This window comes from Bos mutus, chromosome 4 (genome assembly GCF_027580195.1).
Source record: "Bos mutus isolate GX-2022 chromosome 4, NWIPB_WYAK_1.1, whole genome shotgun sequence".
Taxonomy (NCBI): Eukaryota; Metazoa; Chordata; class Mammalia; order Artiodactyla; family Bovidae; genus Bos; species Bos mutus.
In genome coordinates, this window is record NC_091620.1 from 42,249,388 (window position 1) to 42,373,476 (window position 124,089).

The following is a 124,089-nucleotide window of genomic DNA, read 5'->3' on the forward strand; positions in this document are numbered from 1 at the left end:
ACTCCCAACCTGCACCTCTTCTCTAGGGTGCCTGGCATCCCTCATCTATGTAGAAATTGCCCCCATCTGCAGACCCCTGGCCCTCTCTCACATTTGCCAAGCAGCCCTTGCCCAGAGAGGACACAGGGATTGGGACTCACCAAGTGCAGGAGCAGGGCCCAGAGCGTCCAGCCCTTCAGGCCAGTCTCCACCATCCTGGCACTGGGCAGGGGTCAGAGGGTAAGTGAGGCCAGGCCTTGGGGACAGCCAAGGGCCGGCTCCTGACAATGCCAGAGCCCACTTCAGCCGTACATATACTGAAACTGGGGACGGACTACAGGGCAGCTTCCCTACCAGGGACAGCATCACCTGACTGGGTTGGGGACCAATGGGGCTGAGCCCTGTGCCTCCCAGGGCTCTTAGCTAGTTAATGATCGATGGATCACTTGTCCCTCCCACCTTTGGTCCCACCCTCTCAGATGAGCCTCTCAGGGTCTCCCCTTTACCCACTTCCCAAAGTGACCAAGGCCGGAGGGCTGGGCCAGCCAGCTACCTGCCGAGAGTTTCCCACACAGCCTCGGCTGCAGGAGCTACCAGGCCCAGGAGAAGAGGGAGACTCAGGTGGGTCTGGACACTGGCCCTCCGAAACTCTACCACCCCTACCCGCCACCCCAGATCCCAAGCCTCAGACCCCTACTCTCCTCAGTGCCCTCTTGGGTCCAGGCCAGCTCTGGCTAGGGCACACCCTTGCACTGTCATCCTTAGCAACTGTTGTTAATTAATATTAACAATCCGATAACAGAGGGGGCAGTGGGGAGTCGAGTGACGCAGGGACAATAGTCTCCTCCTGCGGGTAGAGGGGACGGCCCAGCTCGCTGGCGTCTGACAGCGCACAGAGATCCCAGGGCTGAGAGCCACAGCCTTGCTCTTCAGCCCTGGCCCCCTCCCTTATGTCCCTTGCCTGGGTCTGTCCCCACCCACCGTGGAGGGGGCCGAGTGTTTCTGGGAGACCCAGGCGAGCAGCCCCACCCTCCATGGGCCCAGGTACTCTGCACTCACCCCTGCTCCCTCCAGATAGGCATCTCTGAAGGCTTCCTTGGGCTCACTATCACCAGAATGGGCCAGACCTTGGCCCCCATGCCAAGGCTGAGCTGATAAGGGCAGCCTATGGAGACTAATCTCCCCTGTGGCCACGTGCCAGAGGCAGTAGCAGGAAGGAACCTGCTATCTCCCTGGTCTTGTGTTTGTTTCATGGACGCTGGCCTGACTCAGAGGGAGCTACCCAACACATACGGGGGAAGACAGAAGCCAAGAGGAAGGGAACCAGACGCCAAGGGGGGGATGCGGGGGCAGGAGCAGACAGATCCCTAAACCTGGAATCAGCCACAGTGGAGAGGAGAGTCAATGGCCCAGGGCCTGCCTGTGTGCAGTGACTTCCCTCCGGCATCTTCCTGGCCCTGCCCCCACACACCCTGACCGGCAGATGCTGAGGACTCCAGCCCACAGCTATGGGCTCTGTTCTCTTTCCTAGATGTCTTCCCTGAGAAGGAGATGCTGAGACAGGGATTCCAGTATGAATAGTTGATTTGGAAGGTGATCCCAGAGGGCAGTACCAGATAGCAAGGATGAGCCAGGACATGGAAAGAATTGACCAGGGTGCATTGAAGAGTGGGCTCTTGAGACTTCCCTGGTGGTCCAGTGGTTAAGACTCTGCACGTCCATTGCAGGGGGCATAGGTTCAATCCCTAGTCAGGGAACTAAGATCCCACACGCTATGCTTTACAGTCAAAAAAAAAAAAAAAAAAAAGAGTAGGCTCCCATGTGGGCATCTGTATGCCCACAGAGATCCGCTGGGAAATGGCGGGGAGACTGCCCCAGAGGGTGTGGGCTTGTCCATCATTTTCTTTGGTTGCTGGTTGAGGACACTCCCTGCAGATTCAGTCTCAGGCCCCCCCCCTGCCATGTGTGGAGCCCCCAGGCACACCCCCTCGATCTAGTTCGTTCCCAGGGGGAGGCCCATAGAGACGGAGCCCAGATGTACGGTATCTGCAGTCTTCTCTGAGACACGCACAGGGTGAGAGCAGTACCAGCCAGTTCTGAGTTACAGAGGAAAACGCTCAGCCACAGACGCACCACCAGGCTCCCTGTGCATGTGGGGTCTCTGAGGTCATGCCCTGGGGCACAGACTTCAGTTGTGACCACAGTTCCTGTACACTCCTGTATCCCACTTTATCTCCTGACTTTTAACACAGACTCAACGCTTCCTTTACTCTCTGACTAGCACATGTGTCACTGGGTTGTGTCCCACAGTGATGGATCGTCTGCTTTCCTCGTGCCAAAGGTCAGGCTGCTTCCAATAAACAAGTTTTGGGTGACTATCTTCTTGCCTAACTCTGTTTCCTCTATTTCATGTTTACCTTCCTTAATCCGGGATTCTAGAGATGAGATTGGAGTGTTAAAGAGTACCAAGTTTACAACCCTAAGCACACAGAGTTCACCAGCTTTCTCCTTGGGCTAATCTAATCTAGGATATATTGAGTAATTATCCTGATAATTACTGATCAGTGCTGATTGGTTCTGGTTGGTGTCTGGTGATGGTAGACACCCATGAATTTCCCCAGGTCTGTGATTCTTCTCACTGACACCAGCAAAAATCAAAAATGCCAAATCACTAGCCTCATCGATCTGTTCGATCTGTTATCAAGATTTACACATTTAATAACTGTAGAAAGATGCCTCATTTTCAATTTTCCTTTATTACTAAGGGGATTGAATATGTTTGAGCAGTAGCAGAGAGAGAACTGGAACTGAACACCATCCCTAAGCTCAGGAGGTGGCAAGGACGGCCCTCCTATGGTCAGGGATGCCTGGCTAACTCAGCTCCCCTCACTGACTGGCCGCTGTGCATCCCAGGAGCCTGCAGAGGGTCTACAGTCTGGGCTGAGAGGTCAAGGTATGACTGCAATGCTCTACTGGTCACTGGTCCAGGCCGTGGCACCTGGATAGGTACGTGTGCTATGCTCTGACTAGCAGGGATGTGAACAGCCTTTGGTAATTTCTGGCTCCTGGGGGTAACCAGCCTGCAGGTTAAGATTTCAAGCCTGGTCATCTTGTGGAGCTTTCATCTTTGCCATCAGATCCTGATTCTATTTGGTGAAGGGCTGTGTTTATAGTCCAGGTGAAAGATGCTATTCCCTGCTCTCCCAGCCTCCTTTGCAACCAGCAGTGGTCCCGTGATCCTGTTCTGCCCAATGTGAAGACTTCTTTTAAAAAAAAATTAATTTTTGAGCAGTCTTATGTTTACAGAAAAACCAAGCAAACACAGCTTTATAAATCTTTTAATTAAAAAAAATGTTTTTAACTAAGCAGAAGGTATCAGTTCCCAGATGCCCCTTTATCCCTTCAAAAGTTTCATCTATTATCAACATCCGGCATTAATGTATGGCACATTTGTTGCGATCAATGAGCTAATATTGACATATTATTATTCACTGAAGTCCATAGTTCACCTTCGAGTTCCCTCTTGGTATTGCACATTCTATGGGATTTGACAAATGTATAATGACATGTATCCACCACCATAATATTATACAGAATAGTGTCTTGGCCTAAAAATCCCCTTGGTATGCTCTACCTATTCATCCTTCCCTCTCCCCAAATCCAAACTGCTGAAAACCACAGCTCTTTGTGCTTTTATTTTTCCTACTGAAGTATAGTTGATTTGCAATGTTGTGACAATCTCTGCTGTATAGCAAAGTGACTCAGTTATACACACACACATGCTATGCTAAGTCGCTTCAGTCGTGTCCGACTCTGTGCGACCCCATAGACGGCAGCCCACCAGGCTTCCCCGTCCCTGGGATTCTCCAGGCAAGAACACTGGAATGGGTTGCCATTTCCTTCTCCAATGCATGAAAGCGAAAAGTGAAAGTGAAGTCACTCAGTCGTGTTCAACCCTCAGCGACCCCATGGACTACAGCCTTCCAGGCTCCTCCATCCATGGGATTTTCCAGGCAAGAGTACTGGAGTGGGGTGCCATTGCCTTCTTCGACACACACACACACACACATATATATATATATATTCTCTTCCATTGTGGCTTATCACAGGAGGTTAGATATAGTTTCCTGCGCTATACATTAGAACCTTGTTCATCCATTCTAAATGTCATAGTTTACATCTGCTAACCCCGAACTCCCGGTGCATCCCTCTGCCTCTCCCCTTGGCAACCACAAGTCTATTATCTGTCTGTGAATCTGTTTCTATTTTATACATGGGTTCACGTGTGCCATCATTTTAGATTCCACATTTGAGTGATATCATATGATATTTGTCTTTCTGACTTCACTTAGTATGATCATCTCTAGTTGCATCCATGTTGCTGCAAATGGCATGATTTCCTTCTTTTTCATGGCCGAGTAGTGTGTATACCTTTTTTATGGTCCATGAAATACACATAACAAAATTTACCATCTAACCATTTTTAAGTGTACAGTTCAGAGGTATTAAATACATTAAATATAAATAAGTGCTACCATCAACATCATTTATCCTCTTAACTCATTTCACCCTGTAAAACTGAACTTCGATATCATGAAACATTGGCACCCAATCTTCCCCTCCTCCCAGCCTCTGGCAACCACCATTCTTTCTGCCTTTATAAATCTGACTACTCTAACTACCTTATATGAGTAGAATCATACAGTGTTTGTCTTTTTGTTACTGGTCTATTTTCCTTAACACAATGTCCTCAAGATTCATCTATCTTATAACATATTGCAAAATTTCCTTCTTTATTAAGACTGAATAACAGTCCTTGTGTGTATACACCCATATTTTGCTTACCCATCCGTCAAAGGACACTTGCTTCCACTTTTGGGCTATTATGAATAATGCTACTGTGAACACGGATGTACAACATCTCTTCCAGACTCTGCTTCAGTTCTTTGGAGAATATACCTAGACATGGAATTATGGGACCATATGGCAGTTCTATTTTTTATTTTTTGAGGACCCACCATACCTTTTTCCACAGCAGCTATACCATTTTATGTTACCACCAACAGTGCACAAGTGTTCTAATTTGTCCATTTCTTTGCCAACGCCTGTGATTTTCTGGTTTTTTGATAGTACCCATCCTAAATGGGTGTGAGGTGGTATCCCGTTGTAGTTTTGATTTTCAATTCCTTTATGAGCATCTTTTCATATACTAATTAGTCATTCATATATTTTCTTTGGAGAAACATCTATTCAAGTCCTTCACCAATTTTTTAAATAGGTTGTTTTTTTGTTTTGTTTTTTGATGTTGAGTTTTAAGAGCTCTTTCTATATTCTGCATGTTAATCTTTTGTCAGATATATCATTTGCAAATGTTTTCTCCCATCCTGTGGGTTGTATTTTTACTATGTTGACAGTGACTTTTGATGCAAAAAGTTAGTTTTCATGACGTCAATTTTGTTTACTCTTCCTTTTGCTAAGTGTGCTGCTAGTGTCACACCCAAGGAATCATTGCCAACTCCAGTGTTATAAAAACTTTGTCCTATATTTTATTCTAAGAGTTTTGTAGTTTTTCAGCTCTGAAGTTTAGGTCTTTGGTCTCTTGCGTATATGGTATTAGTGTGGGTCTGACGTCTTTCTTTTGTAAGGGGATATCTAATTTTCCCAGCATGTGTTGAAAAGACTGTCCATTCCCCCGAATGGACAATGGGGGAATGGACAGTTTTTCCATTGAATGGTCTTGGTCTTCTTATCAAAAAATCATTTGACCATACATGCAGGTGTTTATTTCTGAGCTTTCTTTTCTATTCTATTCTATTCTCTGGCTTTATGCCAATACTATGTTGCTTTGCTTACATAGTTTTGTGATAATTCTTTAAATCAGGAAGTGTAAGTGCTCTGTCTCTGTTCTTTGTCAAAATTGTTTTAGCTGTTGAGGTTCCAATATAAATTTTAGGGTGTGTTTTTCTCTTTCTGTGAAAGCTATCATTGGACTTTTGATACAAATTGCACTGGATCCGTACATTGCTCTGGATAGTATCGACACCTTAACAATATTGTCTTCCAACCCATGAACACTGGAAGTTTTTCAATTTATTTACATCATCTTCAATTTCTTTCAGTGATGTTTTGTTGTTTTCGGTGTATGAGTCTTTCACCTCCTTTTTACTAAAGAAGGTAATTCCTTGGTATTGCATTCTTTTTGATGCCATTATAGATGGAATTGTGTGTACAGAATTGTGTCATGTATGGAGATTATGGGTTGACTTTGTATACTGCAACTTTACTGAATTCATTTATTAAGTTCTAACAAGTATTTTTGTGTAATCTTTAGGGTTTTCTACATATAAGATCATATTATCTGCAAACAGTGATCATTTTACTTCTTCCTTTCCAATCTGGATGCCTTTTATTTCTTTTTCTTGCCTAATTACTTTGACTAGAACTGCCAGAACTATGTTGAAAAGAAGTGATTAAAGTGAGTATCCTTGCCATGTTTCTGACCTTAGAGAAAAAGCTTTCAGTCTTTCATCACTGAGTACACTGTTGGCTGTGGGTTTTTCCATATATGACCTTTATTGTGATGAAGTATTCCTTCTAGTCCTCATTTACTGAGTGTTTTCTTTTTAAATCATGAAAACATATTGGATTTTGTGAAATTCTTTCCTGCATCAATTGAGATGATACAGTGGGTTTATTTCCCTTCATTTCGTTGATGTGGCATATTAAATTGATTGATTTTAGTATGTTGAAACATTTTTCCATTTAACAAGTAACTCTCACTTGGTCATGCTGTATAATTTTTTTTAACACGCTGCTGAATTCTGTTTGCTCATATTTTGTTGATGATTTTTGCCTCAGTTTTCATGAGGGATATTGTTCTGTAGTTTTATCTTCTACCTTTGTCTGGCTTTGGTGTCAGGGCAATGCTGTTCTCATAGAATGAATTGGAAAATGTTCCTTCCTCTTTGATTTTTTGGAAGAATTTGAGGAGTATTAGTGTTCATTCTTAAAATGTCTGGTACAATTCACCAGTGAAGCTGTCAGGTCCAGAACTTTTCTTTATTAGGAGATATTTTATTATGCTTCAATCTGCTTACTAGTTTTAGGTCTATTCAGATGATCTGTTTCTTTATAATTTATTCTTGGTAAATTTTGTGTTTCTAGGAATTTGTTCATTTTATATTTCTCTAATTTGTTGGCATGCAATTGTTCACATCATGAGAAACGCTGGGCTGGAGGAAGCACAAGCTGGAATCAAGATTGCCGGGAGAAATATCAATAACCTCAGATATGCAGATGACACCACCCTTATGGCAGAAAGTGAAGAGGAACTCAAAAGCCTCTTGATGAAAGTGAAAGTGGAGAGTGAAAAAGTTGGCTTAAAGCTCAACATTCAGAAAACGAAGATCATGGCATCCGGTCCCATCACTTCATGGGAAATAGATGGGGAAACAGTGGAAACAGTGGCAGACTTTATTTTTCTGGGCTCCAAAATCACTACAGATGGTGACTGCAGCCATGAAATTAAAAGACGCTTACTCCTTGGAAGGAAAGTTATGACCAACCTAGATAGCATGTTCAAAAGCAGAGACATTACCTTGCCAACAAAGGTTCATCTAGTCAAGGCTATGGTTTTTCCTGTGGTCGTGTATGGATGTGAGAGTTGGACTATAAAGAAGACTGAGCGCCGAAGAATTGATGCTTTTGAAGTGTGGTGTTGGAGAAGACTCCTGAGAGTCCCTTGGACTGCAGGGAGATCCAACCAGTCCATTCTGAAGGAGATCAGCCCTGGGATTTCTTTGGAAGGAATGATGCTAAAGCTGAAACTCCAGTACTTTGGCCACCTCATGTGAAGAGTTGACTCATTGGAAAAGACTCTGATGCTAGGGGGGATTGGGGGCAAGAGGAGAAGGGGACAACAGAGGGTGAGATGGCTGGATGGCATCACTGACTCGATGGACGTTGAGTCTCAGTGAACTCCAGGAGTTGGTGATGGACAGGGAGGCCTGGTGTGCTGCGATTCATGGGGTTGCAAAGAGTTGGACACGACTGAGCGACTGATCTGATCTGATCTGAATTGTTCACTGTACTCTCTTATACTTTATTTCTGTAGAATTTGTAGTAATGTCCCCAGTTACATTTTTAAAATTTTATAATTGCAGTCTTCCCTCTTCCTTTTCTTGATTCTAACCAATGTTTGTCAATTTTGTTGATGCTTTTAAAGAACCAATTTCTAATTTCATTAATTTTCTATACAGTTTTTCTATTCTTCATTTCATTTATCTCTGCTCTAATCTTCATTATTTCCTCCCTCCTGCTAGCTTTGGGTTTAGTTTGTTCCTCTTTCTCTAATTCTTTATGTTGTAAAGTTAGACTATCAATTTGCAATCTTTCTTGTTTACAACTATAAATACCTTCTTAACACCACTTTCACTGCATCACATGGGTTTTAGTATATTGTGTTTTCATTTCATTCATCTCTAATTATTTTCTAATTTCTCTTGTGATTTGTTTTTTGAGTGATTGATTGTTTAAGAGTTTAAAAATTAAGTACAGTTTCCACAAGTTTACAAATTTTCCAGTTTTCCTTCTATTATTTATTTCTAAATTCATTCAGTTTTGATCAGAGGATATATATCACATTATATCTATCTTTTCAAATGTTGAGACTTTGTGACCTAATTCCATTGTATTTGAAAAAAACTGTGAATTTTAAAGAGTGTGTATTGTGTTGTTGTTGGGCAGAGTGTGCTGTATTTGCCTGTTAGATCTAGTTGGTTTAACATGTTGTTCAAGTCCTCTATTTCCTTACTATTGAGAGTGAGATATTGAACTCTCCTACTATTATTGTAGAACTTTGTTTCTCACTTTAATTCTGTCAAGTTCTGCTTCATAGATTTTGATGGTCTGCCATCAGGTGCATAAATGTTTATATAAAATTATTTTTCTTATATTGAATCTTTTATTAATATACAAGGTTCTTCTTTGTCTCTTGTAAACTTTTTTATTTAAAGTCTATTTTGGGGAATTCCCTGGTGAACCTGTAGTTAAAACTCTGTGCTCCCAATGCAGAGAGCCTGGGTTCGATCTCTGGTCAAGAAACTAGGTCCCACATATCATAACTAAGAATTCAAATGGTGCAACTAAACATTTTACATGCTTCAACGAAGATCAAAGATACCCATCCTACAACTAAGATCCAGTGCAGCCAAATAATTAAATATTTTTAAACGTTTAGTTTCTTAAAAAATATATTCAAGAAGGCAATGGGGGGGTGCGAGTGAAGGTACAAAGAACTAAAGGAAATTAGGAAAAAATGTATTGACAAAATTATAATATCAACAAAGAGAAAATCTAAAAAGAAACCAAAAGGAAATTCTGAAGCTTGAAGTATAATAACTGAAATGAAAAATCCATTAGAAGGGTTCAACAGCAGATGTAAGTAAGCAGAAGAAATGATCAGTGGACTTGAATACAGAACAGAAATAAAAAAGCTTGAGACAAAACTGACAAGACTATGAGACTTTAGGACACTATCAAGCAAAGCAACATATATATTATGGGAGTCCAAGGAAGAGTAGAGAGAAAAGGGAAGAAAGAGTATTTGAAGAAATAATGGCCAAAAACTTCCCAGATTTTCTCAAAGATATAAATCATTGCTTCAAGTAGAATAAACATAAAGAGATCCATACCAGGGTACACTATATATAATCAACTGTCAAAGGCCAAAGACAAAGAGATAACCTTGAAGGCAGCAAGAGAGAAGTGACGCATCATGTATAAATTTGCTTCAGTAAGATTATAAAGTGATTTCTCATCAGAAACTTTGGAAGCCAGAGGCAGTAGGTATTACTTGTTTAAAGTCCTGAAAGAAAGTAACATCAATAATACTATATATATCATAATTACCCTTCAATAATAAGGAAGAAATTAAGAAACTCCTAAATAAAAGCTGAAAGAGTTCATTACCACTAGATCTGCCCTACATGAAATACTAAAGGGAGTTCTTCAGGTTGAAATGAAAGGACACAGAACTCAAAGATACTTAAAGAAATATAGGTCTCTGGTAAAGTAAATATATGTGCAAATATAGAAGCCAGTATTGTTGCAACTTTGGTTTGTAACTATATTTTTAAATTTGCTACATGATTTAAAAGACAAATTCATGGAAATTATAATTTGATTTGTATTGGTCAAACACTGTAAGAAGATGTTATTTGTGACATCAGTAATATAAAGTGAAGATGAAGTTGTATAGGAATAGAGCTTTGTATTCTTTGACATTGTTATCATCAATTCAGATTAGATAGTTGTATTTTAGGATTTGAGAGCTAACTCATTTGAAAAGCCCCTGATGCTGGGAAAGATTGAGGGCAGGAGGAGAAGGGAACGACAGAGGATGAGATGGTTGGATGGCATCACCAACTCAATGGAAATGGGTTTGGGTGGACTCCAGGAGTTGGTGATGGACAGGGAGGCCTGGCGTGCTGCGATTCATGGGGTCGCAAAGAGTCGGACACGACTGAGTGACTGAACTGACTGACTGATTTTAGGATTTATATGTAATGTCTGTGCTATCTACCAAAAAACGCAGCTATACACTATAAACAAGAGAAAACAAGAACAGAATCAAAATGTGTCATTACAAAGAAATCAACTCGGAAAGAATTGAAAGCAGGAATAGTTGTACACCAATGTTCATTGCTGCACTATTCACAACAGCCCAAAGGTGGAAACAACCCAAGCACCCATCAACAGGTGAATGGATAAAATGTGGCATATACAGGCTTGGAATATTATTCAGCCACAAAAAAGGAATGAAATTCTGATACATGCTACTACATGGATGAAACTCAAAGATATTAAGCTAAATGAAATAAGCCAGACACAAAAGGACAAATACTGTATGATTCCACATATATGAGGACCCTAGAGTGGTCAAACTCCTAGAGACAAAAAAATAGAATGGTGGTTTCCAGGAGCTCCTACAGTGGGTTGGAAGTTATCATTTAATGGGTATAGAGTTTCAGTTTGGGGAGGTGAAAAAGTTTTGGAGGTGGATAGTAGTGAATCCACAACAATGTGAATTTACTTCATATACTTCACCTTTCAGCAATGTAGATCATACACTTAAAATGATTAAGATGATCAAGTTTATGTTATGTATCCTTTACCACAATTACAAAAAAAGAAAGATAGCAGGGCAGGAAGATGGAAGAATCAGGATCCATAATGGTACGGCAGTGATGTTGCTCCAAGTCCACAGTCATCCAGTTATTCTAACCCTTGTTCATTCACATCCTTATCCTGGAGTTTCTCTTACTGCAGCTATATGCACTCCTGAGTAATATGCCTAGAAGCCCCTGCTCTCTCCCACCTGGTTCTCAGCATGCCCTCCCCTATTGTTGCTTGCAGGACTCCATGGACGTTTTGAGCCTGATAACTCTTCAATGCGGGAGCTGCCCTGGGCTCTGTAGGATTTAAGAGCATCCCTAGCTTCAACCCCCTAGATGCCAGGAGCATCCACCACTCCCACATGTGATGATTTAAACTGTCTCCACTCCTTGCCAGAGGCCCCGTTGGGGCAAATCACCCCAGTTGAGAACTACAGCCCTGTGCAGCCTTTGCTAAGCCAGCTAACCTGCTCACTGCTTTGCAAATGTGCTGTGGGTCCCTTTCCCCCAGCTCAGCTGTGATGCCACAAAACCCCCTCCAAGTCCTCCCCAAACCTGCCTGTCCTTCACAGCTTGCATGGAATTCTCCATCGCGGTGGGGACTTTGCCCACAATCCCCGGCCCATGCAGGCTGGCCATATGCTCCCGCCATCACACCACTTGGCTTCTCGGTTGCCTTATGTTTGTGTTTTGCTCTTGGAAGCTGAGTTCCTGGTTCCTGGAAGATATTGAACATATAAGGGTCCAATCTATGTATTTCAGTGAACGTATGAGACAATCTTTCCCTGCAACTCAGTCGCGGTCTGGATGCACTGGTGTGGAAGCCAGAAAGCTCAAGGCTGTCTGGTCCTTTGTCCCCATCCCCTGCAGGGAAGCTATCGGCATCTTGGGAGCCTGTTTCCCCAGCCCACTGCTGAGGCAGGGAAGGCCTGCGGGTTCACACGAAGGATGGCCCAGGCCCACAGCCCAGTCTCCACCTTGAGTCACAGAGGTGACTCGAAGGGAGTGTCCAGCCCTTCGGGTAGGGCAGCAGAGTGCAGCCTGCTTGGCACATCCTTCCTTTCACTTTTAAATGGAAATAGTGCTCAAGAGCCTCAGTTGGAGAGGAGAGAGGGTTATGAAAATGAATGACCCCCAAGGGACCAGGGACACTCTCAGGGGAAAAGCTTTTATCAACACCTGTGAGTCCCAGTTCCTGAGCCCAGGAACCCACTGACAACTCAGCATGGTGCCTGCCTCCAAGAGCTCCCAGGCCAGGGTAGAGACAAGGGGTTAGAGAAAACCCTAATGAGGTCAAGGGCAGTATTAGAGACATACTGAGAAAAAAATGCCCAGCCCAGGCCGGAAGTCAGACAGTCTTCCTGGAGGAGGCCATGTCCAGGCCAGAAAGGTTTCACACTCCAGGGCTGTCAAATTTAGTAAATATGGAGGAAGACACCCAGGGAGATTTTTTTTTTAACTTTGACCAGGCCACACAGCATGTGGGATCTTAGTTCCCCGACCAGGGACAGAACCCAAGCCCCTGCATCCCTGCATTGGAAGCATGGAGTCTTAACAGCTGGACCCCCAAGGAAGTCCTGACCAGTGGGATTTAAATTTCAAAGAAGCAGCTAATAATGTTTTAGTATGTCATAAACATTGCATGGGATATACTTAGGTTAGAAAGTTATAGGCTTCATCACTGCACCTCACAGATCAAGGTCAGACTCAGAGAAGGGACAGGGCAGGGCTGAGCCTTAGGTTCCAAAGTAGAGCCCACTGATCTGAGCACCCTCCCACTCTGCCACTTAACTGGGCAGCCCTAAGCTGCCTACTTATTCTCTCTGAACCTCAGTTTTCCAATCTTTAAAATGGGATGGGTGTGTGGACATTAAAGCTTGCCTCTTAAGGGCTGGTCTGGGATCCCACAGCATCAGGCTCCCTCAGGAGGGAGGTTGTTAGAAATACAGAATCTCTGGCCCTGCCCCAAGCCAGCTGGATGAAACCTGCCTTCCGAGAAGAAGACTCTGTGATCCAGGTGTGCATTTAAGTTTGAGGGTGCTGTGAGCAGAGCCACCCCACGGGACCCAGAGGCCGACACAGAGCCAGGCACAGTGGTGCGGGGAGGGCTCCCAGGCTGCCTGGCCTCCTTGGCACATGTCACACACACAGACACTCAGAGGGGGTACTTTCTACCTGCACTTACAGCTGAGACCCCAGAAGAGGCCAAGAAAGGTGAGATGCCTCCCTGGAGGTCAGGCTGGCCGAGCTCAGGTGCCACAAAGGCAGTTCTTAGGGTTGAAGGCCTTCGACATGCCCACGCTCTCTAGCTCAGCCATGCCATGTTAATCTCGCTGCTTCTCACTGGCCTTGTGAATGGACTCATGGACAGTCACTCAAGCTCTGAAGAGGTTCTGAGGTTCAATGAGGTTGACTCTGCCCAGCGAGGTGCCTGGCACACCATGGGAGGCTGGGCAGAGGCACCTGTTCCTGCCCAGAAGGATCACTTCCTTTTCCACAGAAAAATCACTGTGGCAAACAAACGAGAAGCAGCTCCCAGCCCCACTGGCAGCCAGGACACCCCAAGGCTTTTTTCTGGGGGAAAGAGGCATTTGGCAGGGGCACCTCCTGGCACAAATTCAACTTAATTGGCGTTGCCTCCAGCAGAAACTGCTCCTACAGACCAAAGTCCCGAGACCAACTAATTCCCCAAATGCTGAGTCACTGATCCTCAACAGATGGGGGAGAGAATTAGCTGAAATAGGAAATGCACTTGAATTGGTTTGTGCTCTGGGTCCAGAGGTTTCTAGGGACACTCTGTTGCCCCAGTGTTATCACCATGGCTACTCAGCTATCTGATCAGGGTGTTCCCCTGCTTCAAATCCACCAGCACCTTTTGAATGTTTAATATGTAGCTGTATCGTCCTTTAAAAATAATTCAGGAACTTTCCTAGTGGTCTAGTGGTTAAGACTCCACACTTTCAATGCAAGCGATGTGGGTTTGATTCCTGGCCGGGAAACTAAGATCCCATGTGCTGCGTGGCACAGCCAAAACATAAAAAAAATTTTAAATAAAAGACATCAGTTTAGTTTTTCAGTTTTTCCCTGTTTCAGTGATGATCTCTGGTTTTCTTTTTATCCCCAAACATGCCCAGGCACCCTCCCCCCTGGAGCACTTTCACTGTCCCCAACCCCCCTTCCAGTCTCACCTGACTCCTCTAATAGGGTGAGGCCCCAGGTAACCCTCCTGGCACCTGGGCGTCCCAGAAGGGAGATGATCTAGCCACAAGTGCGCCTGGCCAGAGGGCACTACCCACTCCCTCCTGCCTCCAGCCCAGCGTCTACACCTGGCAGCCCCAAGTGATAGCGGAGCAGACAGATGCTTCGTGGAGTCTGCAGCTTGGGGAAGTTGGGATGCACTGAAAGTTTGGTTTTCAACTCCTCTAAAGCTCCTCGCATGCAGGGACTGGGCTCTGTCCATCTCTCCTAGGTCTGAGCACAGAGCCAGGAACACAATAGCCATTCAAGCCTATGTGTGGGTGGGATTGTGCCAGCCAGAGGTGTGGAACTTCCCTGCATTCTGCTGATCCCTTTGCCATGAGCCCTGTACATCAGCCAGCCTGGAACCTGCTGGAAACCTGCCGAGATTATCTATTGTTCAGTGACCTCTTTCCTTCCAAACTCAGCTCACTTATCACGTGCATGCCCATGTCCCATGGCCTGTTCCATTCTATTTTGGACACACTTATCAAGGGCAGAGGTTTTGGTATCAGATAGACAAGTTCAACCCCTGAGAGCCCGTTTCCCTGTGTGTAAGTGGAGAGCACAGCCTCCTCCCAGGGCTGTGTGATTGTATGAGACGTCTACACACCTTTAATCTGCAGTTCCAGGCCACAGGAACACACCATTCTCTTGACCAGGCCCAATTCAGATTCCACCAAGTGCCAGGGCCTGTTCCAGCCAAGCGTGGGTTATATAAACAGGGTTATGTGAAGTGCCTAGGATGGCACCCACTCCCAAGCTGGTGAGAGCAGGCTACTCCTTCATGGGGGTGGACAGCGGGCCAGCCTGGGACACCAGAGCAGGCCTGTGCTGTCCAAATCCTGTCCTCTTCACCCACCCTGTGACCTGTTGCCAGGTGAGTTCTGAGCCTCAACCGCCCCACCCAGAACTCGGGAGCAGCCCCGATGTTGGTAGAACACTCAGCGCGAGTCTCAGCACACAGCTTGCATCTAGCATGTGGCCAACAGGCCCCAGCTCTGTTCCCAGACAGGAATGCACCCCACCAGCAGAGGCCCCTCTGAAAAGAAACATCACTGGAGAAACCCAAGGCGCCCACTCTCCTGCATCTGCGCAGACTCAACATTAAGTTCATTGGCTGGGACGCCAGGAGGTGGCAGGCTCAGAGGAACAAGGTTGGCACACCATTTGAGCAGACTGCCGCCTCAATGTCCCAGGCTCTTGGGTTCCCAGGGCCATGCCTGCCTCACACAGCAGGTGCGGAGGTCTGCAGCCAGCTGCCAGGCAGGGGTACAGGAAGCTCTCCAAGCTTGGGCCCTTCAACAAGGCAGTGACACTCATGAGGCTCTTGGTGCAGTTGTGGGACCCAACAAATGCTAAGTTGCCATCTTTGTTCAGCTCCATTAGCTCATCTCCTTAAGGTGCCCGAGCCATGGCAGGCTTCAGGAACCCGGTGGCAATGTACTGGCTGCTGTTTCACTCACTGATAATCCCACCTGAGCGGCAATCCCCACCACATGCACCTTGACTCCCTAGAAATTCTCAGGATGGCAGAAACGTGGAGACCCTAAACCTGAGGGCCCACCACCCGCTAACAGCAGCCAAAGACCCAGGCTCCCCTCACTGTGCAGACCAGCTTGTGCTGGTACCACTACCTGGTTCTGTTGGAATGAAATACTCAAGCACTTCCAACTTTCTTCCCAATTCTTTCCTAGCTCCCCTGCCAACCCTGCTGACCCTCTTCCACTAAGTATTCTCGCCAGCTGGGCCTTGTGAGGCCTGGTAAGTGGATGACGGTAACACTGTGATAAGCGGGCACAATAAAGGACACAGTCATCAGCAGCATCCCCCTCCTCCAGACAGCAGCTGGGAGGCCCAGACATGAGCTGGGACCCTCCCGTCAGAACCTTGCAGGTGGGCTGAGAGCAAATGGACAGGGCATGTGCGTGTCACACTGTCACTCATGCACTTAGAACACACCCAGGTGGGACTTTTCTGGTGGTCCAGTGGCTAAGATTCCATGCTCCCAATGCAGGGGGTCCAGGTTTGATGCCTGGTCAGGAAGAACTAGGTCTCACATGCCACAATGAAAAAAGATCACACATGCCGCAACTAAGACTCATTGCTGCCAAATTAATTAATTAATTAAACACACACACACACACAAGTGTGCCAAACAGAGCAGAGCAGTTCAGGAGCAGAGACAGCTGTCCCTGGCTGCCTGAGGGAGTAGAAGGCTGAATTTACAACGTGCCATGGAGAAAGAGGTGTCATCAGGCAGGCCCATCTTTCCAGGAGGCAAAAAGTCGTTCCCAGCTTCAGAGAAGGGAGGCGTCAGCCTGATCCCAGAGAGAAAGCCCACAGGAGCAGCTGGTGGTAAGGCCAGAGAGCCAGATGCCAGCAGGTGTCTCCGGGCCTGAGGGCTCCAGGTTGCAGCGCTGCAAGGCTGACCTCTTCTGGCCAAGGAGACACTGCGCACAGCAGGCAAAGAGCCAGGTGCTGCTTCCTGGAAGTGGTTTCTGATTCCCAATGTTTCGATGGCTCCTTCCTACAGGCAGGAGGCACAAACTAGGGCAGCTAGAATCTTTATTCTGTTGTTATGGGCAAAGCACCAGCCTGGCCATCTGTCTGGAGGGCCACAGTTCCGTCTGCCCCGAATCCAGTCCATCCAGTCTGAGAATTAAGCTTCCTCCAGCAGGGAGGCCTGCTCCACACTCCAGCCTGGGGAGAGCCTGGGAAGGCAGCCAAGGCTGCCTGAACAACCTCAGGAGGGTGCTGCTGTGGGTCTGCATTTCTCTCCTCTGTGCTTGAAGCTTCGCAGTGGGTTCTGTGTCTTTGCCTTCTGTGGGGGCAAAGTTACCAGTTGACTGTGGGGAGCAGACGTCTGTCTGCACATAACGAGACAGACTCGGAGAAGTGGGTGGTACTGCTACTTGGCAGGCCCTGCAGGCCATGAGCCAAGGACAGGTGCTGCTTCCAGCACCGCAGGCGCCCACCTTCCTCCTCCTGCAGCATGGAGGACGAGGAGGGCGGTGGGGCCAGGACAGCAGGTTCTCCCTTGCTCTGGAAGCTGCTCATGATGGCCAAGGGAAAGCCCCGGCTCCCGCAACTCTGGCCAGCAGCCAGGGGTCTGGGGCCGATTCTCCTTCCTCCCCCCTGAGGACAAGGGGCAAGCACACCAAGCACACCCTGGTGACAAGGAAACCAGATTGGGGAGGGGGCCTGCAGCCATCACCAAGGCCCCAGGGGACATACCTTGGTCTTCTTAGAGGCGAGGGGCTTCTTCCGCTTCTTGTGAGGGTGGACGAGGCCGCGCAGAGCAGGAGGAACTGGAAGAGACGGCGGGCTCAGCGGCTGCCCCCGCCGCCCTGTGTGCCTGCTCCCACCCCCTCTCCCGCCGGCTCCACCTCCAGTGGCTCCCAGCGTGCTCTCCCCTCCTGACCCAGGGCCTGGCACTCTGATCCTCACTGCAATCCTAAGAACACACGACTATCTAGGTTCACACCGCTGTCCCCAGGGATGTCCACTAAAACATGTCTCTACAGTATGTGTCACAGTAAGTATGAAACAACAGAAGGAAAATTAAGAAAGAAAATGCTGCTAAAATAGAAAAGCAGCCTTCATATAATTCCTTCCTCCATGGTCCTTCCTCCCATACCCCTCCTCACCTATCAGGTGCCCCCATCACTGCTCGGGACCTGCTACATGACCCCTGGCCTCTGGCCTCTCACCGACCCAGGGCATAGCTCAGGGTCCCCTCCAGCCAGGCCACACAGGTCCTGACAGGCCTCTGAGCACCACACCACCACACCCTCCCACGTCACCCCAACCCCTAAAGGCCAAAGGTTTGGGGCAATGACTGCTTCTGTGTGACAGAGAGGATGGGATTCCCTTCTAAGGCAGGAGACAGATGGGCCCCAGGTTAAACATTTACAACTAGTTTCCTGTTAACACTTTGAAAATAAAAATAACAACAGGAACAGTGTAAGTAGCTGGACTTTGTCTCCTGCGGACACTTCAAGATAATGGGAACAGCAATAACAGAAAGGAGCTAAGCAAGCCCTGCCTAGGTAAGAAATTAAGGAGACCATGTACTCTTCATTCATGGGGTCAAGGAGACCTCCCAGACTATGCCAGCACAAAAAGGTTCCTCAGGGGAGGGGGCACTAGACCATAAGGTCTGCCAGCCTCCGAAAAGCCTGGCACTGGGATTCACCTTGTCTAAAAGACGCGCTTGCACATCCAGGAGGGCCCTGAGTCAGACCTGATATGGACTCGGGGCCACATAATGCAAGGTGACTGGCCAGATGAAAATCTGCCTCCACATAAGTGGTCTAAACCAGCCCGAAAGGGACTTCCCTGGTGGTCCAGTGGTTAAGAGTCCATCTGCCAATACAGGGGACACAGGTTCAATTCCTGGTTCTGAAAGATCCCATGGACCGTGAGGCAACTAAGTCCATGGTGCCCCACAAAAACAGAAGCCGTGGCAACAAGAAGCCCACACACTGAAATGAAGAGTAGCCCGCACTCGCCGCAACTAGAGAAAGCCCAAGAAAACGCAATGAAGACTCAGAGCAACCAAGAATAAATAAATTAAAAAAAAAAAAAAGCTCATGGCTACTTCTCTCGCAGTCCACCCATCCTTTCTCCACATCTCTCTTCTCTCCTAATAAACACTTCACTTGTCTTTTTTGTTGTTGTTTAACTTTTTCCCAAATTCTTTCTTCAAACCAGGCAAGAGCCAGCGCCCTGCTCCCAGCCAGAAGTCTCTGGGTGGTCTAGTATGGTTAGGATACAGCGCCTTCACCGCTGTGGTCTAAGTTCAATTCCCACTCAGGGAACTGGGATCCCACTTCAAGCTGCCACACAGACCACCCAAAAGCCACCCAAGATCACACCCCCTCCTCCCCTCTCCCCCTCCTCAGTCCTCACACCACGACCTTGGTTGGTATCCCTTACAGTTCACTTCCTGGGGAACCTGGCCCCATCTCTCTGGCATTTTCCCATCTCTCCTGGATCTTTCCCATCCACTTGCTTGAGGTTCTCCTTGCCATATCCACCAGCTTACGCTAATCCACAGGGGTACCAGGAAAATGGGCCTGCACTCACCTCTCTGCTTCCTTAATCCACTAAACATCTTCAGCATAAAACCCACACATACCCGTTACCAAAGACACAAGGAGTATCATTACCAGGTGCAAAGGGAGCAAGGCTCCTGAACACATCAGCTGGGTTTTGGCCTCATCTACACCATAGAAACCACTCTTGGGATCCATTCTTTTCTTGGCTGTGCCATGCAGCATGAAGGATGTGGGATCTTAGTTCCCTGGCCAGGGATTAAACATCAAACCCATGTTCCCTGTTCAGAGTCTTAACCACTGAACCACCAGGGAAGTCCCTCTTGGGGTCCATCCTTGACCTCATAACTGTGATCCCAATATCCCTCATCCCCACAAGGCTCAGGCAGGTCTATTCTCTATTTCCCACCCCCGGTGTCCCCGGTCAAACGTTCTGGACTCAGACACCCAAGCCCAGCTTGGCCTGGTCACTAACCCTAAGCCTCCTCCAGCACAAGTAGCACTGTCTCCTACTCGCGACTCCCACACCATACCCAGTCACTCCCTTCTACACACAGGAGGCTGCTTGGCCAGGTACTGGCTCGCTCTTTCACAGGACCAGGTTCTAGGTGTGAGACCCCTGGCCTTGAAGGGGCAGAGTGCTGTCTCCTTGAAGGCAGAGTGCTGGTTTCCTGTCTCCCCCACAGAGAGAGCAACACCTACCCAGGGGGACTGTGCAGAGTTATGTCTGTGTACATGCTCACTGCCCAGATCCCATGGTTGTGTCACCCCAGTGCACAGCAGCCCAGGGATGAATGCGCAGCCCGCCCCCAGCCCTGCTCACCCAGGTAGTCAGGGACGTTGCCCAGGTGAGGCTTTACCACAGCGGGGTGTAAGGGCAGGTCGTGCCGCAGCAACTGGAGGTCCCTGGGATTGTCTTCAAAGTATGTCTGGCAAGGGAGAAAAGCAGGCACTGCATGGTCGGTCCTCCTTTTGTAATTTAATGGGTTTGTTTTTTTTTTTATTACGGGGGAGTTTTTGAACAGGTAGCCTGTGTTCCAATTGTTAAGGCTGAGATTTCCCACTGCCTTGTCACTGGGGCCCCCTCCCAGAGGCAGCTCAGGCATGTGTCCCCGTTCTCACTCCCTATTCGGTGGGGGCAGTTAGGAGCACGCCACCCTCTCCTCACCGGGAATCACTCCATGGCCGTGCACCTTCTAACTGACACATAAACAGCTGCCTCCTCCTTTTCTGTGTAATGCATGCTGCATGAATGCACCTGACTCAGTTTACTGCATCCCCAGGGTGGACTCCCTAGTGTTTCCACCTTGGGAATCATAACGGAACACAGGCACCCATACAGTTGTGACCTTACACAACTCTTACTACTGTGTCAAGAGAATAAACCTCAGAAGTTGTGCTTCTGATGGACACAGCCACTGTCCACCTCAGAAACTCGGCCAATTCACCTCCCAGCAGGACAGCTGGCGTCCTTACTCACTCTTGGCCTGTTTCCTCCCCATGACCTGCTAAAGGCACGGTCTGCTGCCCAACTCACTGCCTCTCACACTCACAGCTTTGCCGCTGGCCTCCAGGATGGGCGATGCCCTGAAGCCTCCTCTTTGCCCACCCACCCCGACCACAGTCCCTTACTTTGAGCTTCTCTGAGTGCAGGAGCTCCTCTTTGATCTCCTTCAGCCTTGCCTCACGGATGGCTTGTTTAGTCACTGAGCGCATGGCATCCTGGGGGCAGACATCAAAGGTCAACATGGCAGGGCTGCCTGAGCCCGCCCTCCTGCCAGGGTGCTGAGCAACAAGGGCCTGACTGTGGGTCCTAGAGGAGCCCCAAGTACCCACATCCCTACAGGGCCCCACTCACCCTGCAGCGGTAGCGGAAGCCCTCGATCTCCTCCATGTGGAACTGGTAAGGGAGCAGGACAGGGGCCCCACTGTCTGCAGAGAAGACTGCAGTGAGGGTCCTGCAGACTGAAGGCTTGGGCAGGGTCTATGCAGGCCTTCTGCTCAGAACCTCCCAGGTCTGCTCCCTGAGGTGAGGCAGCCGGGGATCTAGCCCACTCTTTCCCACAATGCAGACGTGCAGCAAAAAACCCTGGGTCTCATGGACAGTTCACGACAGGGGATCCACCCTGCTGCAGCCAGGGCAGCTTCCTGTTCCCACGTCCCAGGTCCTGTCATATCTCTCAGCCTTAGGACCTGCCCACTCACCTACTCTCCTACTCTGAGGCCACTCTAGCCACAAAGTATATGCAATGACAGCCACAGAGCACTAAGGAGCACCAGACCTTGAAGTTTAAAGTCTCACGACAGAAGCCTGGCCCTCTCTCAGGTCAGTGAGGGCGGGGCTCTTACCTCCACTGAGAAGCTCCTCGATCTTGCCCAGCTGAGACTGCTCTGTGGGCAGCACGAAGGTCAAGACTATGCCGGGGTTGTTGGCACGTGCCGTCCTGCAAGGAGAGACAACCCAGCCCGTGTCTCTGGCTGTGTGTCCCACAGTGTGCCCACAGTCCAGGTGCCCAGTCCACTACGCCTCAGTTCTCCTACCTTCCAGCCCTGTGTATGTAGGCCTCGGGGGTGGGGGGGAGATCAAAGTTGAGCACAGCACACACGTGGTGGAAGTCTATGCCCCGCGCCACGCCTGCCTCCGGATCTGAAGCCCTGTAAGAAAACATGCCAACCTCAAACTGAGCCCTCCTCTCCTCAGAGGCCATGTTCTCAAACTTATTTAATCAGCATGATCGCTCAACAAAGCCTGGTATGGAATTACAAGACACTCCTCTGAGTAAGATTCTTAAACACTATAACTGGAGCTAGGGTAGTGGGGGCAGCCAAACCCTGGAACTCATTGCCCACAGGGCAACCCGAAAACCACTCCAAGCCAGCCACCCAAGAGGCAGACAGAGACTGGTGGCTCCCTTTCTCCCGAAGAAAGATCCTTCCTGCAAGTCACAGCTAGTGGAGGCTGAGCCACGTTCCTCACAGGATGACAGCACGCCAACAAGTCAGGCAGTATGGCCGTTCATGCTGCCCATGAAGTACAGGCCTGTGCGCCCTTTACTCCCTGCCCCCACATGCTGGTTTCCCAGTCTTCTGAAAGGTGGCTCTCCCTAGCAAGGGCTGAGAGATAAAAGTGGACTCACTTGTCCCGCTTGGGTCCTTTGCCCCGATGCTTGCCCTTGACTGGAGGCCCCAGGACTTCAGCATCTGTTGCTATGACGCAGTCGTAGAAGCCTTGGTTGAACTGCGAGATGATGTGGCACCTGTGGCCCAAGAGCAGAAGAAAGTCAGACCTAAGAGCACTGGAGGTCTCTCCTCCACCCTCCGCCTGGTCATAACGGTCATCTTTCTGACTCTTCCCTCTTCTTCAATTCTTCCCCAACTTAATCTTTGTGCCTCAATCTCGTCAAGTGAAGATGGAGTTATAGTTGGTATTGCAGAGTTGTGAGAGATAGTCATTGAGGATCAGTCAAGCCTGGGGCCCTCAATCCACTAAGCACTTAAGAAACAGGAAGAGCGACTGTGTCTCCCCTTTTCCATCTTCACGTTCAACCGAGACATGGGAGTCGGCACACCTGGAGCGTAGTGGAAGCTCTCCATTGAGCACACAGGCGGGGATGCTGAATTGCTCCAGGAATAGGCGCAGCCGGTAACTCCGCTCCAGAGTGTTGACAAAGAGCAGAGACTTTCCCCGAATCAACGACAGCTTGAGCAGGGCATACAGCAACAGAAATTTGTCTTCCTCAGTCTCACAGACCACCTGAAACTGCTGTAACTGGTCTGGCCCTGGTAGCTGGGACTCCTGTAACTTGAGGGTAACCTAGGGGAGGACAGGCCTGTGGTCAGGAAAAAAAGAGAAGACAGAAATGCTACTGCAAGCCGCTGGCTTGCCAACCACAGCGCTGGTGTGTTAGTGGAGGGTGCCCTGGGTCCCTTCCAACTGTGTACTGTCAGAATTCAAAGTATACTAACTACTGCAGTTTACAAAAGACACAAAACTACACACAATTTGGGGCACAAATCAAAGTGAAACACACTGTAAATGACTAGAGTGAGAAGAAACCCCTACAGTAGCAACCTTTTTGAAGAGTAAAGTTCACATAAGGGGAGAATTTTGATCGTGTCACTCAGAGCACCCTTTCTGCCCTTTGGGGGTCCCTGATCAGGCCTTTAGGCAAAGCATGGTTTGAAACCAGTAGATACCTGGGACTACATAGTGACTTTAGGTTGGAGGATACAGGAGTGCCTAACAACATCGGACTTCTAGTGCCTCAGAACCAGGAATACTAAACGAGGAGTTTCCCACCCCAAATAACAAAGGGTTCCTTTGAGAAGGCAGGAGCGAGTCCTTTGAGTCTCCCGATGGTCCCACGGGGCCCTTACCGGGTTATGTAGTACCAGCTCCTTAAGTGCTTGCACATCCTCATTAAAAGTAGCTGACATCAGAAAAGCCTGGTAAATCCGGGGCAAGTGACTAAAATGAAACAGAGCCCCATCAAACTCCATTCTAAGGCCTCTAACAGGGGCAGCTGAACTGGCCCCCTCGCTCCAGGCCCTACTGTGTATTCACCACCCTTTCTCCTTACCAGAGAAGACTCTTCAGTTCCTCCTCAAAGCCAAAGGAGAAAAGAAGATCAGCCTCATCGACCACCAGCAGCTCCATGGAGTCTCGAAGCTTCAAGTTGTCTTGCTGCAAGTGGTTTAATATGCGGGATGGAGTCCCCACCACCACATCAGGCTTCTCCATCAGCACAGCTCTGTAGATAGGCAACACCTCAGTATTAAGTAGAAGGTAGCAGCTGGGACCTCACCCCAAATCAGATCTCGTTTTTGCTGCACACAAACCCCATCCCACATTCCAGTGCAGATTCATTCCCTCACAGCCCTGGTGTTCTAACCCACCTCTGAGAGGCTGAGTCTTCAGCAGCTGAGACATTGGCCACCCGGATGTCTCGAGCACAATAGGCAGCCAGTTGCTGAATCATGGATTGGGCCTGCCTCGCCAGCTCCTTAGTCGGCACAAGGACAAGGGCTCTCACAGCCTGCTCCACCACGGGGCCTGTCTGCAAGAATTAAAGACTTCAGCCAGTCAGTTATCATCATGGCCACCGGATGCTTTTCTCTACCTCCTCCAGGCAATCTGATCACGTACTATGACTTCAACACAACAATCTAGTTGTGTTTTGATCACCCCTTCACTTACTTCACCCATCTCTGAATGTAGATAACAAGGCCCTTTCCCCAGGCACTGAACTCAAAAAGGATAACTTACTTTATTGTTACAAAGTTACTTAAAACGTGCCAGTTACTGGTGAACCACCAGTTACTTCTCTGGTGGTCCAGTAGCTAAGACTCTGTGCTCCCAATAGGCTCAGGTTCAATCCCTGGTCAGGGAACTAGATCCTGCCCGCCACAACTAAGAGTCCACATGGCACTACTAAGGATTCCCACATGACGTAAGGAAGAAGGAAGATGCCTCAACTAGGATCTGGAGCAGCCAGACAGGAGACCAAACTAGTCCATCCTAAAGGAAATCAGTCCTGAATGTTCATTGGAAGGACTGATACTGAAGCTGAAACTCCAATACTTCGGCCACCTGATGTGAAGAACTGACTCATTGGAAAAGACCCTGATGCCGGGAAAGACTGAAGGTGGGAGAAGGGGATGACAGAGGATGAAATGGTTGAATGGCATCACCGATTCCATGGACATGAGTTTGAGTAAGCTCCGGGAGTTGGTGATGGATAGGGAAGCTTGGCTTGCTGCAGTCCAGGTGTCGCGGAGTCAGACACGACCTAGAGACTGAACTGAGTACAAAGAATAATGGTCGCAAAGCCTGGACTAGAACCCAAGTAACCTGAATCCCAGTTCAGAGCGTTTACCAGAAAATCATTAGGTTCTCTTAGACCAGCCTTCATGTGTAAGAGATTCAAAGAAAACCCGGCTCTTGGGGAAGACGGGTGCGTGAGGGTGGCCGGCACAGCCTTCAAAGAGGGCACAACGGAACTCAAACGCCTGCATTTCCCTTTCTCGGCCTTTGGGGCCTCTCCCCCGACTCACCGCCTTCCTGTGGAGCAGCAGCTGTAGCATAGGAATGGCATAAGCGGCGGTCTTCCCGGAACCGGTGCGGGCGCGAGCCAGGAGGTCCTTCCCCTCCAGCGCCAGCGGGATGGCCTTCTCCTGGATCAACGTGGGTCGCGACCAGCCCAGATCAGTGACGGCCTAGGAGAGACAAGGGACGGCTCAGGCGGCGTGCTGCCCTGCCACCGCTCCCATCCACCGTCGGTTCGGCTCCTCAGCCCTCCCCGGTACCTGTAGGAGCCGGTGGTCCAGGCCCATGTGTTCGAAGCCCAACGATTCTGGATCCTCCATGCTGCTGCTCTGTAGTGACAGCGCGCAGGCGCGACAGGAAGAGCACGACGCGACGCGTGAGCCGGTCAAAGCAGCAGCCAATCAGTTTCAAAGGAGTTGGCCATGGCTTCCGGTGTTCCGGCTGGGCTCTGCGGCTGCTGCTGCGCTCTATCTGTGGGGTCTGGGAGAGGCGGCAGGCGGCGGAGAGCCCACGGGTCCTTGCCCGTCCCCTGACGCTACCTCTAAATGGCGTTTTGGGTTAGGGTTACCTGCGGCAGAGGCGGGGCTCCGTGGAGGTGGGTGAGGTCCTCTCCGTGCCCGCCTTCGCCCACCGACACCGGCCACACAATCCTCCAGTTTCTCCACCAGGTTGCGTGTTTATGGCTTTACCTTCATCTAGCGCTTGATTTTTAACAGCCTCGCCCTAGCAATTATGCCAGTATTAGTTGTAGTTATATTGGCAAATACATCAATGTTTAGAATGCTCGTCTGTGTACTACCTAAGAAAAGGGATGCCGCGGGTGGTACCTTACCACGTTTGGGAAATACTGGTGAGTCCTGCGCCCTTTCCTGCCATTATGCATCTGGGGGATCTCTATCAGGTTTATATGCAAGCATTAATTGCTCTGCCACCGACTATGCTTAGGAAAAGTGCACCAGCATATGTATTCCAGGGTTGTTTGCCTGTAGCAGTGGTGGGAACGTGGAAATCAAACGCAATGGCTTTCGGAGTAAAAAGCAAGCGACACTGGGTGTACCAGCATGGTTTAGGGTCACAGGCAGAAAAAGGACAAGCTATAACAATTGAACTGTCCAAGAATGAAGTTTGGAAGAATGAGTAGCATAAGAAAAGAGGAAGGTAGGTTGCTCTGGGGTTCCCAAAGGTAGCAACCTGTGTTGCCTGCACAGCTTGGTTAAAAATAATTCTTCGGCGTTCCCTGCAGGTCTGGTGGTTAGGATTCCAGGCTTTCACTGCTGTGGCCTGGATTCATTTCCTTTTGGAGGACTGAGATTCCGCAAGCAGTAAGACTCAGCCAAAAAAAAGGGGCGGATTTTTGGTCCCCACTTGTATCTGTTTGCTATTGCTCCTGTAACAAATCATCATAAATTTGGTGGCTTAACACAGACTTACTATTTTACAGTTCTATAGGTCGTAAGTGTGACAAGGCCTCTCTAAGCTTAAATCAGGAGGTTGGTGGGGCTCCATTCCCTTCTGGAGGTTCTAAAGGAATCTTTTTTTTTTTTTTTTTTACCTTTTACAGCTTCACATGTGGCCCCCCTTGTTCTGTTTTCAAAGCTGTTAATGGAGGGTTGAGTCCTTGTGTCACATCATTACAACCTTCTTTTGCTTCCCTCTTGCATTTTTCAAGAACCTTTGTTATGACATTCCGCCCTCCCAGATAATTCAGGATAATCTCATTTTAAAAGCAGATGACAGCAACCTTAATTTCTCTTTGCCACGTTTGGTAACATATTCACAGGTTTCAGGAATTAGTACATTTAGTTGGACATTATTGGGAAGTTATTAGTCTGCCTACCATGTGTGTTAACGGGGATGCAGGATGTCCATCCTTTTGTGACCACATAGACTGTAGCCCACCAGGCTCCTCTGTCCGTGGAATTCTCCAGGCAAGAATACTGGTATGGGTTGCCATTCCCCTCTCCAGGGGATCTTCCCGACCCAGGGATTGAACCTGGGTCTCCTGCATTGTTGGCCAATTCTTTACCGTCTGAGCCACCAGGGATGCCCATTCTGCCTACCACACCACACCAAACATAAACTTAGTCAGACTGGACGTAAATGTTGCTCAGGAATCTATATGGATGAGTTTCTCAGGTGACCCTGTGCATCTATTCTGACATGGGCCCAGCATGAGATCCAGAAGTCAGGCTCTGGGTGTTATTAGGGTGAGAACTGAGAGCACCACAGGTAAAGTGAGGCTGGAACCAAAACATGGAGATGGGGACTGGGCCAGGGATAATGGGGTGAGTAGAGACTCCTGTGCCCCCACAGCCTTTTTGTAAAAGGATAGAAGGCTATTTGGTAAGGATGTTTTATAACCTAAGAAAGCAAGAACTTCAGAATGGAATCAGGGTAGTATTGGGGGAAAAGGTCCCCAGAATTCCTTGGATGTAGCTTGAATTATTTTTAAAAAATTTTCCTAGGCTCTATGGTGTCTGTGAATGCCACACACCAATGTGGAAACTCTTTTCCTCACATCTACCACCAATTAGCCTATCCTCTGGCAATCAAGCTTCCAACTGTCCCATCAGTGTAAAGGTGTGATATACTCCCACCTTTGTCTTCACACTATTCCCCTATCAAAAATTCACAAGAGGAGAAACCAAGTACGTATTGACCCATCAGCATAATTGAGATGCACAGATGGACAGACTACTTCCTGTATTCCTACAGCCTAGACGCCAGTGTGCTTTGCTGGGTAGATTCCTAGTAACAGCCACAGAGCAGACATGTGTTCCCTTCCTGACATGTCCCATGCTCCTAAAGAGCCTCAGGCCAGAGGTCTACACATGAACTAGTTTCAAGGCCACCTCATTTTCCATTAATTCTAACATGAAAAATATTATGGTAAATATCCAAATAATTTTGGATGAGTCATTTATGGTGTTTCACCACACTGAACCGTTAACGTGGTCACCCCAAATTGGAATTTCTTAAATATTTACAAAAATATTAAGTGAAAAGGTCTATAAAATTAAATTGCTTATACTTTTGTAAGGAAAAATAGATACACAGGTAGAATAGTATGGAAGATAAAAACAAGAAGGGAAGAATTTAGTTTTGTATGTCAGATAAATAATGTATTTTAAATAAATAAAACCATGAAATAAAATATCAAGAATGGGCACCTAATAGTATTAAGTTTTATATGGCAGAAAGGCATGAGGAAGTATGCTAAGAAGTGTTTACACTTATGATTCCAGGGAGCTAAGAAATAGATACTTAATCTCTTCACAGCATTCCTTGCTGACAGGCCTATGTGGTTGCCCTGTGGTTGCCACCACCCTGTCTGTTCCCGCACCCTAGCCTCACAAGCCCATATGCCGAGGTCCACTCCTGGTCAGCTGCAGAAGTACCCAGACCAAAAGCTTTTCTTCCATCTCCTTTTGTGCCTCCCCTCTGCCCACAGCCTCTTTATTTCATTTCAAACACAGCTACTACAACACGTTTTATTTCACTGGAAAAATCTGTATAAAGAACCAAATCTGGTTCCCGCGAGGAAAACATTTACCACAGCTTAAATAAAAGTTAAGGGAAACGGGAGGGTAAGAGTGTCCTGCCTTGTGTGAGCTGTCACTGCCTCACTCTTAAATTCAGGCCCTGTGTGATGGAAACCACAGGTGTCCTGGAGAATTCCCTGCCTGGCCCTCTGATTAGGCCTTGAGAGCAGCTGTGACATCTGCTCTCTGGCCTGAGAGCTGAAGTCCTGGGAGCTGCCATGGTAGTTAGTTATCAAGGATGTGTGCATAAACAATGCAGAAGGGACTGCACTGGTATCCAGCTAGTCACACAAAGGCAGTAACACTTCAACTAGGAAGGAAAATATATAATTTTATCAAAAAATAGTTCTAATATATAGAAAAACTTTTCAATCCTCTGGGGCCTTTGCCCCTATTTACATTCACAAAGCTGCTGAGTGAACCCAGGACTGACAGCAGAGCAGTGAGGCAGGCCTCCTCGGTGGAGCATTTCGGTCGCCTACTTCGTAAGTAGACGAAAGGTTAAAGAAGTAGGAGGGTTTTTCATTTGCTCATTTTATGAGAAAGAGGGGAATCACTGGAGGCGAAAGAAGCAAGACTTAGTCCTGGGTAAGTTTCAACTCTGCACAAACCCCAAGACAGATCTTTGAAAGCCTGGACCAGTGTCCTGTGTCCTTGAAAACCAGTGTTAACAAGTGGCTGATCTGAATGCTTTGTTGCCATGGAACCAATGTGGCTTATATTCTTTTTTCACTTTTTTTTCCCTCAGAATCCAGGTGGATAAGATATTGGGTGGGGAAAGTACCAAATAACTGAGGTGACAGGAAAGGATCACGTGGTGAGGACATTACACCAGCTTCTTGGCCTCAAAGAAGCTCTTGAGGTGACGCATCTGCCAGATGCCAGTGAGGATGAGGATGACAGTCTGAGCGATGGACCACCACAGGACCCTCTGGTTGGTGCTCTCACTGATCAGACGGAAGCGCTCTTCACGATACTGCATAGGACAATGGACCCAGGATTAAATGTGCGGGAAAGACAGTCTCAGCTGTTGTGAGGTCCTTCCCTCCCATGCCACTGCTCAACTATGGGACCAAACACCTTTTGAAATATTGCCTCTGATTCCCCTGGGAGTGCCCCAAGGACGTAACATGCTGCCCCTCCATGAGCTTCTCTGCTAGGACAGAAATCACACTCTTAAACCATTTCAACCAAGATCCCAAAATAAGGAGGCAGGCAATGGCTATTGCTAGAGTGTGAACTGTCCTCTCTACACTTTATTCTACAGAGCTGAAAAATGGCTATCTGCACTGATACCCTCTGTTCCAGTCTTTGAACAGCCTGCTTCACAAGTAGGGAAAGCCCCAAGAAGCAACTTCCAGGAGGTGTAATGGGTATAAAGGTCAACTGCCATGGCCAAGTACAGTGACATGCCCTTACCCTTTGGTAATCCTGCTCCTTCTGGATCTGCTCCACCTGATCAAGCAGCTGGCGGGCTCGGAGCTGTAGCTCCGTCAGCTTATCCTTGGCAGCAATCTCAGGGTAGTTGTTGGTATGCTCCCCAACCTGGATGTCTAGGTGCACACGCTAGGAGGAAATAAGGTTGAACCTCAAAGTCAGAGCCATTCTGAGGTTATGATGTCTAAGTGATGCAACCTCTGATGGTCTGTTGCAGGCTATGGAACATACTCTTGTCCCTGTGGGACAGAAGGGCAACTCTATTTCTTACTTGTAACTGTGCCACAAAGAGTTATAAATGATGTGCATGCTTGCTAAGTCGCTTCAGTTATGTCTCACTCTTTGTGACCTTGTGGACCACAGCCAGCTACACTCCTCTGTCCATGGGTTCTCCAGGCAAGAATACTGGAGTGGGTTGCCATGCCCTTCTCCAGAGGATCTTCCTGACTCTTGGTCTCCTGCATCGGCAGGCAGGTTCTTTACTAAATCAAAACTTTGAAACCAAGTGACAGATTCTGAGCTCTGGCCAAAAGAAAACTGTTACCAGTCTGCCGCCAGCAAAGAGAGCCATCCTGGTAGAGTTGGAGTGCAGGCAAATCTGATGGTCACCAGGAGTGTGGGAAGTGAAGGTGAAGCGGCCCTCTGAGCCGTACTGCCGGGAGAGCACCACCTGCAACAGAGTAGTCAGTGAAAGCCCACACCTTTACTCTAACCTCACCAAGTGCAAGCTCGTGTCTTATGAGCTCTGTCCACCCCAAGAGCTCTAGTGAAGATGGCCCTACCTTGCCTTCAGGGTCCTTCACCTCCACGTGCATGCCCAGGCCGGGGGTCGAGGGCAGGAAGACCTCCTTCTGCTTATCCCACATTTGGGTGCGGTAGTTCCCTGCGGAATAGACAGAGCAGTCACAACCCGCCTAGTCCATCCAGCTCCCACACTCCGCGGCTCCCGGGACGCCAGACGGGGGCACTGCTCTCCAGGTCACCGTCCGGCGTCCTCAGAGTGCCGCTGCGAGCGGAGAGCCCGACGGCGTCTTGGGGACAACTCAGGGCCCGATCCACCCTCGCCCCGCCTGACCGATGACCATGGTCTCGTCGGGGATTTCTTCGATGAAGCAGCGCTTTTCGGTCTCGCCGATGTGGAAATAAAGCCCCCGGGCGCTTGCGGCGCACAGCGCAAGGAGCAGCAACGCCGGCAACCCCATTGCCCGCCGACGCCCAGCCCAGACACCTGCCAACGCGCGCCCTCTGCCCAGTGCGCATGCGCGCACCTGCGCCCCGCTCCCTGACGACGCAGAAAGACCAGGCGCAGGACGCGCTTGCGCGGTGACTCCCGCTTTGCGTCCGCTCCGCCCCGCCCCGCCCCGCCCCGCCCCGCCCGCGTCTTTTCGACCAAGTTACAGGGCCGAGGGGAGAGTGCGCACACGCAGGACGCCCGGAGACTGGCTGATCCCTCCCGCTCTCTGGAGGCGCAGTGGGCTCCGTCAACTGCCAACAAGCGGCTTCTGCTCAGTGCGCACGCGCGCCCCTGCGCGGTGCTCCCAGCAAGCGCGGCGTGGCAGAGCAAGAGTATGGAAACGTTGACACCTCCTTCGCCCCTGCTGCTTGCCCGTCAGCCTGCGCCGAGGTGTGGGTGCTGTATCCGGAAGATTGGGTCGACGTAGGCTTCCGAACTCGGGGTCCACCGAGGACAGGAAAGTCGGAATCCGGGGACCGACAGACCGTTCCCAAGACCCCGACTAGGTGGATACCGGTGTGAGAAATCGTGTAGGAGCCTCAAGCGCATTCGGTGCCGCCTGGAGTAGCGGCTCACCGAGGCTTTGGAAGCCATGACCCCGGGGTGGAAGCCTCACCTGGGTGGGGCTCCAACAGACCTACAGGAAACGGTATTCCAAGCCCTGGGGCGCCAACAGGTTTAGGTGCTCCAGATTTTAGGAGTTCATCAGTTTTGTTACTTGAGATGACGGCGTGGCAATGATTATTTTCTGACACTCCTCTGCTAGGGTTATACACGGAAGTGCTCACAGATAGTCACCCGAGGGTGCTTACCAGGAAGAGAAAGTGGAGATTGGGCTAAAGGTGAGAGGTGTGTGGGAGGAGGGACGAATAGAGATGGTTCAGTGGTCACAAGACTGCACCCAAAGGGCGAGGCTTGGCGGCGTCTCCGCCTCTGTTTCCAGCCCTTATTGTTCTCTCTCAACTTGTCCAACTGCTCATTGTCTTCTAGGTGAAGATTTGGAACGTGCAGTCCTTTGGGCTGTGGGTCTGCTCCACTGTTTCACAGTGGTTTAGGGCTCAGAGTGGAGAGAGATGTGAAGCAGAACAAAATCCAGCCAGCCTTGTGGGTCTGATGGGCACGTGACAAGTGCAAGTGGGGGTCCAGAGCTTGTTCTGCTGCTTCCCATCCTTCCTAAACACAAATCCTGTAAAAATCATTCTTATCGTGCTTGGTATTGTGTTCGGTTAGTCACTAAGTCGTGTCCGGCTCTTGTGACCTCACGGACTGTAACTGCCAGGTTCTGTCCGTGGGATTCTCCAGGCAAGAATACTGGAGTGAATTGCCATTTTCTTCTCCAGGGGTCTTCCCCACCCAAGAATCTGCAGTGTTGGATACATTCCTATTTATCTCTTAAAAAGTAGGATTGAACCAAGGCAAATATCCTAGTGGCATTAAAGAAGTTTTACAAGGAAACCTTTCCTGAACAGCAGCAGTTGTGCGGTGAGGACGGAAAATAAGCTCTCTTTTTTTAGAAGCTGGAAATTTAAGTATGAAATCTGATTTTTAAATATTAGCATATGACTCAGCTTTAATGAAATGGACAAGTCACAGTCTGGCCACATTCAGCAGTCAGTCATGCGGACAACTTCTGATCTCATCCAAATTCAGTAGGGGACAGTCTACTTGTTTAAGTGACGACCTCTGTGCAGGTTCCTCCCTTTTCTGTGACCTTCACCTTCTTTGAACAAACTGGTGCAACTTGAGAATGAGTATCTGGGCTAAGAAAATTGAGGAAAAGTCTTGAGGAAAACTTAGAATGAGGAGGTCTATGAGGCATGTTTACATCTCCTAATGAGAGCATTCCTCTTGTGGGACAGAGGAAGGCAAAAAAGAAGCTAGAAAGGTCCTTACTGGGTGTGGAATTAGAGCAAAGGAAGGTTGAAAATTTGTCTTAAAATTTTTATTAAGAGAATTTCCAAACACATAGAATAGTTACAATGAGCTTTTATATACTAGCAACCAGTTTCAACAGGAATCAAAATTTTGCCTTATTTATCCATTTCTGCATTTTTTCCCTGAAGTGTGTTAAAGATTCCCTGGACATCATATAATTTTACCTATAAATATTCCAGTGTATTTCTAGCCAATATGGACTGTGAATAACTATCACACCCAAAACAAAAATAATTCTTTAATAATTCTAGTACTTAGTATATTTTTAGTTCCCCCCACCCCCATCTCAATAAACTTTGGATTGTTAAAGGACTATTTACTACATTCATTGATACATCTTTTAAACCTCTTTTGATACCTAGTAGTCACACCTTATCTAAGGGGGATATGGTCCAGGACTTCCAGTGAATGCCTGAAACCACATCTCTCCCTCTCTCCCTCCCGTGTGTTTTATTCTATACATACCCATGGTAATGTTTATAAGTTAGGCACAGTGAGAAATTAACAATAACTAATAGCAAAATAAAACATACTGTCATAAGAGTTATGTGAATATGGTATCAGAATGTTTTGTACAAATTTAATGCCTTTTCCATCTTAACTAAGCAGGAATCATGTTGTGGTTGTAACTTTTGCAGTTTGAGGTTCAACAGCAAAACCAGCAAGAATTTTTCTTTCTTTACAATTTCACAGAAGTTTCACCCTTTAATATAGATCTTAACAACTTTAGCATAAGATTTTTTTTTCTTAGTAAGTTGAGAATTTTCACCTTTTGACTTAAAGGAAGCACTTTGCAGCTTCTCTCTGGCTTACCTGAATTGCCAACCTAACTACTCTTGCACTTTGGGGTCATTGTTGATTAAACCTAAGCACTGTGATAGTGGTACAGCCAGTCTGATAACTAAGAGGGCCGCTATAAACAGGCAGGATATGCCTGGACAAAGAGATGATTCTTGTCCCAGGCAGGACAGAGCAAGATTTACCATACTACTCTGAATAGTGAGCAACTTAAAATTTATGAGTTGTTTCTGTAATTTTCTATTTAATATTTTCAGACTGCTGTGGACCACAGGAAGCCAAATCTGTGGATAAGCAATTCCCCTTCCCTTTCCATTGATGATGGTGATGCCATCTACTTATTGAAGCAACTTGATCATTGAACCCATAGAATTTTCCACATTCTGAATTTGGTTGATTGTTTCTTCATGTGATATTTAACATGTTTCTCTGCACTTGGTATATCCTTCAAACAAATCTAGAGCCAGTGAGGATTTATAGTAAGACAGTGTGTTTCAGTGCATTAAACCCATTACCCTTTATAATGCTCAAATTCTCCAATAAAACATTGTTTTGCTATACCCTTTTGACACAATTGTAGTAGTCTTTAGGGTCTTCCTTGTTTTCCATTTTGTACATTTCCTGCCGTAGGCATAAAATCAGCCATTTATCCAAGGAATGCTAAATCACTTTAGCAAAAAATGGTATCTGTATTTTTTTTTCCTTAAAAAGAACCCTGGAATTTGTCCTAATGGATGGGTAATCTTGATATTATTGGGACTTTCCTGTCAGTCCAGTGGTTAAGACTCCGTGCTTCTGCTGTAGGAGGGTTAGAGATCAATCACTAGTCGGGGAACTAAAATCCTGCATGGCACAGCCAAAACAAAAAATTGCATTCCCCACAGGAAGAAACCTGTCTTAGGTAATCTAATTCCCCTGGTCCCAGACCTTTACCCTGCAAAGGTGGGAGGAAGAAATTCCTGCAAGCCTTGACCTAGGCTAGCTAGCCATTCATCAACCAGTATCTGCTGAGTAGACATTTGTACCAGACACTTTTAAACCCTGGGAACACACTGGTGAATGAAACAAAAATCCTTGTCCTTGCAGATTTATTTTAATTATTGTCTATCAATAAGATAAATGAGTAAATATATAGCATGTCAGATGGAGCAAAGTATCAGGGAGGAAAATAAAGGGAGTATGAATGATGGTCCCCCAAAGACATGTCAATGTTTGAGTCCCCAGAACCTGTGAATGTCACCTTACTTGGAGAAAGGATCTTGCAAATATAATGAAGGATCTTGATGAGATAATCCTGGATTATCTATGTGGGCCCTAAGTCCAATGACAAGTGTCTTTATGAGAGACACAGATTAGGATGACTACTATTAACAAATAATAACAAGGCTTCCCTGGTGTTTCAGTGGTAAAGAATCTGCCTGCCAATGCAGGAAACACAGGTTTGATCCCTAGTCTGGGAAGATCCCACATGGCACACAGCAACTAAGCCTGTGTGCCACAAACACTGAGCCTGTGTTCTGCAACAAGAGAAGCCATCAAAATGAGAAGCCCGCATACTGCAATGAAGAGTAGCTTCTGCTTGCCACAACTAGAGGAAAGTCCATACAGCAACAAAGACCCAGCATAGCCAAAAATAATTTTTTTAATGTTCATTATTATAATAACAGAAAACAATAGGTGTTGATAAAGTGGAGAAACTGGAACCTTTGTGAACTATTGGTGGAAACATAAAATGGCTCAACCACTATGTAAAGTTGTATTGAGGTTCCTCAAAAAAATAAAAATAAAATTATATGCATGTATCCTCAGTCGCTTCAGTCATGTCCAACTGTTTGCAACCCTATAAACTGTAGCCCACCAGGCTCCTCTGTCTATGGGATTCTACAGGTAAGAATACTGTAGTGGATTACCATTTCCTCCTCCAGGAGATCTTCCCAACCCAGGGATCAAACCCAAGCCTCCCACATTGCAGGCAGATTGTTCACTGCTGAGCCACTGAGGAAGCCCAAAATTACCATATATCCCAGCAATCCCACTTCTGGATAGATCTGTAAAAGAATTCAAAGCGGGATTTTGGAAAGACATTTGCACATCCATATTCATAGCACTATTCACAATACTCAAGAGGTAGAAGCAACTCAAATGTTCATCAGTGGGTGGATAAAGGATAAACAAAATGTGATATATACATACTATGGAGTAGTATCCAGCCTTAGAAAGGAAATTCTGCAATATGATAACACTATGGATGAACCTTGAGAATATTATGCTAAGTGAAATAAGCCAGTCACAAAGGACAAATATATATGACTCCATTTATATGAGGTATCTAGAGTAGTAAATTCAGAGACACAGAATGGTGGTTACAAGCAGGGAGGGGGAGAATGGGGAGTTGCCTATTGGGTAGTTAAGTCACTCAGTTGTGTCCGACTCTTTGTGACCCCATGAACCGCAGCAAACCAGGCCTCCCTATCCATCACCAACTGCTGGAGTTAACCTAAACCCATGTCCATTGAGTCAGTGATGCCATCCAACCATCTCATCCTCTGTCGTCCCGTTCTCCTCCTGCCCTTAATCTTTCCCAGCATCAGGTCTTCTCAAATGAGTCAGCTCTTCGCATCAGGTAGCCAAAGTACTGGATCTTAGTTTTATGAATGTTGAGCTTTAAGCCATGTGCAAAAAGGTGATGTTGGATTTCTACTGCACATCATATACAGTTCTTCAACATCAGTCCTTCCAATGAATATTCAGGACTGATTTCCTTAAGGATGGACTGGTTTGATTTCCTTGCAGTCCAAGGGACTCTCAAGAGTCTTCTCCAACACCACAGTTCAAAAGCATCAATTCTTCAGCGTTCAGCTTTCTTTCTTTATGGTCCAACTCCCACATCCATATGTGACTATTGGAAACACCATAGCCTTGACTAGACGGACCTTTGTTGGCAAAGTAATGTCTCTGCTTTTTAATATGCTGTCTATGTTGGTCATAACTTTCCTTCCAAGGAGTAAGCATCTTTTAATTTCATGGCTGCAATCGCCATCTGCAGTGATTTTGGAGCCCAGAAAAATAAAGTCAGCCACTGTTCCCACTGTTTGCCCATCTATTTGCCATGAAGTGATGGGACCAGATGCCATGATCTTTGTTTTCCGAATGTTGAGCTTTAAGCCAACTTTTTCACTCTCCACTTTCACTTTCATCAAGAGGCTTTTTAGTTCCTCTTCACTTTCTGCCATAACGGTGGTGTCATCTGCATATCTGAGGTTACTGATATTTCTTCCAGCAATCTTGATTCCAGCTTGTGCTTCTTCCAGCCCAGCATTTCTCATGATATACTCTGCATTTAAGTTAAATAAGCAGGGTGGCAATATATAGCCTTGATGTACTCCTTTTCTTATTTGGAACCAGTCTGTTGTTCCATGTCCAGTTCTAACTGTTGCTTCCTGACCTGCATACGGATTTCTCAAGAGGCAAGTCAGGTGGTCTGGTATTCCCATCTCCTTCAGAATTTTCCACAGTTTATTGTGATCCACACAAAGGCTTTGGCATAGTCAACAAAGCAGAAATAGATGTTTTCCTGAAACTCTCTTGCTTTTTTGATGATCCAGCAGATGTTGGCAATTTGATCTTTGGTTCCTCTGCCTTTTCTAAAACCAGCTTGAACATCTGGAAGTTCACGGTTCATGTATTGCTGAAGCCTGGCTTGGAGAATTTTGAGGATTCCTTTGCTAGCGTGTGAGATGAGTGCAATTGTGCAGTAGTTTGAGCATTCTTTGGCATTGCCTTTCTTTGGGATTGGAATGAAAACTGAGCTTTTCCAGTCCTGTGGCCACTGCTGAGTTTTCCAAATTTGTTGACATATTGAGTGCAGCACTTTCACAGCATCATCTTTCAGGATTTGAAATAGCTCAACTGGAATTCCATCACCTCCACTAGCTTTGTTCATAGTGATGCTTCCTAAGGCCCACTTGACTTCACATTCCAGGATGTCTGGCTCTAGGTCAGTGATCACACCATCGTGATTATCTGGGTCATGAAGATCTTTTTGTACAGCTCTTCTGTGTATTCTTGCCACCTCTTCTTAATATCTACTGCTTCTGTTAGGTCCACACCATTTCTGTCCTTTATTGTGCCCATCTTTGCATGAAAATTTCCCTTGGTAGCTCTAATTTTCTTGAAGAGATCTCTAGTCTTTCCCAGTCTATTGTTTTCCTCTATTTCTTTGCATTGATCACTGAGGAAGGCTTTCTTATCTCTCCTTGCTATTCTTTGGAACTCTGCATTCAAATAGGTATATCTTTCCTTTTCTCCTTTGCTTTTTGCTTTGGGTAAAACTCTATTGGGTAGAGTTTCAGATTTGTAGGAGGAAGTTCTGGAGATCTGTTTCACAACCCTGTAAATGTACTCAATGCCACTCACCTGTACATGTAAAAAAGAGAGAAATACACAGAAAAAGAGGTGCCCATGTGATCACAGAGGCAGGCACTGGAGCAATGCAGCCACAAACTTAAGGAATGCCTGAAGCCACCAGAAATTAGACGATACAAGGAATGAAATCTCTTTCAAAGCCTCTGGAGAGAGCACAACCCAGCTGACACCTTGATTTTGGACTTCTGCAATCTCTAAATGTAATAGAATGAATTTCTGTTTTGTTTTTTTTTTGGTCATGCCATGCAGCACATGGCATGCCAACCAGGGACTGAACCTTTACTGCATGCAGTGGAAGCACGGACTCTTAACCACTGGACTGCAAAGGGAGGTTCACATTTCTGTTGTTTTCAATGCACTTTATTTGTGGTAATTTGTTATGGCACCCTCAGGAAACTTCACACAGGAGTGAACGTGTGAATGTCTGGTCAGATGTGGGATGGGGTACAATAGAGTGGCCAAGGAAAGTTCACTGAGAAGGTGCCATGTGAAAGAGGCCCTCTAGATGCAAGTTAACATGGATACCCGAGGAAACAGTGAAAGTGCCAAGGATGGTGTGTGTCTTGTGAGTTGAGGAAGGGCAAGGAGGCCAGTATGGCAGGAGGAGAGGCTGTGAGGGGAAAAGTAGGAGGAAATGAGGTCATAGAGGGGAGTGGGAAGACTAGGTAGAGCTTTTAGACCATTTTAAGGACCTTGGCAAATAAATGAAATCCCCTTCAGGGATTCTGAGTAAGGAATGATTGATCTTAGATTTTTAACTGATCCTGTTCAAGCAAAAGATAATCATTGTAAAACATAATCAATGAATAAAAAATATTTTTATAAGTAATGTTTAATTTCAATTAGGTTTTTTACTCATCTTGCGGTTTATGGGAAATTCAGAAGTTAGAAGACATCATGAGGAAATAATAAGGTAAATCTAGAATATGAAACAATTGACTCCAACCTTTCAAAAATTAAAGCCAAACAAAAGGGGGGGGGAGTGGGAGAAATGTACTAATTTAAGAAACTAAAGATGCATAATATTAAATAAGACATGTGAACCATGACTGGGCCTTGATGTGGTAGAATGTTGGCTTCCCAGGTGGCGCTAGTGGTAATGAACCTGCCTGCCAATGTAGGAGAGGTAAGAGACGTGGGTTTGATCCCTGGGTCAGGAAGATCCCCTGGAGGAGGGCATGGCAACCCATTCCAGTATTCTTGACTGGAGAATCCCATGGAGACAGAGGAGCCTGGCAGGTTACAGTTCATAGGTCGCAAAGAGTTGGACACGACTGAAGCAACTAAGCACAACACAGCACAGCATAGCAACAAAGCACAGCACACAACTAAGCATAGCAAGTGGTAGAATGTCTACAAAGGCCTTACCCAAACAAGCCCTCCGATCCCCATGTCCACATGCTCTTCCCACTGAGGGCTGGCATCTATTTTCTTTCCCCTGGAATCTGGTTCTGGCCCCGTGACTTGCACTGACCCATTCAATATAATGGAAAAAAAGCTGTATGGCTCTGGTACCTGGGCCTTAAAAAGCCTTGTAGCTTCTCTTTTCGCTATCTGGAATCCAGCTGATAAAAGGTCCAGCCTGAGCCTCCAATTAATAGAATGAGACCATTCAGTTCCAGAAGAACTGCCCCAGCCAATACAACACAGGACAAAGATGAACTATCAAATAACTGGAAAAAATGAACACAGTCTTTATGGACTGATATATAAACTTTCCAGGAGTCTTTGCTAAAGTTAAAAAAGCAAGGTACAGAAGACAGTACCTAATATGTTATCTTTAGCGTCTGTATTTGCATGAAAAATGCTAGAAGACTATATAAGACTATAAGTGGTTATAGGTAACATGAATATTCAGCAAATATACACCAGCATGGTTGTGCCAATTAAAATATAGAAATACCTCTGTCCTAGTTGGTAAATTGCCACTCTCCAAGCCCCTGAATTCCCTCCACCTCTGCTCTCATCCTGGAATACTTGATTGCTCCGTGATTCAACAAATAGTTACCTCTGGCAGGAATGGGGTTTGAGAGGCCAGCAGACTATGATATGGATGGTAACAGGCATGCAAGGGAGACTCTGCAAACTAGACCTTTTAATATTGTTCTGATTTCTGAACCAAGTGAATATGGTACCTATTTAATAAAATATATTTCAAAAACAAAAGCAATGCAACTGCCATTCCCTATCACAGTACCTTGTTTTACAGATTTCAAATTAATTGCTACCTTGCTGGTTTACCATAAAATGTTAGCATATGACATTTTAGATATTGCCTGTGTTGTGTTTACTTCTATATTCCCAGCACTTAGAACCAACCCAGTAGAAATATTTGTTGAATGAATGCAGAATACATATTTTGGTGAAAAAATATACTGAACAAAAGACATTGACTATAGTGAAGGCAGTGCTCAGAGGAAATTTTATAGTTGTAAAAGTGTGCATTAATCAAGAAGAAAGGGAATTCCCTGGTGGTATAGTAGTTGAGACTCTGTGCTTCCAACGAAGGGGGCATGAGTTTAATTCCTGGTGAAGATCTTACATGCCATGTGGCAAAAACAAATGAACAAACAATAATCAATAACCTAACTTTACACTTTAATGAATTAAAAAAGAGAGGGAAAGAAAAAAGAGCAAACTAAAAGCTAGCAGAAGAAAGGAAATAATATAGATTAGAGGCAATAGGGGAATTCCCTGGTGTGCCCAGTGGTTAGGATTCCATGTTTTCACTGGCAAGAGTATGGGTTCAATCTCTCCCTGGTCAGTCAGTTCAGCCACTCAGTCATGTCTGACTCTTTTAGACTCCATGGACTGCAGCACGCCAGGCCTCCCTGTCCATCACCAACTCCCGAAGTTTACTCAAACTCACGTCCATTGAGTCAGTGATGCCATCCAACCATCTCATCCTCTGTCATCCCCTTCTCCTCCCGCCATCAATCTTTCCCAGCATCAGGGCCTTTTCCAATGAGTCAGTTCTTCACATCAGGTGGCCAAAGTATTGGCTCTTAGTTTTATGAATGTTGCACTCTAAGCCATGTGCAAAAAGATGATGTTGGATTTCTACTACACATCATATACAGTTCTTCAACATCAATCCTTCCAATGAATAATCAGGACTGATTTCCTTTAGGATGGACTAGTTTGATCTCCTTGCAGTCCAAGGGACTCTCAAGAGTCTTCTCGAACACCACAGTTCAAAAGCATCAATTCTTCACCGTTCAGCTTTCTTTCTTTATGGTCCAACTCCCACATCCATACATGACTACTGGAAAAACCATAGCCTTGACTAGACGGACCTTTTTTGGCAAAGTAATGTCTCCGCTTTTTAATATGTTGTCTATGTTCCTTTCAAGGAGTAAGCATCTTTTAATTTCATGGCTGCAATCGCCATCTGCAGTGATTTTGGAGCCCAAAAAAATAAAGTCTGTCACTGTTTCTACTGTTTCCCCATCTATTTTCCATGAAGTGATGGGACCAGATGCCATGATCTTAGTTTTATGAATGTTGAGCTTTAAGCCATGTGCAAAAAGATGATGTTGAATTCCTACTGCACATCATATACAAAAATTAACTCAAAATGCATAGACAACCTAAATAAAAAAGCTAAAACCATAAAATTCTTAGAAGAAGGATAAATCTTCATGATCTCAGATTTAGCAATGGATTCTTGGCTATGACAGATAATGAACTATGCAACAACAAACATGGATAAAAAAATGTACTTCAAAGTTTAAAACTGTTGTTCATTAAATAACGTTATAAATAAAGCAAAAAGACAACCTACAGAATGGGAGAAAATATTTGCAACTCATATACCTGATGAGGGGTTAATATATAAAGAACTCTTCCAACTCAACAATGAGACAAAAACCCCAATTCAAAAAAGGGCAAACGACTTAAACTTTTCTCCAAAGAAGATATACAAATGGCCAATAAACACATAAAAAATTTGATGTAATTAGTCATTAGGGAAATGCAAAACAAGACAACAATGATATCGCCTCACATACTAATATTGCTATAATAAAAAAAGTTTCTTAAGAAATTAAGTACTGAAGGATATGCGGAAGAGTTGAAACCATCATGCACTGCTAGTGTGAATGTAAAATGGTATGGGCCCTGTGGGAAACAGTTTAGCACTTGCTCAGAAAGCTGGAGATAGAATTACCATATGACCAACCACTTATGCTCCTAGGAAATACCCAATAAAATTGTAAACAAGTACTTGACAGACACTTGTAAGCCAATGATCATTGTAGTGAAACCAAGCAGGACCCTGTGGGACTTTCCAGGGACAGACTCCAGTATCCAGTATTCTTTTTTATGATTTTAATTTTATTTAATTTTGGCTGTGCTGGGTCTTCATTGCTGTTCAGGCTTTTCTCTAGTTGTGGTGAGCAGGCTTTTCTATAGTTGTAGTACATGGATTTCTCATTGCAGTGGCTTCTTTTGTTAGGAGCATGAGCTCTAAGGCGTGCAGGCTTCAGTAGTTGTAGCATGCGGGCTCAGTAGTCATGGCTCACAGGCTCTAGAGCACATGTTCAGTAGTTGTGGCACATGGGTTTAGTTGCTCCCATGTGCCCATAGGCATGTGGGATATTAGTTGCACATAGGCATGTGGGATATTAGTTGCACATAGGCATGTGGGATCTTCCTGGACCAGGAATCTAACCCATGTCTTCTGCACTGGCTGGTGGATTCTTTACCACTGAGCCACCAGGGAAGCCCTACCCTGTCTCTTGTTTGTAGATAAGCTTTAGCCCCTAAGCTTACCCTAAGTTCCAAAGAGCAAATTTAATCAGAGAAGTGAGAAAAAGCAAAAAGAAAGGAAAACAGTCAAGGCAAATTAATAATAATTTAGCCATAAAACAAAGTCAAGGACCTCCTCAAGAGTTGTAGATGGTATTCTGAACCATATCCTTGAGTTGTTTTGCAGATACAAAAACCCCCACTAGGGGGAGGACGTTAACTGCATACTGAACACAAGCTCATAGAGCCCAGGCCAGCTGGAACCAGAAGGCTGACGACTGCTGAAATAGCACCTAGTTACTTCACCAACCAATCAGAAGAATGTCCTCCAGGCACCCTGTGACCCTCTCCCCTAAAGTTGCCTTTCAAAACACTTCCCTGGGAATTCTCTGGCAGCCCAGTGATCAGGACTCTGTACTTTCATTACTGGGGTCATGGGTTCAATCCCTAGTCAGGGAACTAGGATCCTGCAAGCCACATGGTACAGCCAAAAATAAAGAATAAAAATTTAAAAAACAAACAAAACCTTTCCTGAAAGCCATTGAGGAGTTCTGATCTTTTGAGCACAAGCTGCCTTTTTTCCTTGCTTGGCCTTGCAATAAACACTGTATTTTCTTTCACCACAAACTGGTGTCAGTAGATTGGTCTTGCTGCCAGTCACGCAAGTAGACCCAAGTTTAGTTCAGTAACAGTAGCACTATTCACAAAAGCAGAAAGGTAGAAACAAAGCAAATGTCCATCAACTGATGAATGGATAGACAAGGCAGAGTATATCCATAAGACAGAATATTACTCTGCCATGAAAAGGAAAGAAATTTTGATTCATGCTATAGTATGGCTGAACATTGAAAACATGCTAAGTGAAATAAGCAAGACATAAAAGGACAAATACTATCTGTATGAGATATATACAGTACCTCATATGATACTGTATACGAGGTAGATGGAGTTATCAAGTTTATAGAGACAAAGTATAATAGAAGCTACTCAGAAGGAAGAAGGGAGGGGGTGGGAAGTTATTGTTAAATGGTTACAGAATTTCTCCTTTTATTATTATTTTTTAAATTGGAGCATAATTGCTTTACAATGTTGTTAGTTTCTGCCATACAATGACATGGATCAGCTGTATGCGTACCTATGTCCTCTCCCTCTTGGACCTCCCCCCACTCCCCACCCAGATCCCACCCATCTAGGCTGTCACAGAGCACCACGCTCAGCTTCCTGTGAATTTCTCTTTGGAATGGTAAAATAGATAGTGGTTATGCTTGCACAACATTGTAAAGTGATTAATGCCACTAAATTGTACTTTAAAAAGACAAATTTTTTCTTATATTTTACCACAATAAAAGAGAAAGAAAAAAAAATACTGGTTTGTTCCTTGGTTCCTTCACTTTCTCCTAGTCTTCAAATCCTCAGAACACGTATCAGCCTAACTTTGTTCTCGCACGCACTGATGTGTGTGTGTGTGTGTTCAGTCACTCAGTTGTATCCATCTCTTTGCAACCCTCTGGAATGCAGCCCACCAGGCTTCTCTGTCTATGGGATTTTTCAGGCAAGAATACCAGAATGGGTTACCATTTCCTCCTCCAGCGGATCTTCCTGACCCAGGGATAGAACCAGAGGCTCCTGAACTGCAGGAGCAATAAGCTCATTCTTTACTAATGAGCCTCAGGGAAGCCCCTTACTCCCTACTTAAAAAACAAAAAACAAACAAAAAAAAAAGCCCACCTCTACTTTGCTTTTTCTCTTTTAGAAATGTGGGCTTCCCTGGTAGCTCAGCTGGTAAAGAATCGGCGTGCAATGCCGTAGACCTGGGTTTGATCCCTGGGTTGGGAAGATCCCCTGGAGAAGAGAAAGGCTACCCACGCCAGTATTCTGGCCTGGAGAATTCCATGGATTGTATAGTCCATGGGGTCCCAAAGAGTCAGACAGGACTGAGCGACTTTCACTTACTTCACTGAAGAAATTTTGCTACAAGTCTGTATCATACTTGCCAGCAGGTGGCAAAATCTGTCTGAATTTCGGCCCAGATTCAGACACCTGTGTCCTCTATGGAGCTTTCAAGGTCAGATCCCTATGACCAGATGACTGCCCTTTGTCACCCCAGTATCCCCGGCTATGCCACATGACACAGTCCTTGCCTTTAAATTGTGGGGAATAAACACGGAGGAACAATTCAAGACAGTGTGGAACAGCCTTTCCCTCCTGTCAGTCATTTGGATGCCACCTTCCCATACTAGTATCTAGTTACTATAGTTTTAAAATGGACATTTTTATTACAAAAGAAAAATTTTAGCATTACAGTAAATCAGAAAACCTATTACTTGCCATATATCTCAAAGATAACCTATCACAAATCAGGAAGACCAGGTAACTTCTACGTATATTATTGTCCACCAAAAGTTGTGAGCCTGTTTTATCTTGGTCAGAAAAGGGAAAGAAGAAAAAATGGAATTAAAGACACTTTAGCATTAAATGAGGCTTTTCCCTTGCTAATAAAGACTGAAGAACTGAAAGGACTTTCTCTGTATGTGATTGCTTACAACTTACCATATCTCAACAAAATTGAGATTTTTGTCCTCCACATTTTGAAAATAGTGCTCTATCTACGATTGAGGTGTCCTAGTAAAAGTGTTTTTGTTCTTTCCCTTTCTCAGCAGTAAGTAAAATAACATCTAAAAGCGGATGACCACTTGGTATTCGATGAAATGGCATAATAAACCATCCATGTACCAAGTGAAGACTCCCGCGAGCCCGTTGCCTACTTTGGGAAAACCTAGTGTCAGGGTTAGGACTTCCTGGTTCTCACTCCGTGGGTCACTGCCTGCGGCGCCTCAAGCGCGCACTGCCGACCAAGGTTTGTTTCTGACATCACATACCAGGTCAGTTCTCCATCAAAGGACTCCGGACAGCTTACTGCAGGAGACAGTACTTAGCAACATGCAGACCCCTTTCAGAACTGTCACGCAAGCCGGTCAGGACCCGACGTGCCAAAAGCAAGCTACAACCCCGGAGCTAACACTACGGCCCCAAGGCCGAGCCACCAGAGTTGTGGGCGCGACTCTGTGACGTCAAGACTCCGCTCACGAGGTTGGGGCGGCCCCTCTCGTCTTAGGGCGGGGCGGCGTGCTGACGCCACACGCTGAGGCGGGGCCGAGAGTTTGGTGCCCCGGAGTGGGGTGTCGGCACCTCATTCGGGTGGAGCTGAGCCGGAGACAGGTAGGCTTGCGCGGCGGCTGGGTCCCGCCGGATTTGGGAGGCTCCGCGCCGGTCAGGCAGGCGGCGAGGGTCTTGGCATGGGGTAAGGCCGCCGCACCCTCGTTGTCGCCGCCGCCCCGGTGACAGGGAGTGGAGCTGGCTGGAGCGGGGCTGACGGGGGGAGGTGGGTGGGACGGAGCCTGACAGACGGACGTGGCAGCCAATGGTGCAGGGGGCGCCTCCTGGCGGGCGGAGATTGGCGGGTGCGGGCGAGCGCAGAGGTCGCGCGGGGCGCGGAGCGGCAAGCCATTGGCTGTGATGGGCAGAGGGGTGGGCTGCGCGGCGGATGTGAGGGAACGGGCGCAGCGGCAGGGTGACCCCCAAGGTCGAGGAGGCGTCACGTGGGAGTCGTCAGGCTGTGTCCTCTCCCCGCCTGGACGGCTGGAAGGGTGGCGCGCCCTTGAAGAACCAGCTGTGAATTGTGGGCATTCGTTTTTCCCAGAGCGCGAAGACGCTGGTCGGCTTCTGTCCGGACTGACCCTTCGCCCCTGGGACGACCCTTTGAGGAACAGATTACTGTGCAGTACCCCTCTGTCTTGCAGTACTCCTCTGTCGTACTCATCCTTCCTATGTTCCTTGGGGTGACGCCCTTGAGGAGCGGCTTAGCCCACAATATCCTGTGTATTCAGTACCCCCATACCCATCCTCCCTGCGCTCTTCGGGGGTGAACCCTGAGTGAATTACCCTCCAGCACTTAGTACCTCCACTATCCTCAGTACCTTTACTGTACTCAGCACTCATCGTTTCTATTCTCTGTGCTCTTCAGGGTGACACTCTTAATGGACAGGTTTCTCTGCTGCATGCGCGCTCAGTGCCCAAATACTCAGGATCCCTCCATGCTTAGTACCCAGAGTACCCATCCTCCCTGTGAACTCTCTGGGGGCAACACCCTTAATGGGCAGACTAGCTTGCAGTACCCTACTGTAGTCAGTACGCTTCTTTCTTCCAGGGATATGGTAGTTCATGTTGAGATGAAGCGCGTTTCCTCGAGGAACACACTAGTGTACCCTTTTCCTTTCGCAAGGCTACCTGAGTCAGTGTAAGTTGTGTAACGAAGCTTGGTAGAAAACTGGTGGCGAGACACTGAGTATAGACAAGAACTTGCTCTCTCTGCCCTTCACCCATGACAGAGGAGAGGTGACTCAGACCTGAGGTGTGAACTCTCTTTTGTCCTGGGGTTTCTCTGCTTTGTTTTACCTGTACTTTGAAGCAGGGAGTAGAGGCTGACTCCCAGGTTTGGGCTCTGAGCAGCTTTAAAAGGATAAATGGCCTGGATGAAGTCTTGCTTGCACTGTAACAAGAGGTGCAGTAGTCAAACTGCAGTTTTTTTGTGCAAGATCCTCACGGTCTGAAAATGCATAGTACTTATTCTAGCTTTGCAAATTAGCTGATTTTGAAAGTTGAAGAAAGATTAGAGTATCCTGATAAAATTTTGAAGAGCATTTTCCACATTTCAAGTACCTTTTTTTTTCCTTAAACAGCTTTATTGAGATATAATTCATGTACCATACTGTTCATTCTTTCAAGTATACAATTCACTAGTTTGTAGTGTATTCATAGTAAGCAGCCATCACCAAAATTTAGTTACTTTTAAAGACTAACTTTAATTTCAGAAATACATTAATTTCTGTTGATTTCATTTGAATTTGAACACACAGCTTATTAAAAGTGCAATATTTACCATGCTATATGTGTATCTTGCATATATATCTATGTATATCAGATCTGCTTTTAATTAGCCTTACTCCTTACTGCCCCATTTGAGAAAAGTACTGTACCATCTTCTTTAAAATTTTTAGATAGTTTTACTTTGGAATAATTGTACAATTACTGAGAAATTTATTCTAGAATTTTGTAATTTTGAGAAATTGTACATGCAAATCAATTATATGCAATTATAACAAATAGTGCAGAGAGATCCCACTGTCCCTTTACCCATTTTCTCAAATAACATTTTTACAAAAACTTCAGGACTATATCACAACCAGGTATTGACAGTCAAGATAGAGAACCTTTCTGTCATGCCAAGGGTCCCTCCTGTTATCTTGTTATGGCTGTACCCACTTCCATCCTGCCTGCAGTTCCTCAGCTCCTGGCAACCACTAATCTGTTTTCCATTTCTATAGTTTTGACATGTCAGGAATGTTACATAAGGAGAATCGTACAGTATGTAACCTTTTAGGGTTGGCTTTTTTCGCTAAGCATGATTCTCTGAAAATGCATGCAGGTGGTTGCCTATATCAGTAGTTTTGTTCATTTTTATGCTTTTGATGCTATTGATGTACGAGGCTATTGGTGTACCACAGTTGATTTAAGTCTCCAGTCATTGAAGGACATCTGGGTGGTTTCCATTCTTTGACTGTTAAGCTGTTGTAAACATTTATATACAGGTTTTTGGGGTTTCTTTTTCCTTCAAATTCTTGGTTTAATAAGGACTTTTTTATTTTGAGAAAAAAAGGTCCCAAACATCAGGCTGTTCACAAAAATAACCGACAGTATCAACTTTAGAAAACAAATCTTAATATTACACCAGTTATCTTTCTAGAGAATGCATTTGACATGCCAGCTCTCATTCACAAAAGTACATTATTATGTTTGTGTTGAACAGCCCCACATTGCACTCTTACATAGGATATATATATATATATATATATATATACATACAGGTTTTTATGTGAACAGAAGTTTTCATTTCTCTGAGAAAAATTCCCAGGAGTGTAATCACTAGGTCATAGGGTGGTTTCATGTTTAGTTTTTTTAAAAGTAGACAGACTTTTCTGTTACATTCTATTACAGACTTTTCTTGTACATTCCCACCAATAATGTTTGTGACCCACTTACTCCATATTCTTGGTAGCATTTAATACCATTAAAAAATTTTTAGCCATTCTAATAGATGCGTAGTGATTGTGGTTTTAATTTGCATTTCCCTGATGGCTAGTGATACTGAATGTGTTTATTTGCCTCTTCCATGAAATACCTATTCATATCTTTTGCCCATTTTGTAATTGGATCATTTGCAGTTTTTAATGTTTCATTTTGAGAATTTCTTAAGCATTCTAGTCCTTTGTTGGATATGTGGTTTGCAGATATTTTCTCCTGTCTGTAGCTTGTCTTCATCTTCTTAATGGGATCTTTTGGAGAGCAAAAACTTTTTTAATTTTGGTCAAGTCCTGTTTATGAACTTTGTTTTTTCTGGGTTGTGCTTTTAGTAGCAAGTTAAAGACCACCTCGCTCTTGTTTCTGTTACATATTTCTCTATAAGTTTTATAGTTCTGTGTTGTACATTTAAATTTATAATCGACTTCAAGTTGATTTCTATATAAGGTGTGAATTCTAGCTTGAGTGATTTCTTTCTTTTCTTTTCCGTTTATTCTTTCTCTCTTTTTCCTTCCACTATAAATATCCAACTAGCAGCATTTGTTGAGAAGACTGTTCTTCCTCCACTGAATTGCTTTTACATTTTTGCCAGATATCACTTGGTTGTGCTTGTGCGGGTCTGTTTTAGAGTCCTCTGTTGTGTTTCATCAGTCTTTTTGTCTGTCTCACCATCAGTACCATACAATATGATTATTGAAGTTACATAATTTTGAAATTAAGTAAATCGGTTCTTCCCACTACTATTGTCTCAGCTAATCTAATTCCTTTGCCTTTGCCTATAAATTTTAGAGTAATCTTACCTCTATCTACAGAAATTCTAACTGAGATTTTGATAGGAATTGTGCTAGAGTTGTGTAACAATTTGGAGATAATCTTCCAGTCCACCAACAAGGTATGTCTCTCATTTATTTAGGTTTTTTTATTTTGTTCATTGGTATTTTGTAGTTTTTAGCATACAAGCCTTGTACACGTTTTGTTAGACTTACAGTTTCCTTTTTAAAAATTCTTTTTCATATGTCCTTTGATAGTTTGTAGAGATACAGTTGGTTTTTATATATTTATCTTGTATCCTATGACCTTGCAAATTCACTTATTCTATAAATGTTTTTGTAGGTTCCTTAAAGTTTTATACATAGATAATCAATTATGTGATCTGCAAATAGTAGTAGTTTTATTTCTTATTTTCTGATCTGTATGCCTTTTAATTCCTTTTTTTGGCTTATTGCACTGGCTACAGTTCTCAGTAGTATATTGAATAGTAGGGATGAAAGTAGACATCCTTACATTGCTCCCAGTTTTAAAAAGATGCAGTCACTCTTTCACAATTAAGTAGTATGTATTAGCTGTAGGCTTTTGTGGAGGCTTACTATCAAGTTAAAGTTCCCTTTTATTCCTAGTTTTCTGAGAGTTTTTATCCTGGTGGTTGAATTTTGTCAAGTGCCTTATCTGCATCTATTGATATGAGCATGCAGTTTTTCTTTTCAAGCCTGTCAGTATGGTAGATTGCACTGTTTTTTGTTTGTTTTGTTTTTGGCATTGCCACATGTGGATCTAAGTTTCCAACCAGGGATTAAACCCATGCCCCCAGCAGTGGAAGTAAAGAGTCCTGACCACTGGAGTGCCAGGAAATTTCCTAGAGTCTGTTTTCTCAGGAGCTTTTAAATTACACATGAAATTTCTTGAGTAGCTATTTCAAACTGGATAAGTTGTTGTAGTTTGTACTTTTGAGTTTCTTGGTTTCCTTGCTGACCTCATATCTAGCTTTTCTGTCTCTTGTTGAAAGAGGAGTTGAAGTTTCCAACTATAATTTAAATTTGTTTTTTTCTCCACTCACTTTTATTAGTTTGATTCACATATTTTGCAGTTATGTTGTTTGGTATGACATAGATTTAAGATAGCTATATTTTAAGATTTAAGATTGCTGTATTTTCTTGGTAGATTAATCTTTTGTCATTAGTATCTCTGGTAATTTTCTTTGCTCTGATGTCTATTTTGTCTGATAATAGTAGTAGTATTAGATGATGAAATAAACTCCTGCTTTCATTTGCTTAATGTTTGTATGATACATAATGTTTCATCCTTACACTTCCAAGCTTCCTGTATTGTTATATTTGAAATTTCTTATATTATCAGATCCTGTTGTTTTATCCATTCTGCCTGTCTCTAACTGGTATATTTAGATCATTTACATTTAGTGTAATAATTGATATGTTAGGAGTTATATCTGCTATTTTATTCTTTATTTTCTTTTTTGTTTTTTGTTCCTCTGCTTTCTTTTTCTTGCCCCCTTGTGGATTACTTGAACACATTTTTCTTTTTTTAACTTGAACACATTTTTAAATTCCACTTTTAATTACATGTAGTATTTTTTTAGTGTTATCTGTGTAGCTTTTTTAGTGGATTTTTAGGTATTGCATTGTGTGTACATAATTTATCACAGTCTACTAGTGTCATCATTTTATCATTTTGAGTGAAATATGGAAACCATATCTCTGTTTACATCACTTTATCCTACTCCACTTAAAATTGTCTTAAATAATTCTTCTATAGACACAGCATTAGAACCATATCAGGTGTGTCGTAATTTTTGCTTCATCCATTACACATCATTTACAAGATTCTAGAGGAAGGGAAACCCACTCCAGTGTTCTTGCCTGGAGAATCCCAGGGACGGGGGAGCCTGGTGGGCTGCCATCTATGGGGTCGCAGAGTTGGACACGACTGGAGCGACTTAGCAGCAGCAGCAGAGGAAAGGAAATTATATTTACCTATATTTTGTTTTTGTTCTTTCTTTCTTCATGATATTACAAGTTTTCCTTTTATCATTTACTTTCTGTTTATAGGATTTCATTTAGCCATTCATTTAAGATAAATCTTCTGTCCATAAATTGTTTTAGTTTTTCTTCATCTAAGGTCTTTATTTCCCCCCTTTTTCCTGAAGGATGTTTTTGCTGGCTATAGGGCTCTGGATTAACAGTTATTTTCTTTCAGCACTTGAAAAGTGTTGTGCCACTTTCTCTTGGCCTTCATAGTTTCTGGTGAGAAATATACTATTTGAGTTGTTTGTAGTTTTCAAAAGCTTATGATGTATCGTGGAATGTATTTCTTCGGGTTTATTTTGTTTGGGGTTCTCTCAGGTTCTTGAATCTGTAAGTTTATGTCTTCTGCTAAATTTGGAAAGTTTGCAGCCATTATTTTTTTGAATACATTTTCAGCCCCTTCCCCTTTCTGCTCCTCATGAGATTCTGATGACATTTATATGCAGCATTAGGTCTTTTATTATAGTCCCACATGTCCCTGAGGCCCTGGTTTTTTTCCCCCAGTCTATTTCCTCTTGTTCAGAATGGGAAATTCCTTTTGTTCATGTTTATCAGGTTTTTTATGCTAGTTATTGTAATTTTCAGTTCTGAAGTTTCCATTTGGTTCATCTCTATATCTTCTTTTTCTTTACTGAGGCTATTTTCATTTGTTTCAAGCATGTTCATAGTTGCTTGTGGAAGCATATTGATGCTGGCTCTTCTACAGCTTTGCCACGTTATTCTAATGTGTGTCATCTTAGTGTTGGTGAGCGCAACAGAACAGGCTTCTGACACTGCTGGGGGGATAGGAGGTGCTGCCTGGTTATTACTGGGTGGAGGCAGAGGCTCCTCACCTGGCCTCCTTGGTATCTGTGGGTAGGGATTCCTTGTCACTGCTGTGTGGTAATTTCTCAGTTAGACCTTTGTGATTCCACCCTGCCTTGTGCCTCTGGGCAGTAAAATCCAGGCTCCCTCCTGGCCTGTACGAATGTTGTTGGGGGGGGGGGTCGTTGTCACTGGTGGGGATGAAAGTCGCTGATCTTCTCTGATACTACCAGGTGGAGTGGGAGCGGGCCACCATTTTTCTGTGGGGTTGGTTGCAGTAGAGTGGTTATTGTCTAAAAATATCCTGTCCTGCTAGACTGCCCCATTCTCAGTCTGCTGGCCTGAGAGGGCAGACTTACGTTGCAGCTTTTTTTGAGTCTACAGTAGTTGGTATTTCTGGGTTGCCAACTTCTTCAGCACCTAGCCTGGAATATATGAGGCAAAAAGAAAATGAGAACTCAATTCTGAGTCCTCTGGGCCCCAAGATCCCTTCCCAGTCTGTCTCCTCTCCACCTTTCAGAATCGTGATTTTTTTTTTTAATGAAACATCTCTTATTATTAGCTGCATGTAGTGGGAAACAGAAGTTCTGTATATACTTTTTAAGTTTTTAATAAATATTGACAACTGCCCTTTCTTTTCATAAAATTTTAATAATTTGTACTTTAACCAACACCTTTAAAAGATGCCAGCTTACCTATACCATGCATCACCACAGTCAGGGCACCTCTGCTAACAGTGTCAGTCTGGGGAAGGACAGCTCAGTCTTCAGGCCTGTGCACTGAAGCTTGTTTAGGGTTCCTGGTTCAGAGGTGGAAGTCCTTCCTTACAGTCTGGTCACTTACCCGCTCCAAGTTTACTTCTGTTTAGGTTTACCTTGGAAACTTCAGCTTTTTTAAGAGATAGCATTAGCTGCAGGATTGCTTTTCTTGTTTTTTGTTTGTTTATTTGGCTGGTTGGTTGGTTTTTTGTTTTTCTGGTAAATTGCCCTTTAGTCATAAAAGTATTTTTAAAGTGTAAAATACTTTCATTTTTGTATCATAGTTACAAAAGACATTGAGAAAGCAGGACTGATTGTTCCCTTCACTTTATGGCAGAGGAAACTGACCATAGATCAAGTGGCACATTTAAGGCTCACATAGTGAGGATCATTCTGCTTTGTTTGCCCTGCAGGCTCAGCCACCACTCATCTAATGATGGCAAAATACCTTTGCAGTTTAAGAGTAACCTGCATTACCTCCCTCTCAGTTTATGGTTGATGAGGCATCACAGGTGAAAGATGTTGAATTCTCCTTAGATTCTCAGCCAGTAAAAGAGAATTGGTATTTGTGCTCTCTCTGTACCTAATGTCTTTGTATCACTGCTAAAGCTAGAATATTGGAGTAACAGCCGTGGGTATGTAGCAAGCATTGTTTTCTTGACTTGTTATGAGAATCTTGAGTCTGAAACGCGCCCCCCCCCGCCAAAAAAAAACCGCCTTTCAAGGTAAGTTGTACTTTTAAAATGGTTCTCAGGCAACATACAGTGGTAACAACTATTTAACTATGCATGTGCTTTTCCCTCAAAGACTCATGTCCTGAGAAACTGTCCAAGCTGTTTTTACCTCTGATTACTCCTCTGCCTAGCCAGCATGACGGTCATAGACGTCAGGAGTCAGTTTATCTCCCCATCCTGTGAATGGGGAGGTGACCTTGGGTAAAGTGTGTGCTGCCTAACTGGGGAATGTTTAGGCGCAGATAAAGTTCTGTTTTATTTTCCTAAGGGCAGAGCACTTAACCCTTAAAAACAAATTTTGCTTTAGTTTTTGCTTTTTTTTTTAATGTTATTTTTCTCAAATGTATAGATTTATATACTTGTGTATTGAAATTAACGGTTACAAAGAGTGTCACTTTGTGTACTTTATTGATATTGACAGATTCGTGTTTCTCCTTAGACTTTTTAAAAAACAACTTTATTGAGAGGTTTCCCTGGTGGTCCAGCAGTTGGGGCTCCACACTTCTATTGCATGGAGGTGGAGAGGGGCAGTGGTTCAGTCCCTAGTCGGGGAACTAGGATCTCGCATGCCATTCTTTGTAGCCAAAAAAAGAATCAATGAAGTTTAGGGTTGGGCATATTTGTTGACAAAGATTTAAAAAAAAACTTTATTGAGGTATAATTCATATACCATATAATTCACCCATTTAAACTGTACAGTTTAATGTCTTACAGTATACCATAATGTCGTGAAGCCATCAGCATAATCTAGTTTTAGAATATTTTCATCTCCCCCTTCCCCCAAAAAACCCATACCTGGGCTTTCCTGATGGCTCAGTGGTAAAAAAATCCACCTGTCAATGCAGAAAGCCCATACCCATCAGTCCTGTCTGATCCTTACTGCCCCCAACCCTGGGCTTTATGTCTGTATCAATTTGCTTGTTCTGAACATTTCATATACATGAAGTCATACAATATTGTGTTTTTTGTGTGTGAATGACTGTTTTCACTTAATATATTCAAAGGTCATCTGTGTTGCAGGATGTATTGGTATTTCATTCCTTTTTATTGCTTAGTTCTATTACATAGTATGGCTCTATCACATTCTGAATTTTTCCACTTTTTGGCTAGTATGAATAATGCTGCAGTGAACATCTGTGTACAAGGGCTTGTGTGGACATATGTTTTTGTTTTTCTTGGTTGTATACCTAGCAGTGGAGTTGCTGATCACATGGTAATTCTATGTTTAACTTTTTGAGAAACTGTTTTCCAAAGTGGCTGCACCAGTTTACACTCCCACTCGGATTGTATGAGGGTTCTAATTCTTCTGTTCTCTCCAACACTTGATTGTATTGATTATATCCAGTCTAGTGGGCCTGAAGTCCTATCTTGTTGTGATTTTGATTTGCAATTTTTTTTTTTGCCTTATGACTAATGATATTGGGTATGTTTTAACATTCTTACTGATCGTTGGTGTGTCTTCTTTTGAAAAATGTCTATTTGTATCCTTTGGCAGTTTTTTTGATTGGGTTACTTTTCATTATAGAGTTATATTTACATTTTTGAGTCATGAGTTCTTAATATTCTGCATGCATGTGCCTTATTAGCTGTATAATTTGCATATATTCCTTTTTAGACTGCCTTTTTTGATGGTGTCCTTTGAAGCACTAGGCACTTCCCTTCTGGCTCAGCTGGTAGAGAATCCACCTGCAGTGCGGGAGACCTGTGTTTGATCCCTGGGTTGGGAATATCCCCTGGAGAAGGAAAAGGCTACCCACTCCACTATTTTGGCCTGGTCTATGGGGTCACAAAGAGTTGTACACGACTGAGCGACTTTCACTTTGAAACACTGAAGTTTTTATTTTGATGAAGTCCAATTTGTTGTTGTTGTTTGTACTTTTGGTGTCCTAAGGCACATTGTTTGACTCAAGGTTCTGGAGATTTACTCCATTTTGAAAGTTAGAAACCTTCTAAGAGTCTTACAGTGTCAGCTCTTGCATGTAGGTCTTTGATCCATTTTGAGTTAATTTTGTGTATGGTGTAAAACAGGGGTCCAAAATCATTTTTTCACATGTGGATTTCCGGTTGCCCTGGCATCATCTGTTGAAAAGACTGTTCTTTCCCCACTAAGAATATTTGGCACCCTATCAAGTAGAAATATTGTTCTCAACCACAAGTCAGAACACTTGGGCTTTTTTAACAACTCAAAGCTTTCATGAAAGTGTTTGAACGGTTCAGCATTCCTACCAGAAATGCACTATTCTTAATGTTGACTCTGGAATTGGAAGGATGGAATCCGAACCTTCCAGAATCTGAAATGTATACCTGATGTCTGCTCTGTGGGTCTCTCAGATTGCAGATAGGGAACAGCTGTTCCTGGTCATCCTGGAGTGGAGGCAGGGGGATGTTGAGCTGTCTGCTGAAGGCAAAGTTTTCCTATGACTCATATGAGTCATCTTAAGGGAAGTTTGAAGATTGTTAGTAATTATGCTGGGCAGCACTGAGCTGTTTGTCAGATTTTACGACTGTAGATAACTCAGTAACGTGGTTTGTTTACTGTATCGTATTGGAAGGACTGCTTTAGAAAGAAGAGATGAACAGTTTCGTACTTGTCAGTGCGATGCCTGTTAATTGGGTATTGCAGCAACTGAATAATGACTGTTAATGGAGGTGATGATACTGCTGTGTTCTAGGAGAATACTTCAACTCAGAGTATTACAAGCTGCCTAGATAATAGTGATTGGAGAAGGAAATGGCAACCCACTCCCAATCTTGCCTGGAGAATCCCAGGGATGGGGGAGCCTGGTTGGCTTCCATCTATGGGATCGCACAGAGTTGGACATGACTGACGCAACTTAGCAGCAGCAGCAGCAGATAATAATGACGTTGGAGGAAACAGATGAGTGTCGGCCTGAGTTTTTTTTTTTTTAATTAATGTGAAAAGCAACGGTCATAGTATTTTTGCCATCAGTGTCTTTGATAGCTTTTTGTCAGCCTTAAACTTAATAGCTGAGAAAATTGGAATAGAGTTGGCAGTAGGAAGAACTACTGAAGTTACTTAAGGTTTTTTTTAAAAAAGGAGTTAAGATAGTATCCTAAAGATTGCATTTAATTTTTAAGGGGCAAGTTTTTGTTTGTTGTTTAGCTTTGAAATTCTACTTTTGCTGACCTGTCTTTTTCAAGCAGCCAAACAGGCCAGTGTCCTTTATGCATATCCTGATCATATTTGGGTCAAGAGAAGGGGTTCTTACAAACGATGTAGAGGATAGTTTATGTAACATTTATTTCTGGGTAATTCTCAACCTGTCTTAAAGCTTGGATTTCCTTCAGGCAGGAGTGGAGGTGAGGTGTGATTCCCACTTTACAGTCAGGGCACTTGCTTTAAGGCCAATCGTTTATTAGACCATCAGTCACCACTTCCCAGGGCAGAGGGCTATGGTGAGCCTCACTTCTGCCCAACGGCTCCCCTCCCCTTCCCCAGTCTGTTTTGCTATGACTGGAAGAGACCATTGGGCAGCTGGGATTTTTATGGGAAGAGAAGCAGCACAGTGTCCTTGTCCCCTTCCAGAGGCATCTGAATGCTTACACATGATTGGAAGTGGTTCAAGACCCTCCGCTGCAGCTGCTTAGTCACTTCATTCGTGTCCAACTCTGTGTGATGCTATGGACTGTAGCCCCGCCAGGCTCCTCTGCCCATGGGGATTCTCCAGGAAGAATACTGGAGTGGGTTCCATGCCCTCCTCCAGGGGATCTTCCCAACCCAGACAGTCTAAACTCTTTCATGGTCTAGTGGGTGCATCAGCTGCTTTTGTAAAGTGGATAGTGTAGTTAGAGTTATATATTATATTTAGTAAAATTACAACCATCAAACTCAAGATCCATTCAACCTTGGGGAAAGTGTAAACAAACTCAGAAAGGTGACCTATAAAGCAGAAGAGCTAATGCCCGCCTTGAGGGAGCTGGTGGGTTTGGAAGAGTCCTAACAGGTCAAGCTACTGACTGTAGAGTAGTGCGAGGTAGGTGGACTTTTCTGTGGTCACTGCTGTCCATACCTTTGTCTTTCAGAGCCCCCTGCCTCCCTTGTTGGCCCTCTCCTGGCTCCAGTTTTAGGAAATGTGGCATCCGGACCCTTGGCCATCCAGCTAGTCCATTCCTCCAGCCGGCCAAGACAATTCTTGCTCCTCCCCTGTGTTTTTCAAACTTTTCCATCTGTCTGATCTTTCTTCCTACTGATTCTTATAAATCCTTGCCTTCCCCTCCTCTTCAGAGCGAAGGCCTCCCTATTGTCTGTGCCCTTCCCCAAACTTTCCTGGCTGCTGGAAAGGAGCACTTAGGAGAAGTGGGTTCTCCCAGGGAGTTTTGTTGGTATTTTATGTGCCTCTCAGGTGCTCAGTGCTTTTGCTGTAATTATTTTTAATATATTTTTTTCTTCTGCTCAAAGATGAATTATTTGAGGGTGAGCAAAATATTTCCCCAGTGTTTCTGTGTTCTCCAGAATACCAAGAGTCCATCAGGGCTCAGTAATCTCCGGATAGATTAGAAAGTATTTCTCCTTTTGCAATTAATACTAACCTAATCCTTAATTCATCCTTGTTGCCTTTTCCTATAGTTGTTTTACACAACATATAAATTTATATGTGCTCAGTCATGTCTTAATTCTTTGCGATCCCCATGGACTGTGGGGATCTACCAGTCTCCTCTGTCCATGGGATTTCCCAGGCAAAAATACTAGAGTGGGTTGCCATTTCCTGCTCCAAGGGATCTTCCTGACTTACGGGATCGAACGTGCATCTCCTACATTGCAGGCAGGTTCTTTACTGCTGAGCCATCAGGGAAGCGCCCCTGTCATGATATATCATAGCCCTCAACCTAGATCAAAACTTGCAAGTGAAGACCATGACCTCTGCAGCTGTGCTCTTGCCTCCCCATATTGAGTGCAGGCCCTGTATGTAGAAGGTTGGTCCACTTGACTACCTCGTGCTCTGCCGTGCTCTCTCAAGCAGAACACACAGCCACACGTGCATTTACAGACTCTTTCTCCTCCAGCCAGAGTCTGAGAGGTTTTCCCCCCAGTAGGCTTGTCTGCTAAAACGCGCTTTCTAACTTCTCTTTCTTTTTTTTGGTGCAGACAGTCGTGAGAGAGACATCAGGACAAGAATGTTTCACTTAAGGACTTGTGCTGCTAAGTTGAGGCCGTTAACGGCTTCCCAGACTGTGAAGACATTTTCACAAAACAGACCAGCAGCAGCTAGGACGTTTGGGCAGATACGGTGCTATACTGCCCCCGTTGCTGCAGAGCCTTTCCTCAGCGGGACTAGTTCGAACTATGTGGAGGAAATGTACTATGCTTGGTTGGAAAACCCCAAAAGTGTACACAAGGTAAGGCTCAAAGGAGCAGGTGTCTTCGTGTTTGGAGTCTTGGCCGGTGGTGGCTGGCCGTCCAGGTAAGTGCATGTGTTCTAAGGACCCTCAAGAAGAAAGTTAGGCAGGCGGCTAGAAGCCCCACCGACTCGAGTTCTTTGCATCAACCCAACTCGACCGTCAGCCCAGGCCCAACAGGAGCCACCTTCTCTGGAGGGGCATTTCCCTCTCTCCATGTGCGGCACGCTCAAGGCCTTGCTCCCTGGAACAGCCAACGTGTTAAACCCCCACGGAGGTGACGAACCACTTGCACCACTCCCAGGACGTCACCAAGGCTGCTGCAGGACGGCGGAAGCGCACGGAAGGAAGGACCTTCAGGAAGCTTGTCCATCCCACTGTCCTCGGAACACCTGAAAACCATCTCATGAGATTTCTCTACAAATGACATTTTAGATCAGCATGTTTATGTCCCTCTCCTGTATTTAAAAGTAAATTCTGTGAAGGCTTCCTTCTAATTTCTCTGTGTTGACGTATGAGGCTGTTCCTTAGAACCTCTCCCTTCATGTGGTTACTTGATACAGAGCATGCTTGATGGCAGAACTTCTTCAGAGCATTTTGGCCAGTGATATTTATGAGTTTTGATAACTGTTTCTTGGCTTTCAGGTCAGGAAGCTGGCCCAGTACAGGTGCTAAAGGGTGGGTCCCCAAGCTGCTTAGCTCCTTGTGGCCCATTTGCAGGGTGTGGGAAGATCTGAGGAGACAGTATATGCGAGGTGTTCAGGGTCTACGCAGAGGAAGTGCCCATCAGAGGCTGGCTGCCATCTCTGTTGATCTGGCCTCTTCCTTCCTTGTGAATTGTAGGGATTTGTCTTCAGAAAGCAGCCTGCTTCTGTCAGGCCTTCGAGTATAATCTTTACCCTTTACCCTAAAGTGTTAGTGACATTTAGGATTGGATATGTTTGTGTGACTGCGGGAGCCCCCAGCCCTGTTTTATCAGGGCTCTTGGTATGATAATGCCACCTCTTGGTCTGAACCTCCTTGCCCGGCAAAGGAGGACATCTAGCCAGGTCTTTTCCTTCCCTGTTTTCATGGCAGCCTGGAAGCTGCATTGCTCCATGAGCAAGGTGAAATCTGGTTTCCTATGGGAGGAGATCTGGGGTGTGTCTCCCAAGATGGTAGACAAGTGGACTACCCAGAAAGAAGTGCCCTATAAAACTGGCCCTGCCAGTGACGTCAGATATTAGCAGTTTCTGAGGACAGTTGCTGCAAGGTTCTCTTTCAAATAAACTTAGCCCAGAGGTTTTAGAGTCAGACTTTCGTCTCATGTCCAGGCTGTCCCTCACCTTCCTTTTCTCAGATGTAACCTCTTTGTAGAACCAAACAAGTTTTCTTAAGTTCTATTTAGTTTAGGGGGGAATAGCACTGGAATGAGCTCTTAGGAGATAATACGGATCTAGGCTTGGGGGTGTCCGTGTATGGATGCCCTGCGTCACAGGAATGGGTTGCAGAGAAGAAGCACACCACTCTGCGATGCAGAGCTCTGAAAAGTGGAGCAGCAACCATCACAGTGACTGTCACCATTATTAGTATTTGTGTTAATATCATTACTGTTATTATTGCTTAAAAGTTTTTTTTAAGATTTGCTCTTTAGAGGAGTTTTAGGTTTACAGCAGAATTGGGGGGTAGGTACAGAGATACGCTATATACTCACTCCTTGCTCCTATACATGGAACCTCCCACACCATCAACATTCCCCACCAGACTTATGTTTGATATAATTGATGAACCTGCACTGACATGTCATCATTACTGAAAGCCCATAGTCTACACCAGGGTTCACTCTTGGTGGTGTGCATTTGTGGTTTTGAACAAATACATAATGACATGTATTATGTATTACATCACCGTTACAATATATTATACAGAGTATTTTCACCACCCTAAAAATGCTCTTTGCTGCACTAATTCTTTTCCCCCCCACCAATTCTTGAAAAGTATTTTTATCACATAGCATCAAGAAAGGTAGCATGTGATGACTGGGAAGCACTTGGGGGCTCTCAGGCTGGGTGGAATAGTCACGGAGTCCATCTGTCCTAGAGTGAGGACAGCACAGTGAGAGGACTACTGATGAAACTGAGGCAGCCTTCTGAGGAAGGGTCTAGAGCGAGGGTTGGTTCCTCGGGCTCCACTGGTCAGAGCAAGCACCTCTTTGAGACTCTCCAGGGGTGTGGGGAAAGGATCTCCAAAAAGGACTTTGTAATTTAATAAGAGAATACATGCAGGTTGGCATCTTTGGGCCGGATTTCATCTGCTGATTTCTGTTGTCAGGTTCTCTGGGGACTCAGCGTATCCTAGAGGGAGAGGGGCAGGATGGTGTAAATCAGTGGACATTCACAGCGGCAGTGCCCCTTCTCGGGGTTCCCAGCAAAGTGGACTTGATCACCTCTCCACATTGAATTAGGCCCAGTAACTGATATGTGCTTACTTTTTGATGGAGATGTTCCAGAGCTTTGCTCAGATTTTCAGAGGCATCTATGACACACAGAAGATCTTGGAAATTGTTGACTTTGTTAAAAATGCTTTATTTTGGTCTGTGTTAGAAAAAAATAGGGAGATATAAAGAAAATTAGCTTTTAAGATTTGGGTTGATCATCTTTCTGATCTCTCGTTTCTGCGTCAGATAGGGGATATCAGACTCCCTGCCTGAGAGCTGGTTCAGTTGCTGTGCTCTTCCCTCCATTTGCAGAAGGCTCACGGGGGAGCTGCTAGGACTGGACTTTTTTCAGCAGAAACAGAACACATTTAGCATCTCTGCCTCTCTGCTCTCCTGTTATTTCTTAAACTTTTTATGACCTGTCAAACATGTAGTAAGAGTGTCAACTGCAAATTCACACTTGCTATCTACCTTTCCAAAGATCAAATTATGAACCTCTGCAGCCGCTAACCTTTAACACCGCTTGAAAGGAGTTCAAGGAGGAGGTCAGAAAGCAGGCGCTCTGGGCTCTGGAAAAAACTGGCAGGACAGGTCTTCAGGTAGTTAGATTATTTTCCAGGGAAGATTTTATGAACCCAGTTCTTTCATCTCCTCATATCTAGAAAAGCACTAAATTCCTTCATAGTGACATCTACTCCTTGTGATTAGCAGTAACCTTCACAAGATTAGATCAGCCTTCTGCAAAGAAGAAGTGCTTGGTTGCATATACTCTCCCTTCACCAAAATTACGAATATCCTGACCACCCCCCAACCTCCTTGGAGCAGTTCCTCAGAGCTATATGAAATGCTGACTCCCTGGCTATAGTCCTCATTTTGCTCCAAATAAAATGTAACTCACAACTCTAACATTGTGCTTTCCCCCCCAGTTGACAGGAGATAAGGTGAACCTCCACGAGGAGACCCAGTGCCCAGCTTCAGCATCTCTCTACAGTTTGCCAGACCTTAAAAATCTACTCCTTCCCTGCTTATTTCTCTGTTTGTTGGTTTGTTTTGTAAAATACTTCCCACTTGTGTTTATTAAGGCAAATCTCAAACCATTATTATTTCTGTCATAAATGTACCTGAGTGACTCTAACAAGGGAATGGTTTCTTAACCATATCTAACAAACTAGCAAGGTAATTCTCTAATACTGTAGTCTGATTCTCAGTGTGTATTTCATTTTTGACTTTATAATTTTCTTTATAGTTTTGTCTTATCCCTCTTTTTAAAGAAGACTTTTGTTTCTAGATGTCTAATTATGAAAGTTATGTTTGTAGTAATCGAGCAGTTCAGGGGTGCAAAGCCCCCGGGCACTCCCTGCACCTCTGTGCCCAGTTACCTGATCGGCCCTGGATCTGCCTTTGTACTCTTGTCTTCCTGTCCTTTGGTGTGGTCCTTTCCTGGACAGCCATCTCTTCCCCATCGTTTTCTACAGTCCAGCCTCTGCACTTCAGTATTAAACACATTGTCAAGTAAATCTAACTACACGAACCTTTTAGGAACCTTCAGCCAGGCTTGGTCTGTCAGCATGCAAAACCCCCACTCATTAGGTCTTGGCCATGTTGGGGATAAGTCAGATTGTGACGTCTTATTTTTAATTACATCTAAAATACAGAATCAAAGCCATATTGTCCTTGTTAGTGTTTTAGACAAACAGGTAACTGAGAGCTGCTGAACCCTCAGAGGACCCCACCCACAGGCATCATGTGGTGTCAGCCCTGCCTGGGAGGACCCAGGCTCAGGCCCTGTGCCTTCTCCTCCCTGTGGTGCCCTCCCTGCCCCTTTTGATTGGGCTGGCACGTTGTCCTTTGTCCGTTAGAGCTTGCTTCCCCTGCCTAGCCTTCTGAGTGACCTCTGCCCACTTCCTGAAAGCCTGTCTTCCTCCACTGCTAACTGAGTCCATTTCCTCTCCTGCCTTTTGCCAGCCTGCCGCCAAGAGTAATAACAGCTTTCTTGTCTCGCATGGTCACAACAGGACCTCTTAGGGACTTGAGGTGCGAATTCCAGGCTCTCGGTCCCACGTCTTTGAACTTGGCCACGCCGCCCTTCAGGCCCACGCTGTTCTTCTTTCTTCTCTGCTTATGAAACACAATCCTGTAATTTTCTGTAATTGAACCAGACAAGCAAAGCAGAAACAGATATGTGTCATCCACAGTATGCAGTGACACCATTCCTTTTCATCCTGCCGCTTGAAACTGCCTTGGCTGCACTTTAAAAACAGCCATGGTGCTCTCTAGTTCTCTGCTGGCCTTGGAGAAAAATACGCACATGGTATGCTTAATGGGCTTTCAGTGAACAAGGCTGTTCAATTGCATTTTGAAGTTTCTCCATACTGAGCTTCCTACATCAGGAGGAATCTCAACCCTGGTGACTTTTTGTGTTAAATCAACTAAACCGCTAAGAATATCTTCCCTAACGCCAGTAAAACTCCAGTATGGTGTTTTACTCTTAAAGGATTTGTGTTTATGCGATCAGGGAAATAAAATTTGCACCTTTGAAAAGTGTAGGGGTCATGAAGCAGCACCTTCACTTTACGTGTGTGGCAGTTTGCAGCTCGTGACAATGTTTTTTGGAGGACTGAGTTGCTGTCAGGAGGTGTGAGCATTCAGGGCCCTCTAGCTTGCAGGCCTGTAAAAATTCTATAAGCAAAGCACAGTTAGAGCACAGGGTAAACCCCACCAGCTTCTGAAGGGAAGTGCCAGTCATACTGAACTTTGAACGGTAAGGAATAGGCCTGACCAGGGACAGTGTGCCTGTGCCCAGGAAAGGCACTGCAGAGGGACAGAGGGTCGGGGGGCACTCAGTGAGCACTGGAGAGGGTCCTGCGGGGCTCGGTGCCTGGAGCCAAAGGCAGTACGTGAAAACCAAAAGTTTGGGCTGCGACATGTGTTGAGAGGCCCCAGGGGTCAAGCAGAGGAGTGTTTGCTTATTTTGTGAAGCGCTGTGGGGACGTGGACCCCTTGGCAGTTGGAAGAGGGTGAGGGCATCGGGCGCTGACAAAGCTGAGCCTGCAGCGAGAGGAGGGCAGACTTGGAATAAAAGCATGCTGCATCTTTGGGAGCATGACTTTTTAATGATTACCCTTTCATACTGTATGCTAAGCAAAAATAGTGGGTTTTTAAATGTCAGTGATAACTGCAGAGGGATCCAAAGTGACCGCAAGGGGAAGGAGAACATCAGAAGCAAGAAAGGAGCGTCATCCTTGGGGCTGGGTCTGCTCTTGAGAAGGGAGTGGCGAGCTCCACCCCAGCCACTCTCCTGGCGCCTCCTTTCTGAGGAAGGAAGGAAGGAAACATTGTCAGAAGGAGGGATCCTTTGGGGCTTTTCCCAGAAAGGAGCTGTGGTGGTTGGTGATCAGCATCAGCTCAGAGCCTCTAGGCCACTGGCTCTTCCTGTTCCATCTGTGCCAGACCCCACTGAGCGTCTGCCAGGCTCTGGGTTCTGCTGTCTGCGAGCAGGTTGTAAGTTTAGGGCCTTCTCTCTAAGTGGTCATGACTCACAGACACACAGTTCTCTCTGGGCCCGAGGCTTGGTTTCGCTGGACTGGGTCCTCCAGGTGGGATGCCCAGTAGGCGCACGGGGGATCAGATGTGCGTGTGGTCCCACATGGCTGCCCTTGGAAGTTGTGACGCTGAGTTGACAGAATGCACTGTTGGCTGCAGCCAGCCAGGCAGAGGGCATGGGCGCTCACTTGCTGAGGAATCCCAGGAAGACTGCTCATGAGAGTGGTCACAGATGTCCTGCATATAATATTTTCCTGCAATAAAAATCTAGTTCCTGTGAGTGTTCATGAAATAAATAACCCTAAAAGCTAGCAACTCAAAACACCACCAACGAAGTCTTTCTCCTGGTTCCCAGCTCCCGTGCAGCTGTGGTTCAGCTAGGCTGCAGCCCCACAAAGGACCTCCTCACATCTGGCATTTGGTGCTAACTATTCGCCAGGCCCTGCCGTCATCCAGGGACCAGAGTGACCGCCTCACAGGGCTCAGCGTATTTCTGAGAGGGGAGGGGAGGGGAGAAGAGCCTGCTGGCCTTGGATGCCCCACCCAGAACTTACACACTGCCACTCCTACCCATGGCTGTGATCAAAACAAATCTTGGGTCAGTCCCCAGGGACACGCCTCCAATGAAGGAGCCTCACAACCACTTCAGGGGGCCTTTGTGTGGACCTGGAAGGATGTGTGGCCGCTGAGCAGCTTACCACAGTGCTTTCTATAATGATATGATGGGGCCACCACCCTTAGTCTGGGTCAGAAACTCAGGAAGCATCATTCCCCATCAGCACTTAGGACTAAGCCAGGACGGCTTTTCTTTGCTAATCCTGTGTGTTTATTGACATTTTACCCACACACAGATACAGAGAGAAGATAGAAGAACTTGTCTGGAGATGTTCTCTCGCCTGTACAGCACTGGTTTTAAAAACAAAGTGTTGCTCTAATCAAGCACAATTCACTTGACTTCTGTGGTTGAGGAATCCCCAAGCAGAGCCCCTGGTTTTAACTATAGAAATAGTTCTGTGGTGAAGGGTCTGGCAGGCCCAGATCCTGGTTCCTCCTAGACATGGTTGTAGGCAGTGAGCTGGGTCGGGGCATGGCTCTGCCCGTCCTCAGCTGGGGATGGTTTGAACAAGGCCCTGCCTTGGTCGGAGGGGTCTGAAGCCCAGCATTGTGCATGGCTTTTAAGACTGCTTAGCTCTGAAGCACAGACCTTTGGTGGAGGTCCTGTGGCTGTCCACCAAGGGCCTCCTCTTCCCCTCACCCTGGGCAGCGTCTCTTCAGGATGTTAGGAAGTCACACGTGGTGTTTTCAGAAAAGGCATGGAGCCCAGCAGTTAGCACAGATGGCACACACCAGGAGGGTGGTAGACACTGCCCAGTGCAGAGACATGAATCATTTGGCTCCATACAGTAGTTGGGCTGGTGTGCACAGAAAGCTGGGTGCTTAGGAATTAATGTACACTTTCTAAGCTGGAGAAGCCCTGTGTGGGGTGACTAGGGAGACAGCCTCGGAGAGGTGCCCACACTCTCCAGGGCACTGGGATCCTTGAGCCGTATCTGTTGGCCAGCAAGTCATGGGTGACCATCTGTGGCTCCAGGAGCCACTCAGTTCAGTTCAGTCGCTCAGTTGTGTCCCAACTCTGTGACCCCATGGACTGTAGCACGCCAGGCTTCCCTGTCCATCACCAACTTCCAGAGCTTACTCAAACTCATGTCCATCAAGTCAGTGATGCCATCCAACCATCTCCTCCTGTGTCGTCCCCTTCTTCTGCCTTCAGTCTTTCCCAGCATCGGGGTCTTTTCCAGTGAGTCAGGTCTCTGCATCAGGTGGCCAAAGTATCGGAGCCACTGCCTGTCCATTTATTTGACTGAATTAGCCTGAACCCGCCAAACCCTTGTTTGGCCATGCATGAGTTTTCCCTGGTCACTTGTTCCCCTGAATCTCATGTTTGTGGCAGTTAAAACACATTGTCAGCATCAGAACACAGTGAAACGGTTGTTTGTGACAGCGCTGGGGTCTGACGTCCAGACCTGGCCGTCATTCATTTATCAGTTGTGGTGGCCTTTGAGCCTGGGGTTTGGTCCATCCAAGAGGTGGCCAGAAGCTCCCGCACCCACTGCCCGGGGCGGTTTTACGTCAGGGTCCTTGGCAAAGAGCCCAGCATAGGGTGGTGGCAGCTATTAGGTGACATCATGTTCCGTACCAGGGCGCCTAGCGCGGGAGGGTGAGGATTGTTCCGTAGTGAGGGAGGGGGCGGCAGGGTGGCAGCAGGAGTTGCATCAGAAGGGGACTTTGGACAAGAGAAAGCAGTCTGTTCAGTCCAGCATGCAGAGTCACAGGATTGAGCAGCGAGAAGAAGCATCAGTAACACTAGGGTTAAGCTTTGATCATCAGTTTCTTGAACAAATATTAGTATACCCACAGTTTAAGGGTGTAAAATGCTACACAAATACAGGGCTGTCCTAAGTAGTCCATGCTCCATACTTTTATAGGCAAGGAATCAGGCAGACAGCTGAAGGGACTTGCACCCTTGCCCAGCCTGCAGGGGGCAAGACTGGGGCTCCCAGGCCCCCACGAGTGGGCAGGCAGCAGGCAGGCCCCCTCCGGTGGGCTCAACGTGTGTGTGGCCCTGTGAGGTCACACACTTGCGCTGGCCCACATATCTGACACACGTTGGAGGCCTTTGAAGTGGGGGAAAGGGCCCGTGGTAGTGTGTTTGCAACCCCTCCAAAACCAAACCCTTCGTGAACAAGTCTCTATTGTGACCTTCACCGTCAGGAACTTGGCCCCGAGACTCTTGCAGTCTGCTGACAATCAACAGGGTAAAGTCCGCTTGCCTCAGTGAACCGCTGACGCGCGTGTCCCCTGATTAGCACTGCCACCCTCACTGAGGTCAGCACCTTGTCTGAGATGAGGACTCTGGACGCGCCACGTCCTTAGAGCTGACGCCACGGCCACCACCGCACCTGATACCCCACCACGTGCAGCACTTAGCGTTATACCTGACACCATACCTAGTACCTCTCCAGACAGTGTGCCGGGCATCCCACGCAGCTGCATCTGAAACCGCCCCAGCACCACAGCTGACACCCCCAGCACCATTTTTGATAGCCCACTGAGCAGAGCACCTCGCATCACACCAGCCCTACCAAGATGTGAAGGGGCCTGGTCCTGTCTGACCTTAACTTAGCAGGATGTTGAGCACCTCCTACGTGCCAGCCACCGGACCAACTTCCTTAGACGTTAGAGAAGTGTTTGGAGCTTTGACAAGCTCCCCTAATAGGGGAGAAGAGGACGGGTGACTTCAGGGGAAACCCATGAGGCCTGTGTAAGAAGTCTGGGAGGTTTTATGGAGCAGTATAGGAGTGAGGGCTTTTGAAAACAAAGCTTCATGTACTGCAGTTAAATGCCTTTAGTTATCTAAAAGTAAACATAAGAATTCTGGTTTCATTTCAACCAGAATGTTATCCTTATTTGTACTTGAAATCATGTTTTGGTTTAAGTTGTTTCAGCAACAAGTTGGTGGCTTTAAACCCACTCACGGGAGGTGGGTGGCCAGCCCACAGCTCCTCTGAGGGCCAGGATTGCTCACCTCCATGGTATCAAGGCTGCGAAGGTCTAGGTGCAGGGGGCACGTGAGACCACACAGGCATCCTCTTCTTGAAGCTTTCTCTTCATTTGGGAAGGGCACCCCACTGACCTGTCACTTCAGCCTCGTGGTCACCTGTTTCTTCATTTGGGAAGGGGCCTCGAACTAACCCATCACTTCAGCTTCATGGTCACCTGTCCCTGCAGCAGGTCTGCAGACACTTGGTTCTGGCAGCAGGGAAGCTGCTGCCAGAGAGATAAAACTGGCATCAGGTACGCACACAGGTAAATAAAGTATCAAGCTGAGGTGTGTACACATGAGGGCTGCGATTATCCAAAGGGAAATCCTCCAGATAGTGACAAAGCCATGCATCACATCAGGCATCACATCTCGGAGATGAGTGTCCTGGGCGGTGGGGGTGGGGTGGGGTGGGGTGTGCAGATGGCTGAATGAATGTAGAAGCCAGGTCAGGTGTGGGGGAGGTGGGTAGAAGGGGCACCTTGGGGAACAGTGCAGCAGGAAGAGGAAGCGTGGCTCAGAGTCCCAGGGCTGGTGAAACCTGCAAGCCAAAAAATGACCTTCACTGTCACAGCCTTTTTTTTTTTTTTTTAATTGTAGTATAATTGCTTTACAGTGTTTCACAGCCTTTTTAAGAGGTCTGACTTCATTAAACTTTACCTGCTTTAAGTTGCAATGAGAAGGTTTTGCAAACTGTGTGAACCAACAATTGTCTGTCACCAAGTGATCAGATCTCGTGAAGGGGGGCTTGCTGGTTGTTGGGGTGGGCTCCTTGGCTTGGCAGTCACCTGAGTGCAGGTGCCCGCCCCTCCTGCCTGGAACTCGTGGGGGAGGGCCTGGCCAAGCTGCAGGGGAGCAGAACTGCGCACCAGCTGCTGTGTGCTGGTGGTGCGGGCGGTGGGGGTGAATTACAGGAAAGGAGGACGCTGCATTCCTGGCATATTCTTTCCCAATGGTTCCCAGCTCTCTGCAATACCGGTATGAACCAGTTTTTTCTGACTGCCTCCAGCTTGAGCAGAATTTCCGTCGTTGTTGTCCTCAGCCAATTGAAAATCACCTGGAGTTTTATCCCAAGCACAAAAGAAGGTCAGAGAGAGGAGGCCCGATAACTGCGATTTCCCCCCCACCTCCCTGGTCCTGGACTGGAAGGTCCTATAGCCTTTGTCTGCCAGGCCTGTGCCCTCCAGGTGTCAGCCCTGGAAATTCTTTGATTTTTTTGTTTGCTGGCTTTGACAAGGGTCAGCCAGCCTGAGAGATAATGTTTATCCTTGGGTTGCCCTGCTCTGACTCACTTAGCCTGATCAGCATCTCTGCCTGGTGGCCGCTCTGTCAGTCCTGCCTGCCTGCACCTTTCCCAGGAGGGTGTGGTTGGCACACCAGGTACTCAGATCATCAGTTTGATAACTTGCCCCCTCACCCAACCCCTGCAGCTGCCACCACTGTTCTTGTTAGTCAAAGCTGATTTTTCTGAAGCAAGATGAACTTGTGGTTTTTGCTGTGCCTTTTGGCTCTGGATCTTTTAGCAGCTGGTGCCCCTCAGGATGAGGGGTCGGCTTGCAGCCAGGGGACCCTCTCTATCCAAGGTCTTGTTGTTGGGCAGTTGCCACTGCATTTCAGAGACGTCTTCATGTATTCTGTGAGGCAGAAGATGGTGTTTAAGGCTTGAAGAAAGTGTGCTGCTCTCCAGAGGCTCCTTGGTTTCAGGGTCATGCCCTGCCCCCCAGGGCACGGCCCCACCCCCACTTAGAGCCCAGGGTGTGTGTCCACAGCAGGACTTAGTGTGGACACAGGTAAGGGTAGGGACTCCAGTGCCAGAACCAGCTGGGGGCAAAGTAGAAACTAGATTGGGTTTTACAAGGCTGTTGGTTCTTGGCGTGCAAGGCTGGTCTGACTCTTGCCCTATTGCCTGCTATGTCAGCAAGGCTCCTTGTAGTCCAGGCCCTCGGTTACTGGAGGCATGGGTGGGAGCCAGAGAGAGCCCTGGGCCAGAGCCACTCCCAGAATGCATGGAGCTTGCATGGCCTGCTGTTCAAGCTCCACAAAGTTGGAAATATTTGGGGGTGTCCAGCATGTCTGCTCCTTAGGCCCTCCGAAGGAACTAGGTGGATGCCAAGCCCAGGGCAGCCTTACCTTGCCCTAGGCTGCTGATCCTGAGACATCCTCTCTTTTTCTCTCACAGGACTAAGTCAGTTGCTTTCTCTGGTGGACATACTGCTTTTACTCCTGTTAGAGAACTCAGAGGGAGAGATTGGTCTTGGGGTTCCATGCCCCAGATGAAGAATGTCCTTGGTTGTCAGGTTGCATGATGTGAGATTCTCTACAGTCAGTGTTAAGGCTGGCGCCACAAGAGAACCCCAGATCTCCCTTCTACCATCAACTGACAAACTAAAAAGTAACCAGAACGGTAAAAACAATAAAACTTTGAATAGTGAGATTTGTTAAAGCATTTTAAATGCTACTGAGATAGAATTCACATAAAAAATATACAGTTCTGGTTTTTCATGTATTTACCATGTTGTATAATCATCTCCCTAATAGTTGGAGTTTTTTTAATTAATTTTTTCTGAATACAAAAGGAATATGTTCTTATTGTAGAATGATATAAATGTTCTGGAGCACTCCCCTCAGAAACACTTTTAGTGAGAGGCCGGGCTGCCCTGTGTGATGTTCCAGGCCTGTGTCCATCCCAAGAGGGTTGTGACTGGTGGTGACACGCAGCCGTCTCTTGGACCGTCCAAGTCATCTGTCTACGCGACATAAAGAACCTGCCTAAAAAAGCCAGACCTTCGGGACCAATCTCCAGGTTTCTGCCCAGACACAGACCCATTTGGTACCTGTGCAAGCTCCCAGACAGGCCCATCTGAACAACATCTTGGTCGCACTTACTAGGAAGGTGCACACAAATCTAGTGAAGTTTCTCCTCTCCAGGTTTTTCAAGGAGTCTCACCAGAGTTCACTGACAGAAGAATCTTAGAAACTGGAAAAACGCATGGCAGAGAAGAAAGACAGTGTTTTCACGTTTCTAAACTGCTTCTTGTTGTTTAGTCGCTAAATCGTGTCTGACTCTCTGTGACCCCATGGACTGCAGCCCACCAGGCTTCTCCATCCATGGGATCTTCCAGGCAGGAATATTGGAGTGGGTTGCCATTTCCTTCTCCAGGGTCTAAACTGCTTGAGTTTTACTATATTTATTTTGGCAATGAAGTTTTATTAAACCTTAGTTTTTCTGACCTCTACATTTTTTTAAAACCTCACATCTTCGTCTGAGATAAACTATTACAGTTCACAGTATCTGTGCAAATTATAAGTTGAATCAGGGAGTTCCCTGGTATTCCAGTAGTTAGGACCCCGAACTTCCACTGCAGGGGGCACAGTTTCAATCCCTGGTCAGGAACTAAGATCCCACAAGCCACACAGCATGGACCAAAAAAAAAAAAAATGAATCCTACACAAAATAGTCAAAAATAATAGGAAGAGGAGTTAGTTCACATTAGCACAAAGGAAATTGAAGCCAGCAGTATTTTCAGTTACTACCAGTAATATGAACTGCCTACCAGATTGTGTGCTGAATGCCGTTAGTCTTTATTTTAAAAAAAACTATGAAGAATATAGATTTTTTTATTTTTGTCCTCATCTTACAGATGAAAAAAACTGAGCACATAAATTTAGGTTATTTGCCAAGATCTCAGAGCTCAGAATTAAGGTTCTGCCCCTGACAACACAACCTGAGCTCTTAACTCCCAAGCAGCCTCCTCAATGAAGTACAGAAATGGCTATTTCTCTAGGGGTCAGTGAGGGGCCCTTGCGGCTTCACACATCTGAGCCCTGGACTGCCTCTCACATACAGCCCCTGATTCTGTTCTGTGTTCAGGAAGTGAGCATGAGCAGGTAGGCCTGGGCCCTGAAGGCTGTGCCAAGCCCCTGGGGTCTAGAAAGCCCCTGGCGTCTAAATACCTTTTGTCCCCCTCAGGAGGTTCAATGGGGGTTTGAGGATCTGGGGCAGTTGTAGCCCTTCAGGCAGGAGTGCCAAGAGCATTGGTCTGCTAGATTACCAGGAGGGGACAGATGGGGCAGGAAGTCCTCCAGTCACCCCATCCTGGGCTGCCCGTGTGGAAGCATTTGGCACACGCAAGTGGGGCAGAGGTGCCTGGCCTTGGGGGTTTTGATGGGAGGGCATGTGCGTCATGGGGTTGGCGGGTGAGGAGGCCCATCAGGAGGGAATGATGAAAGCAGGGACCCAGCCCCTGAGAAACCCACCCTCAGAGTGTAGAAGCAGGCTGTCCAGAGTATGAAGATGTTGACCCAACCAGCCTACTGGTAGATGGACACAATCAAGACTTACCTGCCAAAAAAAAAGACTGACCTGCCAAGAGAGGTTCTCTTTTTGACTAAAAATGCATCCTATGGGAGCAGTGGAGTGACACGTGTATTCCTTCTTTGTCTTCAGTCATGGGACATTTTTTTCCGAAACACCAATGCTGGAGCGCCCCCAGGCACCGCCTACCAGAGCCCACTCCCCCTGAGCCCGGGCTCCCTGTCAGCTGTGGCCAGAGCAGGGCCCCTGGTGGAGGCCCAGCCCAACGTGGACAAGCTGGTGGAGGATCACCTGGCGGTGCAGTCGCTCATCAGGGCTTACCAGGTAAGGTGGTGGGCGGCCATCTGTGACAGCACCCTGCTGACCCAGTGAAGGTGGTCATTTAACTTTCACCCCCCACCAAACACTAGGCACTTGCTCCCTGCTCTGGGGTGGAGGGAGGCAAAAATGAAATATGACAAGAGAAAAGGAGCCCAGACATGCTCTTGCCATGTGAGCAGATCCCCTGCCACCCATGGTGCCTGTCCGTATTTCTTTCCATGAGTTGGCAGGAATGGTTTGTGGGCAGGGAAGCTCATTCCATGCCCGCGTGGCCAGGGAACTGCTGATCCCCAGGAGGGAGCGGTGACCCCGAGGGTATGCTGCTCCCTCAGGCACGGTCCCTTCTCAGTTGCTAACGCCCACATACAAAAAGAGAAGGTGAACCTGTAGGGTTTGGGGACAGAAGCAGAGCCCATGGAAGCAGGGAGAGGCAGCTGATCCTCCAGAGGGGCCATCTCTCCACGAGCATTCCTACTGGAGGAGGGTTGGGCAGAACCAGTGGATCCCATGGCCTTGCTCAGAGCCCAGAAGCCCCTTCCGGGATATCTGCCTGGCATGGAGAGGAGCCTGGGATTCAGATCTTACCATCTGCTCTGTGAGTAGTTCTCAGGAGGAGAAGAGGAACCTTTGAGCCAAGAGCAGCCCTTCTGAGAGCCCCCAGAATTTGGGCTCCCCTGCTGCCTCTCCTGGCATCGCTGCAACCTGGCAAAGGAGCCCACTGTGGAGTCCTCATCCCTCCACTGTTCTCTTTCCTGGAAATGGCCATATGGACTGTTCTTCTCTGCCCACCTGGTTAGTTGCCACAAGTGTCAAGACAGGCAGCACAGAGTGGATCTGTCCTGCTGGGGGAGCCTGGCAAGTGAGGCTTTGTCCCCAGGGCAAGTGAGAATAGATAGCCATGTGCTCTCAGGTGCTGTTCACAGCAGGCGTTTCTACAGAAAAGGCACAGCTGGTGCGTGCTGACCACTGCCTGACTCATTCAGCCTCAGTCATTTCTGCGGTCTTCTAGTGACTTCATAAAAGCTGTTCCTCTTTGCAAATTGCTAGCAGGAGACTGAATAAAATGTCCAAGAATTAAAGACACAAATTTGGAAGCTGGGAGGGGTTTTCCGTCCTTCTGTTTGCAAACGGTGCCGATCAGACGCTGCAGTCCCTGGTGCCGCTGCCTGCTCTGGTGCTTACTGCCCTGACCCCACAGCGGTGCCAGTGCACCTTCCTGAGGGACTTCAGGCTGTTCTCAGCTGAGTGGGTTTCACACTCGAGTCAGAGTCCCAAGCATTTCCCATTTCTGTTTATCCAGGAAGACTGTGTCAGGATGCCAGGAAATGGGTCCTTTTAGATTGCCAGGTTTATCATAACCTGAGGAGTTTATCCCTTTTTTATAGAACTGCTTTTATGCCCAATGCCTGCATGCTAAGTCACATCTGACTTTTTGCGACCCTATGGACTGTGACCCTCCAGGCTGCTCTGTCCATGGGATTCTCCAGGCAAGAATACTGGAGTGGGTTGCTTGCCCTTCTCCAGGAGATCTTCCCAACCCAGGGATCGAACCTGCGTCTCTTATGTCTCCTGCACTGGCAGGCGGGTTGTTTGCCACTAGAGCCACCTGGGAAGCCTTAATGCCCGATAGTGCTTTAAAATAAACTATTCTAAGGCTTACTTTTGGGTTAATTGGTGCTCTCAGGGAAAGGTTAAATGTAACTTTTAACCCCCTCACAGCCCACAGGACCTGCTTAATGACTGCTTGTATTATTGCTTCCAGGTCAGGGGTCACCACATTGCAAAACTTGATCCTCTCGGAATTAGTTGTGTAAATTTTGATGATGCTCCGGTAACTGTTTCTTCAAACGTGGGTGAGAATGAATCTGTAAACACTAATTTTAATGTAATTTTACTTTTTTTTTACCCCTTCCTCTTTTTTTTTCTCCTGTCCTTTTGTGTGTGTCCTTCCCTCTCCATCGCTGGCCCATTCGTAGATACGAGGGCACCATGTAGCACAGCTGGACCCCCTGGGAATTTTGGATGCTGATCTGGACTCCTCCGTGCCCGCTGATATTATCTCATCCACAGACAAACTTGGTGAGGGTCTGAGAGCAGCCAGCACTGCGCTGTTTGGCTCCTCTCTGTGTGTCCCAGCTCGTGGCAGCCAGGACGTCCACAGGCCAAAGGGAAAGACTCTTAAGTTTCCTTCGTTCTGATCACTTGACATTTATAAGTCATATAGCCTTAGTGAGTTTTGGGCAAGTTATTTTTAATCTCAGCTTTCCAACCAGATCATATGAGCTCAATTGTCTAAGCCTGAAAATTGGAAAGTGAAATTTGGGGGCAGAAAAGGTTAGTGGCACAGAAAGACGTGACCCACCCAGGCAGGCGGGTCCCCAAGATACTCCAGGGACTAGCACATCTGGCTTCAGTTTCCAAATCTCAGGGCAGTGCAGCCTGTGCCCAGATGGGGTCTTGCTCAGAATCGTTGTCACACACCCTGAAGCACAGTGCAGCCTGCCTTTGACGGGGCGAATTCCAGAGCAAGGGGTGCAGTTGAGGTGTCTCGATTCTCAAATGCCGGTGATCACACTGAGGAAACTTTGGAAGGCATCCCGCGCGCAGGGAGGCGCATGTGGCACACAGGCGGTTGTAGCCACGACCCCAACACCCGCTCTGTCGTGAGCACAGGGGCCGGGCAGGGCTCACACCTGTGGTCGCTTTCAGAAGTTAACCTGCTCTAAGTCACCGTGCTGCTAACCTGTACTACAGAAATGATGACGTGACTAATTTTTAAATGGCCAGGTTGTTTAGGAGGAACACTGTGCATGCTAATACAACTGATTATTACCTACCTGCCTAACACTGCTCTGGGAGGGGACACAATTTGCCTCCTCTGAATAATAGTCTCTAACGCCCCCGAGAGGCGGGTCTGGGTTGTGAGTTGAGAGGTCAGGTGCTAGTCCGGTAATACTGGAGTTCAAATAGCATTAACCCCAGGATGGCTGTTAGAGGTTTGTCTCTGCTTTGTCTTCATTTCGGAAACAATCCTAGGGGATACAGGGTTTCCTCTACTTTGTAACTGCACAAAGGTTTTGGAAGAAAGATTAGATCAACTCTTCTGAATATAAAATAGGACCAGTCCAGATTGTTGGCAGGATGTGAGTTGAATACTGCTGCTTTATTGAGTAGTGACAGCTTTGTGCACCCCAGAGGTGGGCTTTTCTCTCCACTGTCCCCCAGGATACTTGGATCCTCTCTCCTCCTCCTTACCACGTAGCCCCCAAAGCACCCAGACCCCACCCAACCGGGACTCACTCGTGCTGAAGCCCATCGGCACCGCGAGTCCCCTCCAGGTGCTTGGGCCAGGGCAGACCTCCCACCCTCACCCCACCTGGGAGGCCTGTGAGCCCCCAAGCACTGGTTGCCTGAAGAATAGCTCAAGGTCCTGTGCCCTGGGGCTGTCTCTCCAGAGAAGGACTCTGACTGTGGGGCCTGGCGGGGCATGGGCCACAGAGGCTGGTGTTCCTATGCACAGTCAAGCGTTTAAACAAGAAAAGCATGGGGTGGGGGTGGGGGTGTCTAACGCTGCATCTCCCCTGTTCTTGTGCCATCCCTGATTGCCAGGTTCTTGATATCTGAACGGACCTTTCCCAGTGGCTCCCAACTCACAGGAACTGCCTGGGGAGCCTAGAGCTCCTGTCTGTCCTGCCTGAGGCTGGTCAGGGTGGGATGCACCATGGCGACAAGCTCTGGCAAGGGTTTCTTGGAAGCCCCCAGGCCGTCCCAGCCCAGGAGTCTGTGAAGCCTGAGAGCCCCCAGCCCTGTTGATGCTGCCCACCTCCTCAGGTCACAGCTCTCATGGGGTAGGCGCAGAGGTAGGGCCTCTGTCGTTCTTTCGGGTCCTTTCTAGGCCATCTTGATCTCCCCTTACAGTCAGCTCTGAAACAGTGCCCCAAGTATCTGTGCTTCCATTAAGGTGCAGCGTCAACACAGCGAGGGTGAACCAGCAGGAGGATGTTATAAACCAGAGACACACAGAGGTGGCCCCAGAGCTTCCTGAGCTCATCCTCTGGCTGGGAGCCTGTCAGAAACGTTAGGAGAAAGTTGAGGAGCAGCCCCCTCCTTTGCAGGAGGAAAAATGCACTTCATCCTCAGAATTCAAAATAGTGTGATAGAAAAGTCATGGAAATAAGTGTAAACCTAGTATGTATTGATATTTGAATCTGTAGGAAAATAAGTCTTGAATTATCTCACGCTTGATGTATGTAGGTCTTTACAAAAACAACTGGATCAACAGGAGCGCTCTGTTCGGGGACAATGGACAGTCCCTAGAGTGCTTTCCTGCCCATCATTTCATCCGACCCTCAGGCCTGGGCTCAAACCAGCTTCCTACGTGGAAAGCCGGGCTCTGCCAGGACTAGCTCTGTCTTCTCACCTGTAAGGTTGTTGCAGTATTAAATAAACTCCTTAAAATAGTGCCTGGAGCTTACTAAGTTCCATGAAGGTGTGAGCTACTGTGATTGTTAACAGTCTTTTGAGATAAATAGCTGCTGATGTCTGGAAAAAATGGATATTTAGAAATTGAGCAATGGAGCAAATAACCCATAGTTGGTGCCATAGTTAGTAGTAAGGACTGGGGTGACGCCTGAGTGACAACAAAGCAGGCTAGCTCACGTGGCATGGTGTGCGTGGCCCGTGTGTTGGTCTGGGTGGCTGAGTGACTGCAGGGGTGTGCTGTGCCACACAGCACTGTCCTCAAGCTTGCATCCCTCTGACAACACTTCCAGCTGTCTTTCCTCTCTCTGGTAGATGCGGCACAATTTCTCCATTCCCTTGTGGGGAAACCAAGGCCCAGGCGGTAACTACTCCCCGTCCATCTGAGAGCACTTCGTAGTGCGACTGGGGCAGCACAGGGGTAGAGGAGTAGCTTCCAGCCCCGGCTGAAGGCAGGAAGCCGTTCCCAAGGGCAGTGCTGGCCAGCACGGATATGCAGGGCGAGCGGGGCTGATGTCCCCTCAGAGTTTTTTAAATAAAGTGGAAAATGTGAAAAGTTTCTACTGAGTTCTTACCCAAATATTCAGAACCCTTGCAGTGACAGGTGGAGAGAAGAGAGAATTAACGGTAGACAGCAGACCCAGCCGCCATGCAGAGCTCCAAGGTGATCCCAGCCTGTCAGGGTTACCATCAGACGTGTGCACACAGACTGTGCTGTGAATGCAGCACAGATACAGTCGAGATGGTGGGGTTAGTGATTATTTATTACAAAAATTTAAAAATTAACATTAGAACAGTTTGGGTTTTTTTAGGTGTGGGTTATGCTCTAGAATTGTGCGGTGACTGCTAGGAGCAGGAGACCTCTGCCAGGATGTGTTATGTTAGGGGCTGGGTTCCAGGTCCCCAGAAGTGCATCTTAACTTAAACCAGGCTGAGTCAACCACACATCCAGTCGAGGAGGGTTGGGAGCTCCAGCTTGAGATGCCTGGTAACATGATCCACATTCCTCCCTAGGGAGGTGCTGGAAGTCTCCAAGCCGGATCAGGTTTCCTAGCAAGGCCTCTCCTGGTTGACCCTAAGGAAGGACCAAGAGTGTGGCTTTTGACAGGGGTCCAAGTTCTTGCCACCTTAAGTAGAAACCAGTCAATTGCAGGCGGCCTGTGCACTCTCACCTCCGGGCCTCCAGTCCTGTGCTGGCATCTGGTACTTGCTTCACTGGGGTGGGGAAGGGGCATCGGGAAGTCTTATCTCTGGGCCAAGCGAGACTGCCCTGGGCAGGATGAGGATGTGGAGAAAGTTCTTGTTAACACTCACCCTCAATTTGCTCTCTTCCAAGTACAGCATTTGAGTTAGATTCCAGCTTTAAAATGCCATGAAGTGGTTTCTCTTTGGATTCTATAGTATAACTATTCATAGTGAACAACAACAAAAACAGATTGAAATGTACTTAAATGTCAGATTGAAACATATTTAAAGGAGAACTCAAAACAAATTCTATAAATAAAATTAAAGAAGGCATGAAACTTCTGTTTCCCATTCGTGTTTGCAAATTGTCAATCTTAGGAAATGAACTTGAGTTACATAGTTAAAAGGGCAATTCAGAAGTCCAAATTATGGCAACATTTTTGCTACTCTAAGTGGATTAGTTCATCCCCAGCACAGCAGGACATGAAGTCTCCCCACCCTTCTGACCTTCCACAGTGCTCTTTCTGGTTGAATGTTGTCCCCTTGATGGCTTGGAAGAATGAGCTAAAAATAGGGTTGAATTTTAATCTACTTGAGTAATTTCAGAGCCGTGGCGAGCAATTTACATAGCATTTATTGGTTGCTGTGTGCAGCCTGTGGTGCCACCAGACCTCCGAGTGAAGAGTTGGAATCAGATCGCCCAAATGACTCAGGTGGGCAGGCCAAGCTAAGGTCATGGTGGGCACATGCACATCCTCCTGCAGGGGTGTCCTTCCTGTATGCCCAGGAGCTGGCAGACCAAGACACACCCGGACCTAGCATCACATCCCTGCTTCTTGCCAACTATGTTTCCCTTGGAAACACCTCAGCCAAATCCCAGCCACTCTGTCTCTCCAGCAGAGTGTCTTGTGCTCATCAAGAAGTAATTTTTAAAAATGTTTTAAGTGCTCAGGTGCAGGGAATCCCATGTGCTGTCTGTAAATGACAACCAGAATATTTACTGTTAACACTTTCCTTTGGTTTGTGTCTTTTGTTCACATTTTATTTTAAAAATACTCAAGAAGTGCAGATAAAACTACATGCCCAGTACCCAGAGTGAACAGTTATAAACTTTCGATCCTATTGCCTTTAGATTTCTTTAACAGATAAGCATTCACATTTCATTTTGAGGCTGGGGGAAGTCCTGTAGGCAGCACTGATGGCTGCTTGGGATGGTCCTATGTCTTGATTCTGAGGATTAAAAGGAATAAATGAAGAGTCTTCATCCTTGCCTTAAGCAGCGAATCCTTGCTTTTGTGCAGAACCCAGGTGTTCCATTGTCTTAAGAGCCATTGGCTCTGAGGTCTTTGGTGGTCTTCCACTGTCCTCGAGGGCGAGGAGAGCTTTACGCACTCAGAGCTGGCGACCCTGCATCCTCTCTGAGTCAGAGTTCTTGCCATCAGCATCCAAGGATGCATTGACTGGCCTTCTGCTGCACTGCCAAGGCAGGGAGCAGCCACAGTGCTGGTGACCATGCTCTGACCCCTCGGTCATCAGGCCCATGTACCCAGGAAAGCAGGGTCAGCAAGTGTTTTGCGTGTCCAGATCAACATCTTGAGTTTAACCAGTGTAGGCAAGCCTCCAGGTGTGGGCAGGAGTGTGTGCATCTGTGCAGGCCTGTGGCTCTTAGCCTGCGTTCTCAGCAGCCGAGTTCCTCCATCCTGGTTCAGCCTTCTCGAGAAGGGAGTCCAAGGACCCATCTTCCACCCTATAGAATCCAGAAGGAGCTTGAGGTTTAGGGTTTAGTCTGCCACCTGATGCTCCAGTTCTGAGGAATGGGCCTTAGAAACTAGGCTTCTCCATTTCTTTTCCCCAGTTGTTTCATCTCGAATCAGCCTAGGCTGGGTGGATTCAGCTTCCCAGGAGAGCTCTGTATCAGCGCTTGTTCAGGGTGGGGACGTGAGGAGGTCCCAGCCACCACCACACAGTGGCTTCTCAGTGTCAGGAAGTGGCCTCTCCCTCCTTCAGATTCACTGATCCCAGCTGCTCATGAACCGTCTCCACATTTACCGAAGTCACTTTCAGACCATAGCCACCCACCCCTCTGTTCTCCTTAAGTGTCTGTGTCTGTGACAGTGTTTGTGCTACCCGTTAACTGCAGTGGTGTAGGGTTTGGGTGTTTGGGGTTTTTGTGTTTTTTTTTTCTCTCAAAACTAACTCTCACCTGTCTTTTTCCCTCTGCGCTCACCCATGCTATCCCACTCTGCCTCTCAGATCTTGCAGTTTTCAAGGAACGACTTCGAATGCTAACAGTAGGAGGTATGAAAATAAAGAGCCTTTCACTTTTCTGGAGCTGAGGACTTCATTTGAACAGGACATGCAACTTTCCCCAGCATGCAATTTGGGGAAAGTTGACACAACTCTGTCGAGTGTTTTGAAGTTTGTTCATTATTTTGAGATATGTTTTTCCTATCATTTAGCTGTTACCCAGCAGGTAGAGCTACTTACCGTGTCATTTTTGCTTCTGTCCATTTGTGTTCTGAAGAGCATTTTCACCTCCACATGTGTCTCACCGTCGCTTCGCTTCGCTTCCATCTTTAGCGTAGGCTGTCTCTAGCTCCTGCTGTCGCCAGCGGGGACCTGAGGCCACACTACGTTCTGCATGTGGGCACATCCTTTCCTCCACGGTCTGCGCTGTGCCTTTGACTGGACTCTGGATTCTTTCAGATTCTGCTTCCTGGGCATTTTTGACACAGTTTCTCTTTTGATCTTCCCACGTTTAAAGAGCTGATAAAAAGTTACTTAATGAAGTAAGGAATTCTTAATGACCCCTGGTTCTGGGCAGAGCACCTTTGAAGAATCCAGAGTTGGGTGCCCAGGGGTCCTGCCTGCTGTCACTCACCCCAGTGGCCAGTCTTCCTTCCATGCCAGGCGTCACTCAGAAGTTCTCGTTTTCTTCCATTTTACTGATAATATTTGTGAGACTCCAGTTTTAATTAAACTTTTCATTTTGAGATAATCGTAGATTCATATACAGATATGAAAAATAAGAGAGACATTCTCACATGCCCTTCAGCCAGTTCCTCCACTGGTACCATCTTGTTCTCACACCAGGATGCTGACGCTGACAGCAGTCAAGCCACAAATGTCTGCATCGGCTCAGCTGCCCCTTTGCAGCCATACTCACTCTCCTTCCATCCGCTCCCCCCACGTTTGACCCCTGGCAACCACTGTCCTGTTTTCCATTGCTATAGTTTTGTCATTTCAAGAATGTTTTACGAATCACGATATGTAACATTTTGGAATTGGTATTTTTCAATCAGCATGATTTTCTAACACTGGTTTTTTCTTATTTGCTGAGTAACATTCCTTGCCATAGGTGTCCCACAGTTGTTTTAACCAATTTCTCATTGAAGGACCTTTGTGTCGTTTCTGTTCTTTGGCTAATAGGGTCTTTTACAGAGCAAAAGTTTTAAACTCTGAAGTCCAGTGTATCAATGTTTCCTTTTATGGATCGTGCTTTTCGTATCAAGTTTAAGAACTCTTTTCTTAGCTCTAGATCCTGAAGATGTTCTCCTTTGTATTTTTCTAAAGGTTTTATAGTTTTGCATTTAGCATTTAAGTCTGTGATCCATTTTGAGTTCATTTCTTGAATGAGATAAGAAGTTTAGATCAAGGTTGGTTGGTTTTTGGCCTGTGAATGTCAACCGCTCCAGCACCATTAACTGAAAAGTTTGTCTTTCTTATCATTGAATTGCTTTCACACTTTTGTCAAAAATCAGTTGGACTTATTTGGTAAGTCTGTTTCTGGGTTCTCTGTTCTTTCCCTTAATAAGTGTCTTTCTCCACGAGTGCCACATCATCTTAATTACTATAGCTGCTGAACTTTATTTTCCTTTTTTCAGAATTGCCTTGGCTGCTCTTAAGGCCTATCTCTTTCCTTGTAAATTTTAGAATAAGCTTGTCTATGTTTATGAAAACTCTTACTCACATTTTAGTAAGAATTGTGTTAAACCTATAGATCAATTTTAGAGAGAATTAGCATCTTTACTATGTTGTGTTCCAATCCATGAACATAGTATGTCTTATTTATTTAGATCATCTTTGATTTCTTTCATCAACTTTTTGTAGTTTTCAGCATACAGGTTCTGTACATGTTTTGTTAGATTTACCTGTCAGTATTTCCTTTTTAAAAGAAAATTTTAAGGTCCACCTGTTCGTTACTAATATATTGAAATGCTATTGATTGTGTTTATGTAGTACCCTATGACCTTGCTAAGCTCACTTATTCTAGGACTTTTATTTTTTTGGTAGATTCTTTAGGATTTTCTGGATAGATGATCATCTCATTTTTATTTCCTTTTCTTGCCTAATGCCCTGGTTGGATCTTCCAGTACTGTGTTGAACAATAGTCATGGGAATGAATATCCTTGCTTTGTTCCTGATCAGTGGTAGATTATATTGATTGTTTTTTCAAATGTTGAACCAAACTCTGCTGGAATAAACCTCAATTGGTCATAGTATATAATTATCTGCATCTATATTCATAAGGGATATTGGTCTATAATTTTTTTTTTTTTTCTGACTGTCTTTGTTCTTAGTATCAGGGTAATTCTAACTTCATAAAGTAAGTTGAGAAGTTTTCTTCCTACACTCATTTCTGAAAGAAATTGTGTAGAATTGGTATTAATTCTTCTTTAAACATTCAGTAGAATTCCCCAGCAAAACCATCTGGGTTTAGAGTTTTCTTTTTCAGAAGCTTTTTATATTTATGAATTCAGTTTCTTTAATAATTACAGAGTCATTCAAATTGTCTGTTTCATACTGTTTCATAACAGCAGTTTGTGCTGTTCTAAGAATGACTTGTTTATATCTGAGTTGTCAAATGTGTCTGTTGTTCATAGTATTCCCTTAGTATCTTTTTTTGTATCTGGAGGGTCTATAGTGATACCCTGTTTTATTTCTGATATTGGTAATTTGTGTCTTCTCTCTTTGTTAGTCCTGTTACAAGTTTGTCAGTGTGACTGATCTTTCCAAAGAACCAATCACCAGTTTCATTGATTTTTCTGTTTTGCTCTTTTCAATTTCATTGATTTCTGCTCTTATCTTGATTATTTCTTTACTTCTGCTTTCTTTGTATTGGTTTTCTTTCTTTTTTCTTCTTCTTTCTCTAAGTCCTTATGGTAAGACCTTATAGATTAAGATTAAGACTTTATAGATTACTGATTAAAGAGAAGTCAGTTTCTTGTAGACAAGCGTATGTTTTTTTAATTCACTCTGTCAATCTTTGTCAGCTAAGTAGTGTATTTAGATCATTTATATTTAACTATTGATACGTTAGGGCTCAAGTCTACCATTTTATCCTTCATTTTGTTTGTCCCTTTACCTTTCTTTGTTTTCTTTTTCCTGACTTCCTCTGGGTTTTTAAACCTATACTTTAAAATTCCATTTTTATTTGTATAAAGTCCTTTTGATTTATCTCTTTGTGTTTTTAGTGTCTTTTAGGCTTTTTAGTGGTTGTGTAGGTATATGATATTTCATATACATAACTTGTCACAATTTAATGATGTCATCATTTTACCAGTTCATGTAAAGTGTACTTGACTCCCTTTATATCCCTTCATTCTCTCCACATATAATATGTAATTGTCTTAAATATTTCCTCTACATGTGTTCAGAACAGCATCAGATAGTATTACAAATTTTGCTTCAATTGTCAAACATAATTAAGAAGACCCAGGAGGAGAAGGAAAGTCTGTTTTGTTTACCTGTACTTTTTAGTTCCACATTCTTTCTTCCTTCCTCCTGTCTCATTCCTTCATTTTTATTTATTTTTTTGGCTGTGTTGGGTCTTAGTTGTGACGCTTGGAATCTTTAGTTGCAGCACATGGGATCTAGTTCCCTGACCAGGGATCAAACCCAAGCCCCCTGCACTGGAAGCACAGTCTTAGCCACTGGACCACCAGGGAAGTCCCCTGTCTCATTCCTTCTGATAATCATTTCCTTTCTGTTTACAGCTTCTTTTAGTCATTCATTTAGGATGACAGATTCTCTTAGTTTTTTTTTCATTTGAAAATATTTTGATTTCGCCTTCATTTCTATAGGATATTATCACTATATATGGGATTCTGGGGAACCAGTTCTTTTTTTCAACTCTTTATATGTGGTGCCACTTCCTTCTGGCTTCCATGACTTCTGTAGAGAAATCCAGTGTTACTTAAGTTGTTTTGCCCTCTAGGCAAAGTGTCACTATATTCTGGCTGCTTTCAAGATTTTTTCTATCTTTAAATTCAGAGGTTTAATTGTAACATATTTCAACATGGATTTCGTTGGCTTTATTCTGTGAGTTCACTGAGCTTCTTAAGTCTGCGGATTAAAAAGTCTTTTGCCATATTTGAAAAGTTTTCAGCCTCCCTCTTTTTCTTCTCCTTCTGAGATTCATCAACACAACTTTGAAATCTTTTGTCACAGCATCGCATGTCCCCAGGAGTTTGTTCCCTTTTTTTTTCCTGGTCTGTTTTCTCTGTATTCTTCAGATTGATTCATTTCTATTGTTCTGCCTTTAAGTTCATTGATCCTCTGTCCCTTGCTAATGCCATACTGAGTTTTCATTTGGTTTATTATATTTTGCAATTTCAGAATTTCCCATTTGGTTCTTCTTTGTATCTTCAATTTTTGAAGAGACTTTCTTCACTGAGACTTAATTTTTTTCATGTCTGTCATGTTTTAATTGCTCACTGAAATAATTTGATAATGACTCCTTGAGAAGGAGATAATTCTAATTAGATAGTTCTAACATCTGTGTCATTTTGGTGTTAGTGCCTGTTGATTATTTTTTCTCGTTCAATCTGATATATTCCTGGTCCTTGTTATAAGTGATTTTTTAAAATATTGAAACCAGGACATTTTGGGTATTACAAGACTTGGGATCTTGTTTAAATGTTTGTTATATCAGGGCTCCTCCAAACACTGCTGTGGTAGGGAGGGGCCCAGCTAGTTACTCCCCAGTGGGAATGGATGTTTTGGGCCCCAAAGTCTCTGTTGACTTTGGGGTAGGGGAATGGATTAGTGCATTCCCTCCCAGAGAGAATGAAAATGTGGGCTTCCTCTTGGGCCTTCTTTGAAAGCTTTAAGTAGGGTCAGAGGTCAGAGTACATTGTAGCCTGGCATGGGTGTCAATGGAGCTGCAGTGTGTTATGTGTGTTTGGGTGGAATAGAGCAGTTAACAATCTAGAAGTTTTCTGTTCTGCTAGGCTGCCCGTTTCCTGGTTCTTTAAAGAGAGCAGCTTTTGTTGGGGCTTTTTTAAAATCTACACTGGTAGAAGTTTCCATGTTCTTTGCTCCAGGTCTGGGATATGGGAGCCCAAAAGGAAACCCAAGGGACCTCCTTGGCTGGTTGGCCTTTTACTCCACCCTTTGGAATCATCTTACATTTGTTTTGTATGCAATATCTGCAGTTTTTAGTTGCACTTAGTGGGATATGAATAGGATATGTCTATGCTACCTTTCCAGAAGCCGACATCTGTAGATTTAAGTTATCAAATGACTGAGGAACTCAGAAGCAGGGCTAGCAGCTTTGAAGTTCAGTAATGATCCAAGTAACTGAGTCCAAGAATGATCACTTCAGGGTGGGGGAAGTGAAGCATCACACATACGGTGAGGCTGAGGGCTCTACAACAAGCGCACGTTCTTCTCTGGGACACACAGGTCACCTGGTTAATTCCACAATCTAAGTGTTCCCGACAGAGTACGCTCTCTTTGGATACTCTGGTTCCCTGAGTCCCCACTGCTGAGCGTTTCTACCAGCTAGGAAAAGTGCCCCCACCCAAGTAACTCTGGTTTTCCTCCTAAACGCTGGGAGCAGGGCTATGAATGGCCAGGGCCATGCTTTATCAGACCCATGTGATGGCCCATCCTCATTCTTGATAGAATAACAGCAGGAAACAGGTGCAGAGCATAACCAAGCCCCTCAACCATCACTACCACCACCCCAAGGTGAAAAGGCCAGGTTGTTTTTGTTTTAATTTTTAAAAGGGGGAGGAGCAATTGAAAAACAGAATTTGATTTTGCTTTTAAAATTAAAAAAAAAAAATAGGATCCTAGGGCATTAGACCGGAAAAGGCAATGGCACCCTACTCCAGTACTCTTGCCTGGAAAATACCATGGACGGAGGAACCTGGTGGGCTGCAGTCCATGGGGTCGCTAAGAGTCAGACACGACTGAGCAACTTCATTTTCACTTTTCACTTTCCTGCATTGGAAAAGAAAATGGCAACCCACTCCAGTGTTCTTGCCTGGAGAATCCCAGGGACGGGGAAGCCTGGTGAGCTGCCGTCTATGGGGTCGCACAAAGTCAGACATGACTGAAGCGACTTAGCAGCAGAGCAGCAGCAGCAGGGCATTAGATGAATCAAGGTAGTCATTCCCAAGAGCATTAGATGAATAAAGGTTGTCATTCCCAAGCCAGCTTGGGAAAGGGAACTTCATGGCCCACCCATGACCAGTCAAGGTCTGGCGTTAGAGCCTGGAAATGTGCATTTTTACAACTCTCCCAGATTCCCCAGAGATTTGGATGCACAGCTGTGTTTACAAGCAACTGCTTGAGTCCCTTTCTGGGCCTGTGTGTTATTTACACTTAATTAGATCAAGAAATGGGAGAATGTCTGATCTTGAACAGTCAGGTGTTGGAGACAGTGGGTACTCGGTTAGAGTTTCATGTTTCATGAAGTCTGGGATTGTGAACTGCAGCTTCCCTCATTCCAGCCAGTGTCCTGAGGGTAAGGTGCCTAACGTAGTGTCCCCTGACAGTTTTCCTCCATGTCTCTTCCCCTTTGATAATTACTGCAGCATGAAACAAGCGTGTGATGCCTAGGAAAAAGCCCGTGCACCACGTGTTTATCAGCTTGAAATATGCTTTCAGATGGAGAGGCACCATGCTCGTGGTGCTCAGCAGATAGCAATGATGATTCGGTGATAGTGATACAGTAAATTCCTTAGCGATTAGTCAGTAGATATGTGTCAGTATTGGACTGGGGAGAGCGGGCATCAGATCTGTGAATGCCAAGTGCTGTTTGGAGGATGGTTCTTTATGTGCAGTTGGGAGTTCTTCCGGGAGAAGGCGCCATCCTTCATCAGATGGCTGTGGGAGCCTCTGCCCTGCTGCCCGGCAGCTCTCCCTGCAGGCCCCTTGGCTGTCCCTCACTTCTCAGTCTCCTAGCTTCCTGTCACTCACCACCAACAAATGTTGCCGTTAAGACATAGGTGACCTAGGTCTAATCCAGTTCCTCGTTTTCTACTTGAATTTTCTCCTTAACTATTTTTCATTTGCTTTCTGATTGACTTACCTAATGCCTTTTCAAACCTAAACTGCTTTGTGTCTTTGGGACCTTGAAATACATTTTTTTCTAAATTATGAATAATTGGTGCACTGGACTAATATATGCATAATATTAATTTTATTCTAATTTTCCTATGATGCCAGTAATATATTCAGCTTGGTTTGTTGCTGAAGTTCATGTCTCTGGCTATAAGATAGTATTTATTTTCACATATAACAGAGGTTTTATGATTTTTCTATTCTCTTTTCTCTCCTCTGGGGAGTCCCTTCCCCTTTTCCTAAACTGTGGCCCCCGTGTGGTTGTGCCCCTCTCTCCTCCCCACCGCAGGATTCTACGGTCTGGACGAGTCTGACCTGGACAAGGTCTTCCACCTGCCCACCACCACATTCATTGGAGGGCAGGAGTCGGCTCTTCCTCTGCGGGAAATCATCCGACGCCTGGAGGTGAGAAAACTGGGCTGTTTCCCGAAAGTTCCAGGGAACTTTCGAGAACTTATGGAAGCCTCCAGACTAGGTGGTTTTCTTTCCCTTGATCCTATAAATTTTTTTAATGTAAGGGAAGAAACTTTTGTTTTTTGCTATTTTATTGATGAAAATCCATGTTTTTGTATTTTTACAATCAACCATAAAAAAAAAAAAAAGGCAGAATTTGCTTCTAAGACTTAAAAAAAAAATGTATCCTAAAGCATTAGGTAAACAAAGACTGCTGTCTGCAAGCCTGCTTGAATAGGAACACCTGGGGAAAGCCCTTGCCCACCCACAACCAATTGAGTCAGTTCCGATTTTGGAGCCTGGAAATATGCATTTTTACAAATCTCCTGGAGATTGGGGTACATAACTGTGTTTGCAGGCGACTGCTTGAGTCCCCATTTGTCCTGATCCCAGCATTTGAAAGGGGCAGAGAGCCCTGCGCGGCTCTTGTTTCAGTCAGTGCCAGAGCCCAGGAGTTGGGCTCTTGTGGGACAGTTGGGCCTGTACTCCAGGGGTCCCAGCCGTAGCGCCCCTGTCCCCAGAGGGCCCCACATCCAGGGCTCTTCCAAGAGAGCCTCCCATTCCAACTTGTCCTAGCATGGAATACCTCATTCTCATGGTTTACAGATACTGTGTAAAGCTGCCTGACTGTGGTGCATTAGGTATGTTTACACGTGATAATGTGCATGCACTAGGCTGCTGTGTGACCTGACAGAACTTAGTGTGCTCTTGGTCCTGTGACATAATAGTCAACTTGTAGCTCTTTGAAAATTTAGAACAAGTGCAATTTCTTGTCTTCTTAACGTAGAGAACCTAAGAGTCAGCACCTAAAACTCCCTGCCCTGCCCTTCTGGGGACTGAGCCAAGACAAGAAAGACAAAACATGATCCAGGAGCCCAGTAACTATGTGTTCCAAGTTAATAGCTGAATTCATGTTGGTAATGATGGAAACATACTGTTTTTGACCTAATAGTTTCCTTTGAGCTTTTAATTGTTCAGTAATGGAAATATTGCCCCATCAGGCGTTAAGTCAGGCATAAGGAGCATGGGTGGGGTTCTCCTGCCTGGGTGTGTAAAAATGAGGAGGGAGCCCCCCTTCCCTCCGCCTTGCCCTTCCTTCTCCCTCTTCCCCTCCCCTCCCCTCTTCTTCCACCTCTTCCTTTCCTCTCTACTAGGTTTGCAACTCAAACTTGGGTCCCAAGGAAAACTCATCCATTTTAAGCTCATAGAGGAAGGTTCTAGGTTCATGTTTACAAACTTTGTGTCTGGTCTGTGTTTTCTCAAGTGTGTTTGTGCAGAAATATGCCATCTTCGGCAGCTCAGTAGATCAGGGAGCTGTACAGCTCAGGTGGAAGTGGTGACCCTCCCTGGCTCTGAAGTCAGGGTAGGCAAGCCCTCATACCCCATCCCTTGGCTTCTTGTACATTCAGTTTAGAAGTTCCCAGTTTATCATGTGAAGAATCATCAGGGAAATAGGGTTTGGGGTTAGTGAAAATACCTTAAACATCAAGGTCTTTCCCAACTCCATTTCCTCTTCTTATCTCTTGGCTAGGGTGATAGGGAGAGTGTTGTGGTTGGCCTTTATTTGAGTCCAGGCAAATGTCCCTTTGTTTCATTATCACAGAGCTAATGTGCAGAGGTGCTCACCTCTGCTCTGAAAGGCGGGAGTAAGAGAGCAGGGGCCTGGTGCCAGGTCTGGGCCCACCACTGGGATCCCAGGCTCATCTTTGCCCTACACCGTGCCAGCCAGTTTCCGTGTTAGTTGTGAAAACCAAAGAGGGTCACAGACAGAACCACCAAGCAGAACGCAGCATGCTTGGTTGGCATGGCTGCTGCAAAGGCATGTAAGGGCATTTGTGGGCCCTAAAACTCACTGTTGGGAGTTTCCTGGTGGCTTAGTGGTTAAGCTTCAGCACTGCCACTACCATGGCCACGGTTTGATCCCTGGTTGGAGAACTGAGATACCACAAGCTGTGTGGCATGGCCAAAATATTAATTAAGATTTAGTGGTACATCAGGGCATATCTTCTTTAATTCCAACACTGACTAGGGTTTGCTGTTGGCCCCTCATTCTGACCCCAGGACAGCCAGCAGGTGATAAGGGGAGAGAAGTGCTGATCACTTGGCTGAGGAAGGCTGTGTGGGCCCCTCCAGATGGCTCCCCAGCAGGCAACTCTGATCAGCGTCAGGAGAGATGAGAGGGGGCCCCCAGTTCAGCCCAGTACCCTGCCAGAGACTGCTCAGCACAGTCCCCATGACGGATTCCCAGAGGGCTGCCTCTCTGACTCTCGGTTGTTCCATGCCTTTCCTGTTTTCTCTCACTCTGATTTCCTGGCGTGCATCCTGCTCAGGTCACCCTAGGCTTTCAACAGGACGCACGGCCTCCTTCCCAGCTGTGACATGTGAATGGTGTCACGAAGTGCCTGCTCTGTTCAGGACCCTTCCTTTTGTATATGTGCAGTCATGCTTCTGTAGAACCTGATATCCCCAAGAGGAGTCAATTGTTAGAAGAAGAATGTAGAATTTGAAAGCCCGCTACAGTTAAGTGGCCTTTGAGCTATGATATCCACCAGTGGCACAGGGCCTTTTTTTCTCACAGTGCTGGGCACAGTCTGACCTGGAGGTCAGAGGAGCTGCCTTGCCCAGCAACTTCCTTGTCCCCAGGCTGGTGATTCTATCCTCCCGCCATGAAAGGAGCATACCTTGACCCAGGGGTTCTCACTCTCCCTCCCTGCCCACTAGGCTCCATGCTACGTGGAAGAAGCATTTCATGGCCAAGTTCAGAGTGAGAGGAGGTCGCGGGCCCAGGCCTGGTGCCCCAGGTCACAGCTAGCTCTGCTGCATCTGAAGTGGAGGCCACCTGTTCCTCCCAGCCTTCCGGCTAAGTGGGCAGTCAACATACCTGGGTGAACATCCCCTTTATTGTGTGTTTGTGTGTGTGTGCATTAAATATAGATGGCCTACTGCCAGCACATTGGGGTAGAATTCATGTTCATCAATGACCTGGAGCAGTGCCAGTGGATCCGACAGAAATTTGAGACACCCGGGGTCATGCAGTTCACCAACGAGGAGAAGCGGACCCTGCTGGCCCGGCTCGTGCGCTCCACCAGGTACAGGGCTGCACTGGCCCCGTCTGCGTGGTACAGTCTGTTGACGGGGTTGGGTGGGTTTGGGGCATGGCCACAGCTCTATGAGAGCAAGGTTGTCCCTGCTGACATGCCTCTTCAGGGTGGCTTAGTTTCTGTCCAGGTTTGAGGAGTTCCTGCAGCGGAAGTGGTCATCTGAGAAGCGCTTTGGTCTGGAAGGCTGCGAAGTACTGATTCCTGCCCTCAAGACCATCATTGACAAGTCCAGTGAGAACGGAGTGGACTACGTGATCATGGGAATGCCACACAGGTACCTGGCCACCCTGTGAGCATCCGGAGCACAGAGGCAGGGCACTGGGCAAGCCTGGTATACAGTAACCCTAGTCCCTGCCCCCAGATGACCATCGTCACAGCAGCCCCTCCCTGGGCAGTCACTGTCACACTCAAGGTGGTTGTAGACAGACATTGGCCTCATGACCGTGTTGGGATCCCAGGTGAGGGAGGTTAATCTAGAGGGAAGGTGGCTGGGTACACGAAGCAGAGACCTCAGCTTGAGAAGGCCCAGGAGGCCGAGGATGGAGCGCGCACTGCAGGCTGGCAGCATTCTCTGTTTTCTGCTTTTCTTCCTCCTGCCTCGTCATGGCCTTGGATGCCAGGCAAGCAGAGGCCAAGTGTCCCCCGTCAGTTCTGGTCTCAGCTCCTCTTGGGCTGCAGACTGAGGCACTGCCTGTCCCTCAGGGGAGAAAGGGGATAAAACAGCATTGCCTGCTGCCCAGGGCCCAGCTCAGACCCTGCTCACTCCTGTGTGTCCAGGGGGAGACTGAATGTGCTTGCAAACGTCATCAGGAAGGAGCTGGAGCAAATTTTCTGTCAGTTCGACTCAAAGCTGGAGGCAGCTGATGAGGTAAGACATCTTATTTCTTTTAGAAACTAGCATAGCTCCAACCTATGCCAGATCCTGGCTTCATTTATTTCTCCAGAAGGACTTATGGGGTCCGGGATCCTCTATACCACTCACAAAAAAAGAAAGTGGCCAGTGGCTGACCTCCCAGAGAAAAGAGAGACAAGAGGCCTGGCAGCCCCCACAGTTTTCCCCGCCAGGGGTAGGGATGTGGTCCTCTAGTTGAGGGACCTGCTTGTACCGTGGGTGGAGCCATTCTGGAAAAAGCCTTTCCATCCTTCTAGGAATGAGCGTTCTGGGTGTAGAAATAACACAAGACAGGGCTGTCACAGAGAGTAAGTGTCTCCCTGCCTAGGTAAAAGCCTAACTGTTTGTGCCGGCAGGGTTCTGGAGATGTGAAGTACCACCTGGGCATGTATCACCGGAGGATCAACCGTGTGACCGACAGGAATATCACCCTGTCGCTGGTGGCAAACCCTTCCCACCTGGAGGCTGCCGATCCCGTGGTGATGGGCAAGACCAAAGCTGAGCAGTTTTACTGCGGGGACACCGAGGGGAAGAAGGTGAGACCATGTGGACTGGCCAGGGGCAGTCCTGAGGCCAGACAGTCCAGGACAGGCTCACAGCCACAGGCACGCCCCAGACCTTACATTTCCGGAATTGAACAAAATGTTCTGAGTGGACTTCCAAAGAGTAGCAATAGTAAACCAGTCCCAGTTACAGATACGCCTCCTCCCAAGTTGTGACCACCAGGGCTAGGTGGGGAGTAGTTTGCTTTTGTTGTCACCACACCTGTGGAGAAGCTAGTCTTGCAAGATAATCATGATGGTCAAAGAGGTTTCGTCATTGAACAAGAGGACAGGGTCTTAAGGAAGAGGTGTGGGTGAGCCTAAAGGAGGAATTGTGAAGCTGACAGATAGAAGAGATGGCCCAGTCAGTATTAGGGTGGCACCATTTAGAGATGGAGGACAGCTCGAGGTCTGGATAGTCCTAGTACAGAGGTGGAGAATAGCTCGAGGTCTGGATGGCCCTAGTACCAGCATTTTCCAGATATGTGATGGTGAATGCTTAATGTTGATTAGCCAGCCTGCTGGTATATATAAATCCTCAATGGGCTGTAACTGTTTGTTCTTGTTTGATCTCAAAGTGTAAGTCTGTCTTTTACAAATTATATAGTTCTTACTAAAGACAACCTCAAAGCCAAGCAGTCAGGAAAACCAACTTTTTGTAGTGTCTGTGTGAGCATTCTGGGGCGTGTTTGAAGTCAGCATCTCCGCCGTGCTCTCAAGCATCTATTCCTCCTAGAAACAGGGTCACGTGTGAGAAAGCAATAGAACATACACATTGAGGCGTAAAGCTGCAGGCTAACTGGTAAAGAGCTTCGGAGGGGTGCGTGGGCATGGAGGGAGTGGGATGAAAGGCAGTCGGGTCTTCTCATTGATAGAGCACATAGTTGTCATATTTAGTTAAACAGCAGGACTTAGGTAGATGGGAAAAAAAGAATGTTCCCTGGAGATTGTGGTGGGTGGGGGGTGGCGGGTAGGAGAGGTGCTACGGGCAGAACAGGGATGAAGTGGGTGGGAGGCAGCCTGGCCGAAGGATGCCCTGGTGAGCCTCAGACTTTTTAGAGGTGGAGCCAGTTATTAGTTGACTAGGTTCTTTAAATCAAGACACTGTAACTCTATTCATACTGTATTTGGATTGTTTGAGGGTAATGGGGTCCCAGCCAGAGGTGGCATTTGGAATAGGAAGTGGTTCCTGCATCACAGAGAAAGAGTATAGCTGTGGGGAGGATGTTGGGACATGAGAGTTACTTCCCTGGGCTTGGGAGCCTGGACGGTACCACAGAAACTCCAGACAGGCACAAAGTGGCTTCCTGCGCAGCCCCCGAGGCCACCAGTGCCACTGTGGCAGAGGAGGGATGGGGAGGAGAGCAACACCAATGACTGGTACCTCCAGCATTTCTGCTGTCTGTGGCTAGGACACTTTGCCAGGCATTTGTGGCCAGGGAGGGGAACAAGATTGCAGAAAACATTATGTGATATTCACATTCATAAATTATAGACACAGCCATGCAGGCATTGCTTGCTCAGAATACTGGAAACACCCTCAAAAGTAATGAAATAACTAGAGAAAAGCAATGGAGCATATCTAACATGCTTCAGATGATAACAGCAATCAATCCTGTGAGGCCAGGAGAGGCTGGTTAGCCCCATATGGTCGCCAGGTGCTTGTCTGAGGGAGTGCCCGGTCCACGGGGGTGCCCTGCCCAGTGTAAATGGCCCGTGCCCACAGGCCCCCAGCCTTACCCCTCTCTCTGAGCACACGCTTGCCCTGCTCAGTGGACGGGTCAGACCCCACCAGTCCGCCATACTTGCTGTCCTTGCTACTCATCCCAAACCTCTAGGCAATTATCTGATTTCTGTTAAACCCAGAATCCAGGAAGCTGGAGTATTTGTTACATAACCTTCAGTGTTTCAGAAAAAAAATATGTAATTTCTATAAATGTGGCCAAGGTTGTTCTGCAACCTGGTGCAAGATCGAGCCTGACCCAGCTTGGCTCAGGGTTGGCCCTTGGGACGTTCATGTGGGAAAACAGCTCCCCAGTGCTGCAGGCAGAAACCTGTTCCTACCAGCAGTAGGTAGGAGTATGATTGCAGCAGCTGGTGCACCCTGGAGACTGCAGGGACAGCAGGTAGCCTGGCGAGTGGCCCAGTACAGCTTCACCAGAAGAGCAAGAGAAATAGCGAGAGGAGAGGGGAGGCTAGCCTGAAGTGCCCAAAGGCAGGAGGCCGAGATTGTATAGAGAAGGCTCTGCAGAGAGGAAACTTGCATCCTGGTGATCAGGGAGAGGCGCTGTGTCCCCCAGTTGTTCGGGACCTGGCAAAGCTTCCCTCCTCTGAGGAGGTTCCTGTACAAACCCAACACTTGAGTCTATTTCTACCTGTCCTAGAGAGTGCTCCTGCATCCACCATGGCAGGACACATGAGGTCTGCTACAAAAAGAATCTAGATTTTGTCTCTGAAGAGCACATGGACCTTCCCTTCCTGGTGTGAGGACCAGGGAGGTGAGAGGAGCTGAGGACACATGGCAAGAGGGCATCAACGAATAGGGGTGGCAGGGTCATGGGGGTAGCAAGCCAGCAAGTACTGAGGACAGTGGGTATGGTGTCTGACGGTGCAGGAGGTGTTTATAAACGTGGAAGGAGGGAGGCACAGAAAAAGGATCGGAACTGGAGGTGTTGTAGTTATGCAGTGTGTAAACTGAGAAATCTCTGTATGTGAACTTAGTATCCATTTTTTGGCTCTGGGCTGAAAGAGCCTAGAAGTGATGATGTTCTAGTAGTGATGAGCACACAAATTGTCTTAAAGGCGATCTTGCACTGAAGGAACCAGGCTCCTTAGAGAAATGTCTGATTCCAGGGCTGGGCAGGAGGCTGAGAGCTCTTGTGCCAGAAAGCAGGGAGGGCCCCCCGCACCATGAACCCAGGGGCATGTTCAGACGGCATGGGGCTCCCACACCAAGTCTGTCCCAGGACGATGTGAACGTCAAAGTTACTATTGATAGTAGTCAGTTAGAGCCCATTGAATACAACAGGAATCCGTGAGCACATATTAATACAAATAAAAGTCGAGAGAACACTGTTACGTAACACGAGTGCATAAAGGTAGGGTGACACCTGGCAGCATCCAGGAGGTGCCATGGAGGCTGCTGGGTGGGTGGGGGTGTGGTGAGGAGCAGGATGTAAAGGTTCTCCTCACTGTGCTCCTTACCGAGGAGAAATGGTGAGTTTAAAGGGAGAAACCTGGACAACTACCTGTCTGCATTCACATGGGGCAGGCCACCTCGGGTGTCCCAGGTATGGCACGCACCATTCCTGAGTCTGTTCACGAAGGACTGTTGGGGCCCAAGGCCTGTCCAGAATGTGGAGACAGGAGAGACAAGGGGCTGTTCCGGGTCAGAGAAGCCGAAGAGGCGTGGCCCTGAGAGCGCGTCTGCATGGGATCTGGGGGGGATGGGCTCTGGGCCAGCATTGCTTTCCTTTGAAAGGGTCCTGCATGGTGGGTTCAGGGGCAGTGGGCATTGGCTTTGCAGCAGATGGTGGTTGGGGGGCAGGTGTGCGGACGTGGAGCACACTACCTGGAGCATACCACCTGGAGCACATCACAGGGGAGGGCTGGGAGGGGCCTGGGGGTCTGTGCTTTCCTGCCACTTTCTTTCTAAGTTTGAAATGATCTCAAAATACATCATTTTGGGGCTTCCCTGGTGGCTCAGTGGTAAAGAATCCACTTGCAGTGCAGGAGACATGGGTTCAGTCCCTGGGCTGCAGAACATTTAAGCCTGTGTGCCACAACTACTGAGCCTATGCTCTAGAGGCCAGGAGCCGCGACCGCTGAGCTCTTGTGCCATAGAATCCGTGTTTTGCAACAAGAGAAAGCCACCGCAGTGAAAAGCCCGTGCACCACAACTAGAAAGTAACTCCCACTCTCTGCAACTGGAGAAAAGCCCACACAGCAGCAACGACCAGCACAGCCAAAAATAAATAAATACTACATCATTTTTTGAAAAGTGGATCATGACGTACTCTCCCACGTGCCTTGTGGACATGTGGCCAGGACCGCGTCAGATTTGGGTTCTCCTTTGCCTGTCTGTAGGTCATGTCCATCCTTCTGCATGGGGATGCCGCATTTGCTGGCCAGGGCATCGTTTATGAGACCTTCCACCTGAGTGACCTGCCATCTTACACGACTCATGGCACTGTCCACGTGGTCGTCAACAACCAGGTAACGGGTGGCTCTGGGGTCTTTGCAGCAGAGCAGGCTAAGGAGGCCACATCAGCAATTAGACTTTGTCCTGAGGCTTCTTTGCTCACGTCAGTCTTACTTAGAGGGACATGTTCTTATCATTTAGTACATTTGTTGTTTTCTGATTAATAAACTTGGACAAACAGGATACTTTCTTTAAAGTAGAGAGGTTTTAATTATGCTATTTTAAGAGCATGATATTATTTTGGAATATTTTCTACTAGACCCACAAGCATTTAGATGGCTTTTCTTTCTTAAGAAACTGGGGTTCTATATACACAGTTTTACATCCACTTCTTACTTACCACAGTGTTTTCTCATGTCATTATATATTCTTAAAATATTAATTTTGATAACAATATACATTATAGGTTGTTTCATAAAACATATTGCTGTGTTGTTAGACTTTTAACTAAGATTCTTATTTTTCAGTTTCAAATAACACTTGCTGAACATTCTTATAAGTAAATATCTCTCCCCAACTCTAAAACATTTAACATGGTTATATCTGTTATTTCCTGTGCCGTGCATCCGAGAGTTCATCCCACCAACATGGGTGAGCTCTCATATAATAGATATCTGAGTGCCTTTAAGTACTGGTGCTGTGTCAGGTAACAAGCAGAGAAAGGGCACACTGCCTGTCATAGAGCTTAGAGTTCTGGGTGAGGGGGCAGGGGACCTACCGGGCATTGGGTTAGCCTGCAGATGTTTCTCTGAGGATTTGACCTTTAGGTGGAAATGCAGGGTCAAGTAGGCAAATGTTAGGGGGCAGCGGAGCAAGTCAGGGAAGGGTCCCCTCTGTCCAAGGGAGGTGATAAGGCTGTCACATCTAAGGTTTGAGGGGTTTTTTTGAGAGAAAGCAGCCATCAGCTGCTTCTGCATGGCCCCCAAGAAACAGGGTCTTACTCCAGATGTGTTGAGAGACCCCCGGAGGACCGAAACCAGGAAGTGACGAGACAGTTTGATTTATGAAGATGGTTTGTTGATACATGTGGAATGAGTTAGAGGAAGACACACAGTTGCAAGTGTCCCAGCAAGAAATAGAGAGGAAGAAGGGAAAATTTAAACATGAAAGTAAATGTGGTAGTCAGTACAAAGTGAAGGCCCCAGAACTTAAAATGTACAGTATCAAACACAAGACGAGAAGCATTAGAATGAGTGTAACACACAGTATATAACAGCTACTGCTTATGGAGTGCCTCCTGTGTGCCAGACTAAATTAGTGACTTCACATCCTCCAACTTAAAGCGTGATCCCTGTCTTACCCGTGTGGTAGGTGCGATCATTTCCATTTTACACAGGAGAAAATTGAGCAGAGAGTTGAATAACTTGCTTGAGAGTTGATATTTGAATTGCTTCTTTTAGAAAACAGTATTAGAAAAACACCAAAGAAAGAGAAAGGTCTAAAAAGCAGTGCATCACTGAACTGTGTTTTATACAGATGACCAAGCACAGATAGTCTTTAGTGCTTGTTGGGTAGGAGCTGAGTTGCCAGCAGCATGGTCTTCAGTCTGGAAACAGTACAGCAAAGATCATTCAAAGGGATTGGAAGCCCAAAACACGGGAGGTTTTTTTTTTTTTTTTTTTTTTTAAGAGAAAAGTTTTTCTATACGTAGTCTCCAGAGTCAGATGAATTTCATCCCAGGAGATTTTTTTTTTTTTTGGAAAATATATTCTGATGGCAGAATCTATTTCATAATCTCTTATGGATCCTGGCACACAGGAGAGGTGCCAAAGTCTTTTAAAATTTTGTTTAGGGGATTCCCCTGGCAATCCAGTGGTTGAGACCCCATGCTTCCACTCCAGGGGGGCACGAGTTCAGTCCCAGGTTGGGGAACTAAGATCCCGTAAGCCATACAGTTCAGTCACAATATATGTGTGTGTGTGTGTGTGTGTGTGTGTGTGTATCACTGCTGCACAATTAATATCTTAATGAAACTGGAAGAAAGATGTAAATATATAAAGCTGAAATACATAATCATGTGGAGGGGCATTGTGGGGATGTCCCACAGTGCTGCAGCAAGACTGGAAACCAAAACTTGTACCACTGCATCAGTAGGGAGCTGGTAAGTAATTTATGATAGATCTATACATGTGTTACCAAGCTTTAATGAACTAATACATATAAATCATATACATATACAGCCCTGGCACCCCACTCCAGTACTCTTGCCTGGAAACTCCCGTGGACGGAGGAGCCTGGTGGGCTGCAGTCCATGGGGTCGCTAGGAGTCGGACACAACTGAGCAACTTCACTTTCACTTTTCACTTTCATGCATTGGAGAAGGAAATGGCAACTCTACTCCAGTGTTCTTGCCTGAATCCCAGGGACGGCAGAGCCTGGTGGGCTGCTGTCTATGAGGTCGCACAGAGTCGGACACGACTGAAGTGACTTAGCAGCAGCAGCAGCAGAGTGTTTAGAATAGAGCCTGGTGACGCTAGTGGTAATGAACCTGCCTGCCGATGCAGGAGACATAAGAGACCACAGGTTCCATCCTTGGGTCGGGAAGATCCCCTGGAGGAGGGCATGGCAACCCACTCCAGTATTCTTGCCTGGACAATCCCATAGATAGAGGAGCTTGGTGGGCCACAGTCTGTGGGGTCGCAAAGAGTCAGACATGACTGAAGTGACTTAGCACACACGCGTAAATAAGCACTAATGTTAAGTTAACAGCAACCACAGTGTAATAAAGCCATGTGAAAGAATGGATCTATATACACTGTGGAGTACAGCTCTCTATCTGTGAGTGTGTGTGTCAGTGGGTGCACATATACCCACCATATACGCTTAAAGATACAGAAGTCAGTAACAGTGGCAGATATTGGGGAGGGCGTCTGGGGGACTGAGACCTCAAAACTTCAAAGCAGTTCAGTTTCTGTGAGATTCTAGCTGTAACGTGCATGTTATGATTCCTATCTTACCTGGTGCCTACCCACATCTCCCTGTGGGGAGTCCCAGATAGGCCATGGGATTGTGCATGGTCTCTGTAAGTGTTCATCAGAATTCTCGCTGGTACATCATTTTTTAATGTTCTCATCAGTGTCTGACTAGTTCTAATCTTTTCTTTAGTCAGTGTGATAAAGGAGTTTATGTAAAAGCAATTCATCATAAATAAAGAACTCTCAGACTTCTGTAAAGACCTACAGTTTTTCTAATGTTTTTTTCAGTCTTTCTGCTGGTTTTGGTACCATCTATCGTGATGTGGGGTCAGTTAAGAAGATCTGTAGCAGGAAAAGAGAGGCCTGCTTGGCTGAGGCTCTCATTTCTAAGAACACACCTAGGATTTCCCCTTCTACATTTTTCTCCTAAGGAAGCCATCAGATGCAAACTATTTTTGTATAAGAATGTTTATCAAAACCAACAAGTCTTTGTATAAATTTTGGCAAAACTGTAGGAGACAGTATTATATAATCATTAAAATATTTAATATCCTGGTGAAACAGTCACAGTATGGTGAGTGAAAATGCAGGGCACCCTTGCTGCTGGGGAAGGGTGCGTGGCCCAGCCACTTTGGAGAGCGCTTGCGGGTATTCGAGTGTAGAGCTCAGACCCTGTGGCTTAGTTTTCCCTTCCTAGGAGGACTCAAGTGTTTGCACATAACTCAAGTGTTTGCTGGAGAAAACCGGTGTAGGACTGTGTACAGTAACAGTGTATTAATCATAAGTTGGAAACAACATCCACAGACAGGAGAATGGATAAATGAACTGTGGTACCATTTAGTACTTAGATTTCACCACTACTGCTAGGAAAGTAGAGGTCCATGTTTCATCCTGGATGAACCATGAATATAAATTTGAACAGAAAGCAAGTTGAAAAGAATCTGTACAGCATATAGAGTATGCTATCATATGTAAGGTACATAAAAAGTATATCTCTGTAGTTTAAAAGACATGGAAATACTCTTCCAAAATGTTAGTGTTATGAAAACCAAAAAGAGTAAGGAGCCTTCCAGATTAAGGGCGACCACAGAGAGGTGGTAACTAATGCACAGTGAAGTGCTGGATTGAGTACCGGGCTGAGGCAGGAAAGGCTGGATATCATTAGGACTATTGAAATGTGTATACTGAGGAGTCTTATAACAGTATTCTGTAATGTTAAACTGAGTGAACTGAGAACTGCACTATGGCTGGTAAGGCTTTGTCCATGTTTTAAGGACTAGGGACAGTCTTTTGGTCTACAACTTACCTGAAAATGGTTCAGAAAAAATGTGTGTGTGTGTAACAGAAAGAGTCTGTATAATAAAAGGGGCAAAATAGGAACCGTTGTTGAATCTGAATAAAGAATCTGGGAGTTCTCTGTAGCTCCAACTTTTTCGTGAGCCTGAAATGATACCAGTAAGCCTTTTTAATTTTAATAATCAGGACTTCCCTGGTGGCTCCGACAGTAAAGCGTCTGCCTACAATGCGGGAGACCCAGTTTCAATCCCTGGGTGGGGAAGATCCCCTGGAGAAGGAAATGGCAACCCACTCCAGTATTGTTGCCTGGAAAATCCCATGGAAAGAGGAGCCTGGTAACCTGCAGTCCATGGGGTTGCAGAGTCAGGCATGACTGAGCGACTTCACTAAGCCTAAGAAGGGGCTTCCCTGGTGACTCAGTGGTAAAGAATCCACCTGCAATGCAGGAGACTCGAGTTACAGTTCTGGGTCAGGAAGATCCCCTGGAGAAGGAAATGGCAATCCACTTCTGTTATTCTTGCCTGGAGAATTCCATGGACAGAGGAGCCTAGTGGGCTACTGTCCTGGGGTTGCAAAGAGTTGGACACGACAGCTATCGATGTACTGTTTATGGACATATGGGATACATATAGCAACATGTGGAAACCGTGTCATCAACTTTCAGGGCCATGTAGTATCATACTTTTTGGATGTTTGAAGTAGTTCATAAAAATAAATTTTAAATGCAAATTATAAAATTACAAATATATGATAAAGTTTTAATGTATCTAAGTGATGAGACCTTTAAATTTTCTTTTCAAAGAAAAAATACTCATGTTAGTGAACAGAGTGCAAAATTATAGAAATAGTAGGATCTGAAATTTTATATTTATATTGGCATGTGTGTTCATGCAAAGAAAATCATCTAGAAAGGAAAGCATCAAGATATTTACACTGAAACCGGTAGAATATAGATGATTTTAATTTTTCATACTCTCTTCCAAACTGTTCAACATGTATGAATTTTGTTACCAGAATAGGAAAAAAAAAACTTTTTTTAAATAGCCCTTTAGGGACTGTCTCAAGCGTAGGCTACACACAGCCAGGTGACCTCCAGCAGGTGACCTTCAGCTCTGCCCTGCCTGCCATTAGCCCCACCCTCACCCTCAGACATATCCACTCTCACCCCAGCCCTGTCCCCACCATGCCATTGGCCTGGGGGTAGGCTTGCCCTGGCCCACCCTCCTTCTGTCCTGCTAATGCTTAGCAGTGTGCCCAATCCCCCTGGCCAAGCTGCCTGTCCCTTGCAGATCGGCTTCACCACAGACCCGCGCATGGCCCGCTCCTCGCCCTACCCCACTGATGTGGCCCGAGTGGTGAATGCCCCTATCTTCCACGTGAACTCGGATGACCCGGAGGCAGTCATGTATGTGTGCAAAGTTGCAGCCGAGTGGAGGAGCACCTTCCACAAGGATGTGGTGGTGGACCTGGTGAGTGACCTTAGCTTGTGTCCTGGAGAGAGGGGTTAGGGCTCCCTAGGGCCAGGGCACACCTCCCTTCCCCTCCCAAGAGCTCCTGTGTCTTTGGGTGACCCGACCTGGGCAAGAAGGTAACTGGGGTCCTGTCCCAAGATAGTCCCAGGTCACTCTTGTTTCATCTTGGGGGACAGTCAAAGCAATTCTAGTGTGTGAAGGAGCAGGAGATAGGACCATATTTCTAGAGGTCAACTGAGGTGTCAACCAGGAGAAATGGGATAGCTCCTCATAGGTCCTGGGTCCCGACCGACATGGGCCCTGATGCTGGGGTCTCCCGGTGTGCCCAGGTGTGTTACCGGCGCAACGGCCACAACGAGATGGATGAGCCCATGTTCACCCAGCCGCTGATGTACAAGCAGATCCGCAAACAGAAGCCCGTGCTGCAGAAGTACGCAGAGTTGCTGGTGTCGCAGGGCGTGGTCAACCAGCCTGAGTACGAGGTGCGTCCCTGGCCCTGTCCTGGTGGCTCTTTCCGGAGCCAAGGAGGGATGGAAAAGACCCGCCACAGGGCCAGTGCTCACTTCTGCAGAGCACTTAGGGTCCAAGTGAGAACGTGTGAAATATTTACAACTACAGCATTTCAGCACATAACCTGGAAGGTCCAGGCTACTGAGGGGTTAGTTACATGAGGGAGGTGGGACCTGAGAGGACTTCACCGTGGCCTCTGAGGCCCGTGGAACCCAGTGCAGAGGGGTGAGGGGGAGAGAGGGTGGTGAGGGACCCACTTGTGAGCTGGTCTCTCTGGCTGGTCATGAGGGGGAAGGCCCATGCAGGGTGATGGAGAGAGACGAGCGGTGTGGGTCATGAGCATGCAGAGTCAGGGGCCTGTGAATGAGGGTGGTGCTGGGATCAGGGCAGGTGCCGAGATGGCACTCAGGTTCAGTCCTCCTGAGGCTATGCTTGGAGCCCGAGAACTGGACCAGTTCATCAGGGAAGACTGGAGGGAGGGTAAGTAGGACCCACAGTCTGCAGTGGAGAAGAAGCCGTTGGGACGGAAACACTGTACTAGGCTTCCCACAGATCTCCCAGAGGTGATGCGTGTTGGGAGGAGAACCCGGGGGCCCGTGGGGTCTGAGGGACTCCACACTGGGAAAGTGCCAGTGTGTGCTGGCTCGGTGTGTGCTGGCTGGGTGCCCGGCATGCCCTGTGCACAGCAGCCCTGACAGCTGCGTTGTGCCCAATCCTCTAGGAGGAGATCTCCAAATATGACAAGATCTGTGAGGAGGCCTTCGCCAGGTCCAAGGACGAAAAGATCTTGCACATCAAGCACTGGCTGGACTCCCCCTGGCCTGGTGAGTGAGGCATGCCACCGGTGAACCTCTTCCGCCCACACCCCATGGGTCCCAGAATTGGACTCCCGACTGCCATTCTCAAGGGAAGAAGATCTCGGCCACCTCTCAGCAGCATTTCACATGTCCACAGTTCCTATGTCAGCCTGCCCTTTCTGTCCCAGGCTTCTTCACCCTGGACGGGCAGCCGAGGAGCATGACCTGCCCCTCCACGGGCCTGACGGAGGACATTCTCACACACATTGGGAACGTGGCCAGCTCCGTGCCTGTGGAGGATTTCACCATTCATGGAGGTGAGGGTGCCCTGCCCCACCTCTGCCACCACCCGGGCCTTCCGAAGTAGTGCCGACTCCCCTCTGGCCTAAGACTGGTCCCCACCTGGCTCAGGTTCCTGCCTCGTTCAAGGCCGAGCAAGGTGGTGGGATGAGAGTAGCCCTGTCACCTCACCCCTGCCCCGGCGCGGTCCTCAGCCAGCAGAGCGGTGGATGAAGGCACAGGATGTCACAGCCTCCCTGGTCCAGACACCACTCCTCTGGCAACTCTGGACCCCAGAAGCTGGGGCTGTAGGGAGCTCTTGTCCTAAGAGAGTGTTCGGGGCGGCTGGTGAACACCGTCTGCCTCTGCAGGGCTGAGCCGGATCCTGAAGACCCGTGGGGAGCTGGTGAAGAACAGGACTGTGGACTGGGCTCTGGCGGAGTACATGGCTTTTGGCTCCCTACTGAAGGAGGGCATCCATATCCGGCTGAGCGGCCAGGATGTGGAGCGGGGCACTTTTAGGTAATGGCCTTGGTGTTCTTGTGGGCCCTTCAGAGTGGAGGAGACACAAAAGAAGGGCTGTGGTGTTTGTCTTCCAGAAGAAAATCACTGCCAGGAAGCAGTCATTAGATCCCATTGTCTCAGGCCCAGAAGCACCCTATTCCTGCTCTGATCAGATGCTTCTGTTAAGAACCAGGCTCTGTGCCCCCAGCAGCGGCTGTGCATGGAGTCTAGTCTGAGCTGCGTGCAGGGCTGGGTCCTGCCTGCTAATCTGTGCTGTTCTGCCGCAGCCATCGCCACCACGTCCTGCATGACCAGAACGTGGACAAGAGAACCTGCATCCCCATGAACCACCTCTGGCCCAACCAGGCCCCCTACACCGTGTGCAACAGCTCACTGTCCGAGTACGGGGTCCTGGGTGAGCACTGGGCCTGCAAGGCCCACCTCCCTTTCCTCCCCAGCCACCCTCTCCCCACTGCTTCCCCGACCACCCCTTCTTCCCTTTTCACCCCCTCCTCCCCACCTCCCCTTCCCACCCACCAGCTGACTGCTGTCTGGTCTCCTCCCTTCCTCCTACTCTGCAGGCTTCGAGCTGGGTTTTGCAATGGCCAGTCCTAACGCCCTGGTCCTCTGGGAGGCCCAGTTTGGTGACTTCCATAACACGGCCCAGTGCATCATCGACCAGTTCATCTGCCCAGGACAAGCCAAGTGGGTGCGGCAGAACGGCATTGTGCTGCTGCTGCCCCATGGCATGGAGGGCATGGTGAGCCCCCTACCCCTTCCCTGGCAGACCTAGGAAGGGCCTGCCTGGGACCCTGGTCCCGAGACTGGCAGGTGCAGGCTCTGCTGGTGTTTCCCACCTGCCTTGGAGGCAAGAGGCAGGCCCTGCTCTGTTCTGGGTAAGAAGTGGGGGTGTGGCTGGGCCTCTTGGGTTCAGGCAGTCCCTGTGCTCTCCCTCCCTCCTCCCCCAGGCCCTGTGAGGGGTTTTCTTAACACTCCGATTTGGAAGCCATGAGGAGCCAGGAGTACTGGGCCCTGTCCTGATGTGGAAACTTCCCCTCCACTCCATAGGCAGAAGAAGGAATTAAACTATTGGCAGGAAAGAGATAACTTGGTGTTTTTCAGACCAGAAATGAGAAAGTTGGTTAAGGAAGAGAAGTACTGAATGCAGCTGTCAGAATGGGGGAAGCTCCTCATCTGTAACTTGTGTGTCTGGTTCCAGGGCCCAGAACATTCCTCCGCCAGGCCAGAGAGGTTCCTGCAGATGTGCAATGATGATCCAGACGTCCTGCCGGTAAGTAGCCACCACCTGGGCGTCTGTGGGCGCCTCTGAAGGTACCAGTGCTCTGTCCCTCTCAGGAGTCACAGGTGGGCCCAAGCCTGCTTGTGTCCTGGAAACGAGAGGCCTCTTCAGAGCATAGAAGATACTACCAGACTGCTTCCTGCAGCAGAAGCTTTTAGGAGTAGTACTGTCTGTGTTTTGATTCAGGCAAGTTATTTATTGCAGCTTTCAGGATCTTAGTTCCCTGGCCTGGGATTGAACCTGTGCGCTCAGGAGTGACAGCTCAGAGTCCTAACCACTAGACCGCCAGGGAGTTCCCTAGGCAAACATTTTAGAGGAAAGAACTCTGGGGTGATTTTAGTGAAACTCCAAGAGCTGAGAGGAAATTACTGGGAGTCAGTTTCTAAGGAAAGTCTGAATTGGTTTTAGCTAGACCCTGTGTCTGTCCTAGGCCAGGCAGTAGTTTTCAGAGACATAGGGATAAATGTGGGACTGAGAATTCCATTCAGAGCTTAGAGCTGGCTGGCTGAGCTCCGTCAGTGTCCCCTTTGTGTGCATCTCATAGGGAGCTGAGGTGCCTGAGGCTGGGACCCGGGGCCTTCTGAAGCTGTCTGCCTCAGTGCCTCCCACAGCAGGGTGCTTAGAGCCACTGGGCCTCTGGCCTTTTCCCTCTTTGCTATAGGACCTTAAGGAAGCCAACTTTGACATAAATCAGCTGTATGATTGCAACTGGGTTGTCGTCAACTGCTCCACCCCTGGCAACTTCTTCCACGTGCTACGTCGCCAGATTCTCCTGCCCTTCCGGAAGCCGGTCAGTTGAGGGTATCCCTGCTCAGAGAGGCCTGGCCTGAGGACTCCAGGGCCCCAGCCCAATGGGAGGATGGACATGTGAGCGGGGGGTTGTAGGTGGTGTGTTGAGCTTGGAGGAGAGGTGAGCCCCCTCGGGGGCTGAAGGAACAGAGGGTCCTCAGGAGGCAAGCTCCTTGGCAGGGTGTTGAAGGGTGAGTGGGAGTGTGTGTGAAGGGTCCAAGGGGAGAATGCCTCCTGCTGCTGCCAGTCACCGTGCAGGGCCAGGCAGGCCCATGGAGCAGGGCAGCCCTGGCCACAGGCAGGGATGCCCAGGAAAGGCTCAGGTGTCCTTCCCAGGTAGAGGGTAGTGGTGCCAAGGGTTCTGAGCAGACTAGGGCGGGCCCTGGAGGAGAGGGTGCCTAGCTGAGCAGAGCCCAGCATCTCAGGGCAGAGGAAGAGAGCCCAGGGGCAAACAGCATCATCCTGTTTGCTCTTTTCACCTCAGACCTGTGCTCCTCCTGATTATAGAGCCAGGAGGGCAGCAGGAGGGCCTGTTCTGAAGACAGGCCTGGGCAGCCCCTTACTGCCCTCCTTCTGGAATACTTAGAACCTGGTCTGTCATGAGCCTGTGCTTCTGTCTTTCAGTTAATCATCTTCACCCCAAAGTCCCTGCTGCGGCATCCCGAAGCCAGGTCCAACTTTGACGAGATGCTTCCAGGTAGGCGTCAGGGGGCTGGGCATTTGGAGGGGGTCTTAACTGCTGCTGTGTAGGGGGCTTGTCAGTCTCACTGTGGTCCTTGCCACATTTTTGGTTATTGGGTAAAGACCAATAACCAGGGTGTTATTGGTCAAACGACCAATACGACAGCCAGGACAGAACACGACAGCCAGGGTGTCAGAGCTTGTGTGCAGATTGGTCCAACAGCGTGTCTTCTCTTGTCCCACCAGGGTCCACAGCCTTTGCTGGGTGCATCCCTAGGACTCTCTTAGAGGCAGTGAAATGAGTCCGAGGTTAGAGTGCACCCTGCTGCCCGAGCACTGCTCCTGGGGGCTGACAGCAGCCAGGGACAGAGGAAAGGCACTGGGTGGGTAGGGCCTGCCGCATAACACCCAGCTCAGTGGTGTGAGGTGAGGCCCACAGCATTGCAATTTCTTTCACCTGGACAGCAGACAGAGGCGGCTGGCAGCACGCAGCAGCCCTGCACATCCCCACTTGCTGCCAGCCGTGGAGCCCCCTTTAGTTTTCTTTCACGGTAAATCCTGTCTTTGTTTTTTTTCCCTTTTATTATTATTATGGTGAAATATGCATTATATAAAATTTACCATCTTAGCCACTTTTAAGTGTACAGTTCAGTGGCATTAATAAACACATTCACCGGACTTCCTTGGTAGTCCAGTGGTTAAGATGCAGCACTTCCACTGCACGAGGCACGGGTTTGATCCCTGGTTGAAGAAAGGCAACTCCCCCATCACCCCTTCTCCCCCAGCCGCTGGCGCCCACCATCCTGCCTTCTCTCTCTATAGGTTTGACTCCTCTAGGAACTGCATATAAGTGGAATTGTATAATATTTGTCTTTATGTGACTAGCTTATGATATCCTCAGGGTTCATCCATGTTGTAACATGTGTCAGAATTTCCTTCTTTTTTAAAGCTGACTAGTATTCTGCTGTATGCATATGGTATATACACTTTTTGTTTGTTCATCTGTCAGTGGACACCTGGGTTGCCTCCACATTTTAGCCATTGGGAATGATGCTGCTATGAACATGGGTGTACCAGTCTCTCTTCAAGACCTTGGATGTATACCAAGAGGCAGAATTGCTGGGTCACATGGTGACTCTTTAGTGTAACGTGCTGTTTTCCATAGCGGTTCCCAAGAGCGCACAAGGTTCCAGTTTCTCCACATGGCTTGCCAGCAGTAGTACTGTTTTCTGTTTCTTTGTTTTGCAATAGCCATCCTCATGACCGTGAAGTAATATCTCACTGCAATTTTGATTTTCATTTCCCTAATGATTAGTGATGTTGAGCATCTTTTTATGTGCTTGCTGGCCATCTGTATGTTGTCTTTGGAGAAATGTCATACGTCCTTGCCCATTTTTTAATTGGGTTGCTTATTTTGTTGTTGAGTTGTGTGATTTCTCTCCATTTACTGAATATAGATGCCTTATCAGATATATGACTTGCAGCTATTTTCTTCCATCTATGTTGTCTTCTGATGTACAAATTTTTTTAATTTTCATAAAGTCCACTTTTTCTATTTTTTTCTTATGCTGCCTGTGCCTTTGAAGTCACATCTAAGAAATCCTTGTCAAATTCAGTGTTTATGTTTTGTAATTTCAGCTCTTGGTCTGCCTTTAATCCATTTTGAGTCAGTGTTCTGTGTGGTGTAAGGGCCTACCTTCATTTGCATATGGGTATCCAGTTTTCCCAGCACCATTTGTTGAAGAGACTGTCCTTTCCCCATTGGATGTTACTGCTTCTCTTGGCAAAATCATCTGACCACAGACGTGAAGCTTTATTTCTGATCTCTGTTCTCTTCCACTGGTCTGTATATCTGTCTTTGTGCCAATACCATGCTCTGATATTGTAGCTTTGTAATAAGTTTTGAAATCAGGAAACATGAGTCCTCCAACTTTGTTTTTCTTTTTCAAGATAGTTTTGACTATTTAGAATCCTTTGGGATACCATGAATCTTAGGATGGATTTTATTTCTGCAAAAAAAATGTCCATGTCCTTGGGATTTTGATAAGGATTGTGAATCTGTAGATTGCTTTGGTCGAATTAACATCGTGACAGTGTTAAGTCTCCCAGTCCATGAACACAAATGACTTTCCATTTATTGGTATCTTTAATTTCTTTCAGTAATGTTCTATAGTTTTCAGTGTACAAGTTTTTCATTTTCTTGGTTTATTTCTAAGTGATTTTACTTATTTGATGCTGTTTCAAATAGGATTTTTTTTTTACTTTCAGATTGTTCATAGAAATAAAACTAAATTCTGAGTGTTAATTTTCTATCCTGTAATTTTGCTGAATTCATTTACTAGTTTTAACAAGTTTGTGTGTGTGTGTGTGTGTGTGTGTGTAATCTTTAGGGGTTTCTACATATAAAACAAACAGATGATTTTACTTATTCCTTTACAATTTAGATACCTTTTATTTCTTTTCCTTGCCTAATTGCCCTGGCTAGAATTCCAGTGTTATGTTGAATAGAAGTGGTGAGAACGGACATTCTTGGCTTGTTTTGATCTTAGAGCAAATGCTTTCAATCTTTTGCAGATGAGTATGATGTTCACAGTGGGTGTCTCATGTCTGGCCTTTTTGTGTGTGAAGGTAGTTTCCTTCTAATCCTAGCGTTTGCGTGTGTGGCGTGAATGTGAGCATGTCGTGTGCCGCGTATGTGTCACTCAGTGAACCCCTCATTTTGAATGCAGCTTTCTGAAGTCAGCCTTGTTCCCAGAGGGATGGTTCAGGCCATGAGTATCTGAATATTTGTTCGGAAAGTTTTGGTATTTGTAAACTCAGGAGGAGTCTGAGCAGAGCGGTCGTGGGGTGCTCTACCAGTCCTAGCTGTCCCCCATGTCTGAGGCAGATCGTTCTGAAGAATGAACCGATGTCACTTGCTCTCCAAGGCTGTTAGGCTACCGTGCCTGTTAGGCTCTCTCAGTGTGGATTAATTCAAGGACATCACAGGCTGGTGGGAGGAGTAGTGTCCTAACCCTCAGAAACCGTGTGTTCTGGTGTCAGCCATGGTACAGCCCCACCTCACAGAGGGAAGGCCCTAGACACCCTCCGCCAAGTCCTGAGCAAACCCCCTGGCCATGGGGATTCTCTTGTAGGAACCCACTTCCAGCGGGTGATCCCAGAAGATGGCCCTGCAGCACAGAACCCAGGAAACGTCAAGAGACTTCTCTTCTGTACTGGCAAGGTGTACTATGACCTCACCCGAGAGCGCAAAGCGCGGGACATGGTGGAGCAGGTGGCCATCACCAGGATCGAGCAGGTGAGGGCGTGTGGTTCCCAGACCAGTGCTGGCGGTCCTCCTCCCGGTGATTGGGCCCTCAAGCTTTCCCAGAGTTTCTGGCACGGACGTCTTTTAGGGGTCACTGAGCTCCCTGCTGGGGACACCAGCCTTGCCCATTACTCTGAGCATCTTCTCCTGACAGTAGCTTCTCTCTCTCCCCCCAGCTGTCGCCTTTCCCCTTCGACCTCCTGCTGCAGGAGGTCCAGAAGTACCCCAACGCTGAGCTGGCCTGGTGCCAGGAGGAGCACAAGAACCAAGGCTACTACGACTACGTGAAGCCCAGGCTGCGAACCACCATCAGCCGCGCCAAGCCTGTGTGGTAAGGACGCGGGCAGTCAGCTGGGGCCGGGGAGGGTAACGAGCCCCGGTCCCCTCAGTGGCCCTCAACGCTCACTGTCACCGCCCTCAGGTATGCTGGCCGGGACCCAGCAGCAGCTCCAGCCACCGGCAACAAGAAGACCCACCTCACGGAGCTGCAGCGCCTCCTGGACACAGCCTTCGACCTGGACGCCTTCAAGAACTTCTCGTAGATGCCGCCTGGGCTGCTTGGGCCGCCCTGCACCTCACGACTGCCCCTCGCTTCCAACTAAAGCATCGTGCCTCCGCACTGCCCGCACCTCTGCCCGTCCATACCGCACGCACCCCGTGCTCACTTAGGAACTAGGCTGTTTGCCCCTCCTGTGCTTGGCTGCCCCCCAAGCCAGATGCCCCCCCGGGCGCTACAGCTTCTGTCCAGCTGAACAGCCTTCATGGAGACAGTGGGGAGCGGGAGGAGGAGAGGGAGCCCCTGCAGGTGTCCTGGGAGGGAAGATCTGCCCCCACCCCGTCCCCCCAGCTCACCCCACAGGACCGGCCTCATGCAGCATCCCCCTGTGCCAGCAGTCCTGGTCACCCAGCAAGGGGTTCCCGCACCTGGACAAGGGTGGCCTCCTCTCCCCAAGCTGAGCCCCCAAGGCCTCGCAGGAGTCGTCGGTGTCTGAGGGTTTGTGGGGTGGGTGGGCTCTGGCAGGACCCTCACCATGCGGTGGACCAAGGGCACTGCTGCAGGACGGCTGCTGGGAGGTGGCCCGAGACTGACCTGGCACAGAGCGGGAGGGTCCACTCTGCAGCGACCACTTCCACCGCTCCAGAGGGTCCCGGCCCTGTGCGGGGCCGTGCACACTCCACCACCTGGGGCTGGGTGTGGCCAGGAAGTGCCGCTCAGGGCCGGGGCGCCGGCTGCTCCTCTGGTCCTTCCCTTCACTTCCAAGCCACCTCCTTTCCTCTTCCCTTCAACGCGATGGAGACTCCGAAGCATTCTTCTCTCTGCTGTGCCAAAGCTGGTCAGGGGGAGAGGAGGGGCAGGAGTGAGGGGCAGCACAAGGCCAAGGGGCCAGCTCCCCTGACCCGTCACAGGGACAAATCTGATTTATTTATTTTGGTTAAAAAAAGTAACCGAACAATTTTGCATTGCATTTGGCTTGACCCATAAAATCTGAGTTCTCCCTGAGCCTGTGTATGGTGTCATTCTTTCTGCTTCGCCGTCTCCTCCAAAGAAAAGGCTACCGCAGCATCTCTGCCCTGCCTGGGAAGCGGCTCTCCTCCCTGCCGGGCTCAGGTGGACCTCCCCCCTCCTGACCACCTCCCTCTGGTTGCCAGCAGCACCAGGTGATTGGCCACCATCCTCCTCCTCACCTGGCCTCTCCATCCTTATTGTTGCAGATAGTGTCTGATGCACCCTTATTTCTGAGTGTGCCCTGCTCCTAGTCCCCCAGCACACTCCACCTAAAAAAAGTACTCAGCCATCTGAGCCAGCGTGCATGGTGGGCTCACCCTAGGACACTGTTAGCACCCTTCAGGAGCCCAAGCCACTCATCGGACCTCGGGAGGGGAGCCATCATACCAGCCGAGCCTTCACAAGGCCCTGTCCCCTTTTGACAAGAGCCCCACTGCCTTGAACCCACACCATGCCGGCCTTGGTTCCCTGGAGGGTAGACAGGTCTCAACACTGAAGGAAGGCTCAGGGGAAGGCCTGGGTGTGGACATAAGGGTAACTTCCATCATGGGGCCCCCTGACGTTCACCCAGTCTTCTGGACCACACCAGGGTCCCTTGTCCTTGAAGCCTTTTCAGAATGTCTTCATTTTGTCCAGGGGTTGCCCAAGGGTCCTCCCAACCTGCCATTGTCTCAGGCGGGTGGTGGGGAGGGAGTGGGAGATGGGACAGCTGTCCCTGTGGGCTTCAAAACCAGCACCCCATCCATCTGATGTGGTCAGCCAGGCAGGTTAGAGCTAAAAGAGACAAAAACAAATAGCTCAGGAGCCCCTTTCCTGGAGAGACTCCCAGCGCTCTGAGGGGGCAGCTGTCCTGAACTCTGGGGAGTTAGAGTCCAGTCCAGAGCACATAGAGCTAAGACACAAGATGGAAGCTGGGCCCTCACATCTTGCTGCTTCCAGTCTGGTCAGGGGGTGCAGGGGAGCCAAGAGCCCAAGGGGTATGGTTACTTCCGGTAGGGGGGCTTCTGAGGGAGCCACCACCATGGGCCCTTCTTTCAGGGCTGGGGCCATAGGAATGGGGAAAGGGACTCAGCAGGTCTCTCCCACTCCCATGGTCCGAGGGGGTTTGCAGCCCTGCCCACATCCAGGGAGAGCAGACCTGAGGCTCTGAAAGATGAGGCATAATCAGACCATGCTGGGCCACACACTGGGCAGAGACTACTCTGGTCAGCTCTGTTCTGCTTCAGTCACCAGTTGCCTCTTTCCTAAAATCAGAGCAATGGTGGAAAGGAAGGAACCTCACAGTCTAGGAGAGCAGCCTGTGACCTTACACAGGATTTTGAGGGGACCTGGACCAGTGTGCAGGTGCATGCACAAGTGTGCATGTCAGTGTGTGCACACGTGTATGTGTCTGACGTGCCTCTATGTGTGTGTGTGTGTGCATAAGCGTGTGTGTGCCTGAGAGTGTGCCTGGGCCACTTGATGCAGATTCCTGGCCTTTCTGGATATAAAGGCCCATCTCCCATCTGCACCTGTGAAAGTATCGGAAGAGGGTCAGCATGCCTGGCAGGAGGGGCTGTCCCTGGGAGGGGCACCCAGGACAGGTGGGCCTGAGCCAAGGAGGAGCCAAGGGGTTCAAGTCCCAGCCATGTGGGTTAGAGTCTCAAGGTGAGGTGAACGGTTTCATTGGGAGGTGCTGATGGACCTTTCAAGAACCAGAGAAGCCGTGCAGGAGCATCTGAGTTTCCAGTGACTGTCATAACAAATCAGTACCACAAACCGGAGGTGGGGGTGGGGGACCATAGGAACTCACGCTGTCAGTCTGGAGGCCAGTCTCTGAAAGTGAGGTGTTGACAGGGCCATGCTCCCTCTGCAGGCTCCAAGGAATCTTCCCATTCCCAGGCTGGTGGCCTCACGACTGCTATCTCAGCTCTGTGGTCACATTTCTGTCTGTGTCTCCATCTCTAAGCTCACCTAGCCTTTCTCTGATGTTTTCAGTGTCCACCTGAAGAATGCAGGATAAACTCATCCTCTCATAACTCACACCCTTTGCCATATGAGGTGATAGATATTCAAGGGACTAGGATGTGGACGTGTTTTGGGGGGGCTTCCATTTTGCCTACCGTATGGAGCTACATCCAAGGACAAGAAGCAGGTACTACTGTCAGCAGATAAGATAGGGGGTCCCCAGAGAAAAATGAACCAGGCATAGGTTTCTTGGCATAAGAGAAGCTATTTTTTTTAAAACCGGTTTTCTTTGGCTACACCGGGTCTTAGTATCAGCACACAGATCTTTTAGTCACAGCATGCTAATTCTTAGTTCTAGCATGTGGGATCTAGTTCCCCGACCAGGGATCAAACCCAGGCCCCCTGTATTGGGAGAGTGGAATGTTTGCCTCTGGACCACCAGAGAAATCCCTAAGAGAAGCCATTTTGTGACGTAAGCTTGGTTACGGTGCTTGCCCTTGAACAACCCACTCCAGTATTCTTGCCTGGAAAATCCCATGGACGGAAGAGCCTGGTAGGCTACAGTCCGTGGGGTCGCAAGGAATCGGACACGACTGAGCGACTTCACTTCACTTCAAGGGGGAAAAAGATCGATGGTTATCAGGCAAGAGAAGTAACAATAGCTAAGATAACAGGTCACTTGTAAAGACTTCCAGTTCTAGTTCTTTGGTAAAGACTGGGAAGCACTTTCCTGAGCTGTTTTGCAGAATTTAAGCCCGCCTCAGGCATTCAACTATCAGATCAACTGGAACCTGCGGTTGATGATAATGATGATAATGTTGACCTTTTCTGACTCCATGTGTGTGTGTTAATTCTTCAGTCCTGTCTGACTCTTTGTGACCTCGTGGACTGTGTAGCCATGGGATTTTCCAGGCAAGAATACTGGAGTGGATTGCCACTCCCTTCTCCGGGGGATCTTTCCACCCAAGGATTGAATGGGCTCTGACCCCCATGCGTTCAACCAACTAAAGCCTGGACTCTGTCCACTGCCCAAGCCCTTTTATGGACATGCATGTTGTTGTTGTTCAGTCGCTTAGTGTCCAACTCTTTGCCACCCCATGGACTGGAGCACGCCAGGCTTCCCTGTCCATCACCAACTCCCAGAGTTTACTCAAACTCATGTCCATCGAGTTGGTGATGCCATCCAACCATCTCATCCTCTGTCATCCCCTTATCTTCCGGCCTTCAATCTTTCCCAGCATTAGTCTTTTCTAAGGAGTCAGCACTTCACATTAGGTGGCCAAAGCATTGGAGCTTTAACTTCAGCATCAGTCCTTTCAATGAATATTCAGAACTGATTTCCTTTAGGACTGACTGATTTGATCTCCTTGCAGTCCAAGGGATTCTCAAGAGTCTTCTCTAATACCACAGTTCAAAAGCATCAATTCCTCAGCGCTCAGCTTTCTTTATGGTCCAACTCTCACATCTATACATGACCACTGGAAAAACCATAGCTTTGACTAGATGGATCTTTGTTGGCAAAGTAATGTCTCTGTTTTTTAATATGCTGTCTAGGTTGGTCATAGCTTTTCTTCCAAGGAGCAAGTGTCTTTTAATCTCATGGGTGCAATCACCATTGGCAGTGATTTTGGAGCCCCCAAAAATAAAGTCTGTCATGGTTTCCATTGTTTCCTCATCTATCTGCCATGAAGTGATGTGACCAGATTCCATGATCTTCATTTTTTGAATGTTGAGTTTAAAAGCAGCTTTTTCACTCCCCTCTTCCACTTTGATCAAGAGGCTCTTTAGTTCTTCTTCGCTTTCTGCCATAAGGGTGATGTCATCTGCATATCTGAGGTTATTGATATTTCTCCCAGCAATCTTGATTCCAGCTTGTGCTTCATCCAGCCCAGCATTTCTTATGATGTACTCTGCATATAAATTAAGTAAGCAGGGTGACAATATACAGCCTTGACGTACTCCTTTCCCAATTTGGAACCAGTCTGTTGTTCCATGTCTGGTTCTAACTGTGGCTTCGTGACCTGCATACAGCTTTCTCAGGAGGCAGTTAAGGTGGTCTAGTATTCCCATCTCTTTAAGAATTTTCCATTTTGTTTTTATCCACACAGTCAAAGGCCTTAGCCTAGTCAATAAAACAGAAGTAGATGTTTTTCTGGAACTCTCTTGCTTTTTCAATGATCCAACAGATATTGGCAATTTGATCTCTGCTTCCTCTGCCTTCTCTAAATCCAGCTTGAACATTTGGAAGTTCAAGGTTCACGTTGAAGCCTGGCTTGGAGAATTTTGAGCATTACTTTTCTCAAGACCAGGAGCTGACTATGGCTCAGATCTTGAACTCCTTATTGCCAAATTCAGACTTACATTGAAGAAAGTAGGGAAAACCACTTCCTGTACAATGTTACAAACCTCCATTGATAGTTCTTCAGGCACTCTATCAGATCTAATCCCTTGAATTTATTTGTCACTTTCAGTGTATAATCATAAAGGATTTGATTTAGGTCGTACATGAATGGTCTAGTGGTTTTCCCCACTTTCTTCGATTTAAGTCTGAATTTGGCAATAAGGAATTCATGATCTGAGCCACAGTTAGCTCCCCATCTTGTTTTTGCTGACTGTATAGAGCTTCTCCATCTTTGGCTGCAAAGAATATAATCAATCTGATTTCAGTATTGACCATCTGGTGATGTCCATGTGTAGTCTTCTCTTGTGTTGTTGGAAGAGGGTGTTTGCTATGACCAGTGCATTCTGTTGACAAAACTCTGTTAACCTTTGCCCTGCTTCATTTTGTACTCCAAGGCCAAATTTGCCTGTTATTCCAGGTATCTCTTGACTTACTACTTTTGCATTCCAGTTTGCTATGATGAAGAGGACACCTTTTCTGGGTGTTAGTTCTAGAAGGTCTTGTAGGTCTTCATGGAACTGTTCAGCTTCTTCAGCATTAGTGATTGGGGCATAGACTTCAATTACTGTGATATTGACTGGTTTGCCTTGGAAACGAACAGAGATCATTCTATCCTTTTTGAGATTGCATGCCAAGTACTTCATTTCAAGTGCTTTTGTTGACAATGAGGGCTACTCCATTTCTTCTAAGGGATTCTTGCCCACAGTAATGATCATCTGAACTGAATTTGCCCTTTCCTGTCCATTTTAGTTCACTGAATCCTAAAATGTTGATGTTCACTCTTGGCATCTCCTGTTTGACCTCTTCCAATTTAACTTGATTCGTGGACCTAACATTCCAGGTTCCTATGCAATATTGCTCTTTACAGCATTAGACATTACTTCCATTGCCAGTCACATCCACAACTAGGCATTGTTTTTGCTTTGGCTCTGTCTCTTCACTCTTTCTGGAGTTATTTCTCCACTCTTCTCTGGTAGTATATTGGGCACCTACCAACCTGGGGAGTTCATCTTTCAGTGTCATATCTATTTGCCTTTTTATACTGTTCATGGGGTTCTCAAGGCAAGAATACTGAAATGACCCTACAAGAGACTGACCCAGACTTGCCCGTGAGTGTCCAGGAGTCTCTGGTGGAGGCATGGGTCAGCAGTCACCCACTACAGGGTTGGGGGCACTGAGTGCGGCAGTGTGTGCACGGGACCTTTGAAGGAGGTCGCCATTATCTTCATTACCTCCACCATAGTTGGGTCTCAGGTCAAACAACAGGGAGGGAACACAGCCCCGCCCATCTACAGAAAAGTTGATTAAAGATTTACTGAGGATGGCCATCAGAACAAGACCCAGTTTCCCCCACAGTCAGTCTCTTCCATCAAGAAACTTCCATAAGCCTCTTATCCTTATCCTTCAGAGGGCAGACAAAATGAAAACCACAGTCACAGAAAACCAGTCAAACTGATCACATGAACCACAGCCTTGTCTAATCAATGAAACTATGAGCCATGCCATGTAGGGCCACCCAAGACGGATGGGTCATGGTGGCAAGTTCTGACAAAACATGGTCCAGTGGAGAAGGGAATGGCAAACCGTTTCAGTATTCTTGCCTGGAGAACCCCATGAACAGTATGAAAAGGCAAAAAGATATAACACTGAAAGATGAACTCCCCAGTTTGGTAAGCTCCCAATATGGAAGTTCCAGTTCAGTTCAGTTCAGTTGCTCAGTCAAGTCTGACTCTTTGTGACCTCATGAACCACAGCATGCCAGGCCTCCCTGTCCATCACCAACTCCTGGAGTTTACCCCAACTCATGTCCATTGAGTCGATGATGCCATCCAACCATCTCATCCTCTGTCGTCCCCTTTTCCTCCTGCCCTTAATCTTTCCCAGCATCAGGGTCTTTTCAAATGAGTCAGCTCTTCGCATCAGGTGGCCAAAGTATTGGAGTTTCAGCTTCAACATCAGTCCGTCCAGTGAACACCCAGGACTGATTTCCTTTAGGATGGACTGGTTGGATCTCCTTGCAGTCCAAGGGACTCTCAATAGTCTTCTCCAACACCACAGTTCAAAAGCATCAATTCTTCTTTGCTCAGCTTTCTTTATAGTCCAACTCTCACATCCATACATGACCACTGGAAAAACCATAGCCTTGACTAGATGGCAGCTGTGCTGCACAGGAGCAGCCAAGAGGAGCTACCCCATGTCCAAGGTCAGGACCAGCAGCTATGCTTTGCTGGAGCAGCCGTGAAGAGATACCCCATGTCCAAGGTAAGAGGAACCAAAGTAAAATGGTAGGCACTGAGGGGAGGGCATCAGAGGGCAGACAGACTGAAACCACAATCACAGACAACTAGCCAATCTGATCATATGGACCACAGCCTTGTTTAACTCAATGAAACTAAGCCATGCCATGTGAGGCCACCCAGATGGACAGGTCATGGTGGAGAGGTCTGACAGAATGTGATCCACTGGAGAAGGGAATGGCAAACCACTTCAGTATTCTTTCCTTGAGAACCCCATGAACAGTATGAAAAGGTAAAAAGTTAGGACACTGAAAGATGAACTCCCCAGGTCGGTAGGTGCCCAATATGCTACAGGAGATCAGTGGAGAAATAACTCCAGAAAGAATGAAGAGACGGAGCCAAAGCAAAAACAACACCCAGTTGTGGATGTGACTGGTGATAGAAGCAGGGTCCAATGCTGTAAAGAGCAATATTGCATAGGAACCTGGAATGTTAGGTCCATGAATCAAGGCAAATTGGAAGTGGTCCAACAGGAGATGGCAAGAGTGAACGTCGACATTCTAGGAATCAGTGAACTAAGGACTGGAATTGGTGAATTTAACTCAGATGACCATTATAGCTACTACTGTGGGCAGGAATCCCTCAGAAGAAATGGAGTTAGCCATCATGGTCAACAAGATAGTTCAAAATGCAGTACTTGGATGCAATCTCAAAAATGACAGAATGATCTCTGTTCGTTTCCAAGGCAAACCAGTCAATATCACGGTAATCCAAGTCTATGCTCTGACCAGAAATGCTGAAGAACCTGAAGTTGAATGGTTCTATGAAGACCTACAAGACCTTTTAGAACTAACACCCAAAAAAGATGTCCTTTTCATTATAGGGGACTGGAATGCAAAAGTAGGAAGTCAAGAAACACCTGGAGTAGCAGGCAAATTTGGCCTTGGAGTATGGAATGAAGCAGAGCAAAGGCTAATAGAGTTTTGCCAAGAGAATGCACTGGTCATAGCAAACGCCCTCTTCCAACAACACAAGAGAAGATTCTACACACGGACATCACCAGATGGCCAACATCGAAATCAGATTGATTGTATTCTTTGCGGCCAAAGATGGAGAAGCTGTATACAGTCAGCAAAAACAAGATGGGGAGCTAACTGTGGCTCAGATCATGAATTCCTTATTGCCAAATCAGACTTAAATTGACGAAAGTGGGGAAAACCACTACATCATTCAGGTATGACCTAAATCATGGCAGTTCCAAGGCACTGTCAAAAGACCAAGGAGTGGGTGGTGACCCAGTTCCTGGAAATTCCCACCCCTTTCCCAAAATAGTTGGAATAATCCTCCCACTCATTAGCATATGAAATTGCCCAGCGCATAAAACTAACCATGCCACATTTTGCAGCAGCACGTGCCCTCTGCAATGGCCCACAAACTCTGTCTGTCTAGTGTGCTTCTCTCTGAATCTGAATAAATCCACTTCTTACCTATCATTTTGTCTCTCACTGGATTCTTTCTGCAATGAGACATCAAGAACCTGAGCTTCATTAGGTCCTGAAATCAGGTTCCATGGGTTTTGGCTGGGTTCTAATTCCATGCAGGGTTTTGGCTGGGTTCAAATACTGGCCACGTGGGTTCGAGCCCCAAATGGGTTTTTGCTGGGTTTGAGTTCCAGCACATAGGTTCAAGTCCCACTCTTGAACCTGTGGTTTCAAGGGAACTAGATCCCACATGCTACAACTAAGAGTTCCTATGCTGCAAATAAAGATCCTGCATTTCACAACAAGGATGGAAGACTCCTTGTGCCTCAACTGAGACCCAGCACAGTCAAATAAATACTTTTAAAAAGAAAAGAACTGGGCATGTTTATCTTCCAACAGAAGATTCCAAGGCAAAATTCTCATTTTATACAGTTGTAGATGGAAGACCTTAGGGAGGCAGATGTTTCCCAGTAAATAAGGGAGGGTCGTCTAAAAATCTGTATAGTCAAACATGAAAACACTATCCAGAAGGGAACCAGCATCAAACAGCATCTCCTAGGCCTGTTACACTGGGGAGGTAACAGACCTGCCTGCAGAGTTCAAATTCAGGACCCTACTGCGGCCATTTCTGGCCTCTTCCCGGAACTTGCCAGCAACCCCCCCAAACTCACAGCCTCCTGGAGGCAGAAGCAGGTCATATTCCATGGTGCCTGCCTCCCTCATCATGTGGGTCTCTTCTGGGGCCAGCTCTCCAGAGAATCTGCCTCTGCTCTTTAACCTATTTCCCAGCAGTCCCCATCTTCCAGTTTTCTTTTATTTTTCTTCCTAACCCTCACATTGATGGACAGATTGTTACCTGGTGAGTCATTTCTTTCTTTTTGTCCCTTCTAGTGGGAGCAGGGAGGAGAGGAGTTACTATCATGGTCACTGGGGTGTTCAGAGCCCAGTGCCTGGTACAGCAGGCCACCATATTTGTTCAATGAAGTAATGGTTCTCAAAAGATACAGAGTTCAGGTAGCCTTGAGGGAAGAAATTTCAGCATTATTACAAGTTAATTATGAGGCATCCATCAATGGAGGAATGGATAGACAAAAGGTGGTATACACACAAAAATGAAATACTGTTCAGCCTTTAAAAGGAGAGAAATTATGCAAGCTGTAATGTGAATGAACCTTCAAGACATTCAGTTCAGTTCAGCTGAGTCTCTCAGTCGTGTTCAACTCTTTGCGACCCCATGGACTGCAGTACGCCTGGCCTCCCTGTCCATCACCAACTCCCGGATCTTGCTCAAACTCATGTCCATCGAGTCAGTGATGCCATCCAACCATCTCATCCTCTGTCCTCCCCTTCTCCTCCTGCCTTCAATCTTTCCCAGCATCAGGGTCTTTTCCATGAGTCAGTTCTTTGCACCAGGTGGCCAGAGTATTGGAGCTTCAGCTTCAGCATCAGTCCTTCCAATGAATATTCAGGACTGATTTCCTTTAGGATTGACTGGTTTGATCACCTTGCTGTCCAAGGGATAGGCTACCCACTCCAGTATTCTTGGGCTTCCCTTTTGGCCAAGCAGGTACAGAATCCACCTGCAGTATGGGAGACCTGTGTTCGATCCCTGGGTTGGGAAGATCCCCTGGAGAAGGGAAAGGCTCCCACTACAGTATTCTGGCTTAGAGAGTATGGGGTCACAGTTGGACATGACTGAGTGACTTTCAAGACATCAGTCACAAATGGACAAATACTGTATGATTCCACTTCTATCAGGTTCCTAGAGGAGTCAGATTCAGAGACAGAAAGTAGAATGGTGGGTGGGAGGCGGATGGGGAACTATTGTTTGATGAGTACAAAGTGTCACTTTTAGGAGATGAAAAAGCTATGGGTGGTGATGGATATGTGATAGTGGGGAATGTGCTTAACACCACTGTACACTTAAAACTGGTAAGGATGGTAAACTTTGTTGCTGTATTTTACTACAACAAAAAAAAAAAAGTGGGTAATCAGGAGAATGTGGTCTTCCTAAAGGAAAGGTAGATAATAGTCGA

At 46.8% G+C, this 124,089-nt stretch overlaps 3 protein-coding genes and 1 non-coding gene across 5 annotated transcripts; 2 read left to right on the forward strand and 2 right to left on the reverse strand.

Moving 5' to 3' along the window:
• Positions 1–1,663: 1,663 nt before the first annotated feature.
• Positions 1,664–1,736, forward strand: TRNAG-UCC (transfer RNA glycine (anticodon UCC)). The gene has a single exon. It is a non-coding gene; the product is annotated as a tRNA-Gly (tRNA).
• Positions 1,737–16,490: 14,754 nt separating this feature from the next.
• DDX56 (DEAD-box helicase 56) lies at positions 16,491–25,882 on the reverse strand. The gene is made up of 14 exons (XM_005899404.2): positions 25,757–25,882; positions 25,505–25,666; positions 24,347–24,507; positions 24,031–24,201; positions 23,828–23,918; positions 23,020–23,264; positions 22,588–22,707; positions 21,992–22,105; positions 21,800–21,894; positions 21,309–21,382; positions 21,083–21,172; positions 20,274–20,379; positions 17,628–17,701; positions 16,491–17,214 (listed from the first exon to the last, which is right to left on the reverse strand). Exons 1-14 carry the CDS (start codon positions 25,814–25,816, stop codon positions 17,137–17,139), a joined length of 1,641 nt encoding a protein of 546 aa, XP_005899466.1. The 5' UTR covers positions 25,817–25,882; the 3' UTR covers positions 16,491–17,136.
• A 3,091-nt stretch (positions 25,883–28,973) lies between these two features.
• On the reverse strand, positions 28,974–31,737 carry TMED4 (transmembrane p24 trafficking protein 4). The gene is made up of 5 exons (XM_070369391.1): positions 31,551–31,737; positions 31,258–31,358; positions 31,020–31,145; positions 30,458–30,604; positions 28,974–30,014 (listed from the first exon to the last, which is right to left on the reverse strand). Exons 1-5 carry the CDS (start codon positions 31,675–31,677, stop codon positions 29,865–29,867), a joined length of 651 nt encoding a protein of 216 aa, XP_070225492.1. The 5' UTR covers positions 31,678–31,737; the 3' UTR covers positions 28,974–29,864.
• A 14,991-nt stretch (positions 31,738–46,728) lies between these two features.
• OGDH (oxoglutarate dehydrogenase) lies at positions 46,729–113,981 on the forward strand. 2 transcript variants are annotated; one of them, XM_005899397.2, is made up of 24 exons: positions 46,729–46,835; positions 59,977–60,227; positions 74,235–74,426; positions 76,400–76,502; positions 82,341–82,385; positions 89,731–89,846; positions 92,829–92,983; positions 93,123–93,269; positions 93,773–93,863; positions 94,244–94,423; positions 98,516–98,644; positions 104,131–104,310; positions 104,643–104,795; positions 105,545–105,647; positions 105,809–105,937; positions 106,271–106,421; positions 106,691–106,818; positions 106,985–107,163; positions 107,623–107,694; positions 108,365–108,493; positions 109,117–109,189; positions 112,308–112,471; positions 112,657–112,811; positions 112,902–113,981. In XM_005899397.2, the coding sequence occupies exons 2-24, from the start codon at positions 60,006–60,008 to the stop codon at positions 113,020–113,022; spliced, it is 3,117 nt and encodes a 1,038-aa protein (XP_005899459.1). In that variant the 5' UTR covers positions 46,729–46,835; positions 59,977–60,005; the 3' UTR covers positions 113,023–113,981. The 2 variants fall into 2 exon arrangements, with proteins under 2 accessions (XP_005899459.1, XP_005899461.1); XM_005899399.2 differs by lacking the exon at positions 82,341–82,385.
• Positions 113,982–124,089: the final 10,108 nt, after the last annotated feature.

Coding starts and splice junctions, on each gene's coding strand:
- DDX56 (XM_005899404.2), bottom strand. CDS start 25,816: ATGGAGGATCCAGAATCGTTGGGCTTCGAACACATGGGCCTGGACCAC. Junction 24,202..24,346: donor GAAGACTCAGCCTCTCAGAG/GTGGGTTAGAAC, acceptor GCCTATCTACAG/AGCTGTGCTGATGGAGAAGC. Junction 23,919..24,030: donor GAACTGAAGAGTCTTCTCTG/GTAAGGAGAAAG, acceptor GTTTCATTTTAG/TCACTTGCCCCGGATTTACC.
- TMED4 (XM_070369391.1), bottom strand. CDS start 31,677: ATGGGGTTGCCGGCGTTGCTGCTCCTTGCGCTGTGCGCCGCAAGCGCC. Junction 31,146..31,257: donor TGAAGGACCCTGAAGGCAAG/GTAGGGCCATCT, acceptor ACTCTGTTGCAG/GTGGTGCTCTCCCGGCAGTA. Junction 30,015..30,457: donor AGGAGCAGGATTACCAAAGG/GTAAGGGCATGT, acceptor TGTCCTATGCAG/TATCGTGAAGAGCGCTTCCG.
- OGDH (XM_005899397.2), top strand. CDS start 60,006: ATGTTTCACTTAAGGACTTGTGCTGCTAAGTTGAGGCCGTTAACGGCT. Junction 60,228..74,234: donor ACCCCAAAAGTGTACACAAG/GTAAGGCTCAAA, acceptor CTTTGTCTTCAG/TCATGGGACATTTTTTTCCG. Junction 106,819..106,984: donor GTCCGAGTACGGGGTCCTGG/GTGAGCACTGGG, acceptor CCTACTCTGCAG/GCTTCGAGCTGGGTTTTGCA.